Below are 112,344 nucleotides of genomic sequence, written 5' to 3'. Positions count from 1 at the left end.
AAAGCCCTTAACTCCTAAACTTTTGTGAAATGGAACTGAGGCTTAAGACGGGCTCCGCAAGACTTAAGAGTCATCAGCCATCAACCGGTCAAAGGGGGTTAACAACATCTGTAACCTAGCTTTCGTAGAAGATTCCTTGGGCTTGAATTCGAGCATATGCTGCACATGATTCTGCTTCAGAGTATGCGATGTCTAGTGAAGAAGTAATGAAACGTAGTGAAAAACAAAAGTATTGCAATTTATATTTGGACATTGGATTCACTGAGTTTGCTGATGGACGTCCCCAGTGTGTTTTATGAAACAAAGTTTTGCCCAATAGCTCTATGTTTCCTGCCAAGCTTAGACAGCATTTTGAAACTCATCCTGACATCACAAATAAAACTGCAGATTATTTCAAAAGAAAAAGCGCCAAACTCTATGCAGTTCAGACAAAATTTGTATCTCATATAAAGACAAAGAATGAGAAAGCAGTGAAAGCATCGTACTTGGTTAGTTATGACCTGGCTTTTGCTTGTAAACCTCACACCCTTGCTGAAACTCTTATAAAACCACTATTAGTGAAGGTAGTGAAGTGCATGGAGCCCTTATGAAATAATCGAGTTCATAATAGAGTCCAGGATCTATCAAACAATGTTAAAGATACCATAATTGATGAATTCACAGACGTTGCTGGATTAGCTGTGTTAATGATGTTTGTGCGGTACGAATTTTCAGTTTCTTTTCATGAAGATACTCTGTTCTGCAAACCACTTTCATCCTCTAAAAGCAGTAGTTAAATTTTTGCTTGATGCCTTCTTAATTGAAAACTTAATACCATGGAACAATTGTATTGATGAGTGCACAGATGGCGCAAAGAGCATGGTAGGTCATGTTTTGGCGTTGTTACAAGAATCAAGAAAGTTTTGAAAAACTGCACCAGTAGTAATTGTGTACTACACTGATACTCCCTCACCATTGTTATTAAAGCAGATACTAGACAATGCCATCAAAATGATTAACTTTGTTAAGGCACGACCTTTGAAGTGTAGGCTGCTCAAAACACTCTGTGAAGATGTGAGAAGTATACACAAGTCATAGTTATTACACACACAAGTACAATGGTTGTCACGAGATAAAGAGTTGTCCTGTTTACTTGAACTTTGAACGGAAGTTTCTTTACTTTTAAATGACCAAAATAGTTTGCTGGCAGATTACTTGAATGATCAGGAATGGCTGTGCAAATTACGTTACTTGGCTGTCATTTTTTCAAAAATAAATAAATTCAGCACATCTATACAAGGGAAACAGAAGACAATATTCGATGCTAATCTCAAAATTGCCGCACTGAAGAAAAAGATAGCATTCTACATGGAAAGCGTTGAGAGTAAGGATCTGACATGTTTCTCATTGACTTTAAACTTTAAGAAAATAACATGATGAGTGGATCATTGCCAGCAAAAATTAAAGAACACCTTAGCAATTTGCTTCAAAATTTGAATTCATTCTTTCCAAAGGACACTCAGGAATTGATTTTAAAGAATTCTGAGTGGATTGTAGATCCATTTTCAGTGATGTCAAAACCAGCAGCCCTCACTGCGGCAGAATATGAGGTTCTTATAGACATGGTTTTGGACAGCCACTGTCAGGAATCATTTAAAAGCAAACCACTTCCCGAATTTTGGGATCAGTTAGGAGAGGATCTTTCGATATTAATTTCAAAAGCTAAATTGCTCTTACTGCCTTTTGTACTATGTACCAATGTGAAACTGCCTTTTCGAGGTACACGGCTACAAGACTAAATAATATCATGCAAATTTGGATGCAGAAGACGATATGCGTCTTCAACTGACTTCTGTGACACGGGACATTGACAAATTGTGCCGCAAGAAGCAGGCACATTGTTCACATTAACTTTAGGTGTATATGTCAATTTTTTAAATGTCTTAACTAGCTATTGTGTCATTTTGTACATTTAAAGAAGAAATAATATTGTTTCCAGTTTTTTTTTACTATTGTTTCCTTTATTAATACATATACCTTATTATTCATACCTCCGTATACGTATCGTATGTAATATGCCTCGTAGAACATAGACAGATAGAACTAAATACTAAACTTTTTTTTGTGGCTCCATTGGAAACTGTTGCTTCAAAAAGGCCTTCAAGGCTGAAAAAGTTTGGGAACCACTTCTCTAGATCATATTACAGGACATATGCCTGATCTCCGGCCTTTTTACTGTAAAGAAAAGAAAGCAACCATCCATTATACGGTTAGGGCATCACGAACCAGGACTTCTCAACATGTGATGTGGGCGTAACTGCAAGGGGTTGATTCCACTCCCTCAATCGTGCACTCATTGTAAGATAGAGCAAACATAACAGAAGACCTTCACTGATTTGAACGTCTAAATTTGGGAGTGATGAGACATGCTGGGTACCTCTCAAGCAGTTCCTTTGAATGTGTATGTAATCTCCTGTAACCCAATAGGGTCCCTTGGTTTTGGGCACACTTTTAACACGTTCCAGCCATACCCCTGTAATGCTCTTCCTGGATATGTAATAGGGGCAAGCTGAGGACATGCAGGATTACACAATTTTGCAGACATAATTCCGCCAAGTTTGATATTTGAAACATAAGGATCAGCTGAATTTCTTGTGTACTGTTAACACCTCTGTGCAGACCTGCTGAGACTGGAGAAATTGTGACTGTCTCCAGGCTATGTCCAGATGCATCTTAATTACTGATTTTTGTTTCAGGTTCATAGAATGCCTTTATATAACCATTGAGGGCAATGGTACTGAGATGGCCTACCATTTACACAAACTATAAAACTGATTTTAGACAAAGGACACATATTGTCCCCTCCCCTATCCCTGTAAGCCCTCACAGGCAGGATCTTTTCTCCCTCTGTGTCAACTTGTTATTCATTTACAGTTGTAGATGTTTATTGTTTCTGCTGCTTTATATGTGTTATGTATTCAAACCTCTGTTTTCATATGTCCAAGTGTTCTGGAATTAACAGCGCTATAATAATAGTAGGTCAATAGCAGGTCAATCAGCTCACACAGGACTTGCACAACTCTGTTATATAGTTGAAATCTATGGCATGGCAGAATTGGACATACGGCTTTTTACCAAAAGTAACTAGACACTTGAGAATCAAAAGTAGTATTTATTTACATATGTTAATAAATAGTGGGGCCAACTTTGGCCCTAATGACATTTGGATATTCTTTCTTGACATGCTGTTCCAGTTCATCCCAAAGATGTTCAATAGGCTTCAGATTACAACTCTACAAAGTCCAGTCCAGTTATGGAATACAAGTATCTTCCAAGCAACATAGAACAGTGTGGAATTTGTGACAAGTCACATTGTCTTGTTGGAAGCATTGCTGACCATTCCCAGAGTATTACTACATTGTGGGCAGGAAATTATTGTCTAGAACGTAAAGGTACACCTGCATGGTAATGGTTATTGCCACTACAACCAACAGACTGAGACCATGCATTTCACTTCATGATGGACAGCTTGTGTGCAGTGGTACTGGTGTATCTTGTCTCCACCAGAGTTGTGGGTGGAGACATGGGCTGACCTGCCAGAGCTAGAGGAAATGCCCACAGCTCTGGATCGTCTGCCGGATACCACACCTGCCTGCAGCAAGTTGAGGACATTTTCAGAAGCTGCTTTTCTGGCCCCCAGCTCTGCTAACCTCCGGCAAGTATGATCCTCCTTCTCCTCCTCGCCCCGCTCGACTAATTCCTCCCAAGCACTTTCTCCAAGCTCTCCAGCAACTCTGTTCCTCCAGCCCCCGCTGCACTGTTTCTCATTTGTCCCGACCAGTTCTCAGATGCTGATATACCAGGAGTCTGGAAGGCTGGCTGCCACTGTGAGCAAGCTGGCTTCCCGCTGCGTCCGAGTTACCACCACTGCAAGCCGCTCGCTGACTGGAAGATCTGACAGCCAGCTGGGGGACGGGGAGAGAGACAGCGTGCGTCCGCCTTCAGCAGCGGAGGACTACGGCAGCATGCATTTGCAGCGTATATGGCAGTCTGTGGGGGTGACTGTCAGCGCAGGAGCAGGGAAGGGAGAGCGGCTGCAACAGTGACAGTAGCCAGAGAGGGAAAGGATGATGGTACAGCAGCGAACATACTTGCTGTTACATGTGCTGCTGCGATCTGTAGTTCTAAGCTTCCTAGCAGCACAGCTCCACAGGTGGTTGACGGTTAATTGAACTAGCTGGGTGTGGTATTCTCCAGCAGCCAATCCCCTTTAGCCTTCAGCACATATAAACACAGCTCTTGTTAGTCTGAAGCTGATCTTGTACTGTTTGGTTGTATCTGTTTTGTTCCCATTTAGATATCTGTGTTTGCAAGTAGGTCTGTTGTGTCTCTCTGCTTCCCTAAAGATGGTTTGGACACTGTAGTCCTGGTCTGCAGTACACGCAGCTCCCTTTAAAGGGACGGCCTCCAAACGTCTTATGTCTCGCTCTGTGTGTCAGTTGGTGTATCCCTGACACAGCTCCCTATGTCAACTTGTTGGCTGACTGTCTATCCCCCCTGTATGAGGACACATAGACTTGCTAAGAGTTTCATCTGTGTGAAGTGTGCACTGGTTCATGTCCGTTTGTACGTTTATTTTCTGTCAGTTTTGTGTCTGCTTGCTGTGTGAACTATGTCTGGTTCTGCTGGCTCCTGGTTAGTGTAGGGACTAGCAGTATAACCAGGAGCCATGAAGTGGCCTGCTAGCTTCCATGTTTTATACAAAATGTCAACTAATACCTGGGATTTATATTCAGCTTATCATCTGTTATTAGTGATTGCATTTTGGCTGCTCTGTGCTGTGTTCTCTTCTCTGTGTGTCCTGTTGTTCTGTCCCTGTCATGTGGCATGTGTATGTCTCCTGTTCTGTGGCGTTGTTCCTAGGATCAGCTAGGGCCCAGTTCCAGAGACCGCTGGGCCGCCCTTTATTGGGGCGATGTCCCCGCTTAGGTAGGGCCATGTCATCCTCCCTTGTAGCACAGGAACGTTAAAAAAAAAGTCATTGTATCCTACCTTTGCTGGTTTTCTTCCCACTCCCTGTTAGCTTCAGTAGGTGTACTCCGCAAGACTTGATTAGCCAGCAGTTCTCTGGCTTCTTGATATCAGTATAATTCAGGATCGGGAAACTGCTTGCTTTTCCAATTTCTACTTTATTAATAAAACGCGCATTAATAAGAGGTGAACAAGGTTTTTTATTAAACCGAAACGCGTTCTCCATAATCTGTGAAAATGCATGTTTTATTAATAAAGTAGGAATTGGAAAAGCAAGCGGTTTCCTGATCCTGAATTATACTTGTAGCACAGGGCCAGTTGCCGGAAAACCGTGTGTATCCGTCTCTCTTTGGTCACGATTGTGTGAGCCTTGTGCTTAGTTTGCCCACATGATCGTAACACTTGCCACAGGTCAGCACAGCGGACCCAGAAAAGCACCTTCTGAATCTCCGCAGCTCAGCTCGTTGCAGGTGTGTTTCCGGCAGCCAATCAGGAGCTGTGCGAGTGCCCTTTAGCAGGGTTTAGAACATGTGACATGCTAATAAGACACAATCCATTCTGATACGGGTGTGCAAATACTTTTAGTGGGATATTGTATCTTATGACATATATAAATACTGGTATTGCAGATATTCATAACACATGGTTTACAGACTATTCAATCACATAAACAAAATGAAAGCAATATAGAAATTATTGAATTTTCCAAGAGAAAATGTGAAAAAGTTTTGGTTTAAGATCTGAAGTTCAAAAACTTGATGTTTGGCAGATTTCCATGACAGCTGAAAAAGAAAGATTTGGATATTGTGAAATGCATGCGTGAATGGGATTATGTATGTGTGAATGGGATTATGTGGCCATACATGGATAGAGATTTGAGAGGGCACGTAGTAAGATGATGATTTAGCATAGACTCATAATTAGAGATAAGCGAACGTACTCGTCCGAGCTTGATACTCGTTCGAGTATTAGCGTGTTCGAGATGCTCGTTACTCATAACGAGTACTACGCAATGTTCGGGTTACTTTCACTTTCATCTCTGAGACATTAGCGCGCTTTTCTGGCCAATTGAAAGACAGGGAAGGCATTACAACTTCCCCCTGCGACGTTCAAGCCCTATACCACCCCCCTGCAGTGAGTGGCTGGCGAGATCAGGTGTCACCCGAGTATAAAAATCGGCCCCTCCCACGGCTCGCCACAGATGCATTCTGACATAGCTGAGGGAAAGTGCTATCGTGTTGGAGCTGCTATAGGGAGAGTGTTATGAGTTATTGTAGGCTTCAAGAACCCCAAAGGTCCTTCTTAGGGCCACATCTAACCGTGTGCAGTACTGTGGAGGCTGCTTTTTGCAGTGTTGCACTTTTTTTTTTTTTTGGTATATCGGCCGTGCAGAGCATTGCGCCCTGCAGTAATACTCCAGGGACAGAAGTGCCTAGGCAGGGAGAGCGTTAGGAGTATTTTAGGCTTCAAGAACCCCAACGGTCCTTCTTATGGCCACATCTAACCGTGTGCAGTACTGTGGAGGCTGCTTTTTGCAGTGTTGCACTTTTTTTTTTTTTGGTATATCGGCCGTGCAGAGCATTGCGCCCTGCAGTAATACTCCAGGGACAGAAGTGTGGAGGCAGGGACAGAAGACATATTATTGATTGAATATAGGCAGTGGGCCTTTGCTAAAAAAATTTGGGCAAAAAATCTATTTGGCCTGCCTGTCACTGTGCTCAGTGTTCTGGGTCTGTGTGTGCTAGGTGTAGTAGTTCTACAAAATCATACGCAGCCAGCTAAGTGTTACAGCAGGCTTGCGCCAAATTATTTCCTGGCGTTCCGTAAACGAAGTCAGCCTCCAACCACAGGCCAATAAGCGGCACATTTAATTACAGCGTTCTGTTTCTGCACTACTGGTAATACACCATGCTGAGGGGTAGGGGTAGGCCTAGAGGACGTGGACGCGGGCGAGGACGCGGAGGCCCAAGTCAGGGTGTGGGCACAGGCCGAGCCAGTGCGGTGGCCAGGGGTAGAGGCAGGGCCAGACCGAATAATCCACCAACTGTTTCCCAAAGCGCCCCCTCGCGCCATGCCACCCTGCAGAGGTCAAGGTGCTCTACGATGTGGCAGTTTTTCACAGAGACGCCTGACGACCGACGAACAGTGGTGTGCAACCTTTGTCGCGCCAAGATCAGCTGGGGAGGCACCACCACCAGCATGCGCAGGCATATTATGGCCAAGCACCCCACAAGGTGGGACGATGCCCATTCACCGCCTCCGGTTTGCACCACTGCCTCTCCCCCTGTGCCCCAACCTGCCACTGAGATCCAACCCCCCTCTGAGGACACAGGCACTACCATCTCCTAGCCTGCACCCACACCCTCACCTCCGCTGTCCTCGTCCCTATCCAGCAATGTCTCTCAGCGCAGCGTCCAGACGTCGCTAGCGCCACTGTTTGAGCGCAAGCGCAAGTACGCCGCCACGCACCCGCACGCTCAAGCGTTAAACGTGCACATTGCCAAATTGATCAGCCTGGAGATGCTGCCGTATAGGCTTGTGGAAACGGAGGCTTTCAAAAGCATGATGGCGGCGGCGGCCCCGCGCTACTCGGTTCCCAGTCGCCACTACTTTTCCCGATGTGCCGTCCCAGGCCTGCACGACCACGTCTCCCGCAATATTGTACGCGCCCTCACCAACGCGGTTACTGCCAAGGTCCACTTAACAACAGACACGTGGACAAGCACAGGCGGGCAGGGCCACTATATCTCCCTGACGGCACATTGGGTGAATTTAGTGGAGGCTGGGACAGAGTCAGAGCCTGGGACCGCTCACCTCCTACCCACCCCCCGAATTGCATGCCCAGCTCGGTGGTGGTATCTGCGGAGGTGTATGCTTCCTCCACTAAACCACCCTCCTCCTCCTCCTTCTACGCAACCTCTGTCTCGCAATCAAGATGTGTCAGCAGCAGCAACTCGCCAGCAGTCGGTGTCACGCGGCGTGGCAGCACAGCGGTGGGCAAGCCTCAGCATGCCGTGCTGAAACTACTCAGCTTAGGAGAGAAGAGGCACACGGCCCACGAACTGCTGCAGGGTCTGACAGAGCAGACCGACCGCTGGCTTACGCCGCTGAGCCTCCAACCGGGCATGGTCGTGTGTGACAACGGCCGTAAGCTGGTGGCGGCTCTGCAGCTCGGCAGCCTCACGCACGTGCCATGCCTGGCCCATGTCTTTAATTTGGTGGTTCAGCGCTTTCTGAAAAGCTACCCACACTTGTCATACCTGCTCGGAAAGGTGCGCCAACTCTGCGCACATTTCCGCAAGTCCCACACGCACGCTGCCACCCTGCACCCACTGCAACATCGGTTTAATCTGCCAGTGCACCGACTGCTGTGCGACGTGCCCACACAGTGGAACTCTACGCTCCACATGTTGGCCAGGCTCTATGAGCAGCATAGAGCTATTGCGGAATACCAAATCCAACATGGGCGAGGTAGTGGGAGTCAGCCTCTTCAATTATTTACAGAAGAGTGGGCCTGGTTGGCAGCCATCTGCCAGGTCCTTGGAAACTTTGAGGAGTCTACCCAGATGCTGAGCGGGGATGCTGCAATCATTAGCGTCACCATTCCTCTGCTATGCCTCTTGAGAAGTTCCCTGCAAAGCATAAAGGCAGACGCTTTGGAATCGGAAACGGAGGCGGGGGAAGCAGTATGACGCTGGATAGTCAGAGCAACCTCATGTCTATATCTCAGCATGTTGAGGAGGAGGGGGAGGAGCATGAGGAGAAGGGGGAAGAGACAGCTTCGCCCACTGCTGAGGGGACAGATGCTGCTTGCCTGTCATCCTTTCAGTGTGTATGGCCAGAGGAGGAGGAGGAGGAGGGGGAAGAGACAGCTTGGCCCACTGCTGAGGGTACAGATGCAGCTTGCCTGTCATCCTTTCAGCGTGTATGGCCAGAGGAGGAGGAGAAGGAGGAGGAGGGGGAGGAGCATGAGGAGGAGGGGTAAGAGACAGCTTGGCCCACTGCTGAGGGTACAGATGCAGCTTGCCTGTCATCCTTTCAGCGCGTATGGCCAGAGGAGGAGGAGGAGGAGGATCCTGAAAGTGATCTTCCTAGTGAGGACAGCCATGTGTTGCATACAGGTACCCTGGCACACATGGCTGACTTCATGTTAGGATGCCTTTCTCGTGACCCTCGCGTTACACGCATTCTGGCCACTACGGATTACTGGGTGTACACACTGCTCGACCCACGGTATAAGGAGAGCCTTTCCACTCTCATTCCCGAAGAGGAAAGGGGTTCGAGAATGATGCTATACCACAGGGCGCTGGTGGACAAACTGATGGTAAACTTCCCATCCGACAGTGCTAGTGGCCGAAGGCGCATTTCCGTGGCCCAGGTAGCAGGGGAGGCGCAGAGATCAGGCAGCATGTACAGCGCAGGCAGGGGAACATTATCCAAGGCCTTTGCCAGCTTTATGGCTCCCCAGCAAGACTGTGTTACCGGTCCCCAGTCAAGGCTGAGTTGGCGGGAGCACTGTAAAAGGATGGTGAGGGAGTACGTAGCCGATCGCACGACCGTCCTCGGTGACGCCTCTGCCCCTACAACTACTGGGTGTCGAAGCTGGACACGTGGCCTAAACTCGCGCTGTATGCCCTGGAGGTGCTTGCTTGTCCTGCGGCTAGCGTCTTGTCAGAGAGTGTGTTTAGTGTGGCTGGGGGAATCATCACGGATAAGCGTACCCACCTGTCAACCGACAGTGCCGACAGGCTTACACTCATCAAGATGAACAAAGCCTGGATTTCCCCAGACTTCTCTTCTCCACCAGCGGACAGCAGCGATACCTAAACAATACGTAGGCTGCACCCGCGGATGGAAGCATTGTTCTCTATCACCATCCAAAACGGGGACCTTTTTGCTTCATCTATCTGTGTATAATATTCCTCCTCCTCCGCCTGCTCCTCCTCCTGAAACCTCACATAATCACGCCGAACGGGCAATTTTTCTTAGGCCCACAAGGCTCAGTCATATAATTTTTGTAAACAATTTTTATACGTTTCAATGCTCATTAAAGCGTTGAAACTTTCACCTCAACCAATTTTTATTTTTACTGGGCTGCCTCCAGGCCTAGTTACAAATTAAGCCACATTAACCAAAGCGATTAATGGGTTTCACCTGCCCTCTTGGTTGGGCATGGGCAATTTTTCTCAGGTACATTAGTACTGTTGGTACACCAATTTTTGTGGGCCCTCGCCTACAGTGTAATCCAATTAATTTTTTGCCCACCTGCATTACAGCTGACGTAACATCAGCTGTGTTGGGCACTGCAATGGGATATATTTATGTACCGCCGGTGGGTTCCAGGGAGCCACCCATGCTGTGGGTCCACAGGGAGTTGTAACTGCATCTGTCCACTTCTAAAGAACCCCAGTCTGACTGGGGCATGCAGTGTGGGCCGAAGCCCACCTGCATTAAACATGACATTACCTCAGCTGTGATGGGCAATGCAATGGGATATATTTATGTACCGCCGGTGGCTTCCTGGCACCCACCCATGCTGTGGGTCCACAGGGAGTTGTAACTGCATGTGTCCACTTCTAAAGAACCCCAGTCTGACTGGGGCATGCAGTGTGGGCCGAAGCCCACCTGCATTAAACATGACATTACCTCAGCTGTGATGGGCAATGCAATGGGATATATTTATGTACCGCCGGTGGCTTCCTGGCACCCACCCATGCTGTGGGTCCACAGGGAGTTGTAACTGCATCTGTCCACTTCTAAAGAACCCCAGTCTGACTGGGGCATGCAGTGTGGGCCGAAGCCCACCTGCATTAAGCACGACATTACCTCAGCTGTGTTGGGCACTGCAATGGGATATATTTATGTACCGCCGGTGGCTTCCTGGCACCCACCCATGCTGTGGGTCCACAAGGACTTCACAATAGGGAGTTGTACCTGCCTGTGTCTATGAATTAAAAACCCCGGTCAGGTTGGGGCATGCAGTGTGGGCCGAAGCCCACCTGCATTTAATCTGACGTTAGCTCTGCTGTCCAGGGCACTGCAATGGGATACATTTATGTACAGCCGGTGGAGTTGTATGTACACCCATTGCGGAGTTGTACCTGCCTGTGACTATTTATAAAAAAATGCGGTCTGACTGGGGCATGCAGACACCTTGACAGAATGAATAGTGTGTGGCACATAGGTTCCCCATTGCTATGCCCACGTCTGCAGCTCCAGATGGATGTGGCACAGGATTGGATTTCTCATTGCTTATGTACAGCATTGTGGACTATCGCCCCGCCCCTTTTAAAGAGGGTCGCTGCCTAGCCGTGCCAACCCTCTGCAGTGTGTGCCTGCGGTTCCTCTGGCAGACACACTTATAAATAGACATGAGGGTGGCGTGGCATGAGGGCAGCTGAAAGCTGGGCAGGGACAGTTTGGTGTGCGCTGTGGGTCGTGGGGGGGGGGGGGGGTTGGGCAGCATGTAACCCAGGAGAAGTGGCAGCAGAGTGTCATGCAGGCAGTGATTGTGCTTTGTTGGAGGTAGTGTGGTGCTTAGCTAAGGTATGCATTGCTAATGAGGGCTTTTCAGAAGTAAAAGTTGTTGGGAGGGGGGGGCACTCTTGCCGCTATTGTGGCTTAATAGTGGGACCTGGGAACTTGAGATGCAGCCCAACATGTAGCCCCTCACCTGCCCTATCTGTTGCTGTGTCGTTCCCATCACTTTCTTGAATTGCCCGGATTTTCACAAACGAAAACCTTAGCGAGCATCGGCGATATACAAAAATGCTCGGGTCGCCCATTGACTTCAATGGGGTTCGTTATTCGAAACGAACCCTCGAGCATCGCGAAAAGTTCGTCTCGAGTAACGAGCACCCGAGCATTTTGGTGCTCGCTCATCTCTACTCATAATGTAATTATTTTAGTCAGTGACTTGGTGGAAATCCTAATTCTTCCTCATTGTAGTACAAGTATACAATGGACTATTCGCTTCAGATACAACCAAATCTACGCCTAAGTGATGTACATAAAGCTTCTAGAGCAGAGATTACAGCCTATCACTCAATACTGTTTTCTAGTATTACAGAGACCTTTCGACATCAGATTATGAAACGTTCTGCTCCTTTGTTTACAGGGGTAAATAAAGTGCTAACAGTCAATTACATTTCCTGTCAATAATAGGATGGTAAAAATGACTACAGTGCGTTAGGAAAGTTAGGTTCTTTCCATTCATCTCTTACAACTCTACCCCAGTTTATCCTGGCACTATCAGTGGGCGCCAGATCAGCAGTCCGGCCAGGGTTCCGAGCGGTAAACTCCAGTCGATGAACTATCCTGAGGGTAGGTCATCAATAGTATGTTGCATAGAAAACACCTTTAAATCCTCTGGTCAGCGCTGACCAGAGGATTTAAAGGGTTAAAAGCTAATATTGAAGCTATAGACATTTCCATAGGTTGAAAAAAAAATAGGGAGGATGCTTGAAAATTGAGTCATGGCTGGAAGAATTCATTATGGTGGTTTGGGGCAAAAGTGAACAACTCCAATCAGAGAGGATGTCACCTGTGACCATAAGATAACATGGTTCTTTAATAATTTATATGGTTAGAAGAGCGTCTGTTTAGAATAGGTATCTAACACTATATGGTCACTGTATGGTGATAATATCAGTCTTTATACAATGGGTTGTATATGACAGTTGTTTACCCATAATAGTGGTATGAGGGACAATGAGAGCTCAGTGATATGGGGCTCATGGCAGGGCTTTAGGAGGCATTTTCAAGCAGGATAATGTCCAGCTGCATCTAACAAGCATATCACAAGAATGCCTCCACATAAATGCTAAACTTCCTTGGCCTGCCCAGTTGCCAGATTCATTGTCGATAAAACTTGTATGGGACCATCTGGAACACCAACTTTGACAGCCTACGAGTTTGCATGATCTAGAGGCTCAGTTACAGCAAATTTGGACCAATATGCCACAGGATACCATGCAGAACCTTTATGCCTCCATGCCCACCTGTATCATATCTTGCATCCAAAAAGCTACTAGAGCCTCCTTTCAAGTGTTCAGTTTTCCACAATAAATGATCCCTTTGCTCTGATATTGTAATCACTTACTTATAAATGTTACAATCACACATATAAAGTTCAATTCCCTTCCGACAACTCCTTCTAGGTGCTTAATTTTTATTTTACAACAAGCTTACACAAATCACTCTCATTGGGGCACATTTAACCCCTTAGTGAACACTCCTTTTTATAACAGGTACTAATGGAATGTATTCTGATGCAGTGCCTTTTTACAGTGCTGCATGAGAATACCGACAACAGGTCTGCCTGTTGACAGCCCGACACTTGTTCTAGCAGCAGAGAATGGAGAAACTGGTGATCCCTGCTGTTTACTTCCCTTTGTCACCCATTGGACCCTTGTGATGTAATCACAAGATCTGGATGGGTTGCTATTAGAGTTGAGCGAACGTACTCTGCCGAGCTTGATGCTCGTTCGAGTATTAGCGTATTCGATGGTGCTCGTTACTCAAATGAGCAGTGTGTTATGCAAATGATTAAATATAATGACCTTCAAGTCCCATGGTAGGACAAATATAAAAAAGTGTAAAAAATATAAAATACAGTAAATAAAAATGTGAAAGGCCCCACTATGCCCCATTTACTTTGTGCAAAAATTTATATTATATATATATATATATATATATATATATATATATATATATATATATATATATATATATATATATATATATATATATAAAATCTAGTATTGCCATGGCCATGTTTGTAATGACCTATGGAAAAGAATTAGTACATTATTTAACCGACATGTTGCACACCTTATTCAAATCTGTAAGAAGTAGCCTTTTGCCCACTGTCATGTCAGTTTTTACGTTCAATACAGATTTGGGCCAGGCTGAATTTCATACATGGTATCACCCTCTGCATGTTGACAGAGTTAAATCAGTGGCCCAAACTCATTTAACACTTTGAAATCACCAGTTGTGGATTCAAAAAAGTTATAAATGTCCCTCTGTCCAATCTAATGCCAATTTGTATGCCCAGAACCACTCAGGGCCAGGTTAGACTAAATTGTATTTGATGCGGAGCATTAATCTCTGTATACTGGCAGGTAGGAAGATCAGTGGTAAAAAGATATGCAACTCACCACCTGTTTCCAATCAAGCATTCATCCAGGGAGAGTATATTAATGCATAGACATGCACAGAGCCGGATTTCAGGTAAAACATGAAGTAAGTCCAGCATCACAAAAAAATAGTAATAAAAAGGCTAAAAATCCAAATTATTTATATGCATGAAAAATTCATGAATGCAGCCATGATGGATCCTGCTTATGCATATAAAACCCCACAAAAAAATGGGTTCTGCTATAAACAAGAACCCGTTTATTTGAGGGGGTGGGCAGTTGATACGTTCATAACTTTTTAACCCCTTAAGGACCGACCCTTTTAAAAAAGTTTTTGTTTTCCATGCCCTCTTTCGAAAAAAATCATAAAATCTTTTATTTATCCATCGACCTAGCTGTCTGAGGGTTTGTTTTTTATGGGACAAGTTGGTTTTTTCAATGGTACTTTCTAAAGTGGTTGTCCAGTTATAAAGCTATTGATAGCTTATCCTCAGAATAGGTAGGTCAGCAGTAGATTGTCAGTTATCTGTCACCTGGGATTCCTACCAATCAGCAGTTCTCTGGGATGTTGTGCTTGTGCACTTAGCTGATTTTAGCAGAAAGCAGACAGCTCCGTTCTCACTGCAGGGGCCAGATTTTGTATTACTAGCCATTCACTATAATGGTGTTGTAGCTTGCAAATACCTATCCAGGCCACTACAGTAAGAACAGACCTGTCTGTTTCCTGCAATGAGCTCAGTAAACGAGCGTATTGACCCAGAGAACAGCTGAACGGTGGAGGTCCTAGACGATAGACCCTAATCTATCTACTACTGCTAACCTATTCTGCGAATAGGCCATCACTGGTTTGCAGCCAACCCCATTAATGTACTATATACTGTACTGAAAAATCTGTAAAAATGAAAAAAATCCGCAATTCCACCATCTTTGGGCAGGTCTTGTTTTCACAGTATACACACTGCGGTAAAAATGACATGACAACTTTATTTTTTGGGACAGTATATTAATGAAGATACCAAATTTATATCTATAATTTTTTTTTTGTTGTACTATTGAAAAACAAATTATCTCTTGAAAAATATTTTCTGCCGCCATCTTCTGACAGCCATAACTTTTTATTTTTCCATTTAGATAGTTGTGTGAGGCCTTGATTTTTGTTGGACATCCTGTAGACTCTATTGGTAACATATTGGAGTACTGTGGGAACTTGGGGGTTACTAGCTTATAGGATCGCCATCCTTTTCATTCAGGATGGTTAGCACCACGATCATAAAGGCTCCGGAAGCTCGGATCTCTTGAACTTCTGGCGTCTGTCAGGTTTAATTTCATATCACACAAGCATTTGTAAAATATACAAGGATTCAGGGTTCACAAGCCACAGGGTCCCCTGTCACTATCCTCTCATTCCTCCAGAACAGCACCAGTCCTCTGTAACGCGCTACCAAAAACTATCCGGGCAATACCTGACACACAAAACTTCAGGCGTGCTATAAAAATGCACCTATTCAGGGAGGCATACCACATCTCCTAAACCAAATCCTTCTTTACTCCGCTTGATAACATGCAGTTATATCTGACTGCAGCCCCTGCTAGCCCTAATCAACCACCCCCTGCAGTCATATCAGTTCAGCCACCACATGGCTTATGTCTGACCATTGTCTATTTGTATAGCATCCCTCACTCTCCACCTCGCCATATCGTGCACATTTCCAGCCCTTTACCTTCTGTATCACCCCATTATTTGTAGTATATAAGCTCGTTGGAGCAAGACCCTCATCCCTATTGTTTCCATCAATTGATTACTTCATATAACAGTGGTTTTTGTATCTTTGTTTCTTGTATCTGCTCTTTGCTGTTTTGTAAGTGCTGCGGAATATGTTGGCGCTATATAAATATAGTTTATTATCACTCACCTGGGGCATCTAGAGGGCGTCTTCCTCTGTCAGACCTTATAACAAGCTCACAATGGTCTGCGCCGGACCTCAGGCTTTTAGTTCCTGATTGCTACTGTAGCCTCTCACTCTGGCTTTCAACCAAATCCCCCCTGAGTTTGGCAGAAACTGATACTTTTATGTTATTTCCTACCACACCTACAAGTGTTCTCTCTCTTTTCTGATGTAAGAATGTTTGTCTGCAGACCCCTACAGGCCATTCTGCGTACTACCCTTCTACAGTACATACAAGTGTTTGATCACCTTTCTTAAATTTTTTCTTGGAGACAAAGTGACCAGAAAAGCGCAATTCAGGCATTGCATTGTTTTTTCTGATGAGATTCATCATGCAGGACAAATAGTATGTTACTTTGATAGATGCATTGCATGCAGCAGTAGCAAGTATATTTTGTATGTTATTGTTTTGATTTATTTATTTTTTTTATAGATATAGGAAAAGAGGAGGGGAACTTTAACTTCCTTTTTTTGTATGAATATATAATTTTTTTCCTTTTTTTCTCCAGTGGATCCCCACAGGAGACCTGAACTTGTGATCATTTGATTGAACAGCGGCATCTAGAGGATTAACAGCCATCATCAGTGTTCACACTGATTATGGGTGTTGACGGCTAGTATCAGCTATAAGAAACAGCAGCCACACATTCAGTATGTTACAGGGTAGGCTCCAAATCCTGCTCCATACAAATCCTAAACACACAGGGTGTAAATTTAGGGGTTAATGTATATCAATAAATTGTGTTTTTAACCATTATAATTGTAGCGGTGTCAAGCACTAGGTTGAATCCTCAGGTGTAACAGTTGCAGGTCTGGAGAGTAGTTAGGGAAGAGCCAAGAGTCAGTAATGGGAGGTCTCAGTTTGCAGCACAGATGGATGAGGTGGGTAGGGTAGTCAGAAGGGAAGCCAGGGGACGGCAAAGGGGGGTCTTAGTAGGATTAGAGGAGCAGGCAGATGTAGAGCTTGGTCAAGGCTTAGAGCACAATAATCACGCAATGAAGGAGGGGTCGCGGCCAAGTTTATATAGCAATCCTAATCGGGGACAGGGCAGAGCCAGAACATAGACTGGATAGCAGAATCTGGGAACCAGGTTAAAGTATGCAGGGGAACTTGTCCAAAGGCCTGGATCGCTCAGCAGGGAGAGCCATCGATCTGGGAACAGAACGTCCTAGGTACGAGTCCTGATAGTAGCCCCCTTCTTCTAGGATGGCCACTGGGGCTAGATTTCCAGGGTACCTGTGATTGAACTCATTTGTGAGCCTGGGAGTATGGACATTATTGGCTGGTTCCCACGAGTTCATTGAATGGCTGTGATTGGTTCGAGTGCTGGCGCTGATTGGGTGAACACAGAGGCGGGGATTTTCCAATCCCAGGTCAGAAGACATGCTGAAGACAACTGCCGGGGATCGGGAAGAAGATGCACCGGAGGTGATGTATGTGTTTCTTTTTGTTTTTCTTATCCAGCTCGGGCTTATTTTGGGCTCTTACCGTAGGATTTCCTACTGTCAAAGTTGCATCACACCGCACAAAAAACACGTTTTTGTGCGATGCGATACAACAGAGAGGAAAGCTCTATAGGAAAACGTGGGCTACAAAACATTGCAAGTCACAGGCATTTCACGAAACACGTGAGGTTTTTGTCTCGCAATGTCATATGCTACAAAACATTGCAAATGTGAAGGAACCCATAGGAAACCATGGACTTCACATACATGTGATTTGTAGCATTGTCACAAAGCAGAAAAATCGCGTGACTTTGTCACTCATGTGAAAGAGGCCTAACCAATCAAAAAGCTGATAAACTGAACTCCGTATAATAAAGTGACTTCTAATGAGTCTCCATTTTATTGAATTATTACCCAGACTAATCAAGCCCGCTCATGGGGACAGGATAGAAACTAACCATGTGTTAACTGCTTATGCATTTTTTAAGAACTATGTGGCCTCAAAGGCCAAACCTTGAGAGACAACTTCATGGAATTCTAAATTCCTATGGTCAGTAAGAACCATTACAGGATGATGGGCTCCTTCCAAGAGGTGCCCCCATTCGGTGAAAGACACCTGGATGGACAGAAGCTCCTTGTTCCCAACATCATAGTTTTTCTCTGCGGGTGATAAGGTGTAGGACAGATATGCACAAGGATGTAGCTGCATTTCATCACTGACTCATTGTGACAGGATAGCTCCCACTGCAGAGTCAGAGGTGTCCACTTCAACAACAAAAGGCAATTCTGGTTTTGGGTGGATTAGTACTGACGCTGAAGTAAACAGAGTTTTTAGTTTTTCCAAAGTGATTTGTGCCTTTAAGGACCAAGAAAATGTGTGTGTGCTTTCTTTGTGAGGGAGGTGATGGGAGAGATGATCTTTAAGAAGTCCTTAATAAATCTTCCGTAGAAGTTCGCAAAACTGATCAGGCACTGTACTTCCTTCATATTTCTTGGAACGAGCCAATCCAGGATGGCTTTAATCTTGCTGGGGTCCATACTTGGGCCGTCTGGGGAGATAATGTATCCCAGAAATTGCATTTGGGTCTGTTCAAACTCACACTTCTCTACTTTGATGTAGAGATTATTCTTTTGAAGTCGTTCCAAGACCACCCGAACAAGCCTGCGATGTTCCTCTAAATTATCAGAGAAGATGAGGATGTTGCTGAGATATGCCACTACGAATTGATTCAGCAGGTCTCGAAATACATAATTGATAAAGTGCTGGAAGATGGCGAGAGCATTACAAAGGCAGAACGCCATCACTAGGTATTCGAAATGTTCATATTGCATTCTAAAAGAGGTTTTCCACTCATCCCCTGGGCGAATAAATGTAAAGTTATAGGCCCCTCTTAGATCTAGTTTAGTGAAGATCTTTGCGAAGTGGAGTCTCTCTAATAATTCTGGAATCAAGAGAAGGGGTATCGATTCTTATTTAAGCCCCTGTAATCAATACATGGTCGCAGGGTTGAGTCACTCTTTTCCACAAAAAATATGGGCTCTCCAGCTAGGGAAGAAGAAGATTGATCGAACCCCTTTTTCAAATTGTCATCTAGGTATTCCTAGAGTACCTTCAACTCTGGTTCCGAAAGGTTGTAGATCCGCATGAACGGAATAAAAGCAACTCCACTGGGCAATCATAGGGCCGATGAGGTGGTAGTTGGTCAGCTTTCTTCTTGCTATAAAAATCTCTGAACATCCGGTATTGAACCGCTATCTTCTCAAAGTCCTGTTGACAAACCTGGGGGTCCTGCAATGGTTTAGGGGCAGATGGTACTATCTTGCAGTTCTCTTCACAGTATTCTGAAGGGAAAACAATGGTCCTTGATTTCCAGTTGATAGAGGGATTATGGGCAGAGAACGAAGGGATCCCGAGAATCACTGGAAATTTAGGGGACGAGATGAGCTGGAAGCTGATTGTTTCCTGGTAGTCAGGTTTCATGCGGAGCTCCAGTTAGATTGTCTCTTGTGTGACAGGTCCCGAGGACAAGGGTGACCCATTCACGGTTTCCATATCGACAGATGTGGGCTTTGGTCTACTTGTAATGCTCTTGTCAACAGCAAATCTTAAGTCCATGAAGTTTCCTCCTGCTCTTAAAATTAACATTGCAGAGCACTGTATTTTCTGATCTCCCATTGAGATCTCTATGAGGAAAATGTGATTGTTCCCAGCAAGAGAAACCACGTAATCTTGTAGCTATGATACCTTTTAATGGCTGACAAAAATACATGATATAATAATAGCGAGCTTCCGAACCAACGCAGGGTTCTTCTTCAGGCTTATGGATTGGATCTGAAGAGGCATGGATATTTATACACACTTATAACATACATACTTATGACAAGGCACAGATATGGATGTGATTGGTGCGCACTTAAAAGGAATTCTGCAACAGCAAACAAACTTTTTTTGTCTAGGCACTGATAGCGGAGTGAAAGTTTTATAGTCCCTAAATTACTGTTGGGGGGGGGGGGAAGGTCAGCAGGCTAGAAATGCTACAAGAGGTACAGGGACGTTTTTAGCTAAACACTGATAAGGCAGTGAAAGTTTATGGTCCCTGAATTGCTGTTGATGGGGGTCTTATCTGTGCAATAAATGTCTCACACTTCCCATCTTAAAAGGACATTTATAAATCAGGGCTACCATCCCACCTCAATTGATGACCAAATCACCAGAGCCACCAGGATACCCAGGAATCAACTACTCCAATACAATGAGAAGGAAAGAAACAATCGTGTGCCTCTAGTAGTGACCTACAATCCACAACTAGAGGTACTAAGGAAAACCGCAAAGAAACTCCATCATACCCTGCACAAGGATGACCGTCTGAAAACCATATTCCCGGACCCTCCGCTTCTGTGTTACAGGCAACCTCCTAACTTGAGGAACTTTATAATTAGGAGTGCATTACCCTCTGACACACAAAAAGGAACTTATCCCTGTAATGTAAGGAGCTGTAAGACCTGCTCACATATACTGACTGCGGACAGGGTACGGATCCCCAACACACAGCAGGACTATAAGATCCCAGGGACATTTACATGTTCCTCGTCCAATGTTGTGTACCTGATTATGTGCAGTAAATGTCCTGTTGGGGGTCTTTATATTGGAGAAACAGGACAGAAACTGAAAGCAAAGATGAGATCTCATCGCCACACGATTAAACACAGAAAAAGAGAATTGCCTGTGGCTGAGCACTTCTCTAACCGTGGACATGACATAGGAGATATGAGAGTTTTGATATTGAAGGGTGGTTTCAAGTCACAAAACCACAGAAGAATTTGGGAATATAAATTGATAACAACCTTTGACACACTGAATACTGGGTTAAATTATTCCCCTGGATTTATGCGTGAATGGCAAGTGTGAGACATTTATTGCACAGATAAGACCCCCATCAACAGTAATTCAGGGACCATAAACTTTCACTCCCTTATCAGTGTTTAGCTAAAAACGTCCCTGTACTTCTTGTAGCATTTCTAGCCTGCCGACCTTTCCCCCCCCAACAGTAATTTAGGGACCATAAAACTTTCACTCCGCTATCAGTGCCTAGACAAAAAAAGTTTGTTCGCTGTTGCAGAATTCCTTTTAAGTGCGAACCAATCACATCCATATCTGTGCCTTGTCATAAGTATGTATGTTATAAGTGTGTATAAATATCCATGCCTCTTCAGATCCAATCCATAAGCCTGAAGAAGAACCCTGCATTGGTTCGGAAGCTCGCTATTATTACATCATGTATTTTTGTTAGCCATTAAAAGGTATCATATCCACAAGATTATTTGGTTTCTCTTGCTGGGAACAATCACATTTTGCTCTACTGGCTAACCAGGTACCAGATCTTTGTTTTCATTATGAGGAAAATAAAATGGTGGAATGGAGGAAAGGTTATCACACTGTCTTGCACTGTGAAAAGACATGTTTTGCAGTATCTCGTTGTTTTGTAAGGGCAGGATTGGATGTAACCTTGACGTTGGTTAGGGTGACTGTCCTCTGGAAAATATTTGGGCAGTTTAAGGCATACTGACTGGGGACTCAACGAGGACTGGCTGGAGGAGTAGGTAGGGTTATTGCCAAAACACTGCAGTCTCTCTTTTCACCACTCAGAAAGCCTCTGGTCAATTCAGAAATACAGTTGACTGAATTCTTCCAGATTACAAAGGGTCTCCACATTGACAAGCTTATCCTTCCCATCAAAATTAGCTCTGCTGGAAAGCAGGGTTTCATGTGGTATCAGTCACCCAGTGACGAAAAACACCCAGAGCCCCCAGTCTTTAAAGAGCAGCATTGAATCCCAGTGCACCCAGAGCCCCCAGTCTACACAGAAGAGCATTGAATCTCAGTGCACCCAGAGACCCCGGTCTATACAGTACAGAATTGAATCCCAGTGCACCCAGAGCCCCAAGTCTACACAGAAGAGCATTGAATCCCAGTGCACCCAGAGACCCCGGTCTATACAGTACAGAATTGAATCCCAGTGCATCCAGAGACCCCAGTCTATACAGAAGGGCATTGAATCCTAGTGCACCCAAAACTCCCAGTCTATTCAGTAGAGCATTGTATCCCAGTGCAACCAGAGCCCCCGGGTCTATGCAGAAGAGCATTGAATCCCAGAGCACGCAGAGCCCCTAATCCATAAAGAAGATCACTGAATCCCAGCACACCCAATCTATACAGAGGAGCATTGAATCCCAGTGCATCCAGAGCCCCCGGTCTATACAGTACAGAATGGAATCACAGTGCATACAGGGCCCCAAGTCTATACAGAAAAACATTGAGTCCCAGTGCACCCAAAGCCCCCACTCTATACAGAAGAGCATTGAGTTCCAGTGCATCCAGAGCCACCAGTTTATATAGTAGAACACTGAATCCCAGTGCACCCAGCAGCCCCCAGTCTGAACAGAAGAGCACTGATTTCCATAGCACCCAGAGACCCTGGTCTATACAGTACAGCATTGAATCCCAGTGAATCCAGAGCCCCTAGTCCATATAGAAGAGCATTGAATCCCAGTGCACCCAGAACCTCCAGTCTATTCAGAACAGCATTGAATTCCAGTGCACCCAGAGCCCCCGGTCTATAAAGAAGAGCATTGAATACCAGTGCATCCAGAGTCACCCAGTCTATACAGAAGAGAATTGAATTCCAAAGCTCCCGGTCTATAAAAAAAAAGCATTGACTCTCAGTGCACCTAGAATCTCTACTCTGTACAGAAGCGCATTGAATCTCAGTGCACCCAAAGCCCCCACTCTATACAGAAGAACATTGAGTCCCAGTGCACCCAGAACTCCCAATCTATACAGAGAAGATCATTGAGTCCCAGTGCACCAAGTCTATACAGAAAATCATTGAATCCCAGTGCATGCAGCAGCCCCCAATCTGTACAGAACAGTACTGAATCTCAGTGCACCCATAGCACTGGGTCAATAAAGAAATGCACTGAATTGTGGTGCACCCAGAGCCCCCCAGTCTGTACAGAAGAGCATTGAATCCCAGGGCACCCAGAGCCCTCAGTCGACACAGAAGAGCTTTGAATCCCACTGCGCACAGTCTATACAAAAGACCATTAAGTCCCAGTGAACCTAAACAGCCCCCAGTCTATATGGAAGAGAATTGAAACCCAGTGCACCCAGAACCCCCACTCTATACAGAAGAGCATTGAATCCCAGTCTATACAGAAGAGAATTGAATTCTAGTGCACCCAGTCTATATAGAAAAGCATTGACTCCCAGTGCACCCAGAGCCCCAAGTCTATATAGAATAGCAATGAATCCCGGTGCCCTCCATCTATATAGAAGAGCAATGAATCCCAGTGCACCTTGATCCCCCAGTCTATACAGAAGAGCATTGAATCCCAGTGCCCCCCCCCCCCCAGTCTATATAGAAGATCACTGAATCTCGGTCCACCCAGTCTACACAGAAGAGCATTGAATCTTAGTGCACCCAGTCGATACAGAGCACTGAATCCCAGTGCACCCAGAACCTCTAGTATATACAGAAGATCAATGAATCCCAATGCATCCAGGGCCCCCAGTCTATACAGAAGATCATTGAATCCTAGTGCCCCCAGTCTATACAGAAGAGCTTTGAATCCCAGTGCACCCAGATCCCCCAGTCCATACAGGAGGACACTGAATCACAGTAAACCCAGAGTCTCCTGTCTATACAGAAGAGCATTGAATCACAAGCACCCAGAACCCCCAGTCTATACAGAAGAGCATTGAATCCCAGGGCACTCAGTCTATACAGAAGAGCACTGAATCCCAGTGCACCCAGAGCCCCCATTCTATACAGAAGAGCATTGAAACCCAGGGCCCCGAGTCTATATAGAATTGCATCACATTTGTAGGAGGAGAGGGCACCCCAGGTCGCCGGTCTATACTGCACTAAATCCCAATGTACCCGGTCTATACAGTGCATTGCATCCCTAGGAGGAGATGGTACCCAGACCCCCCCGCAGCACATCGCGGCTGTACTCACCTCCAACACACTGTGCAGCTGTCTACAAGCTCTGGCAAGAAGCTATGTACAACGCCAGCTTTTCAGCAGGCTGCATAACAGAGCTCCCTGCTGCATCTCAGAAGAGCCCAGGAAAGTAAGATGCTCTACTGGACTCCGTAGCGGCTCCTCCCACACAGGAGGCTGGTCACATGGGCGTGACATCATCGGGGGTCCTGTAGCTCCGTAGGATTTAGCATCTGCCCTGCTGAGACATCCAGCAGACGTTGCTGCGCTGGCCGCTCCCCTCCCAGCCGCCGTGGTACCGTCTGCTCCTGACACATTGGGATGCGGATCTGCAGCAGGTCGCAGTGACCGCCGACGGTCTGCAGAGACAGCTGGGAGCGCGGGGCAGCTGTGTGCAGTAAGGGCATCTCCATGACGCGCTGTGTCTCCGAGCAGCAGCAGTTTCTCTCTATGCCGCCGCTCCTGCTGCTGTGATTCTTGTCTCCTCAGTCACCAGTGTCCCCTTCTCCGATGTCCAGGATGCCAGACCCAAGCCTAGCGATGCTCTCCCCGCAGGAGGCGGCCAAGATCTACCACGCCAATTACATCCGCAACTCCCGGGCCATCGGGGTGCTGTGGGCGATCTTCACCATCTGCTTCGCCATCGTCAACATCGTGTGCTTCATCCAGCCCTACTGGATAGGGGACGGAGTGGACACCCCTCAGGCCGGCTATTTCGGACTCTTCCACTATTGTATCGGTAGCGGCTTCTCCAAAGAGCTCACATGCACCGGCAGCTTCACTGATTTCTCCACCATTCCCTCCGGAGCCTTCAAAGCCGCCTCCTTCTTCATCGGCCTGTCCATGACGCTCATCATCGCCTGCATCGTGTCCTTCGTGCTGTTCTTCTTCTGTAACACGGCCACCGTGTATAAGATCTGCGCCTGGATGCAGCTCTCCTCAGGTGAGCCTGGGTGTATGGCCGGTGAGAGGGCTGCCGGCCCTGCCTGCTCTCACTGACAGCTCCGAGTTCACCACTTGGCTCATCTGCCCCATAAATCTTAGGACAGTCGAGGTCTGTTTTCTGGTGGCTTTTTTCCCTCCCCCTTTTCTGGTCTAAAATGTGACAATTTTATTAAATGTTGCACAATGTTGATACATTTGTTGCAATGTTAAATATGTCTAGGGATGTGAACTGACGGTGAGAATTTGCGACCAATCATGCAACTTAAAAAAGTCACATTTCATGTCTTTAAGGGCTTGATCACATCTGCACTTCTGTTTTCCGTTTACCTGTTCCGCGTGAGGAGCGACTAAATGGAAAACAAAGGTTCCGTTTAAATTCCCTTCAGTTCAGCTCTGTTTGTCTCCAATTTTAAGAGTTTTCCAGATGAAAACTATTGATGACCTGAGGATAGGTCATCAATAGTTAATCGCCAGGAACACCGTTGTTTGGGATCCCCAGCGATGAGCTGATCTCTTAGCCCGCTGTCAGTGCAATGGGCCGGACGTGCATCATAGTGGGTGGCAGTGGAAGTGCCCTAGTTGGGTTCACTTTCATTGAAATCAATAGGAGCTGAAGCTGGATATTACACTTCCAGCACTTTTTGCCTTTGACACCGGGGATGGGCATGGAATTGTAATAGCCACTTCAGCTCCCATTGATTTCAGTGGGAATGAAGCCAGCTAGCACATTTACGTTGCTGTCCCCTATGACGTATGCCCGGCCTGCAGCAATCAGATCATCACCCAGGATCCCGAGCAGCAGGTTCCCAGCGATTAACTAGTGATGACTTATCCTGGGGAGAAGTTATCAATAGTTTTGCCTGGAAAACTCCTTTAAACAAATAATAAAATAATAGAAATCAAACAGAAAAGACCCTTTTTTGTATTATAGTCAATGGGTGATGGAACTGAATGAAAAGTTTTCCATTTGGTCCCATTTTTGATGTCTGTTTATTAAACTGATCTATTTTTAAATGAAAAATGCAGAGAGTTAGAACGACAAAATAATATAAAATAGATTTAAATGCAAGCAAACACAAACAAACTGATAGAAACTGCTTTTTTTCCAAACTGATCTATGGAAAAGAGAAAAAAAAAAAAACATTTATGATTTCCTTTTGAATTCCGTTTTGGTATTCGTTCCAACCTTATAAAAAAAATAACCATTCAAAACAGAAATCAAGCCACTGATGTGAATGATCCCTCAATCCTGGCCAGGAAAGAAGCATGCCCCCTTTTGAAAAGTGGATTTAGAGGCTAACATCTGTTTTCTTTGTTGTAAATCAACAGTAAGTAAGGGAGCATTCACACCTGCGTTAGGCTTTCAATGACAATTCCATTTCTCTATTCCATTTTTGGAGCAGAAAAACTGAATTGAATTAAAATAAGTGTGTCATTTTCTTTAGGAAACAAAAACCCATAACATAAGGCTTTCCGTTTACTTAGGTTCTGTTAGGTTTCCGTTCTCTTTTTAATGGAAAAATAGTGCTGCAGATTGCGTGGTCTTTTTCCATTGAAAAAAGAAAACCTGATGGAATCAACGTTTTTTTTCGAAACTCATTGAAATCAATGGGGAAAACGGAAAAGTTTTTCAGTTTTCCGTTTTTCTGCTCCAAACATGGAACAGAGAAATGGAATTGTGACTGAAAGCCTAACACAGGTGTGAATGGGCCCTTTATCTTAATTCATTTTCACCAAAAACAAGGTGCAACCTACTCCAGAATTCTGGGACAACACCAGTATTAAATGTGCCCCAATACTTTTAATAAGGTAGAAATATTAGGGCAGCATGGTTACATCTCAAGGGCGCATTCAGACGACCGTATATCAGCCGGGTATTCACGCCGGCCGATATACGGCGTCTCTCTCTGCAGGGGGAGGAGGCTGGAAGAGCCAGGAGCAGTGCTCTGAGCTCCCGCCCCCTCTCTGCCTCCTCTCCGCCCCTCTGCACTATTTTCAATGAGAGGTGGGATGGGGGTGGAGCTAATTAACACCACTTGCCCCCCCCCCGTCCCGCCTCCTCTCATTGCAAATAGTGCAGATGGGCGGAGAGAGGGTGGACAAGAGGCAGAGAGGGGGCGGGAGCTCAAAGCGCTGCTCCCGACTCTTCCAGCCTCCTCCCCCTGTAGAGAGAGACGCCGTATATCGGCCGGCGTGAATACCCGGCCGATATACGGTCGTCTGAATGCGCCCTAAAACCTATTTAGACTACCAGAATGTCAAGTCACTTTGAACCCCAAGTTTTTTTTCTCCCTCCATTATAGGCAACCTGCCATTAAGCCTTGTGCCTAAAAGCTAATGTACTCAGAGTCTGCATTGCCTTTGGCAACCAATTAGATCACTCCTTTTATTTTCTATACAGAAAAATGGAAAAAAATCTGATTGGCTGCTGTTCACGATATGGTCTTTCTGTCAGCATAATTATTCACACATCCTGGGTATTGGGATTTATGTAGTAACACTGGAAAACCTAGCTAAAAGAAATACTAAGCACTTTCTGTGATTTTATATCAATATGGTGCTCAAAGTTTGTATTGTTAACTTGAAGATTTAGCTCCTTATTATTGATATCAGGTGTATAACTGCTCAGGGTAGTGTGTACAGGTCCTTGTAGGCTGCTAAAAAGAGTTGTGTACCAACCTCCTGGCGTCCTCTGCATGCATAAATTACCCCTTTCTTTTGCTAAACTTTTTGCTAAAGGATAATTTTGGGTAAAGTAAGAATTGGACACATTGTAGTCCTTTATTCCCTCGGAGATACGTAGAATCAGGTGTCTGGCAACTACTTATCCTTCCTTTACCCCTTATGATTGCTCATTTACAGGATTTCTTCTAGTTAGTAGTACAGGTAGGTGCTCCATTTAGAGGTCTGAACAAAGATGGAAGTTACAACTTCTACACTATGCTGCTGGCTATGTCTTAAAAGTGATTTAGGCAACAGGGAGTTGGAAGTCCCTTTGTAACTGACCCATTTGCTCTTCCTATAAAATCTCCCTCTCCAGATTGGAAAAAAAACAAGGGTTATATGGCGCAACCTACAGGCGTAATAACATTATTTCCAAAACGTCTCTATTTATCTATTGAACCAGCATGCTTTAAAAGTTTCAAAAATAACCAGCTCACATTATTACTGTGTTATTACGCCTGTAGGTTGCACCATATACTCACATTTTTTTTCCCAATCTGGAGTATGTGGTTTAAACGTTGACCTAGTTAGGCATAACGGGACCTGAGGTTAGCTGCACCTACTACACATAGGGACCCTCTGCCTTCACTTCTATAAGAATGTCTAGTTTACTACCCTCTAAAAAGAGGGGATCATTTCTCGTTTCCATTTTTTTTTAACTAGGGTCGCTCTTTGCACATAAAAGCTCCCTGAACACATTGGGGCATATTTACTTTAAACCAGGGTTTCATACACCTGTTTAAGTAAACATAGTGTTAGAGTAAATTTGTACCATATGTATTAAAGGCTTTTTCCAAGACTTAACTTTTGATGAACTATCCTCAGGATAGGTCATTAATACTTGACCAATGGTGTTCTGTAGCTTAGAATTCCTGCTGTTGAGCTGTTTGCCAGTCCTGCTGTTAGTGCAGACAGAGCCAGAAACTGATAGCTCCGTCCATGTTTCAGTGGCCCTGGTTGGTAATGCAGGCACAGCTCCCTGCATTACCAACTCGGGCCACGGCAGTGCTGACAGAACTGTCTGCTTCCTGTTCTTTTCGCACTGATCACCGTGCTGATCAATTATAGATGACCTATCCTGAGAATAGCAGAATTAGGGCTCCTGTCCATGGACTGATTTGCATTACGGAGTACGGAGCAGAATTCCACCTCTGGACTCTGCAGCAAATCCAGCCCCATAGCATGCAATGTTAAGACGTGATTTCCTGCCCACGAGAAGAAACCGTAGCATGCCGCGGTTTTGTGCGGGCTACGCACTGACAGCTTCCATTGAAGTCAATGGAAGCCGTCCATCACGCAGCCATTCTGCAATCATCATTGCAGAATGGCCGCAGGAGCCGCGTCCTCTGTACTGCGCATACGTGCCGGAGCACAGGCCTGCACATCCACAGCACAGAGAAAAGACGCCGGATAGGTATGCTGGGGTCACCGGCTGGGCATCGGGAATCCTGCATGCGGGGTCCGACCCGCCTGTGGACAGGAGCCCTTAAGCGTTCACCAGCAGCACACATCTATAAACCAACCAAGGCGAAGCAGTTTTGGTGCAGAGCCACAGTGGAATCTGAATCGCAATTCCTTATCCGTATCCAAAAGTATAAATATATCCTGAGAATAGGTCATCAATAGTTAAAGGGGTTCTGACATAAAAAAAAAATTGTACTCACCTTGCCTGGCCAGGACCGATCGCCAGGCATGTCCCCTCCAGCCGGCATCTTTTTCTATGGCTTGTAGAAGCAGAGCAGGAGCGGTCAAAATGACCGCTTCCTGGTCTGCTCCGTCCGTCAGCCACTTCCGAGGTGAACGGACGGGCCGCCCACAGCAAGCATGTCACAAGCAGTGCTTGCTGTGGGCGGCCCGTCCGTCCTGGCTGAACTCCGAGATTCTGCGCGTGCGGAGTGGAGACGTGGCCCGTCCTGACTCCTGTCAGAGGGCACCTCTCCACTGCGCATGCGCGCGATCCCGGAGCAGCGCGGCTCGTGGAGGAAGAAGAGGAAGAGCAACGCCTGCTGGGAGATGACCCCCCCCCCCCGATGTCAACAACAGGAGACAAGGTAAGTATCATGTTTTTATGCTTTAACAGCCATTAAATCGTGGGTTCCCTGTGTCCATTAGGCAGACCAGGGAACAATGGCTGCTAAAGCATAAAAACATTATTCATGTCAGAACCCCTTTAAGACCTGCAAAAACTCTTTAAGAGGCAGACATCTTTTAATACACTTGCCACAACTTTAGGGCATTCGTGCACCAAATATGAAAGCTACGCCAGCTACAAGTAGGTTTTAGTTATAATTTACACCAGTTTCTTAAATTATGGTAGAGGTGATGATTAGAGATGAGCGAGCGTACTCGGCCACGCCCCTTTTTTCACCCGAGTACCGCGATTTTCGAGTACTTCCGTACTCGGGCGAAAAGATTCGGGGGGCGCCGTGGGTGAGTGGGGGGTTGCAGCGGGGAGTGGGGGGGAGAGGGAGAGAGAGAGGGCTTCCCCCTGTTCCCCGCTGCTAACCCCCACGCCGCCACCCCACCCCCCGGCGCCCCCCGAATATTTTCACCCGAGTACTGAAGTACTCGAAAATAGCGGTACTCGATCGAGTAATTACTCGTAACGAGTACGTTCCCTCATCTCTAGTGATGATCCGTGTGTGGTCATGCCCCTAACATTTAGCCCCACTCACTTAAAACATTTTGTGGGCGCTAGAGTCAATGCTGAAAAAGTCATAATTTGGGCGCGTATGCCAATATTGACTTTTTGATGCAAGCCATATAATTATGCTTCAGTATGCTGTAAGTGGAATATGCAATGTGTATCACTGGCAACTTGGAAAGCTTGTTACTATACAAATAATAGCAGTAAACTGTCTCTAGTGGAGACAAAGGGGAAAAGTCCCAGATTCTCTAACTTTGTGACTACACACTGTAAATAGTTGTGGGACAATAAACTTCGTCCACTTACTACCTGTGTACGTGGTATAAAGACAGAAGAAAAGCTTAACCCCTTTGCGCTACTAGAAACCTATAGGTGGAATGTATGCTGGAGTAAGATAGAGATCACTTCCTTCACTGGGGGGAACTGGACTTGACTATTTCTCCATTCCAAGTTTGCTTTAAGAGATGTGAAGACAGCTGTGTTTCTTCCTTTGCTTCTTTATTGGTGAATATCCAAGTCACAGCCAGTAATAAAATAGTAGTACATGTAAACGACAACGCATTTAGATTCCTATTACTGCTTGTCTTGATCAAAGGGTATGTGAACCCCGAAATGCATTGTCGTTTACATGTACTACTATTTAATTACTGGCTGTGACTTGGATATTCACCAATAAAGAAGCAAAGGAAGAAACACCGCTGTCTTCACATCTCTTAAAGCAAACTTGGAATGGGGGGAAATGGTTAAGTCCAGATCCCCCCAGTGAAGTAAGTGATCTCTGTCTTACTCCAGCATACATTCCATCTATAGGTGTCTAGTAGCGCAAAGGGGCTAAGCTTTTTTCCTGTCTTTATAATGTTCACCACCGAGGCTTGTTTACCCCGGATTCCTTTCCCCTGCTGCTCACCTGACTTGATTAGGATTCTACACCTGAAGTGGACCCTATGGTATGGAGTTTTGTCTGCTGACGGACTCCATACCAGACAAGTAAGTCCACCCCTTTCTGGATTTCCCCTTTTTATTTATATCATCACCGTTTCTCCATCTCTGGAGCACAGATACATCACCTTGTTGCATTTTACCTGTGTACATAGGGAGTTGTCAGAAGGTGTAAAGGCGCCTTTTATATTATGTAGCTTTCCTGCATATACAGGCCAACGACACAGTTGCATGCTGATACACTACATGTAGCACAGGGGTGTCAAACTCATTTTCACTGAGGGCCACACCAGCCTTATGGTTGCCTTCAAAGGGCTGATTCTAATTGTATGACTGTATAGTAATAGTAAACCCCATAGTGGCCCGAGTGGTGATAGGGTCCCCCATAGTGGCCCCAGTAGTTATAAGGTCCCCATAGTGACCCCAGTGGTAATAGGGTCACCCATAGTGACCCCAGTAGTAAGTAACCCCCATAGTGGTCCAGTAATAATAGTGAGCCCCATAGTGGTCCCAGTAGTAAGTGACCCCCATAATGGCCTCAGTAGTCATAGTTCTCCTATAGTGGCCCCAGTAGAAATAGTAACTCCCATAATGGCCTCAGAAGTCATAGTTGTCCCATAGTGGCCCCAGTAGTAATAGGTTACCCCATAGTGGCCCCAATAATAATAGGGTACCCCATAGTGGCCCCAATAATAATAGGGTACCCCATAGTGGCCCCAGTAGTAATAGTGATCTCCGTAGTGGCCCAAGTAGTAATAGGGTCCCCCGTACTGGCCTCAGTAGTAATAGTGGCCCCAGTAGTAATAGTGATCCCTATGGTTGGTCCAGTAGCAATTGTGTCCCCTATATTGGCCACAGTAGTAAAAAGTGAACCCCATTGTAGTCCAAGTAATAACAGTGCCCCCCCTATTAGTGTCTGGCTGGCCAGCATCCCAACAGGCATTCCACTCACTCAGGCTATAGCTCCGTTCTGACGGCGACAGTTGCTCCTGAGCCAGGGACCACGGACCTCTCACCTCAGCATCCGTGCTGCATACAGGACGGTGCACGCAAACACCAGAGTTAAGAAGTCAGTGGTCACAGACTCTGCACTGCTGTCGCACGACCTCTGCTGCAGGCTGGATGAGTGGGTTGCCTGTTAGGTAGCTGTACAGCCGACAGCATTTTCCTGTATTTTAAACTGGAAGATAATATGGTGCCTTATATCTTCTGGCAGTTTGGAAGGAAAAATGAATTCTTATTCTATATACTCGCAAATATAAAAACACAAATGCGTTGCATATAAAATCTCCAAATTGGAAGACGTGGCATGTGAGTACATGCCGCCCAGAGTTTCACCTATTCACAGCTTCTTCCCAGACGGATGACTTGTTATCAATGTTCCTGTTACTTGTGCACTAAATTAAGCATAGTGTAAAGTGTTCTGTAAGCATTCTGATGACAACTTGGCATATCTAGAATGCAATGAATTTCTTAGTAATGACATTGTTCCCAGGGATGCCTTTCTCAGTGTAGTTTCCCCAACACAGTTATTACGAATTGAAATGTTGATGCTATATACATTACCCTGGATTTATTTTAATTATATTCTTTTTTGTTTCTATTTTATGTACAGAGCTTGGGATACAAGTAGGGTGGAACACGACCAAGTATATCAGAAAAAGAACTATAGAAATACAGTGTTCCCTCATTTTCCAATATTGAAACAACCCTCCGATCCTGGGATAAAATTTGTCCCAGGAATGGAGGCAGGGAGTAAGATTACCTGGTGCCCTACTGTATGGCAGGTATTGGCATGGATCCTCTCATTCCTGGGGCCCTCTGTCGTATTCCAAGATAGCCATGCAACGTATTAGACTATCTGATGCACAGAGAATCCTGGCAGTCTCAGACCCTACACACTGCTCTGAACATCAATGCCAGCGGGGGAAAATGGTTAAGTCCAGATCCCCCCCCCCCCCCCCCCCCCCCCAGTGAAGTAAGTGATCTCTATTTTACTCCAGCATACATTCCATCTATAGGTGTCTAGTAGCGCATCAGCAGTGCTGGCCAATCAGAAAGTAGCAAGTGTCTGACTACTGATGAACAGTGCATTGGTAGTCGGAGGAGTGCTGTTGCCATCTTGTAAGACTGCAGAGGGGCTCCAGAAAGAGGCAAACCTGTGGCAGAATGGCAATAGACGAGGGAACAAGATACTATCACTCCCCATCCCGCTAGTCCTGGGACAAATTTTTTCTCTGCAACAGAAGAGTTGCTTTAACTTGTTCCATGATGTTAACATAGTGTGTAATGCTGAAAATAAGACATATATCCATCTAGTTCAGCCTATTATTCTGTAATGTTGATCCAGAGGAAGACAAAAAAAAACCCCAATGCGGTAGAAGCCAATTTTCCTCATTTTTAGGGAAACCATTCCTTCCTAACTCCAAATATAGTAATTGGAGTAACTGCCTGGATCACCAACCCTTCTGAAATAATCAGTGACTATCACATGTAATTTTATTACACTCAAGGAAGGCATCTAGGCCCCTCTTAAATTCTTTTAGTGAGTTCACCATCACCAAGTCCTCAGATTATGAGTTCCATGGTATCACTGCTCATACAGTAAAGAACCCCCTTCTATGTTGGTGTTAAAATCTTTTTTCCATATGAAAAGGATTCACTTCACACCCCTATTGAATTCTTTTAGTGAGTTCGCCATCACCACATCCTCATGGCTTATTCACAAGAGCAATATTCATGCGTCAGTTTTGTGCAATGTGCACAAACATCGAATCCATTTGAGGAAAAAATTAGCGGCACGTTCTGTTTTTGGGCATTCTCTCTGAACACCTTGCCCATTACTTTCAATGGCACCTTAAAATACATTGCATGTGATGCTTCCCCACTGAAGTCACGTGCCCGAGGAACGCAATTTTACAGAAGCAATTACATTTTTAATCAATCAAGTGCTTTGCATCGTTGTGAAAATCGCACGTTGGTAAGTGCAATATCGGGTTGGGTTTTTCGGCCTGATATTTTGTTTGTCTGTGTGAATTTGGCCTCAGGCAGAGAGTTCTATAGTCTCACTGCTCTTACAGTAAAGAACCCCCTTCTATGTTGGTGTAGAAATGTTCTTTCCTCTAGATGTAGAGTGATCTACATATTGTCCCCTGATATATTATACATAGTTAACAGGTCACCCCTCAGCCACCTTTTTTCTAAACCAAGTAACCACAATTTTGATAATGTCTCTTGGTATTGTAGTCTGTCCATCCCATTCATTACCTTAGTTACCTGCCTTTGTACCCGCTCAAGCTCTGATATGTCCTTCTTGAGTACCGGTGCCCAAAACTGCACACAATATTCCATGTGTGGTCTGACCAGTGACTTGTAAAGAGGAAGACCAATGTTCTTCTTATGTGCCCCTAGACCTCTTTGATAGCTATTGTAATGGGAAAACATTTTAACGGGAGTCCATAACTATATGAAAAAAATAGTAATTGGTTCTAAACCCCCAAAATAAAAACAAATGCAGATTAAAGACAAATAAGCAAATAAAAAGGTTATTTGGGAACATACTTTTTTTTTCAAAAGCTTGCTCACCCTGTTGTAGTAAAATAATAAAATATATACTTGCTTTCCCCTGTTCACCTCCGCTACTGTTTCACCAATACTATCCCCTGTGAACTTCACTTCTGGGAGGGGAGTGATGATGGCACAACACTAGGTCACATGAGCACACATCTGTTCACTGGCTGAAGGGAGGCTGGGATTGGCTGCAGCAGTCACATGGCTACTGTGTTGGAGGTGTCTATGCACCCTGAAATGAAAACCAGCAGGGTTCATGTGCCAGTGAAATGGCAGTGGTGGGGGAGCAGGAAAGGTGAGTATGTGTTCTTTCAAAATACTAACGGCCAAGTAATGAGTGACTGTGTAAGGTACATGTGATGATGTCACTGTCATGTGATCAGTCATCAAGGCTCTGAGCTCCACCCCTGATCACATAACTGTGACATCATCACATGTCCTAAAACATGCAGAGCCGTGCTATATTATATAAGTAAGTGGCACATTGTGCCACCAGAAATACTGGTGCTAGTTATTTTACTACAGCAGGCTGGGCAAGTTTTTGAAAACAAGTATGTCCCCAGATAACGCGTCCTTACATTAAAATCAGAAAAACCTGCTGGAAGCTATAAATCCTTTTTTGTGTAGAGGATGGGAGCTTCTGCAAGGTTCTGCATAGTGTCCCAGAAAGTTAAAATGAAGTCCTCCTCATCTGGCGTTTAAAAGGAACTGCATGTTCTACCTGAGGTGTAGAGCAGTCCAGTACAAGTAGAAGGTATATAGAGCAGTACAGTACATCTAGTACAGGTCAAAAAACAGTACAGTACATCTAGCTGAAGTCGATAGCAGGACCTGGAATGTAGTAAGGTTATGTTAACATCTGCATTGGGGGTTTTGGCACGGAATGCTGGAGGACATAATGGAACTTGGACAGACCCCATTATGATCAAAGGGGTCTGTAGGGTACTGTTCATTTCATCATAATATGGATCTGGCATTCTGTTTAAAAGCTGAAATCCAAACGCTTGTGTGAACAGGACCTAAAGGAGTGATGTCCTCTTCTGCACTTCTTCTAAACCAGAACGTGAGCAGTGCAGCAACCAAGAGTCCTAGCAGTCACTGGGTCTTCCTCAATTAGTGTTGTGAAGACCCTGATCCTAGTGTTGTTTTCAATGTACCTATAGTTTGCAGGTACCCAAACACATATCCAATGGAATTAAATTAAAGAGACTGTCGCCATCATTTTGCATTTCTCTGAGAGCAGCACAAGGTAGTGACAGACATTGATTACAGGGATATGTCTGCTTGATGGATCTGTGCAATCGTTTTTATCAGTAGCAGCACATGCATAGTGGACTACTTTAAGTAGTCCTGGATATTCTTGAGCTGCAGGCTAGCTCCACCCACCCTGTCCTCCAGCCAGTGATTGACAGCTATCTGCTTTTTACTGTGCAAAGAGATGGAGAGCTGCCAATCATTGGGTGGAGGGCAGGGTGGGTGAGGCAGCTCATGAATATTCAGGACTAGTTCTGTGTCTGGCTGGTAGTAATACAATACAAGTTTCTCCAAAGTTACTGCAGTTGGTGTGTCTGGCACTATCTTATGGTGCTCTCAATAAGGACTGCAAAAAACTTGATAACAGGGTCTCTTTAACCCCTTGAGTGGCGGGTTTCCTACCACCCTGTCGTGCCCACCAGGGCAGGTTTTTTTAAAAAGGTCTAATCATTGAATTTCAACTAGTTTTGCAGTTGCGTCTCAAGAGCCATAACTTTTTCATTTTTCCATTGACATGGCCATATAAGGGCTTGTTTTTTGCGGGACAAGTTGTGATTTTTTAAACAAGGGGGAGGAAAAAAAGAAATGGGGAAAAAAGAAAAAAGGGGCCATGTCATTAAGGGGTTAAATAATGTATTAACTTCCTTCTCTGGGTCATTACGACGCACATGGATACCACATGTGTGATTGTATTTTTGATTTTTTACAAAGTAAAGAGAGACAAGTGTTTTTTTTATTTTTTTAATAATTTTTTTACTTTTTTTTTTTTTAATTTTTTAAAAATTTTTTATTTTTTTTTGTCCCTTTAGGGGACTTCCACAGGGACCCATCAGGACCCCTGATCACATTCCAGGGGTCCGATGGTGACAGCCCTTTACATGCTGCAGTGACAGCCCTTTACATGCTGCAGTCACATAGACTGCAGCATGTAAAGGGTTAACACAGCAGAGATCGGAGGTTTTCTCTGATCTCTGCTGTAAGAGCTAGTACCTAGCTGTCCTCTGACAGCTAACAACCAGCTCTCCCTGCCACAGAGACCATCGGCTTGCTTCTGACAAGCCGATGGTCTCTATGGCAACCTGTAAACAAAGCAGGACATTGCCGACATGTCGGCAATATCTTCTGCTGGTTTTTCAAAGCCCTTGCACTGCTCTGTGTGGGTCTGTGCAGGCAGAGCACACTGTCACAGCTTGTGGCATTGTGCTCTGCAGCTCCCATAGTGATACATAGCCCGGAAATCTTCCGGGGTATATCACTATGGGCAGTGGAGCTCGTCACGGAACTTTTCCGGGCGTGCCACTCAAGGGGTTAAGGGCTCAGTCACATGGGCGTTTGTAAGGGGCGTTTTTCTGCACGTCAAAAAATTCGCACTAGATAGAACCAATGCTTTTCAATAGCACCGGTCACATGTGCGAATTTTACATGCTGTCATTCAATAGCTGAGAGCTGCCTCTGATTGGTTACAGTGCTCAGCGAATCAGAGGCAGCCCATTCAGCAGGCGGGGATTTAAAATCCTCGTCTGCTGAATTCTCCTAAGAGTAGTGCAGGAAAAGAGCCGGCTGGACGCGGCTGAGCCCCGGCAGCTGCAGAGAGGTGAGTATAGTTTTTTTTTTTTTTTAGGATGGTTTTCAGGGAAGGGCTTCTATTTTAATCTCTTCGCCGAAAATCACCGCAGCGCTGTCCGGCAGCCCGTTGCTTTCAATGGCTGTATTGCCAGCTCCATTGAATTCAATAGGAGAACAACGTTCTCCTCTGCCACAGCTGTGACAGCTGTGGCAGAGGATTTCTTCATCTCAGTGGTCCCATTTTCACTAGACACTGTGACAATGCTGTGACTGTGTCTAGTGACAATGGGACTCTCTGCAGAGATGAAGAAATCCTCTGCCACAGCTATCACAGCTGTGGCAGGGAGAGCGATGTTCTCTGTATGTCAATGGGGCCGCCGCAGCTGCAGCCGGCCCCATTGACCATAGGTTAAACAGGGCAGCACTCTCTTTGAGCAGATAAACGCTGCTAGCAGCGTTTTTTCCACCATGACGCCCGCTTTAGTCACGCGAATTTTTGAACACATAACTGATGTGTTCAAAAATTCGTTCGTCAAAACACCCGTGTGACTGAGGCCTAACTGCAGTGTCCTGATGCTTTGGTATCAGCTATTCAGAGCAACACATATTTGGATGTTAATAGTATTTCTATGCAGTGAAGGCTACAGAATGTTGTAGAAAACTATAAAGCCTGCTGAAGGGAGATCAATGGGAGTTTGATTTTGTCATGACAATTTTAGCCAAATTAGCAAATTGTGTATATTGTAATTCCCTACTATATGAGCTTGTCTACCACTAAACTAGAGATGGCCTACAAAATGTAACATGAATCCTAAGGCCACTCCCACACATGCGATAATCATGTACAACACTCCCATTGATTGCAATGGGACCTTGCAGACCTGCGCTCAAATGCTGGAAAATGCCTCAATTTTCGAGTGCTGTCTGCACTATTTTGGTGCGTTTCTACACTTTTAAAGCACCTCATCACCCATCACAATGATGGGGTGCATTAATAAGCGCTGTGACATTCGAAAAAGGCGGTAAAAATCACAATGTGAGAGTGGCCTAAACATTTATGTGGAGTTTGACTATTTTTTATTGTGTCTCCAAGGAGGTTCCACCCCATGAAACAGCATTCAAAGATTCAGAATATTTCAAATTGATAATATTTGCTTTATTTTTAAGGGAATCTTTCGGGTACTTTGAGCCCTGTAAGCTAAGCTAAGTAGTTGATACATTTAGTCTGGGTATGTACATTTTATACCATGTTTCCCCGAAAATAAGACACTGTTTATATTAATTTTTGCCTCAAAAGAGGTAGTGTCTTATTTTCAGGGGGGGGGGGGGGGGGGAATCTAATAATACTTACTTAGCACCCGGCATTCGGATCCCTGGTGCTGGGCTGCAGCGCTGCTGCAGGCTTCTGGGTCCTCCTTCACGCCAACAGAGCAGTTCTTCCTGCAGTTCTCGATTGGTTAATCGAGCACCACATCAGCCAATGAGAGCTGGCGCTCGATTAACTAATCACAGCCATTCATTGAATAGCTGTAATTGGTTAATCCAGCGCCGTCTTTCATTGGTTAATCAAGCGCCGCGTCGGCCAAGCAGAACATTAGCTTGCTTATTGTATTGTATTCAAGCCCCGCTACCAGGAAGAACTGCTCTGTCGGCGTGAAGGAGGACATGGAAGCCTGCAGCAGCATCATTTTTACATGAAGCCTAGCTAGGCCTTATGTTAGGGGAAGGACTTATATTTCAAACTATCTTTTGCTCGATATACGACAGTGGCTTCCATAGATTCCTATGGGAGCTGGGGAAAAAAGGGAGGGGGAGGCATTTTAGCACCTACCAACACTGCGAAAAGCTTACAGGTACCTATATATAGGCACTGGAAGGCATCCTGAGGATTTTTGCAGAGCGAGGGTTTTTCGGTGTGCGACATATTTTTTCACTAGAAACGTTGCTGCTGGTGATGTGAAAGGGCGAGAAACCGCTGGCCGTGATAGCGGAAAAACGTCCGTTCATGCAATTGTACGGCGCGGCCGAGCGAACACAACAGATGCATACCCTTGTGTGAAAGAGCCCTTATCCTGTGGCTCTGGGAATACCGCTTAATTTATCTAACTATTCTCAAAATCATTGATTTTTGCGTTGGGTGGGGTTAACGCTTTAAGTTAATTTATGATTAAACTGATCAGCATGTTAAAGAAGCAAGACATCTGTTACAAGGGAACCATCAGTCTACATGACAAGCTTGAACATTTGAGAGCTATTCGTTTGTAATAGTTTTCTCTTGGCCTTCATCACTGTGAACAGATTGGAGTCATTCAGAATGTGGCTCCCAGTTCCTGTATGCTCTTTATTAGTGGGCTGTATTTTACATTTTACACAGATATTTTTGACAGAGATGATATGGAAAACATTAAAGTTGGTTTTCCCAACAGGTCTTGTACAATTTTTGTGGCAGTCTTTCATGCAGTTTTCGTATTTTGCATTTTTCTTTTCCAAGGAGAAGCCTATGCAAAAAGGCCAGAAAAAAAAACCCAAATCGCTAGCTCACTGCGATTACAAAAAAAAAACACTGACTCAAAAAATGAACACAGTAAAACCACAAAAAGAACGTATGGTTTGCAGTGATGGTCTTCAGATTTCCCTATTAAACTATAACTAACATCTGCCTGCATTGTTATTTGCAGCAAAAAACGCCATGTGTGGAAGTCCCATTCACGAGACAATATTTTGCATCCGTATTTTGAAACCATAACCAGGAGTGGAACCTGCACATGGAAGAGGTGCAGATATATACTTTTTTTCGCTCTACTCATGATAGTATTCACCATGGTTTTTCACTGCGTTATTGATTCAAAACACTAAAAAAAGATAATTTGGTGTCCTTTTTCTAAGAAGCTAATTCAGTGGTGACAACTGATATGGCAGCACTTCCTGTTGTCCCTTTTGCAAACATAGTCCCCACAGAAAACCAGCAGGATCCCTTTTAGGCCGGCTGCAACCCAGCAAGTCAGATGCCGCATGCAGAATCCTGCTGTGACCCCGGCTGGCGACCCCACATACCTGCATTATCTGTAATGCGAATCACTGCAGAAGCTCGCTGACTGTCATGCACACTACAGATTTTTTTTAAATATATGTATTTCCTGTGCCTTCAGTAGGCGTTGACACAGGTACCCATTAATTTCAATGGAGACTGTCTGCACGTGGTCCACAGCAAAATAGAGCATGCTATGGGGTTTTTTTTCTCCCTGCTTGTGGAATACGCAATTTGTATTCGCGAGTGTGAAAGAAAAATGAAAAGTGCATACCTTTTAATGCATGCGATTTCCTGTGGATCCCCCGTGTGGACGGCGATCGTGGATTCCGCAATAGGAATCCGGTCATGTGAAGCTGGCCTTGGTAAAGACATTTCCTGTCTCCAGTAGTCCCATAGAGTTGAATAAAGCAACCGTGGACAGATATGACCATCACATCTTCCAAAGGGGCTTTGGGGGTTACGCCTCCACTATTCTCATTATCATTAGGGGTCCCAGCAGTCAGCCCTTCACCTCTCAGACACTTAACTCCCATCCTGTGGATAGAGGATAAGTTTTAAACTTTGAAAACCTTTTTTTATTTATCTATTGCAAAAATATTTGATTTACCAGCTTTTACATTTTGGATAAAAACATTTTTTTAAATAGTGACTAAAAGTAATTCATAACCTCTAATTTCTGTCAGTTGCACAATGTTCATTTGAAAGCCGTTGTCAGAGAGTTTAAGAAATTAAGTACTCCTCCATTAATTCCCTGGTCCCCGCCAGTCTTTATTTTTCTGGATCAATGATATACCATGCATTCATCTGGCCACAACTAATAATAGTGGCTTACAGATCTCTGGGTGTAGTGGGCACAACGCAATTATTCTTCTGGAATATCATGTTTAAGCGACCCTCTGTGTGCGGAGAAACAAAGATGGCTGAATCGTGGCACTGGTTAATCAAAGCAGGTGTAGTGTCTTTTACACAGTGTGCAGGTATTAAGCCTCATGTCCACGGGGAAAATCAGGCCGCTACGGATTCTCCATGGAGAATCCGTAGCGGGTCCCTCCTGCCCCGCAGACATGAGCGCTGAAATGGAGAATTAATAAGAATTAACTTACCCGCAGCGGACCGGGCACCTCTTCTCTTTTTCACGGCCAGATCTTCTTTCTTCGGCCGGCGGATGTACTCGGCACGTCGGCGACATGCCGCGCACATGCGCCGGGCACATCCGCCGGGCCGAAGCAAGAAGATCCAGCCGTGAGGAAGAGAAGAGGTGCCCGGTCCGCTGCGGGTAAGTTATTCTTATTTTAGGTCGGCTAGGTAGGCTTCAATAGAAGCCTGCAGGAGCCGTCCCCGCGGGAGACCCGCACGAAAATGGAGCACATCACTTTTTTTTCATGCTTCATTTTTTTTTAATTCCCTTTTATTGACCATCCGCGGGTATTTATCTACCCGCGGGTGGTCAATGCATCCCTATGGGGTGCGGATCCGCGGGCGGGAGAAGAGTTAAAATCAGCTGCGGATTTTAATTCTTCTTTTGCCCGTGGACATGAGGCCTAAGTGTTTCTTGACGCCACCGGAAACTAGGGGTTTGACAGGGGGAGCGCCCCTGTCACACCCCTAGCTGACGATTGGGTCAAGATCTCAAGGCCAAACAAAGTGCTGTTATTTGTCCCTGTGCTGCACCGCACTTAGCTGGCTGTCCCCTGAGCCGGGTGTTTTTGGCTCTCTGCTGTACTGCCGTGTACCCCTGCCTCTGTGTCCTCCGTGCTGAGCAGCACCTTGTACAAAACATATGGTGCCGAAGAGAGGGGGGCGCCGGAGGGAAGGGGGTCACCAACGACGACAGCAAGCCGCTTTACCTCGCTCTGCAGTCCCTGAGGTCAACTCTGCTCTGCGCTGTAATACAGAGAGGGGGTTCCGCAGGCAGGAAAGGCCATTCCCGATGTGCCAGTGCGCGGCTGCAGCGTTGGGCCCTGCATGGCAACCAACACATGTCACTGCAATCTCCGGTGAGGCAAGGCATGTGTCTGCGCCCGGCGGCTTTCATTCTCTGTCCGAGGCTGCTGTGGCCTCCGTGCTGCAGCACCGGCAGGGAAGCGGCTTCACTGTGCTGTGCTGTCCCTGCTGATGCTCCCTCCTGTGCGGTGAATGTGCCAGCAGGCCGGGAAGTAGCAGTATGATTGTGCTAGAACGCGTTTGGAGCAGCCGCCGGGTAAATACCTTTAAGCTGCGGAAGGCAGCCTGTAATTTTTGCTTTTCCTTACAATCTTTAGTCAGCTGCCAGGACCTACATTCCATGCAGCTCGGCAGCCAATCACGTACAGGGGGTGTAACTCCCCTATCAAACTTGACTCCACCAGTACTTCCTGGTGGCGTCAAGATACACTAATACCCAGTGTGCATTAGGTAGTCAGAGAAGTGGTTCAGCCATGTTTGTTTCTCCAGGCCTGGAGGGTCACTTTAAGTTCCATTGTTTGCATTTCTCCCTTCCTCATCCCTCTTCAATCATGTTACATTACACAATAGTCATGCAGCATGAATGAAGTGCTTTTTTAAAGAGACTACATTACCTTTTTTATTAATTAAAACCAGATAGGCCCCCTGTCCACGACCGTGAATTTGCGGTAAATCGCCGGCGAATAACGCAGGCTGAAGCGATTGCGAATCTCCGCTCACGAGTGCGATTCTCCGCTCGCAGCGGGCAATTCGCAGCATGCTACAAATTTCCGCGATTCTCCACGGTCAGCCTATCTATCAGATTAGGCTGACCAGCGGAGATTCGTGTGCGGCTCTTGCTCTCGGACGGCGGCTTCCACGGTGATTTGCCGCGGGACTTCGCAACGCCCGTGGACAGGGGGCCATAGAGAAACATTTTTCTTATTTGTTTTTATATTTTCTGATTTGTAGAATGTTTTAATTCTTTTTTTATTAAAATGCGGTCTGCCATCTTGCCTGAGCTGCTTTAAAGCATTTAGTGGCATGCTTTACAGCAGCCTCATGAGCCATTCATACAATGGGCTGGAAGGGACCCATTGATACGCTCTGTGACCTTTGCAGAGGTCATGTTGCAGGGAGAGGGAGTATACATAGTCACAGCTTATACCCCTTGTGAATGATGGATCTTGTGTTATCTACATTTAGGTGTTACTTTTCAGTGTAATCTTGCCTGTGATGGTAAAATCAATGCTGCAATTTTTTCTTTCTAGAACTTAATATATGTGACAGCTTTGGTTTTGTTTGCATTTTTTTTCATAATGTAGACTATAACTAAAAATAACCTTTTTTTTGTTTAAAGAATTTTAGGTATTTTTGTTTAACACAAAAATGGGATTTATGTAATAAGACATTGTCTAATGACATCTTCCCATTTAAGGAACTTTGGTTTCTGTAGCCCACTTTCCCCAGGCAGAGATTTATTTATCTATTAGAGAGAATAGCTTTTCTTCCTTCTCAGATAGTGTCCAAATAGGACCACAGTGAGAATCTGTGAGCAAGGAGCTCGTATTGCTATATTACAGCTTGTATAGGGTTAGACAGGGGCAATTAAGTGAACTGGCCCTTCCACAGGCTGAGAAAAGCAGTTTCAGGCATGCAGACATAATAAGCCTCAGAAAAACACAAAAAGCTAAATAGATTTGGTAGTAAAATAGTATCAGGTATGGTCACTAAAGGGCTCTCTAACGGTCTTTCTTCAGAGAAAGGGTGCGACAACTACGAGGCACTTGACACACTTTTGTAAAAAGCTGTTGAGCCAGGACTGCGGATCAGCCTAAGGGTTCATGTCCACGGGCAAAATAAGAATTAAAATCCGCAGCGGATTTTAACTCTTCTCCCGCGCGCGGATCCGCACCCCATAGGGATGCATTGACCACCCGCGGGGTAGATAAATACCCGCGGATGGTCAATAAAAGGGATTTTAAAAAAAATGGAGCATGAAAAAATCTGGACCATGCTCCATTTTCGTGCGGGTCTCCCGCGGGGACGGCTCCCGCGGGCTTCTATTGAAGCCTATGGAAGCCGTCCGGATCCGCGGGAGACCTAAAATAGGAATTTAAAAGAATTTACCCATCCGGAGCGGACCGGGAAGGTCTTCTCTTCCTCACGGCTGCATCTTTCTTGCTTCGGCTCGGCGGATGTGCCCGGTGCATGCGCGCGGCACGTCGGCGACGTGCCGCAGCCGTGACGAATTCATCCGCCGGCCAAAAAAGAAGATCCGGCCGTGAGGAAGAGAAGACTTTCCCCGCCCGCTACGGATGGGTAAATTCTTTTAAATTCCTATTTTCAGCGCTCATGTCCGCGGGGCAGGAGGGACCCGCTGCAGATTCTCCATGTAGAATCCGTAGCAGGCCTGATTTTCCCCGTGGACATGAGGCCTAAGGGTCATTTTAGACAAACTGATTTGAACGAGTGAATGAGGTCATCGCTAGATCATTCGCTCTCGTGCAGCCTGTTTAGACAGGCAGATACATCGTTGGTTCGTTCAAACGATAATAGATCAGTCTTTCACATTAACTGTATAAGGCCAGGTTCATACGGGCGTATGATTACTGCATATTACTTGTGCACAGTATGCCTGTGTGATGTGCAATAACTCGCAGGCAATCATTAGATTGCCTTACGCAGTTCCACTCACATTACCATGTCGGAATTGTCTAATCTGTGAATGTAAAAAACAATGCAGCATGTTTTATTTTGCCACGTATATACACATGATAGAGCTCATTTTTCTCTGGGTGTGTATATACGCGCGCCCATGGCGAAGCAGCATGGCAAATATAAACAAAAAAACCCCAGGTGGACTGTGCATGACCGTGTGCTTGAGATACGCTGCCATATGCAGCCGTAAGCTGTGCTACTGCCGGCTCCACAGCCTACACGATTGAGAAGGACTGAATGATCAGTATTTAAACCAAACAATATATCAACGAGCCAACTGCGATTCTTATGCCTGCATAAAATGAACGAGGAATGAAAAATGAACAATTATCTTTCGCCATTCAGCCATTGGCTCGCATCTAGACCAAATGATATTGTTCACTTTTGCTCGTTTGACCAATCTATCTGTCTAAAAGCACTTTAAATTGGAGCAGGAAGATCCTGGGGGTTCGGCATCCCCATCTGAGAAAAAAGAATGACACCTTTGTACTGATCCCCCAAGAGTAAGCAATGGACTGAGTTATGGTAATGTGGAGTTATGGCATTAAGCTAAATAGAGAGGGACAAAGTTTATGTTTAAGTGGCCAAACAGCAAGGTGTTGTTTTGTATACCAGCGTAATGTACAGTGTGAAATACTGTGAAACGTTGCTGAGATTAATAAAACAGGCAGGTGGCACACTTAAGGCCGACTGTCCACGGGCGATGCGGTATCCCGCGGCGAAGCTCCGCCACAGGAGTCGCCGCCAATTCTCTGAGGAGAATCGGGGTAATTTGCAGCATGCTGCGAATTGCCCACCGCGAGCGGAGAATCGCAATGATTTTCCGCTCGTGTACAGGTGCCGGCGCTTTCCATACACTGCCATGGACAGGGTGCCTTAAAGAAGCTCCAGGTGCAAAGGTTTTTTCCTGAGAGTGGCACCAACTATCTAGATTGGAGAAGATGGCAATCCTAAGTAGTGACTAATCCCCTAATGTCACAATACATATTAGTTACGTGTATGTATGTACGAACTGATGAATTTAGAATGCTTTAAGGAGGGGGGGGGGGTTCCAAGACTAAATTATTAAAGACCTATCCTCAGGATAGTGAGAAGGGAGAAGTCTCAGCATCCAGATGGTGCCTGATAAGCATCAGACAGGAGGCTGCACTGCATGGTAGCGACTGCAATATATAAAGAAGACCTCCAGAATGTGACAGGCAATCAAGTGAGCAGGACAGGGATGGAAAAATGTGTATCTGCCAGAGTGGCCCTTTAATCAACATACCTTCAATGCCCATTTTAATAATTTAAACATTCAGCCAAGTGATGTATTTCACTTTCCTGTATGCTATACATGGCGGTAATGTCATGAACAACACGTGACTGTTGAAGCTTTGTCTGGTTGAGTTGTCACATGCACAATGAACGGCCTATGACCACTGAAGATTCTTCTGGTCTCCTGGACAAGGGCTCCTGGGGGCTACATAAGAGGAGAGTATGCTTTATTTATCTATTTTTAACAATATTCTGCATATATAAGTTTTTCTTTGTTGTTTTTTTTGTTTTTTTTACTCCCAGAAAAACCCTATTAGACAGATGGGAAAGATACAACCTTACAATCAGTTTCTGTCATCTTATTACACAAGTAACTTAAGGCTCTTTTACACAGAATGAATATCTTTCAGATTCTCTCTGGATCGCGGGAATTTGAAGAATAATCATTTACTGTAAATGCCTGCACAATCTGCACTGCAAATCCATTATTCAGATCATGCAGGCATAAAAATCAAATGATGATTGGGCTGTGCAAACAGGCAGTCATTCATCTATATACTGCAAATGGAGACAAGTGGGCCAGAACAATCCCCTGTCCACTACATTGTCATTCACAGAGTGATGATCGCTTCTGTGTAAAAGCATGGGAGCAATTATCACTGGGATGGCTATCTGGCACTTTTTCTTTTCCGTCTGACAGCCATCCTGTGTAAAAGCGCTCTTAATAAAGTTAACATGCATGAACCATCTTAATAGTTGACACATTTCTTGACAACAATTATATTATGTCCATGGTCCGCTTTAGACTCAAATCCTGAGTCCGTGTTGTATCATAGGGCAATTCCAAAATCACCATTGAAAAGATTTATCAGTGTGCTGAGGCCAGAAAACTAGATTAAGATTCTTCTGAGATCTGTTCCTGGCAATTTACACCCAGGGCTGTAGGGTTGAAGTTGGTAGAAAAGTATTAACTCTAATGCTGATCTAAACATTTTTAATATTTTATATTAACTCTGCTGTGTCACGTCCACACGGCACAAGAGCACCACACCCAGCACGGACACAGGACGGAGTTCATGCAGAAACTCAAGAAGCACACGATACAATGCTAACATTCCAGGCAGAGATAGATGGAGAAATCTGTCCCTTACAACTCAGGCAATGGGGAACCCCCACCTAAAAGCGTGATAGGCGTCCTGGTAAGGACGGACCCACTTGACTATCCCTGATAAGGCACCTGAAGAGATGCACTTAACACCACAATGAAACCACAATAAAGACTAGCAAAAGGGAAGAAAAATAGCACTTAACTCACAGTGGATAGCTTTCACCCAGGATAGAGGCTCCAACCTGCTCCAACTAAACCTCTAACTGAACTGAATAGGAAAGCTGCAAACGGAACTCACGAACAGACTTAAACTATGACTGGCAAACTCCCAAGACACTCGCCAAGCATACAGAGATAGGTGGAATTACTACAGAACGTACACGGTATTGGTTATTGTCTTTGCCAAGACACGTAAGCCTGCGACAAGGGTCTTCGTTATCTCACAGGTCCCTACTCTCACAAGACAACTTACTATAAATCTTGCCTGCCAAGCCCTAGATGGTAATGACCCAAGCAGGACAGGACACAGTTTACACCAACACTCCAGGGATTGCATACCACACAGAACATTATGCACTGTGAACAGGACTGCTCACACCTAATGTCCAGCCACCAGCACAGACACACAGAACAAGTCACTGTTTACACCAATACACACTGAACATGCATGTTCACCATAATGCTGTTCACACCTACACCTCCATAACTGCAAACACCAGGCTATTGGGAAACCCTGGTTACTCTAGCCAGAGAGACTGGTATTTGTGTGCAGCAGACCAGTGGGGATTGGCTGGCTAGAGAACACCACACCCAGCTTAATTATCCCTCACCTGTGGAAGTGTGCTTCTGGAAATCCATATAGAACAGGTCCTAGCAGCACAACCTGACATGCTGTTTCTGTTATACTACAGAAAACGTGTTATTACTTATTATAAACAAGTATTTTTTTTTTAAGGACTGAAGCTGCAGTTGGATTAAAGTGTGCAAAAATAGCAGTTTAAGTTGGAAGTTTGGTTTAGCAACTCCGCGTACCTGCTTACCACATGTGTATCAAGGGATTTCCTTCTGTAATTGCAAGAAAAAGTGTATCCTTTGGAATTACCTAGAGGAATCACAGAAGACAGATAACATTCTAATTGCCTCAAAAATGTATTCACAGAATAGGATTAGGATTAAAAAAAAACCTTTATTGATTTAGATTAAACTGCAACAATTTGGCAATTAGTGCCAGGTAAAGATACAACACATAGGGAGCGCAGGTATGAACTCATCCCTCCGATACCTCTTTGTAACAGGGATTCTTAACATCAAAAATGATGCTACACTTGAGTGAAAGTCAATCACCAGAAATGGTGTTGCCTCATGGGTATCCAAGCGAAAATCAATTAGGGTGAAAAGGTAGAAGAAAATCTACTATGACCATAAAGATATCAGAAATTGCATCTCCTAAAGGCCACTTTACTAGATTTTTCTAGATTCTTGGTAGATACCTATGGTGAATAATCCAGCTACTAGTCAGACTGAGTAATGACCTAGCATGACCCACCTCGCAAAGGACCACCATATACTTATGAACCCTCTCTTGTCTTCCATGGGGACCCAAAGGGAGTGCCAGTCTTTGGGAGTTACAATATCTGATATCTCTATGGTCATAGTAGATTTTCTCCTACTTTTTCACCTTTAATTGATTTTCGCTTGGGATGGTACCCCTGAGGCAGAACCATTTCTGGTTTTAATCTAAATCAATAAAGGTTATTTTTTAATCCCATTCTGTAAAGAAAACTTTGGAATTACCTGGATTAAAGTATTGATTACTAATAAAAGTGTTATCCTTTTTTTAATCTTACATCACAATGTACAGCAAAAATAGCGTGGTACCATGTTAGCTAGAAAAAAATGTTTGATATTAAATACTTTAGTCTTCTTATGCAAAAGTATTATATAGATGATACCTTTATTGGCTAACTAGAAAAATTATATTTTGCAGTCTTTCGGAGCACAAAGGCTCCTACATCAGCCGAGTTAATAAATGAAGTACAGAGGGAAAAGAACAACATTTAGCCGTTTGGTGACATGCAGCGTACAAGTATGTCACAGCCATCAAGGTGTTAGTGCAAGCTGCCGTACATATACAGCGCTCACACTATAAGAGCTCGGCAGCTGATCCTGCAGTGTGCTCTCCAGGACTTGACTCTAACTCACAACCAGACCTTAACTGTAGATTTAATCCCATAGATGCTGCTGTAAAAGTAGACTGTGGGATTTGGAGAGGGAAGGGGGCTCCCTCACTCACCCCTTCAGCACCCACAGAATACGTTTGTGGGATGCATATTGTCATCTCTGGGTCTGCCATGTACAGTGGCCTACTGTGGTCCCTTTTTTATACTGACAGTAATAGGTGTTAGAATGGGCTCATACGAGTGTAAATTTACACGTGTGGTGTACAGGTGTGTGATGGGCGATATTCGCAGGCAATCAAATACGTTGCCTTACGCTGTTATTTTTTTACATTCGCAAGTAAGAGTTGCATAATATGCAAGTGCAAAAAAGAACACACCATTGTTCTCTATGGGTGCGTAATCAATGCGGCGGCGAATATACACTGTCATGCGCAGTACAATATAGTTGCCATACGGTAAAACGCCATGTGACTCATGCCATGTTTAACCATACGGCCATGGCCTAACGGTCCTTTTTTTCTTTTCTCCTATTGGCCTTTATTAAAAAAAATGAGGACAAACCTATGTGTTTTTAGAAAAATTGGGTCAGGAGGGGTGTAACTTCTAAAATGGGAGATGTTACAATGCCTCAGCAGCACCACCTATTAGAAATTAGCTTAGGCATTTTAACATCTCCCATTCGGAAAAATTCTAATTATTCACCTTCACAGCCAAATTTTAAAATGCCTGTGGTGGTCAAACACTCACTGTAAGGCCTCATGTCCACGGGGAAATTCGGGCCTGCACAGATTCCCCATACAGAATCCCGCAGCGGGTCCCTCCTGCCCCACAGACATGAGGCCAATAAATAGATTATACTTACCTGTCCAGACGCGGTAGGACTTCCCTCCTTTGCAGCCGGGTGTTCTTTCTTCAGGCCGGCGAATGTGCTTGGCATGGACGCAGTGACAGCTACGGGTGTGCTGCGGGACTGGACGGCTTCCATAGGCTTCAATAGAAGCCGCGGGAGCCGTCCATGCGGGAAAAGCACACGAAATAGAGCATGCTGCGGGTGCTTTCCCACATGTGCGATCCACGCGCCAGGAAAAAATGACATCGGCAGGTATTTAATTACCTGCGGGTGTCCAATGATTCCCCATGGGCACGGATAATGCGTGCGGGAGACCCGCGCGGTTTTCTTAATTCCATTTTGCCCGTGGACATTGGGCCTATGCCTTTATGAATTGCTTGAGGGGTGTAGTGTCCACAATGGGGTCTTATGAGGGGTATTTCTTTTGTCTTGGGACAGCAAGACCTCTGCAAATCTGAAATAGTGGGATATTTATAAAAAATTGCAGATTTAGGGCTCACTCCTACGGACGCATTTTGTCTGTATATTAAGCAGTGCTAAAAGCCCATTGATCTTCATGGGGCCATTCAGACACACGTGGAAAGCCACAGCATGTCCTATTTTGGTGCATAATACGGCCATTATAGACTGAGTGTTTAAATTACGCAGTAAATACTCGTGTTGCATTCTTATTTGCTGCATACTGTGTATTGCACTTGTAAAACTACGCGGACAATATACTCTCTTGTGAGTAAGCTCTCAAGGTAATATTGAGTTTTATCTGCTAACGTCTGCTGTTATGTAAAAAAAATATGAATATCAAGAATCTGCAGAAAAAAATGGAATTGTCAAATTTCTCCTAAACTTTGCTTTAATTCCTGTGACGCCTTCACACTGGCAAGAAAATCGCGCGATGCGAGAGTGAGTAGAAATGCGGAATTATGAAACCAATGATTTTCAATGGTTTTCTTCACATTTGTGATGTTTTCACTGATGCAATGTTGCGAGAAACAAAAATTGTGGCATGTCCAATCTTTGCGTTTTTGCTTTTTTATCTCCCATGTTACCTATGAAGCCTCCTTTTTATTGCATCGCAAAGCACGAACTTGCGATTTTCGCGCAATGCACATTTAACACCGGAAAGTCTTATTGACTTTAGGGTTAAAAAATCTGCGACAAAATTGTGTGAAAAAAATGTGCGAAAAAATTGCAAGTGGCAGTGATGTTTCTTTTTTTGAAAAAAGCAGTGCTGACGCTCAAAATTTACAGGAAAAAAGTCAAGATTTTCTCGCGGCGATATCGCGATCACCAGTGTGAAGGAGCCCTAAGAGTTACAGACTGAGTAAAAGCAGTTTTGAAAACTTTAAGGGGTTCAGTTTTTAAAGTTGAGTGACGTATGAGAGGTTTATAATTCATAGATACTTCAAACTCACTTCAGAAATAATTTGGTCTCTTTAAAAAATAAGCTTTGGATACTTTCTTCAAATATAGAAAACTTGCTGCTATACTTATAATCGTTCTGACATCCCCAAAAAATAAAAGGGCCCTTACAAAATGATGCCAACCTAAAGTAGACATGTTGCAATTGTTGTTTATTAACAATTTTTTTGTGATATGAATCTACAACATATTGACCAAATTTATCAATAATATAAAATACTATGTGTCATGAAAAAACTGTTGCAGAAGCACTAGAATAAGTAAAAGCATTCCAATGTTACTTTATCAGTGACACATAGTAAAGGCTCGTTCACATCAGCGTTATTATTCTGTCTTATGATTGATTAAACTGTGTAGTCTTGCATTTTGCTGGAGTTTACAGTGAAATAGTGCAGCTTGCTGCGCTATTTACTGCTATTTTCTAGCAGAAATCAGTTAGCAACAGAACCTTTCACACTGATGTGAACGAACCTTGACATAAAAGACTCGTGTCCATCCAGTTCAGCCTATTTTCATGCAGTGTTGATCCAGAGGAAGGCAAAATACTCCCATTGAGGTAGAAGCCAATTTTCCTCATTTTAGGAAAAAAAATTCCCTCACAACTCCAAGTCTGGCAATCGGAATAAATCCCTGGATCAACAACCCCTGACTATAATATGTAATATTGTTAAACTCAAGAAAGGTGCCTATGCCCCTCTTGAACTCTTTTAGTGAGTTCACCATTACCCCATGACCAGTGATTTAGTGATGAGAACAGTGTTCTCATCATGTGCCCCATTGACCCAGAGGCGTAACTTGAAGCTTCTGGGCCCCAATGCAAAACCTGTAACAGGGCCCCCAACTATAATGCTTTATTCGTAGTACTGGGCTCCCTATATGGAGAAAAGAGGCCTTATGGGCCCAATAAGGCTCCTGGGCCCAGGTGCAACTGCATCCCCTATACTTACGCCAGTCCATAGACCTCTTTTGATGCACCTCACTATCCTATTTGCCGTGCAACAGCTTGCTGAGACTGGTTGCTCCAGTTAAGATTACAATGAATTAAAATCCTTAAGTCCATTTCCATGTCAGTTTTGACTAGTGGTTTTCCATTTGTGTAATGGTGACTTGTGTTTCCCTTGCCTGTGTGCATGACCTTACATTTAACAGTGTTAAACCACCTTTGTCACTTTTCTGCTTAAACCCCCAACTTATCCAGATCCATTTACAACTGTATACTGACTGTCCTTTTGTGTTAATTACTTCACATAGTTTTATATCTGCAAATATTGATATTTTACTCTGCAATCCTTCCAGCAGGTCATTAATAAATAAACATATTAAAAAGAATAGGGCCCAAAACGACCTCTTTGGTACCCCACTAGTAACGGTGACCCAATCAGAGTATGTACCATTAATATCCACCCTCTGCTTTCTATCACTAAGCCAGTTACTCACCCACTTACAGTCATTTTTGCCCAGACCAAGCATTCTCATTTTATATAACAACATTTTATGCAGCACAGTATCCATTACTTTGGAAGAATCAAAATATGCAAGACCCAATGATTCTCCCCAATCTAGTGTAGAGCTTACCTCCTCATAGAAGCTGATTAGATTAGTTTCACTAGCGACCCCTCATAAACCCATGCTGATCTGGAATTATACAGCTACTTTCATTCAGGTACTCCAGGATAGCATCTCTTAGAAACCCCTCAAATATTTTACCCACGATAGAAGTTACTTACTGGTCTAGCGTTTTCAGGTTTGCCTTTTGACCCCTCTTTGAATGTTTCCAACACGTTTAATAGATCCTGTCACCAAGGCGTAACTGGAAGCTTCGGGGCCCCAGTGCAAAATCTGTAACAGGGCCCCCAACTGTAATGCTTTATATTCATACTACTAGGCTTACTATATGGAGAGAATAGCCTTACCGGACCCCTAAAGCTCCCGGGCCCTGAGCAACCAAATCCCCTGCATCCCCTATAGTTACACCTCTGCCTATTACTATAGAGTCCTTAAATATAAAACAATGGTCTGTCTATCACATTATCTATGGTCCATTTACACAGGATGAGCTGTCGGGGCAAACTATGCCCGGCAGCTCGTCCAAGTGACGCTCTCTCCTGCACTGTTACACAGGAGCGAGTATTGCTGACTGCGCTGCCAGCATTCACAGTAAACAGTTCAGAAGTGAACAACTGCTGTTTACACTTAACGGCTCGTCATTCAGCTTTCTGCATGCAGAAACTGAACAATTCTTATTCAGTCGCTCTAGGTATTTAAATGGGATGATTAACATTCAAATTCTAGCGGGAGCGCTGGAATTTGAACGATTCTGAAAATAATCGTCCCATGCAAAAGGGCCATTAATTCCCTTAAAACCCAAAGGTGTATGCCATCGGGGCCTGGCGATTTGTCTATTTTAATCTTGTCAAGGCAGCTCTGCATTTCCTTCTGGGTTAGACAGGTGACATTTAATGGAGAGTTTATTTAATAATTCTGCATTTGACCTGATATTTCATTTTTCCGAGTGAATATACTAGCAAAAAAACTATTTAATAAATTTGGTTTCTTCTCATCACCCTCTACTATTTTTCCTATGTTATTTTTTTGAATGGCCAACACTTTCAGTATTAATCTTCTTACTGAGTTTATTTGGCAAACTTTCAGTTATATAGTTGAAAAACAGTTTAGTGTTAGTTTTCCTTTTATTGGCAATGAGTGTCTTTGCTGCTTTTATTTGCTTTATACATCATTTATTTTTTCCCTTTTAGAGGTTTTCAGTGCTGCTTCACTGCCTTCCTGTTTTAGTAGTTCAGATGCTTTCTTTCTGATGTTTATTGCCCCCTTTACATCTTTATAAAGCCACAATGGTTTTCTCCTATTCCTAGCCCTTTTATCCCTGTAAGGTATGAACCGCTCACAGTAAATATTTAAGATGGGTTTACAAATTTCCCGTTTATTGTCTGTATTTTTATTTTTGAGGACATTGCCCCAGTCTATAAGGTTAAGGGTATCTTAAAGCTGTTTGAACTTTGCCTTCCTAAAGTTTAGTATTTTTGTAACTCCTGAGAAAACTCCCTGTTGAAAGACAAGTGAAAATGTATTATATTATGGTCACTATTTTTCAGGTGTTCCCCGACCTGCACATTTGTTATTCTGTCAGGTCTATTAGTTAATATTAAGTCCGAAATAGCCATCGTTCTAGTTGTGCCTATACAAGCTGGGAAAGGTAATTATCTTTAATTATTGACAGAAACTTGTTACCTTTTATAAGATAAATTTTAACTTTCACTTGCATATACTACTTTTATTAAATCTAAGTGACTTTTCCAAAATTCCTGAATCTGAAGTCACTAATCTCAAGTCACACACTTAAGTAACAGCACACTTTAGAACACAACACGCACACTCACTTTTGATTGTTTTATATAGCTCTTACCTGTAATACTCCTGCTCCTCCTCTGTTTGGAAAGGACATAGGCAGCACTAGAGATGCAATTTATCAGAGCTTGATTGGATAACCCCACTCTTTATCACCTGTCCAAAGCAATTGAGATAGATTTATATAGCAAACCATATGTGCTTTTAGATGTAACAATATTTAACAACATTACCCCCCAATATACACGCTTAGTACAACATATTTAATTTCTAGGAAAAAGAAACAACAAGGCTACAATGTGTAAGTTAAAGGAGATGTCCCGCGCCGAAACGGGTTTTTTTTTTTTTTAAACCCCCCCCCTGTTCGGCGCGAGACAACCCCGATGCAGGGGTTAAAAAACCCACCCGCACAGCGCTTACCTGAATCCCGGCGGTCCGGCGTCTTCATACTCACCTGCTGAAGATGGCCGCCGGGATCCTCTGTCTTCATGGACCGCAGGGCTTCTGTGCGGTCCATTGCCGATTCCAGCCTCCTGATTGGCTGGAATCGGCACGTGACGGGGCGGAGCTACACGGAGCCCCATAGAGAAGAGGAGAAGACCCGGACTGCGCAAGCGCGGCTAATTTGGCCATCGGAGGGCGAAAATTAGTCGGCACCATGGAGACGAGGACGCCAGCAACGGAGCAGGTAAGTATAAAACTTTTTATAACTTCTGTATGGCTCATAATTAATGCACAATGTACATTACAAAGTGCATTATTATGGCCATGCAGAAGTGTATAGACCCACTTGCTGCCTCGGGACAACCCCTTTAAGACTTGATATAAAATACTAATAAAGAGGGCCAATTTAGTCAGGACCCTGCTTTTATGAGCGCATAGGAAGTATAGCTTGCCACATCCATAGCACCAGAGGAGTGGAGCAAAACATTTCTACTGTCTCACAAGCTGCCCAGAGCCTGTAAAGCTCAGGGGAAGAAATATCAGACCCCAGATCCCTTACTTCATGAGATGCAATTCTTGGGATGTAGGGTGGAATATTTTTTTCACATGATTTTATTGCCCACGTTGTTACGCAAACTAATTTATATGCCCAGAATTTCATCCAAGAAAACCCTAGCTCCAGTTTTCCCAAAGCCCACAAATGGACTCCTGTGGATGCTTCTGAAATCACAAAATTTGGGGGCATTGCATTATGTATGAGGCTAGTAGAAGAAGCCAAGCATTAGGGCCTACTGGAGTATGGATATTTTATACCACACCCCAATGTTCTGTATGACAATATCAAACACTTGTTTTAAAGCGATCATAAAATTCCTGCATTATAATGACAATTCGCAGTGTCCATCCAGCGATGACCCCAATTATGATCTCTTATATCAAATCAAACCAGTAATAGAGCATTCAATGCAATCATTAAGCTGGCCTGGCGTATTTACGCAGGTAAATAGCTGCGTATATACACTTGTGTGAAGGAGCCCTGAGAGAATGCTATCTTTTCCATCCACTATCCCACCAAAGACAAGGGTATAAGTAGTGGCAGACACATTATCAGCAAGATAATTCAACTTTCAGAACACTGGGCAGATAACGCAGATAAGAAATTATTAGTATATCTTTTGGGGTAAGAAGTAATTACATTCTCTTTTGGGTATGGATTAGATGTAGCTGTTGGGCTACAATCTACAGGAAAAGAAAGGTAAGATTTAGGTTTTTACAAGCCATTTTATTATACACCCGGAGAAATATACGCTGAAGGTTGTGTGTTTTCTTCTGCACATCTCTGGTTTTACATGTTACTTACCCTTTATGTTGTTTCTTCTTTACCTGTGTTTTTAAGCTGATGAAACAATTTTAGACATTTTATATTCACAAATGAATAAAATAACTGGAGGTTTAATTAACACTTTTGAGCTTATCCTTTGAGGCATTTTCACAAACGGTAGATTTGTCTCTTTTGCTTCGTCTTCATTTCTTCTGTTTATCATTCCAATCGAGTTTGCTGTAAAATGCTGATAATACACACATTCCATGAGGCGGTAAATCTCAATCTTTCAGTAGCTTACAGAATGAATCCAATTACCTTTTTAAAGTTAAGCTGTTTGGTTTAAAATGCAATCAAATCCAAACCATGAATGATAATTTGAAAGCAAGGACTTTGTTAGTTGGGAGTTTGAAAAAAATAGTCCAAAAATTTTAACCATATCCTGACAATAGGACAATCAATAGAGACTCTCTCCTAGGACACAAGTGTGCAGGATATGAACACAATCCATATTTTCAATTGTGAGTTTCCGGACAAACCAGTTACTTGATGCAACATAGATCAAGTAAGTGCATTTACTGTATCAGGTTCTTTATTTAAATTATAAACCAATTATCTCGTAATTTGTGTGGACACTCTAAAAAAAAGGGTACCATGGGTCCACGAGGGGAATGGGCTGATTTTGACCTAAAGGGGTTGTGCCAAGATAGAATGTTATTCCCAATCCACATACTGCAGTTCATTCTGAAAAGTCATCTGAAAAGTTAGGTTAAGGCTACTCCACAACCTCTTTTTTCTTAGTGTCTTTCCTGTAGAATTTGTATCAAGAACATGGCTATATCCCAGCCATTACAATCATTGAGACATGTCTCTCGTTGCAACTACATCAAAATTATCCAAAATAATTTCGCCAAAAAATACTAAACTTCATCTTTTAGTGCAATTAAAAGGGTTGTGCAGAGATAGAAAGTTATTCCCTATCTACAGGATAGGGGATAACTTTCAGATCAGTGTGGGTCTGATTGCAGGGACCCCCAGGATCCTGAGAATGGGGGTTCTGAAGGTCTCTACATGAATAGAGCAGCAGTCATGCATGTGTGCTGGTGCTCCATTCATTTTAGTAGAAACACTGGAGATAGCAGAGTTCAAGCACTCTGCACTCTCATTGCAATGAATGAAGCAGCAGCACACAAGTACACTTGCCATTCCATGCATGGACCTTTCTAGGCCCCCTTTCTCAATATCGGTGGGGATTCCAATGATCAGTTTTCCCCTATCTTGGCACAATCCCTTTAACTACACTGAAATCTGAACTTTAATGCTTTTTGGTGGAATTATTTTGTCCAGGTTGTACATAAAGTGTAATTATTGTACAGAGATGACTTGGACATATGTAGTTGTGATAAGAGAGACATTTCAAGGATTATAATGGCTGGGATAAAGCCTTTTCTTTATAACATTGTATAGGAGAGACAATAGAAAGAAGAAGTGGTGGAGTAGTATATACATAATATACTGTACAACCACTCATATTTTTCACTGATGGGTCTATTAGACTATGCCTAATAGGCCTCTGTATATGGCTGACCCAGAGGCCATGATTTGGCCTTTGGCTGCCATGACAACCATCAAAAGATCGCGATCTGATTACAGGGGTGCTGATGGAGTGAAGGATGGCACTCTCTCCCTCTTTAGATGCTGTAGTCTGCATTGAGAGCAGCACCTACAAGGTTAAATTGCCAGGACCGGCCACTGGACATGAATTCAACTGTTAATTACAGCCAGCCTCCAATAAGGACACTTTAAGCTCAACTCCTGGGCTCACGTAGCAGGAGTGCTGTACATATAGGGATTTTTGTTCTGACACTTTGGCAGCTGCAACGCAACACATGTGGGAAGAACAAGTCCAGCTCCACAGGAGGATAAAATTACCATTTATTTTGGCTGCAGAAGCTACATTATAACATAGAAACCAGGTACAGCTGCCAGGCCAACATGTCTCTGGCTCAAAAAGTGCCCTTACTCATGGCCCATGTACGTTGCATGTCACCAAGGGGTTAAACTTTGGATAGTTCAGTGGATTTACAATAGGTACGAGAACAGCGTTAATGGTGTGCATTCTGAACAGAGGTGGGTACAAGCGGCATACCACTAGGGTCTGTCCGGGGCCCTATTCTTTTCATTTTTTTGTAGGTGGCATAAGAGAAGGATTGGTAGACTAGGTAAGTTTTGTTTGTTTGCTTTTTTTGTTTTGTTTGCTTAATACACAAAAGCTTTAATGGATAAATTGTCAACACAATGGAAAATGCAGTTTAGTATTTCCAGACTTAAAATAATGTACTATGAGAGTAGGAATCCTCTGTCTGAGTATTGTATTGGCAGTTCTGTGTTATCTGGGACTTCAGAGGAGCAGGATTTGGGGTTACTGACCACTCTCATAGTCAGCAGTCTTGCCAGACAGCAGTGAAAACCAATATGATGTTTGACTACATAGGGCGCCCCTTGTATCTGTAAAAAATATTTTGAATCAAACATAAAATAATTGTGTTGTTAAAAATACCTCACAGCATTGAGGATCAATTCAGATAATTCATCAGTGTAATCAGCATAGTTCTGTAAATGAAAGGCAGCATAATGTGGTCTACTAGAATACAGCTGTGTTTTAATATATCGCATAATGCTGCTTTGGTGGCCTTAGGGCAGGCTCTAAGTACGTCGATTTTTCATTGACCCACTCACGCTAGTGTTTTTTCTATTGCATATGATATGTGCATAAAAAAAACCGCAGCATGTTCTATAGCTTATTACGCTTGATAGAGCCTTATTGTTCTCTATTGGTGCGTAATAAATGCTGTACATATGCAATTACATTGCATATGTGTGACGTTTGTACACAACATCGCTAAGCGACAGAACAGGTAATTAAAAAAATGAAACAAGTCAAACTGCGCATAACCGTGTGTGTGAGATACATTGTCATGCGCAGTGCAAAATCGCTCCGCTCCATGTAGCAATATGCCTGCACACAGCGGTAAAAATCTGCGTTATACATGCAGCATTTTACGCATACGCCTGTGTGAGCCGACCCTTAGCCTTTCAATACAAAACTATAGTGAAAAATTTTCTCTGTGCCTTGTCAACTTGTGTATATCATGCATAGGCGTAACTATAAGGGATGCAGTTGCACCCGGCCCAGGGAGCCCTAGCGGGCCCCTAAGGCCTCTCTTCTCCATATTGGAAGCCCAGTACTATAAATAAAGCATTATAGTAGGGGGGCCCTGTTACAGGTTTTGCATTGGGGCCCAGAAGCTTCAAGTTACGCCTCTGATATCATGGTAGGAAGTTAGACAGTACCCATGTGAATAGAGATGAGCGAGTATACTCGCTAAGGCACATTACTTGAGCGAGTAGTGCCTTAGCCGAGTATCTCCCCGCTCGTCTCTAAAGATTCGGGGGGCCGGCGCTGGTGACAGGTGAGTTGCGGCGGGGAGCAGGGGGAGAGAGGGAGGGAGAGATCTCCCCTCCGTTCCTCCCCGCTCTCCCCCGCCAGTCCCCGAATCTTTAGAGACGAGCGGGGAGATACTCAGCTAAGGCACTACTCGCTCGAGTGATGTGCCTTAGCGAGTATACTCGCTCATCTCTACACGTGAAGCATTAGTTTCCAATGCAGCTGTTCACATGGGGCGAATAAATGGCATGTAAATACACCGGCAGCATGAAAAATAGAATATATACGTGGCCGGAGCATATATACTCAGCTAAAAGATAGTTCTGGAACTGTCTTTTGGCCAATATATGCCAGCGGGTCCTATAGACTTCATATGGGAGCAGGAAAAGAAAAGGCAGGGGGAGGCATTTTTGCAGCGTCCAACGCTGCGAAAAACCTCTATATAGACATTGGAAGGCATCCCGAGGTTTTTGGCAGAGCGAGGGATTTCTGGGGTGTGGCGTATTTTTTCACTAAAAGCAACTCTCGCGGTCGTGTGAATGGATGAGAAAATGCTGGCCATGATCCCAGAAAAATGCCCATTCATGCGCTTATATGGAGCAGGCAGGAAAACGTAAAAATGCCATCGCCATATATCCGCTCGTGGGAAAGAGCCCTAACTGTCAGTGAGCTGGTTAGTGGAGACTGCTGCTGTGATAAAACATAGGGGCAGACTAGATGGACTATGATGGTCTTTTAATTCTGTCAATCTTTTTGTTTATGTATAATTGAAATTTCTGTAACTGTATAATATAGCTTTGAAAGGGTTGTCTGAACTGTGCATTGCTTTGAAATGAAAATCTGCAAATTTATCTACTTTTGGGTGCCTTTCCACTAGCCTTTTTTTATCGGTGTTTTTTTTAACGCGGTTGTCAATGGGACTTTCTAATGTTAAAAACGCAACGCAGCACAGCTTGCGTTTTTGGTGCACTGCGTTGTGTTGTGTTTTTTCCACTGGCGATAGCGATATCGCTGCGAGAAAATCGCAATGTTAAAATCGCATCGCAACGCTGCAAAATCACAAACTTATGCGTTGCGATGCGAGAATCTGTTTTGCCATTGCACTGTATGGGCGATAGAAAAATGCAAAACGCTGAAACAATCCTCCTGCTGTGATTTTTAATCCTCGCATCGCAGCTTGCCCTTAAACATCGCTAGTGGAAAGGTTGTCATAGATCAACATGTATGGAGTGTGCACTCTCGCATCGCACTGAAAACGTGCAATTACCTCGCCAGTGGAAAGGAGCCCTAAGGGCTCTCACATACTTGTGTTTGTGTTTTTTTGTTAACACGATTGTCAATGGGACTTTCTAATGTTAAAATCGCAGTGCAGCGCAGTGCACCAAAAACGCAATTGAGTTGCGTTTTTAACATTAGAAAGTCCCATTGACAATCGCGTTAACAAAAAACGCAAACGCAAGTGTGTGGGAGCCCCAAGAGGAGAAAAAAAGTTTATTATGCTTTTTGAAAAGATACATGCCACTTATATGGATGCCAGAGATACATTTGATGCCTCATGGCTTGCTTGCACTGCCTATTCATATCCACCTCGATTGGACACTGGTGGACATTGATGGTAGTTGATTGGACGTTGATGGTAGTTTTATTTATTCTGTTGAGATTGTATTTGAGTTCTTCTATGTAATGATTTTATGTATAATTTTAGCTATAGTATTGCTAAAGCATTTTCTGTTTTTAGAGTTATATATAGCATATATTTATACCTGCTCTTCGTTTTCTTTTTTTTTTCCATTTTAACCAGCAACACAACACGCCCTTGAGAGGGTTAATGTTTGATGCTTCGGTGTAAAACTTCAAAAAAAACCTTTGAAACAAAGGCTGCCTGCACACGGCAGAGCCGGATTCCGCAGTGGATTCTGGCTCTGACCGCAGCAGGTGGTCCTGCGTGCCTTTATTTTCTATTCTTTTTCTGTACTGCGGATGCCGCTGTCGGACATGCGAATTACATTTTTTTTTTTCAAATGTTTACTTTTCCCTTGCCATCACAAAGCTATAAGGCGAAATCCGCGACCTAATCGCAATGTTAATTGCGGACAGGCCTCGGGTCGGACGGTTTCCCTTGATTTCAATGGAAGCCGTCCGTGCGGAATCCGCACTAAAATAGAGCATGCTGCAATTTTTCCTCTGTGAGCGGAAATCTCAATTGATTTCCACTCTTGTGCAGGAAGAATCAATTTCCCATAGCATGCTATGGACAGTATTTGCTGCGGATCCACAGTGCATACGCCCACAACGGATTCCACAGCAAAAATCCGTCTGCGTGCAGGCAGCCTAAATGGTTATCTGGTTTAGTAAAAAGACGTACTAGATCTAGCAGCGCTACTCTGATTCTCTCCATTTTTATGATGTCACTTTAACGACTTGTGTCCACAATGGAGGTCATGGTGGACCTAAGTGGTGCAATGTTTAGGCCAATGATTGGTTGTATCCGTCAATTGTCAACATGACTTCATCATTGTAGCTGTGTAGACAAAGCCCGGCATTGCAAATCTGAGCGGCAGTGCTGAATTCAAGGCTAGAGCTGCCATATTTTTCGCTTTATAAGACGCACTTTTTTCGCCTCCAAAGCGGGGGGGGGGGGGAAGTACCTGCGTCTTATAGAGCGAATGTGACGAAAATTCTTTTCGATCACCATTTTTAGCGCGATCGCGAATTTAACGCACGAACGCGATTTATTTAGCGCGATTGCACGTTAAATTCGCAATCGCACGAACAAATGTGCGATCCGTTAGAAGATTTCTCTCCTCCCCCCTGCTGCCCATACATACCTCTGATTGGTCGCGAGCGCCGACGGGTACTTCTGCTGCTCCCCGCCTCCACCAAACGGCTTCCTTCCTTCCTCCTGCTGCACACACGCGCCGTTGTGACATGGAGCGCCAGTTTTTCAGACCTCTGCTGCTCCCCCTGCTCCGTCAGCCAGCACTAACCCTGCGCTGTCCCTGGGTGAGTTTAAATTTTTTTCCCCTATTTTCCCGCTCTAAAACGGGGGTGCGTCCTATAGACTGGTGCGTCTTATAAAGCGAAAAATACGGTACATCATGCAGCTAAAAATCTGTGTGACTTATCTGCAACTTGCTATTGCGCAGGTGTTTCAGTGCTGCAATTTGGCTGTTAAACAACCATATTGCAGGCAGGTCGCAGTTTTTTGGTGGAAAAAGGTGCAAAATCCAACTGCCTTGGATTTTCTGCAGCTATCCCTTTGCAGTCACATTAGGTTATAACATGAAACCATTGACAGTCGCTACGTGTAGCTTCCCAATGTGACACGTGTCACCCTAGACCCATGGGTAGGTTATTCTTTTGGGCCATTTCCCACCATTACTGTGTTTTGGTGTGTTAAGCAACCAGATAACCCCTTTATTTTTTTTTCATACTCTGCTTGTGAATGAATGGGAACATCTTGTTTGTGTGAAAAAGCTGAAAACCTATGCATACCTAATACTTCTCCAAGCTGAGTACGCTGCAGTTGTATTCTTTCTGAGCTAAACATAGCGGTGGTACAATAGTAGTATATATCAGTCTCCATAGAATGTTGTGGTGTTCCAGCGAATTGGTTCATCAGATCTCAGGAACCAGATTGTGCCTAGAAAGCTGCTATTGACACATAACTCCTTAGGTTAGTTTGATATTTATTAAAGTTCTCATAGTCAAATTGCTAAAGGTCAGGCAACTTCCAGGAGTGTCTAATCAGCTTTTAAAATCTGCAGTATATATCCCATGGTTCTGCTGAATCTGCTCAGATCGTCATAAGATTCTCTATATTTTATGTAGTGGTTTGTTGTTCTCGGGGTCTATATATGAGGGGTGCTGATAAGTATTGAGCCTTACCCAGAAAAAAATTGAACCAGGAAGCTGAAACTGACACACTATTCTGCATATTCCCCCAGAATGTCAGTGCACTTGCGATATCTCTCCTACAGCTATTTAAGTCCCTGCAAAGTCTTCCAACTGCTGGTCAAACCATTCATTTGCAGCATTAGTTGCCTTCAAAACACTCCCAAACCATTGTCCCTTTAGGTGTTTTTTGAGATTGGGGAACCAGTGGTAGCAGACGGAGCCAGATCGGGCGAATAGGGTGGATGAGGCATCAGTTGAAAGCCTAAGGAGGACATTTTTGCAAAACTGGCACCTGCAGTGCGTGCCTGGGCATTGTCATGCAACCAGATAACACCTTTGGAGAGCTTTCCTCCAGGTTTTTCCTTAATATTTTGTTAATAACGAACAGTAATATGTTGCATTGATGGTTGAACCCTTTGGGAGGTAGTCTACGAGCAGAACTCCCTTCTTATCCCAAAAATGGTTGCCATTTGCTTTTGCGCTGACCTTTGCAAACGGAGCTTCTTTGGGCTGGGGGAACCACTGTGTCTTTATTTCCTCAACAATTCCTTTGTCTCTGGATCATAACAGTAGATCCATGTCTCATCACCAGTTACCAGTTTGTCCAGAAAAACGGTCTCCTTTTTTGCAAAATGAAACAGCCACTGATGTCTCCTCTTCTGTTCGGTTTTCAAAAGTTTTGGGATCCATGTGGCTGTAAGCTTTCTCATTCTCAAGGCGTTCTGGATTATGGCACCAACTCTCTCAAGTGATATCCCCAGATATGTAGCAATACTTTTGACTGATATTCGGTGGTCCTCCATGATCATGTCATGGATGGCTTTCACATTTGCAGCCAAGGAGACGGAGACAGACCTTCTACTGGGTTTCTCACTTCCAACACCGAAATGACTAGTTTTAAAATTTACAACCCAATGTTTAACTGTTGCATATGAAGGGCCACTGTCACCCTAAAGTTTGTAACATTTCATCATGGATCTGCTTTGCACCTTTCCCTTGGAGAAATAGGAACTTGATTATGTTCCTATGCTTTTCCACACGGTGCCAGGGTAATAAAATATTCTAAGTACAGCACCAATCGGGCCCACCCCACTTGCCCCGTTGCCGGCGGTAAGAAGAGACACCACACAGGGAGGTCTGGTATAATTCCTCACACGGGGCATGGCTGCGCTTTGCCGACGTGCTTTATTACAGATTACATGAGATCTTATACCCTTTGTCCCATCCCCACCAGGGGGTGATGGGCTCATAACCATATATGGGAAGTCCGGATTTCCGCCTTAGACAGTGAGGCGCCTCTGGCTTGTACAGAAAATCACGTATTTAATTAACTCCAGTGCAAAGAATCACCCATTCAATTCTAAGAAGTCCGGATTTCCGGCCTGGGACAGTGAAAATTATGTACATAGTGGAACATCTTGATATGGGCTTCTGGGAAAACGGCCAAGTACACGCGTCCTTCATGTCTGGTTCGGTATCATCTCTGAATTTCTAGAACATCTCTCTCAGCCTTCTAAAGCCTTGGAATATCTGATGTAAGGCGACATATAAGTTTTTTTCATTTGGAATTGAATAAAACTTGCATATAGGTATAAAAGTATAAAGAACATATGGCAATATATATATATATACCCTCACAAACCCCCCTAAAAAACTTAATATGGAGATCAAGCATCAGACTTTGCACTCTTCCTCGGTCGTCTCTCCCTTGCGTCAGGGTTTCTCCACTGCCCGTAAGTCCCTACTCCTAAAGGGGAGGGATCCCTACCTCACCTCAGAAGGAGGCCATGGATTCCCTGGGCTTATTTCCGGGCATCCATACCCTCTATCTGTACGAGTTAACACCCCGCAGGGTGTGCCCTCGCCGGAACCTAAGGTCTTCTGCACTTTCCCTAGGCAAATGGGAAGTCCACTGACAGTCCATCTTAGGAGACTGAGGCGGCGCAGTACTAGTCCATCTCTCCATTCTTCTGGTAATGTACGTGGTTGGCATTATCGGAACTGGCTCTTCATCTTTTTCAAACAAGGGAAACGTTGGTGTCACATTATGCAGTCCCTTACTCATACTCTTTTTGATCAAAGGGATAATACACAAACAGGAAATTACATACCCCACCTCTTTCTGCTAAAACCATATCCAGGGCCACTCTAAAGCCATGGATGCAGTGGGCCCTAACTGGTCAGCTAACCCTTGTAAAGCATCTCTGGTGTAGTTTACAAACCTCTGCTGATTGTAATAGATATAATTCATCCAATCTACATTATTATTAACAGTGACAATAGCAAATAAGGACTCAAAACCTGCTTTAAACTGATCTCTAGAATTGAATTAATCTGGCACCCCCCTTGGCACTCCTATTGCATCTATGTATACATGTGGGTCAAAGTTACCACCTGGAGTGTCAACTTCTCTCTTAGCACGGTGTGGTGTTGGATTCTCAGAGTAATCTGCCCGTAATATGTGTAAGGGCATTAAGGCTTTGGCTAGGACACACTCCCCAGTCCAGTCCATAGGGGAACCAGATGGTGTTCAGTCCACTGCTCCTCATATGTGTTGGAGGTCGGCGGCAAGAACTGGATCCGGGCCTGTTGCGACCGGTCCCATTGATTAGGGGTAGAAGTTACAACTCCCCGTCCTTGCAGTACAGGGGAGGCCTCAGCGAAAGAATTTGGGGAAGGAACATAGGATGGCTGGAGGAGTGCTGAAGGAGACGGAGGAGGGTGGTGGCGGGGGCTTGGAGGCCGGGGGGAGAGGTCCGGCGGGGCCGGATACCTGGCTTCGCAGGCTGAGGCCTCGGCCTGTAGTGGAGTATCTCCCGATGCTTGGGTAACGGGATCCGGGAGAGAATCATGGCCTGTTATGGCTGATCTCCTGTGTGCCATCCTCTCCATAAACTCCGGGGTACGCAGAAGTTGCGCAAGTTCCATAGACGGGAAAATGGGTGCTACAGTATCCGGCAGCAGTGGATGGCCACCAGGGGGAACATAAAAGGAGCCATCCGGTAGTAATACGGGATATAAGAATGTGTGGTTGGCAGTAGGCCGCAGTTGGTTGGCAGGTGTATCAATATGGCCGCCGGAAATGAGATCATGACGTAGTTCCGGGTCTGGAGAGGAAGAGGTGGGGGCTACTGTGCCAACCCTGAGAAAAAGTGGAGGAGGCGGTAGAGGGGAAGTGGAAGGGGCTGGAGGAGGAGGAGGGGGAGGCAACGGAGGGGAAGGGGAAAGGGCTGGTGGTGGAGGAGGTGGTGGAAATTCCGGAGGTGGCAGTGACGTGACAGGAGGTGGTCTGGGGGCGTGACAATTAACACAGTATTCCACGGAGGGTGGGTTCTGTTGGCCACAATGATGACACTCCCAAAATTTTGTGCGGTCGCCATTATAGGGCGGCGGCCGCTCACATACAGGTATTTTTCCAGGCAAATAATACATGAACATAGTTAACTTTCCTTGATTGTCCCTTTGCTCCTCCTCAACCCAACCCTCTTTTGCAATTTCAGCTGCCGTTTTCTGCCACATTTCAGCACTTTCTAGTAACCCTTTGTCTCTCAAGGCACCCCTCTTAGTCCTAAGAACCTCCTCCCAGTCGTCATACTGCAATCTACCATGCGGGTCGATGTCACACATTTTCATAAGAGTTTTCTTACATTTTACAAATTGTGACCCTTGTCTCTCTGGCGCCATTTGCCAGGGTAATAAAATATTCTAAGTACAGCACCAATCGGGCCCACCCCACTTGCCCCGTTGCCGGCGGTAAGAAGAGACACCACACAGGGAGGTCTGGTATAATTCCTCACACGGGGCATGGCTGCGCTTTGCCGACGTGCTTTATTACAGATTACATGAGATCTTATACCCTTTGTCCCATCCCCACCAGGGGGTGATGGGCTCATAACCATATATGGGAAGTCCGGATTTCCGCCTTAGACAGTGAGGCGCCTCTGGCTTGTACAGAAAATCACGTATTTAATTAACTCCAGTGCAAAGAATCACCCACTCAATTCTAAGAAGTCCGGATTTCCGGCCTGGGACAGTGAAAATTATGTACATAGTGGAACATCTTGATATGGGCTTCTGGGAAAACGGCCAAGTACACGCGTCCTTCATGTCTGGTTCGGTATCATCTCTGAATTTCTAGAACATCTCTCTCAGCCTTCTAAAGCCTTGGAATATCTGATGTAAGGCGACATATAAGTTTTTTTCATTTGGAATTGAATAAAACTTGCATATAGGTATAAAAGTATAAAGAACATATGGCAATATATATATATACCCTCACAACGGAACGTCCTTGGAGATGCTGCCATGTTCACTTTGGACCGGAAAAAAAAGATATGCTAAAATCGTAGGTAGTTGATTTTTGTATCATTGAGTATAGACAAATAGTACACCCTGCAATTTACAGCTTCCTAGCTCAATTATTTTTCTGGGTAAGGCTCAATACTTATTAGCACCCCTTCGTAGTTGCATCAGCCGAAAGCGTAGTTGAGCATCTAATAAGTCCTCCATTTCTCTGCCACCTCCAAATTTGCACACGTTTATTACTTTTGACTCTGATATGAATAGCGAAGATATTATTATTATTATATAAATGTCACCAGTACAAAAGAAGAAAAGCAGCAAATTTGAGTCTACTACTTTTTTTTGCAGTAAACTGAAGAGAAGCTTCAGGTTTTTAAGATTTTAATAGTTTGTGTGTTTTCACTTGTTACTTGCTACTTGCCTTAGTAATATGTTTTTCTTGTGCCCCCAGCTGCTTGCCTTGTTCTTGGTTGTATGATATTTCCTGACGGTTGGGATGCAGACGAAGTCAGACGTATGTGTGGTGAAAAGACCGACAAGTATTCCCTTGGTGCATGTTCAGTGCGTTGGGCATACATTTTGGCAATCATTGGAATTTTGGACGCTCTCATCTTATCTTTTCTGGCCTTTGTGCTGGGTAACAGATTGGACACCTTAATGGCTGAGCAGCTCAAACTTGAAACAAAAGGTAAGTAGCATTTCATTATATCCAATGATAAAGTCAACATTTACTGAAAGACTATGCAAAATGTTGCATAGCTTGCTTTTTTCCCCACACCTAATTATTAATGTTTTGAAAAAATTAAATAAAAAAAGCTATGTATCACCCCATACAATTGTTAGACCAAGTTTACACTTAAGCTAGCTAGCTTAGTTGAATTGAAATACATTCATGCTGCATTTTTGGCATCAGCAATTAACTTCCATATTATACTCTTGTATCGATAAATAATAAATATCCAGCACCAGCTGTCCGATAAAATAGTAACCACTTTATTCCAAAAACGTGAGACACCTACATCATAAGCCCACACCACTGAGTTAGCCAACGCATTTCTGACTAAGTGTCCTTAATCATGGCTATTCAAACAATGACGGGTAAGGTATAAAAAGAGAAACATCCTCCATCAATCATAGTTTCTCATAAAAGTTTTAATCTGTATAGAAAATATTAGTGTTCAGTAATGTAAACTAATATCATATCTCTTATTTAGACCACGTGGATTTGTAGAATCTAATTTCAAAATCCATTTGGTTTACGAGTTTAATAAACCCTCCTGTAGTCTCCACCTCTCATACATCAATGGACCTACTCTATGCCATGAAATGTAAAGCCTTCCATTTTATTCTGGTGCACCTCATGAAAATGCTGCGATACCACAGATGTATATGTGCTGTCTGCATTAGGTATATCACACAAATGACATTTAATACGCACCTTCAATGGTCCAGTGGTACAAGCCACATACTGAATCTGACATATAGAACTGTTAATCACCTATACCACAAACGATGTGTTATAGTTAATGTAACTCTGAATTTCATATTCCTTTAATGTGCTATATACACCCCACAACCTATGAAATTATTGAACCTTACCCTTAATTATATGCACAGTCTTTTACGATCAAATATTTTTCATTAACCTATTGAATCAACTGCTTTATAGCAATGTTTCTCAACTCCAGGCCAGTACTCATGCACACCCTAACAGGTCATGATTTCAGGATAACCTGTAGAGAGAATAACTGTAGCAAATTCTAAGGCACTGGCAATAATTATATCACCTGTACAAAACTTAAGAAAATCATGCAAAAAAACCCTGTTGGCTGTACTTGAGGACTGGAGTTGATATACACTGCTCTAGATGGCAGGGTTATACTGTTTAACCATTTTTCCAGTGCTTTGCTATGGCCAGTTTGATCAAGGTAGTAAAACGTATTTATCCTGCACGGTGAATGCCATCAGAAAATAAATTATGTAAAACCAGAATTGCACTTTTTTGGGGGGGTCAAAAAAACCTGAAAAAGTTATCAAAAAGTGATATGTACCCCTTAATAGTATCAATAAAAACTACAGGTCACTCCACAAAAAATGGGCACTCGCATAGCTTCGTCAATGGAAAAAATTAAAAAGTTATGTCAGTCAAAGGAGGGCAACAAAGCAATTTTCTTACCTTCTTTTTTTTTCTTAAATATCAAAAAAAAATTTTGAGTAGTACAGCAAAAGAGAGACCATATATAAACTTGGTATTGCTGTATGAGGTATGAGTTCGGCATCAGGAGGAAACAATCTGTCCCCACTGTCAGTGTTACCTGCTGTCTCCACAACACCTTGACTCTCAGTCTGCTCTCTCCCTGCAGCAGTACTAGCCAATCGGAAGCTAGGGACCTGACAGGGGGCGTTCACTCCATCAAAGGCCGGTCGGCCCCTATCTTCCGGTGTAGACATAATACAACAGTTCCGCAGCAGCATGCGGAGTGCATATAGCCATATATTACACATGATTTAATTCAAGTGTTCCTTTCATCATTTCAAGAGTAATTCAAATTGTTTGTACAGTAGGGGAAATGTTCTCCTATGTATAATTATTGTTTATTAAGTTATTGTTTGACATAAGTGTGTTTGTTTGAAAATATAAATATTTTTTGCAACCCGTTACCATTCTCTGCTATCATTCTAGAGATCTGTGTGTTATTTCAGTATGATGACACCTGAGTTATTGAGGACAAGGGGAGTATATAATGTACATACCACGTCTATGTAGCACTTGTATGGACATAATGTAAATAATTGCCAGTCCTCAGCTGCTGTGCCACAGGTCTGTTCTTAAATTATATTACAAAGTTGAGCATTGCCTGCCTGGCAGCTTTTCGACCAATCAGGGTATCTCTCTTGATTATTAAATAATTAAGACTTAATCATGACCTGAATGTAGACTTTTTCCTAGTTGTTTGACTAAAGACACAGATCACAATAATCTCGCAATAGTGCAGTGGAAGGGCCAGGCTTATATAGGAAGTCTAATCAGTAGCAGGACGGAGCCAAGACAGGAAACTGGATCAGTAGTATTGGAACCAGGCTAAGGTCCAGTAGGGGAGTTGTCCAGAAGGCTGGATAGCTCAGCAGGGAGAGCTATTCACACAAAACTATCAATCTTCTCAGCTCCTCCTAGTCTATAGCCTCCTGGTCCTGCAGAATGGATTGCGTTTTTTATGTGACAGGTTCCCTTTAAATGTGTCAAAGATCTAACATTTACAGTTTGTATATTTATAGACACAGTGAGCTGAAAGAGAATGCAAGGCAAGAAATCAAGTTTTTAAAGTAAAACATCAGTTGAAAACAAAAAGTTTTACTTTTGCCCAGAGCTATATTGTTAGCTCCATAAGTTGCTCCATTACATTGCTCTCTTACCACAATTTATTACCTGTGCAGTTTATAATAACCATCTTTCTGGGGCTATAAGAACATGCAGGCTTCAGGCAAAGCCTGGAAGGTGACTATTGGGGATTTAGAATTTGCAAAATTTTACTAGGGAGTGCCGTAAGGGCTCCCAAACTATTGGCAAAGTTAATTCTTTTATTTCACTTTAAAGGGCCTCTCCGGTGTTGTGTGTGTTTGGTTTTTTTTTTGTCATTCATTTTGCAGCTATCCCCTCCAATATATAGCTAGTCTTAACTTGTCAGTTATTCCTTTCTATCTGAAACTCCTGGCCTTTTTCCTCAGCTGCTTATGTGATCTCAATTCTGACCAGTTCAGATCGGCTTGGGGATTATGCTGTCTAAAACTAGTTAATTTCTCAGTCTGTGTAGTGCTGTTACATGAATCAACCACAGAAACTGTCTAGAGGGGGACACAGGCACTCCTGTCACAGTTACTGATGATGATCACACAGCTCCTATCACACGGTTATAATAGAGGAGATCACAGCTCATCCTCCTGACTGTATATTTATATAAGTAAATATAGAAGGTAATGATAACAGGAGGCAGAATGGTACAGTTTCTAGGTAAGGCCGGCTGCACACGGCTGTGACGGGCTCCACCGCGGAATTCCTGTCACGGCGCCCCCCAGAGAACCCAATACTTACCTCCGGATCCGGAGTCTTCTGTCCCGCATGACGCTTCGGCGCACATGCGCTGCCTGCGTCATATGACACGCCCACAGCATCACATGACGCTCTGGCCGCGTCATATGACGCGGCTGGCAGTGGGCGGGGAAGCGGTATCATGCTATCTTCCGCTGTGCTACAGCGGAAGATAGCGTGACGGGCGGGCTTCCATTGACTGCAATGGAAGCCGTCCGCGCGTACACCCGCGGCAAATAGAGCATGCCGCGGGTGAGGACGGGTGATTTCATGGTGCGGAATTCCGCGATGGAATTCCGCACCGTGAGCATTGAGCTATTAGGTTTAATAGAACCTAATAGCTGCGGACAGCGCGGCGGATTTTCGCCACGGATTACGCGGCAGAAATCCGTCCGTGGGAAGGAGCCCTAAAGCTGTGTCTCTAAATCATGGGATTAATTTGAATGTTAAAGTAAAAAATCTCACTCTGAAGATAGTGTCTGATAAGCATTGGTAGTGCATGGAAGTGGTCGCAATACATAGAGGAGACCTCCATAGTGTGACATATAGTCAGGTTAGGGGGGCAGAGATGGAAAAACATGCTTTCACTGAAGTAGCCATTTAAAATGCATGACACTGTATGAGGCTTTTTTATGCAGGGCATTCAGCAGCTTGCTAAGAATGATTTTCTTGTACATCTAAGGATGAAAGCACAAGGTGTGGTTGGATGCACACAGCCAAATCTTGCATTCATGTAGTAGCAATGGGCCAAGCAAATTACCTGCAAAATCGTGTGACCGTTGGCCACCCTGGGTGAACGCGGTTTGGCTGTGCGCATCCAGCAGCACTTTTGTAGTTTCATTTTTACCTTAACACCTAAAGATGCAAATAATTAGAATCTTGAATGAACATGTCAACTTGAGGATGTGAAAAACTCTTTTCACCGGTGAATGTTACGGTATGTAAGGGCTTGTTCACATCAGCATCAGAGGTTTTGGTAATGGTATAATGTAATGTATAAATTCAAATGTTATATTTTACAAATTGGGGAAGTTAATCTAGAATAGTGCTCAATGATTTTCAACTAAAGCCTGTGATCATGAATAAGGTGAGGACTTATGGAAAATTATATTAATGCTACCATCCAGGTGTATAGACCACATAAATGGACCATTTGATAAATTAAGCCAGAAGCCACGCACGTGATATTCTTAGCTGATTGCCACATATTGATGTAGGACATGCCTGCAATTTGACAGACCTGTACATCAATGTGACTGGGTGTATGTATAGATGTATGACTGTACATTATAATTTTTTAAAATGGGGCTAAAGATGTGATGATTCAGTCTGGGATTAGACCCCTGGTGGAGTTCTTTGCAGGTTCACGGGTACCGCCAGGAGCATGGATGGTATATTTACAATTGAGGGGCTCGCTGGACTCCCCGACACCCAAGTCGAATCTAACCAAAGCTCTTTTGTCCCTTCGAGGAGCTGTGCATGTCACCTGAATCACCCAGACACTTTTGTACAAGATACTGCTAGATCGTGAGATGGGGGACAAACTCCCAGGGTTTGTGGGAGCATGGGAGAGTGAGATGGGAAAAAGCTTTTCCTCAGATCTTTGGCAGAAGGCTTTCACCCTAACCCACACAGGCTGCATGAGCTAAACTACAAGATTTTGTCACAATGGTACACGACCCCGGAACGACTACATAAAATGTTCCCTCAGTCCTCCCGCCTGCGTTGGAGGTGCTCTGGCGGAAGGGGTAATATGGTCCACATATGGTGGGAATGCCCTCCGGTAGCGGCACTTTGGACAGACGTAGTGAGGCTGTACAACAGCCTATGTGGCGCGGATGTGGTACTCATGCCTGAGATAGCTTTGCTGTCCTTTGCCTTGTTCCCGGGGTCCATTGCCCATGTAAGGAAAGGTCTACTGCTTTTTTTTTTTGCTTTTTTTTTGTTCAAGCGGTCAGGCAGGTCATCCCAAGGCTCTGGCGATCCGCTTCGGGCCCTGCCAGGATTCACTGGCTGGAGGCGGTAAACACGCTGGCAAGATTCGAGGAGATGAGGGCAGAGGAGGATGCAGCCCTGGTGGGGTTCTATGCAACTTGGCAGCCTTGGCTTGATTTCAGAATATCCTGCAGAGTTTGGGAGTGGATGGATCAGCTGTCAATCACGACATAGGCATGTCTCCTCCCATCGTCTCTTCGGGAGCGAAGGGGAGAGTGCCACCCTTCCTTTGGTGGGGATGGGCCGCTCCCTCGACACACTTGAATTGTGGGTATTTTTGTTTTCCTTTTTGTGGCTCCTGGTATGGTGCCCCATAACAGGAGACACAGACTCATCCCCTATTCACCCACACTCTGACCCCAGCCCCTACTCACCTTACCTATGCTCTAAGGAGTACTGTCTTTTGTTAATTTTCTTTTATGTTTGTCCTCCTGTTCCCACTTGGTTCTTTACCTCGTGGCTGGTTAGAATTTTTCTTTTCAGTGTAAAAATTTCGGCGGAGACTTGCTAGCAATAGGCTCCACAGTCGAGAGTCGGTGGAGTGTGAAAGCCAGTGCATTTTAAAGTGCGTATGTACTATTAATGTAAAACAGCTTGGAATGCATTATATATCTTTCTGTCTATGCCTCAATAAATACTTTTTGAACCATAAAAAATGGGGCTAAAATTCTGATTTAAAAAATAAAGTTGAAGGGATTGTGCTAATAACGCAACCCCTATTCATACAGGGCTCCCTACAGGAGCCAAAATGGTTTCCAATGCAACCAAGTTTTTTTTTATTAAACATTTTGAAATATACAAAGAAATTACAAGCAAACACCCAAACCACATACATTATGGTGCATCTTGGTACAGCTCAAGAAAAAAAAGAAAATACCCAAAATAGACAGGATGCCTGTAAATAATTTATAAATGGGGTACATATACATAAGTTGACCTAGCAGATAGGCCGTAGATAGTGGATAAAACAGGTACTATTGGATCCATGAGGGCAGCTGAAAATAGTTACCTCCATCCTCCGTGATGAACCATGATGATCTGGTCCGGAAAGGACCTGACACCACCTTCTGCGCATGCGTGCCAGACGTATGACGTCACGTGCAGATGTAGAAGGCTGGGAGGCCCGGGAGATTTGAAATCTCCTGGCTCCCAGCTACTTAAGGTACATGGGAAGCAGGAGTTGCTACCGGGGACCACGGTGAGCGGTTCCCTGGCCCGTGATTGCCATTATCCAAGAGATAGGATCCATGGAGGCAGCTGAAAATAGTCACCTCCATCCTCCCTAATGTCCCGCGATGATCTGGACCTGCCACAGTCTTCTGCACATGTGCCGATGTAGAGCGTATGCGCAGAAGGCTGGAGAGTCCGGCGATTTCAAAATCTCCGTGCTGCGGGTAACTGTGTCATTGCTAAGCGACGGCGCAGGAAATCTAAACAAAAAAAGGTGTACTGCGTATGACCGCCTGTGTGAGTACACAGTTATGCGCCGTACATTACGCAGCCATACGCAGCGCCATGGCCGGGCTCACAGCTAAGATCCGCTGCGGGCCTCTGCAAGCAGATTCCACATATGACCCTGTGAGTCCGGCGTTATTCAGACGGCTACCTGTATTACATAATTTACTGCCTTCCTGCAATTCCAGGAGCAGCTTGTTGAATACCTTCTGTTTGAGGCCGCCGCACCTCAGCAAGCTTACGAAGCCTCACTGAGCGCCACTTTTTACACCCCATCCCTGCCACTGAGGTCAAGCAGTACCCCCCGAAAAAGCATGGGAGCAGGGATACCCAGTGTTATTGCCCCATGTGCCCATCCCAACCAGGCCTCTGTAATTACCCGTTTTCAGACATACCACACAGTTTACATTATTTCTTTTATCTAAGATTTAGGTAATGCCAAAAAGGAGGAGGAGGGATTGTTTTTAGGGAGTCAATTTTTTTTCTGCACAAGTGAGCAAAGAGGCCTGGAATGTATTCTGTTGTGCCCTGAAATCCAATGGGTGTTTCCTCCATTATAGGCCTAGCCATATGTCCTATAAGTATATTGGGGCTACATTAGGTATGTTTCTGAACACAGGATAAAAAAGTGTATCCATTTTGGGGTGCAGGTCTTCATTTATATGTGTGCCATACAAAAAAAAAACTGTTTTTAAAATGACACAATTGCCCAAAAAATTTAAATTGTAAATTTTTCCTTCTGCTTTGTTTAGATTCATTCAAAAACTGTAGGGTCAAAATACACAATACATCCCTAGATGAATTCTTTAAAGGGTCTAGTTTTCAAAATGGGGTCACATGTGGGGGTGCTCCATCGTTTTGACCACTCAGTGGCTCTACAAGTGGGCAATGGGGCCTAAACACCTTCAAGCAAAATGTCTGTTCTGAAAGCCACCGTCTTCTCTTTTTGGTTTGGACCCCGTTGTGCACAGAGACACGGGACAAACAGGAGTATCCATTTTGGGGTGCAGGTCTTCATTCATATGTGTGCTGTACAAAAAAAACTTTTTAACATGACACAATTGCCAAAAAAATGAAAATCATAAATTTTTCCTTCTGTTTTGCTTAGATTCATCCAAAAACTGTGTTGTCAAAATACGCAATACACCCCTAGATCAATTCGTTAAGGGGTCTAGTTTTCAAAATGGGGTCATTTGTGGGGGTTCTCTATCGTTTTGGCCGCACAAGGGCTCTATAAGTGTGCAATGGGACATAAAACGCCTTCAACTATATTTCTGTTCTGAAAGCCACTGACTGCTCCTTTCATTTTGGGCGCCGTTCTGCATACGGACATAAGATTAGGGCCACAATGGGTATGTTTCTGAACACAAAAGAACCATTTTGGAGTGTAAATCCTCACTTTTATGTGCACTGTAGAAAAAAGTTGCCTTTAAAATGACATATTTGCAAAAATATAAAATTTTATTTTCTCTCCTCTAAATTGCATTTATTCCTGAAAAAAACTGTGAGGTAAAAATACTCATGACACCCCTTGGTGAATATATTAGGGGTGTAGTTTTTTAAATGGGGTCATGTGTGGGGGTATCCATCATTCTGACACCTATGAGCCTTTGCAATTTTGGCCTGGTGCAGGAAAACAAAGTGTTCCTCAAAATGTTGATAATCAATGTTAAATTGGTACGTTTCCTAAATGGTTAAAAAAAAAAGAAAGTTTTTGAAATGTGCATCCAGAATAAAGTTAACAGATGGAAATATATATCTTATCAAAAATTTGTAGAGCATGTTTGCACATATTTGAGAGATTGCAATTGAAAATGTGAAAAAATGTCAATTTTTTTCAGAATTTTCCCAATTTTGGTGCTTTTAATAAATGTACACATTCTATCAGTCTGTTTTCACCACCTAAATAAAGTACAATATGTGTCAAAAAAGCAATGTCAGAATCACTTGGATATGCAAAACCTTAACAGAGTTATTCTTTGTTAAAGTGACACGTCAAATTTCTAAAATTAATGAGTAAACAGGCTTGGTCACTAAGGGGTTAAGATAAACAGTTTATCTCCAACACAAACCTATTACTCATTTTGTTTATATACTCTTTGTGTAATGAGGGACGAGGACATTTGACAGCCCATGCATAGCTATTTTTATGGTCAGATAAAAGTCTCCAATTCTATGCGACCAAGATTTTACAAATGGTGACAACACTTTTTTCCACCTTTTTGCCATTTATGATCAGCCATGCTACCATGTACCATCAGAGTCTAATGAAAAAAAGAGATTTGCTCTGCCCCTAGCAGATATGCCACAAACTAACATGTCTACCACAGTCCCCGTCTCCTGGTGAAACACATGCTGCCTACCAGGATCTGGAGAATCAATGCTGCTGTGTTCCTGATGTAGTGCTAGCTACTAGGAAGGACATAATATAAGTTGCTCCTGTGTGTGATTACTTGTGGGCAGCAGTAGACTGAGATGAGTAGGCTTGATGCGTACTGTGGATGTTTTCATTGCAAATGTTTGGGCACTTGGCTTTTGTGACATGGGAGATAGGCAGCCGCTAAGTGTTAATATACATAGGACGTACGAGGGACCTCCTAATGTACGAGGGACTTCTAATGATTACTGTAGTGTCAGAATAAAGGATACTTTACATGGGGCAATTATTGCTCAAATTCTCACTGGAAACGGCACTTGAGAGTGAAAAATCTTTCACTTGTCGGAGTCACTTAGTTTTTAGCAGAACTAAAAACCAAGCTCCTTTCAGCCCTTTCAACTCCTGTTTACTGTGAATTGAGGCTGGTGGCTGAAATGATCCCCGGCCCGCTCTGCCTCCATTCACTTTAACGACCACCACTGCTGTGTAAGCACAGGAGCAATAGTCGGGCGGCAATCCATGGGATGTCTGTCAGGCGCTTATGTGCCCAACAGTCGTACAATGTAAAGGGACCTTTAATCAATCCCTTCATGCTAAGCATTTTAATACATAGTAAAATATTTGTTTGCTCTTATGATCTGCTGCAAAAGTGATGCATAGCCAGACACCAGCTTCTTGAGGAATCTTAGCCCATTTCCTCATGTTTAACGACCTCCAGTACACTGCAACCGTCTTCAAATCCTACCAAACATTTTCTATGGGGTTCAAGTCAAGTGGCTGTGATGACCACTCATGGACCACTTCTGAAACCATGCCTTAGTGCACTTTGAGGTATGCCCGGGATCATTGTCCTGTTGAAAGGTCCAATGACGTCCAAGCTTCAGCTTTATCTTCTCGCTACTTCAGAAGAAGTTAGCAGGGTTATGCACACTGTTGTCCTAATGCATTAGACTGTCAGTAACCGCTTAACAATCGGGTAATTATTGGAGACCCATAACTGACTCCAGCATCTAAGCGGTTTGGAGTAGCTTTTCTCAAATCATTCCTCCCACCCATGATGCAATCTCTGAGTGTATCACGTATAATGGCCGAGGCGGGATCTTAGTGGCATAATTGTCATTAAGAAAATGACAGTTAGAGATAATACACTGCACTGCTTATGTAAAGTATCAATTGATCGCATGTTCAAGTCATCTTGTGGAGCATCTTGTGGGGAATAGATGTAGTAAAACATGTGTTGCTGTTTATTGTGGTGATACCACAACAAAAAAGTGTTCGTAATGACACATACTCTAAAATTACGTTATTTATGCTGCATGGTAAAAGAATGCTAAAATGATTGATTTTCTTTTCTGTGAAAAGTTAAATTATTGTCCAAAAGTAGTAAAATATAATAAACTTTTGCCAAAATTCTACTGAACCGCAGAATAAGGAGAACATATCATTTATACCACACAGCAAATTGCATACAAAAAGAAAACAATGTCAAAGCTGCAGTGTTTTATACAACTCTGCTCCCAAAACATGCAATGAAAAGTGATGAATATGTTGTCTGTACCCCAGAATTGTACAAAGTCATTTAGTAGGCTCATCCTTTATGTTGGAGAAAGAGGACAAAAACTGAAAGCAAGGATGAGGTCTCACTGCCATACAATTAAAGAGAGAAATACAGAACTCCCTGTGGCAGAGCACTTTTCTAGTCACTTACACAACATAGAACATATGAAAGTTACTATATTGAAAGGCAACTTCTGGTCTTGGTGTCAGACACTTTCAACACAGGCCTAAATATTTCAAGAGGGTTCATCCGTGACTATAGATGATAAGAAATCTATAGCACAGATAACACACAGGCCTGATGACCCCCTAACACCAATTTAGGGACCATAAAACTTTCACATCCCTTATCAGGGAACTAATTAGGTATTTACTCCTTTACTCATACTGTTCTGGTACTGTTTTAAGTGCAAATTAATCACACTATGTCTGTGCCTTTTATATATATATGAGTATATATATATATGTATGTGTTTTCGGATCTATTCCATCAGCCTGAGGACGAACCCTGAGTAGCTTCGAAAGCTCGCTATTAGATCATGTCTTTTTGTTAGCCATTAAATGGTATCATATCTACAAGATTAATTGGTTTCTCTTGCTGAGAACAATCACAAACGTAAATTTGGTATTGTTGTAATTATACTGATCCTGTGAAAAGGTTAACGTCATTAATGCCATATGGTGAACAAAAAGAAAGTAAAGAAAAGCAATGTCGTAGCTGCATTTTTTAGTACAACTTGGCTCCCAAAAAGGTGCAATAAAAAGTGATCAAAAAGTCATCTTTGCCCCAAAATGGCAGCAATGAAAAATGCTTATCCTGTAAAAAAAAACACCCACACAGGTCAGTAGGCAAAAAAACTAAAATGTTCTAGCTCTCTGAATGTGGCGATGAAAAATAAATTTATTGTGTAAAGGTAGTAAAACGTTTTTTAAAAAAGTAAACTTAGGATAAAATTGACAAGTCATTTCATACTTTTCAGTGAATGCCATAAAAAATGAAACCAGTACGATGACGGCCCAAAAGCCCTGATGGACTCTGCATAGCTTACATATGCACCACATTATAAGTTGACATACCATTTAAACTCCAAATAAAACTACTGCTTTCACATCTAGATGAATTCCCTGAGGGGTGATGTACTTCCCATAATGAAGTCACTTTGAGGGATTCCAACTTTAGTGGGTACCTCCAGAGGGTTCTGCAAATATGATATTGCATTCAAAATTTATTCTCAAAATCTGCGCTTCTTCCCTTCTAAGCATGGCTATGTACCCAAACAGCAGTTTACGTCCCCATGTATGGTGTTTTAATACTTAAAAAAAATTGAGTAGCAAATTGTGGGGTGCTTTTTCTCTTACAGTCCATCAGGAAAATGAAGAATTTTGCGCTAAACCTACATATTTGAAAAATTGTAATTTTTCATAATCCATTGTTAACAAAATTCATCAAACACCTCTGGGGTCAAAGTACTCCCTATACCCCCTTAATTCCTTGACAGGTGTCATGTTCCAAAATGGAGTCACTTTGGGGCCGTTTTTACTGTACCTCAGGGTGCTCTGCAAATGTAACATGGCACCCAAAAATTGTTTTAACAAAATCTGTGCTCCTTCCTTTCTAAGCTCTGACAGGTGCCCAAACAGCAATTTATGTCCACATATGGGATATTGCAGTACTTGGGAGAAACAAAGCAGCAAGTTGTGAAGTACTTTTTCTCCTTTTGCCCCTCCATGAGAATGAAAAATGGGGCCAAACATACTTAGAATTAGAAAAAAATTCATTCTCCATTTTTAGGGCTTAGTCAGACGGGCGTTTTTTGCCGCGATTTGCGGATCGCATGACGGATGCGCATCCGCAAATCGCGTGACCGGTGCGCGCATGTCGCCCGCAAATCGCCCGAAAATCTGCTCCTAGCCGCGTTTCATTAGAAACGGGCCGGAGCTGTCCAGCGCATTGCATTCAATGGAGACAGCAATACAGCCGTCTCCATTGAAAGCAATGCGCTGCGGGGCCGATGAATTGTCGGTAAGGGCTTAAATATATAAGCTCTTACCTGCAATTCATCCTAAAATGTGTTAAAATAAAAAAAAATTGCATTCTCACCTTCTGCCGGCAGCTCCGAGCGGCCGTCCTGCAGTGGGTGTGAAGGGGGTGTGAGTCAGACCTGCCCCCTGATTGGCTCAGCGCTGAGCCAATCAGAGGCATGCCTCACTCACACCCATTCATGAATTCATGAATGGATGTGAGTCAGACCTGCCCCTGATTGGCTCAGCGCTGAGAGGCAGCAGTCACTCACCCAGTCACTCACTCAGTGAAACCGGCCTCTGATTGGTCAGGCTGTGACCGATCAGAGGCGGATCATTCAGCAGGCGGGGATTTTAAAGCCCCGCCGGCTGAATAGTGCCGAGAAGCAGTTCAGGAGAACTGACAGCGGCCGCGGCTGGACTCTGGCTGCAGCGGAAAGGTGAGTATACAATTTTTTTTTATTTTAACACATTTTAGCATGAATTGCAGGGAAGGGTTTATATATTTAACCCCTTCCCGAAAATTCACCCCACGCACGCCGGCAGCCCATTGCTTTCAATGGAGCGGCTGTATTGCCGCTCCATTGAATTCAATGGGCAAACATCGTTCTTCTCTGCCACAGCTGTTACAGCTGTGGCAGAGAAGAATGATTTGTCTTCTATATGTTCTCAATGGGGTCGGCGCTGCTGCCGCCGGCCCCGTTGAGCGCATATACAGAAGCGAACAGAAATCGCAGATCGCAGATAGGTGCGATCTGCGATTTTTTTGTTCTATAATTTTTCGGACGAGCGCATAAAAAGCGCTCATGTGTCCGATACCATTGCGAAGCAATGGTTTTAAAAAATCGCCGGACGCATGCGCATGCGCAAATCGCGGCAAGAAACGCCCGTCTGACTAAGGCCTTATGGTCAAATGTTGACAACTTCTGCACTTGTGGGGTCAGAACATTCACTATACCTCATTAAGGGGTTTAGTTCCCAAAATGGAGTCTCTTTGAGGTGGTTCACTGTTCTGGGTTATTCAGGGTCTCAGCAAATGTGACATGATGTCCAAAAATTATCCCCACCAAATAGCACTTCTTTCTATCTGAGCTCTGCCACATGCAAAAAAAAGCGGTTTATATCCACATATGGGGCATTTTTGGAGAAATTGCTTAGTAAAATATCAGGAGATTTTTTTACTACACCCCTCATGAAAATGAAAGATTACGAGCTAAACCTATGTATTATTGGAAAAATTTGTCTTTTTAAATTTTCTTAGCCCAATGTTAACAAATTCCATGAAAGACCTGTGGGGTCAAAATGGTCATAACAACTCTATATGAATCCTTGAGGGGTGTATTTTCCAAAATGGGCGTCTTTTGGTCTTTTCAAATGTTTTTTTCTAAATGTTGTATATATGTTTTATATAGATACATAACTCACAGAAAAAGAAGCCAAATATGCATCACCTGATACTGCAGGGCAGGCTCAATCATCATATCTCCTATGTTGTCTGCAGTCAATCCTCTCCTAATTTTGGCTTGGGGTGAGTGGCTGCACATGTGTCTGCACTGAACATTTAGCTCCCTCATATTGCAATCTCGCTGTCTGCATGCTACCAGGGGATGTGGTGATTGAGCCTGCCCTACAGTATCAGGTGATGCATATTTGGCTTCCTTTTTTGTGAGTTATGTCTTTGTACATTTTTTCTTTCACCTCTGTGATTTTATTTAGCTATTAGTAGTATAGCGTAGGTTCTGGCGTACACGTGGTGGCCTTGCCATGTCCTGTCAGCTTGCGTGTTTTGGACAAAATGTGAACTAATGCCCGCATTTATCAGCGTTTTTTTGCATGCAGTGTGCTATGGATGCCGCAGGGGCCCAGGATTCCCTGCCAGAGTGGCACACTGGTGATATAGGGCAGTCCAATGCTTTGCCAGTAGGAGTTGTATTCCTGTATGGTGTGTCACACTTATCTATGGCTGGCATCCTTGGTATCAGTTCACATGTGCAGACTATGTTGTCTGCAGTCACCCCTCCTCCAATCTTGGGTTGAGTTGAGTGGTTGCACATGAGTTTGCACTGAACATTTAGCTCCCTCATATTGCAATCTGGCTGTCTACATGCTGCTAGGGGGTGTGGTGATTAAGCCTGCCCTGCAGTATCAGGTGATGCATATATGGCTTCTTTTACTGTGAGTTATGTCTTTGTACATTTTTTTCTCTCACCTCAGTGATTTTCTTTTATATAAATAAGCTGAAAATATATCTACCAAAATTTACCAGTAACATAAACTACATGTCTCCATAAAAATAAAATTTCAGGATCACTTGGATAATTTATTTAACACATAAAGTGACACGTCAGATTTGAAAAATCGAGCCTTGTCACAAAGGCCATAACTGGCTGCGGTATTTAGAGGTTTAAAAAAATATGTTTCTATTCCCCGATATTGCAGGACTGCTGTTAGAATAGCACTTCCTGCGGTTTCTGTTGAAGATCCTTTCTGTGTCCGGTTTACCTATAGTGTATATTGGAGATATACACTTCTTTACGGTATTTTCTGTTTAGACAATACTGCAAGCTGTGTGCCTTTTGTGGCAGTTGAAAAGAATGGGAGTCGATTGACAAAAATGTAATAGATTTGTGCAGTCTTCATAAAGTGATGGAGTGCAGCTTTCTCCACAAGATGCCAGGAAATGACAGGGAAGATGCATGCCGAGCCTTATCTGTGTGTTATCCTGCCTTGTCTAGGCTTCCATCATTGCAATTGAGCTGTTGAAATATGATTTTGGCTATTAACCCCTTAGTGACGGAGTTTTTTTGCTTTTTCCCATTTTTGTTTTTTCCTACTCACTTTAAAAAAATCGTAGCTCCTTAATTTATTCATCGACGTCGCTGTATGTGGGCTTGTTTTTTGCGGGATGAGTTGTATTTTTCAATGGCACTATTTATTGTGTCATATAATTTACTGAAAAACTTTAAAAAAAATTCTAAGCGGAGAGAAATGGGAAAAAAACGACATTCCACCATCTTTCGGTGCGTCCTGTTTCTACGGCGCACAAACTGCAACAAAAACGACCTCATATTTTTATTCTATGGGTCAGTACGATTGCTACGATACCAAACTTATATAGTATTTTTTTTGCTGTAGTACTTGTATTTTTTTTTTTAAGATATTTAATTTTTTTCAATTATTTTCTGCGGTCATTTTGTGCGTGCAATACCTTTTTTATTTTTTCATCGACGTAGTTGAGCAAGGACTCATTTTTTGTGGGATGTCCTGTAGTTTCCAATAGTATCAATTTGGAATACATACGACTTTTTGATCGCTTTTTATTGCGTTTTTTCTGGGAGACAGGGTAACTAAAAAAGTGTATTTCTGGTGTTCTTTATTTTTTTTTTTGGACGACGTTCACCGTGCAGGAAAAATAATGCGCTACTTTGATAGATCACACTTTTATGGATGCGGCGATATCAAATACATATTTTTATTTTATGACTAGCTTACCCGTCGCGCGTTGCTGCGAAGACAGACATACATTCATTCGTTTTTATATATCTAGATAACAACCAATCACAGCGCAGCTTTCATGTTACCTCAGTGGTATAATATATAACAACCAATCACAGCGCAGCTTTCATGTTACCTCAGTGGTATAATATATAACAACCAATCACAGCGCAGCTTTCATGTTACCTCAGCAGTAAGAGAAATAACAACCAATCACAGCGCAACTTTTATTCTGCCTCAGCAATATAAAAAATAGCAACCAATCACAGCACAGCTTTCATGTTACCTCTGCGGTATTATATATAGCAACCAATCACAGCGCAGCTTTCATGTTACCTCAGTGGTATAATATATAACAACGAATCACAGCACAGCTTTCATGCAACCTCCGTAGTATAAGAAGTAGCCACCAATCACAGCACAGCTTTCATGTTACCTCAGCAGTATAAGAAATAGCAACCAATCACAGCACAGCTTTCATTTTACCTCAGCATTCTCAATATCCAGCAATTATCTTGCGAAACGTTCGGCGGATGCATCATTTTGTGGTTGAACACACATCCCGTTGCTCGTAATGCCTTTTGCTTTCGTGCTTGAGATGGAAATCAAACGATCTTTGTCTGGGGGGCATAACTGTCGGCGATGATCGCACGCGCGCCACCTATCTTAGGATAGATGTACTATGCCAGTAATCTTCCCAGGAGTGTACTCAGCAACTTCCCAAAGTCTCATGGCAATTGGATGAATGGTGTAGTAATGCATAAAGGACAGACAGACAGACATACATTCATTTATATATATCAGGAAGTGAGAAAATTAGATTCTGTACGTAAAATTTGGACGCTAATTGTTTTGCGCTTAGAATTGAATAATCGAGTTGGGACCCATTAGCTTTTCCTATTTATGACATAATCAATGCCCGTGCCAAATTTCAAGTTTCTGTGAGAAAATGACATTCCATACGTAAAATTTGGACGCTAATTCTTTTGCGCATAGAATTGAATAATCGAGTTGGGACCCATTAGCTTTTCCTATTTATGACATATTCAATGCCCGTGCCAAATTTCAAGTTTCTATATGAGAAAATTAGATTCCGTACGTAAATTTTGGACGCTAATTCTTTGGCACATAGAATTGAATAATCGAGTTGGGACCCATTAGCTTTTCCTATTTATGACATAATCAATGCTCGTGCCAAATTTCAAGTTTCTATGACATTGGGAAGTGAGAAAATTACATTCCGTACGTAAAATTTGGACGCTAATTCTTTGGCGCTTAAAATTGAATAATCGAGTTGGGACCCATTAACTTTTCCTTTTTATGACATAATCAATGCTTGTGCCAAATTTCAAGTTTCCATGACATTGGGAAGCGAGAAAATTAGATTCCGTACGTAAAATTTGGACGCTAATTCTTTGGCACTTAGAATTTAATAATCGAGTTGGGACCCATTACCTTTTCCTATTTATGACATAATCAATGCTCGTGCCAAATTTCCTGTTTCTACAACATCGGGAAGTGAGAGAATTAGTGGCAATGATGGAAATCGAATGATCTACGTGGGGGGGGGTCGTAACTGTCGACAACGCTCGCGCACGCGCCATTTATCATAGAATATTTGTACTATGCCTATAATCTTCCCAGGAGTGTACTCAACAACTTCCCAAAGTTTCATGGCGATCGGATGAATGGTGTAGTATCGCATAAAGGACAAACAGACAGACAGACACACACACACGCAGACATACATTCAATTTTATATATATAGATTTAGATTTTTTAATAAGAGATATGGCAAAAAGGGGGTGATTTAAACTTCTATAACTTTTTTTATTTTTTTTTAACAATTAAAAAAACTTTATTGATTTTTTTTTTAAACTTTACTTTGAAGTCCCCCTAGGGGACTTTAACATGCGATGCTTTGATCGCTCCTGCAGTATGACGTAATGCTATAGCATTACGTCATACTGCTTTTTGACAGGCAGTCTATCAAGCCACCCTGTATAGATGGCTTCATAGGCAGTCTGTTAAGGCAGCCCTGGGGCCATTCATTAGGCCCCCGGCTGCCATGACACCTGCACGGCTCCCCCGATCTCACCCTGGGGGGCCGTGCGGGACCCCCGAACAGTGTAGGGGGATTTAAATGCCGCTGTCAGAATTGACAGCGGCATTTAAAGGGTTAATAGCCACGCTCGGCCGAACCGCCGAGCGCGCCTATTGCCCGCGGGTGTCAGCTGTAATAAACAGCTGACGCCTGCGCTGTATGGAGGGAGATAGCGCCGCTACCTCCCTCCATACACGTCCTGCAACAGCAGGACGTAGTTTTACGATAGCCCCGTCACTAAGGGGTTAATTCACTTAGGAAAATATGTTTTTCTCTAGTCTCTTTCTTTAATCATGAGAGTCTAAAACTAATGGTAGGTGGTCTTTATAAAAGATAGGTCCTCCTATTTATATCTAAATAGCATTATTACATGTACTGTAAATGTTCCGTTTATTAAAAGACATAATTTCTCTGTAACTACATGTAATAAATTACTACTTTGTTACAAATGTATATTTTCCAACCATTTGGTTTGCTAACAGAGTCAAGCCTTAACAAGCATGTTTTCCCTTCTTCGCAGATGATGGAAATGCCTAAAATTTCTGAGGTATGTACAGTATACAGCTATTTAATGTCCAAGCATGGCACATCGATGACCACGTTGTGAAATGTTTATATGTGCATCTGCTTTTATATTTGCATGGCTTATTGTTGATACCCTGTGCTTTGGCCGTGTTAGATACTATGTGGATTTTACATTTCACAGCTTTTATAAACTCCAAAACCTATACAAAAGCATTTTTGTACCTTTTTTTTGCTTTAAAGTCATATGAACAACCCCCATCCATATGGCCTATGAGTGGGGGGTGTTCTGCTGCTTGGGAATTTCTTCCTATAAAACTGCATCCAGCTGACCTTTAACTTTACACTGAATGATCACTGCATTAGGAACACCTACTCAATGCAATGATGGTTTGGACTATCTTTTTGGGTGTTCATGGCTTTCAGACTTGGGTGAAAGATTCCACAAGGTCACGAACATCCTCCATGTTCAATCCATGAAGAATTAATTGTTGTGTTCGTCTAACCACTCCCTAGTAATCTGAACTCGATGACACTGAGTGTTGTTCTGTTGAAAGATCGCACTGTGGTCAGGGAAGACTTCCTGAAAACAAGGGTGCAGATAGTCAGCTAACAAGTCTTTCTAGCATTTACCATTCAAGGATTGTGGTATTATGACCAGCGATCCTAGGCCATGCCAGGACAATGCTTCCCAAACCATGACACCGCCACTAGTCCCAATCTGTTGAACCGCAACGGTGCACCCATGGGATACGGCTTCATGCTGTTTACACCAGATGTAGGACCAGCCATCCATATATCTCAGCAGCAAACGAGTCATCGCTTCAGACAACCTTCTACCATATGTTCAAGCTACATTAATGCCTTTCCTGGGTTCATTCAAAGCGTTGTTTGCAATGACATGGGATCATCAGTTACACCTTTGTCTGTCTTTGGCTGTTGAACCACATTCAATGCAAGGAACGCTGCATGGCCATTGTGGAATTTTGTCTAACTTGCTTGCAGTTTTACTCCTGGGTCAGTTGGTCCACTTTGGCACGTCTTTGCTGAGATACCAGACATGCTACGCAATGCTTGCCTCCAGGACCGACCACATATGGTCTGCTACTTTGTGAACTTCTCTTAGATGTCTGTCTATGGTTAAACCAGTTTTGGTACACTCTTGATACCGTGGTGCGGGAACAGCCAACAAGTGTGACTGTTTCAGAAATACTGGCACACTTCTAGGTACCTACAATCTGCGTGTTGTTAAATTCACTGGTCACCATGTGTACCCATGCTAAATATTGCCTTCTGGCCTTCTGCTGCATTGAGGAGAGGTCAGCATGTTGTCTGAGAGCAGATTGTGAAGCAGCCATCACGTGGTACCACATTACTAATCATAAGATGTTCCTAATGCAGTTGTCGTTCAGTGTATAATAATACTTCCTGGGCTTGCTGGATAACTACCAAGTCTTCAATCCTTTGCGTGATCAATACCTTTGAAACCGTTGACTGTAAAATAAAGATCAGAGGAGACTGTTGTGGTGGCGTGATGTTGGGGTCGTCAACCACCTTTTCTAAGGACTACACCTTCTAGTATTTTAAGGGTATGGGCCTAAAAATGACATAAACGTAGGCCTGTCTCCTGTTAACTAAATGCCTTTTTTTTGTCCTGTAAGAATAAGTATGTGATAACTGCCATATATCCTTGCAAGGACTGATCTCCCCACTAGCAGTACTGCATAAACCTATGTGGGACTCCATCCCGCTATACAATAAAAACAGAACGTTCTCGTTGCCACCTTGCAGGCCAGGCTGGAAGATATCTATGCCAATGTCGGTTAGATGTACACCATCTGGTATAAGTAGGGGCTGTTGTCTCCTTCCACCTGATAATGGTAAACCACTATGTGGTCTCAGGCCCTCATAAAATAAGACACGCTGGTGTTAGATAGACGTCTCGCTCTTTTGACCCCAGCTGTATCATGCACTGCTAACCACTGAGACCAAGGAACCACATCAAAATGACATTCTTGAAAAACTGAAAATGGTCTAAATTACCTTTCACCACAGCAGGCAATACTTGTATCCATCACAGGACCTAGATGCAACACTAGCTGCTTTTGTGACACCAAGAACCCTGCTTGGACAAGGCCCGACATTCAGTTCAATATAAATAGGTGTGTCTGATCAACCGCTCCCTTGGTTACACACTTGGAAGAGGAAAACATTCAAATTTCAAATCAATAAGTCTGAACGAATATAACCTACAAAACAGTCTGAGCGCCAGCACCCCAACTACATTCTTGCCCATGTCAGGTATGCTAAGCTTTCTGGCTGTAGTTGCTGCCCCAATACAAAATAAATGCATCTAAAATTCTAGTACTTGACAAAAAACTCCAAAAAAACAGGCTTGCAGTCTTTGTGGATTGAAAATTGGATGCCAGGTGTGTGCACTGCCAAGAAGAATGACTGCCACCATGGGAAGTAATGTGCTAATGTGGGGTGTGGGGGGATCCCGCTTCCATGTCCAAACATAACTGCTTTGGATCAACAAATGCATAAGCAACATCCTGTGGCTGTAAGCTTGACATTGCTGCATGATAGTTTGGGTACACAATTAAAGAGTAAACTCTGATATCCAAAACCTTGTAGTCCGATGAGCCACTCGCTGAGTAACAACAGCAGTAAGATGAAGGATACAGACCCCCAGGGTTCCTTCTTTCTTTCAATTCCTAAGGAAGGAATACCTACTATTATGCAGTAAAGTAAATGGTCACAAACAGCACTACTCCCAAGTACTAATAAGGCGGGACCAGGAAACTTATGCACGCCACAGTAAGGAATCCGGATCATAATTCCAGAGGGTAATCAATAGAAGTAAATAAAGTCTGCGGCAGCATTATTGGATGCAGATAAAAGAAAAACCTTTTATTCCTCCATTGTAAAAAAGCTGCAACGTTTCGATCTTAAGCAAGATCTTTGTCAAGCAACTACTGTCATGCAGATGGTAAACAATTTTGTCATGTCTGACCAACTTTGTAACTGAAAGAAAATGTCGAGGCCTTGTATGTGCATCCAAACAACCTAAAGGAACCTGTCACCACGGAACAACACCATAAACAGAGTTATGACGCTATTTGGTGAGGTGACAGAGGGCCAGGGGGTGGTGTTTTGTTGTTTTTTAAAATTCACCCATTTCCTCATTCTCATGATCTTCACATGTGAAGTCCGCGCACTTTCAAAAAATTTGACTCTTCAGATCGCTGTGCATGTCCTCTCACATGGACTTCTATGTTTGTGTTCATGCACAGCAGTCTGCAAGGAGGCAGACTTTCAGATGATGCACAGACTCCACCAATGGAAAGAGGGGAGCAGGTCAAAATCGCCTCACCGAGCAGCATCATAACTTAGTTTATGATGGTGTTCTGCGGTTACAAGTTCCCTTAAAGCCACCACACAGTGGCTGTGCCAGAGGGATAGGTATTCCATAGTAAGGCCTCCCTCAGACAGACGTTTTTGTACAGCGTTTAGCGCTGCTTTTTCAGTGCAGCGCTAGACGCTGTACAACGCTCCCATTCATTTCAATGGGGCTGTTCACAAAAGTGTTCAATAGCTGTGATTGGTGCATCCAGCGCTGGCTGTGATTGGCTGAGAGGGCTGTCACTCAACCGATTCAGCCAGTCAGAGCAATCTCTTGCTGGGATGCAGGGAATTCAATCCTCACTAGCAATAAATGCTTTGCCGGATTGACAAGAGCCTGGAGCTCCGAAAACACAGACGGCACTTGCAAGATGAGTATCGATTTTTCTTTTCAGCATCCTTGGCTGCGTTTTTTTTAACTGTGCTGAAAACGCAGCCCCTGCCGAAACCGGGGCAGAATCTGCAAACGCCTGAGTGAGGGAGGCCTTACTCACTTGTGGTTGTTGCTGCATTGTCCTGATGACAACCTTCAGAGAAACACGAGTAGGTAAATACAGTCAAACATTTTTACCTCAAAATTACACATGTAGCATTCACCAAACAGTTTGGCACGCTACATCTGTTTATTTCAGATTAGTTCGGTGCATTACACAATTTGCATAGCAATTGACATAATTACTGTCGGGCTACACAAATTGCATAGGTGCACATTAATGACATAGCATGCTGCGAAATTCAATTTCAGAAGTGCTGCATGTATACAAGACAACTGCATGGGTCCTTGAAGCTACAAATCTTGTTAAAAAAAAGTGTGCTTCTTTTTTCCTCCAGCTGCAGTCATTGGCTCAGAGAATTCAGTTTATTCTATAGGCACACAACATATGATTCCTCTAACCCCAGTGATTTGACCCAAAGGGGATCTTGTGACATATATTAATGTTTTGCAGAAACCAGGGTGTCATACCTCCAATGGTTATTCCCTCATTTCAGGAGGTGGAAGGACCATACCTGCACTTGTTTCCTTCCCTCCCAACACGACTATATACACAAAGGGGCCATAACTTGGGATGGTTATCCTTGCCTACCAAATATAAGAAACTTGAAGGATTAAAATTCACAAACGTATATATAAACATTTCTTTTTTTAGCTACGGTCAGCGCTTTCTACACTGACCGCAGTGACAGCAGCCTTAGGAATCAGCCAATCGGTGGAGATCCGAGTGGCAGGTTCCCACCCATAATCTATTGATGACCTGTCAGTCATCAAAGAAAAAAATTTGAAAAGTCCTGGAATACCCCTCTGTAAAAAAAACAAATGAGTAAATAGAACCTTTTAGAGACCGAGTGCCCAAACTGAAACCCAAAATCCACTTATTTATCGCAAAGTGCCAACACGTCAGGGGCGGGGCTTATCACGTTGTATGATTTTACCCCCGTCGTTCTAAAAAGGATAGGGCCACTTCAAAATAGACAGTGTGCAGATTTTGACTGCTTTTTTGAAGCGGAAATACTGCAGAATGTCCTCAGTGGAAATTTCTGTGGAAAATTCTGCAGCATTTCCACATCCAAAAAGCAGTCAAAATCTGCACCTGGTCTTTGTTGAAACAGCCCTGCCCATTTCGCAACATATAAACATACCCCAGCGGTGATAGTGACCGCCCCCAGCGATAATAGTGACCCCCACCAGCCATAATAGTAACCCCCCAGCGGCCTCAGTAGTAATAGCGACACCTCACAGCGGCCCCCAGTGCAGTAGTGACACCTCACAGTGGCACCCAGTGCAGTAGTGACACCTCACAGTGGCTGCCAGTGCAGAAGTGACACCTCACAGCGCCCCCCAGTGCAGGTAGTGACACCACACAGCGCCCCCCAGTACAGTAGTGACACCCCACAGGGGCCAGCAGTGCAGTAGAGACACCCCACAGCGGCCGCGCCCCCCCCTCCCCCCACATACTTACCCCCTTCTCCTCATGGAAGCTCAGCTTCTCTTCTGCTCGATTATGATCCCAGCACACACTGTGATGTCAGTGTGCTGCTGGACACCTCCTCCCCCTGCTCTCACAGAACCTAAGAGGAGGCGTTGGGGGAGGAGGATCCTGGGTGCACACTGACGTCACAGTGTGCGCCGGGATCAGCGCGGCTAGCAGCGCTGTGAGTGAATACCGGCAAAGGGGCCGCGGCCCCTGCCGGTATTCACTAGTGGTGAGCTGCCGATGGTGGCGCATGCCAGTAGGGAGGGCTCTGCGTGCTGCCTCTGGCACGTGTGCCATAGGTTCACCACCACTGGGATAGGTCATCAATAGTGTTTTTTCCTTGAAAACCCTGTATAAGTCACTGGTTTTATAGATCCAAGAATAACATTGATTTGTGCATCAGTTGTCAACTTTCTCTCATGCGCTATGTACAGATATAGCAAATTTAATTTGACACCTAACGCATTAAATAAACTGGCATAGAACTTTTTCTCGCCTTTTCAATAGCTTTTGTGTTAAGATAAGATAGCTTGCACAAAAAAGGTTTCAGCTTTATGGGTAAACTTTCCTACCACTGTTTGTTGACGTGGATGTGTCCACTTAAAGTGTTTTCTGAGTAGGAAGTGAGGACCATTTTTGTAAAGGGAACCTGTTACCAGTTATGAGAATGTAAAATAAAGTATGTTGTGGTGCTAATATGGGAGGTTCCTTGCAGTCCAGTGGGGTATTTCTAATATTTACCCGGCAGACCGTGTAGCCAGATCATTGGCTGCATGCTATGCGTGCACACTCCCTAGGTCCGTCCTCCTCATTTTATGCAGCTGGAGTGCACAAGAAACCTTTAAAGTTTGCATCAAGCAAGATACCACTTGACTGTAAAGAGAGGAAGGCGAGGAGCAAACCCAATAGTGATAGAGGCTTGAGTCCCATATGAATATCCAGGAATAAGAAGCCCTAGAGAGAGCTGCAAAATAATGGAGGTACTGCCAAGCGGGTGGACTCACCAACAGTGGGCAAGCTAGAAGTATTCCCTTTTAGTTTCCTCTTTTTTACCCTTTTCTATGCCTGCAATGCACATACTGTGTTTTGCAATTGTTTCAATTATCTTTACTATCCTTCGCATACTTGTTCTATCCAGCTTGACTGATGAAGGGGTTCACACCAAAACGTGTATCTTCTGATGGTTTTTAATTCATTTAATAAACCTTTATTGGAGAGTAGCTCTGAGATGCCAGTTTTTTGGTCTTTACTTATGACTGGAAGACCTTGTTCAGGACATGTACTACTACCCTTCCACAGTAAGGCCTCGTTCACACGGGCAACACAGCATCGCTGTGAGAAAATCGCAGCAATATCGCATCGCTCGTATGTGCGATATGGCCGCTATTTCTCGCGGTGATACCGCGACTTTGTAGCACCACATGCAAGGATTTTCGGGGAAGGCTTGAAATATAAGCCCTTCCCCGAAAATACACCGTAGCTTAAGAAGAAAACAAAACACACATACATCACCTATCCCGCTCTGTCAGCCCGGCCACATCTTCTCCTCGGGGCCTGGACACAGATCATCTTCTTCTCTTCTGGCCGAGGATTCAAAACTCCCCGCCTCCTGGAAGCGCTGGCTGTGATTGGCTGACGCTTAGCCAATCACAGCCAGCGCGCGATGAATGGCAGTGATTGAACCAATCACAGTCATTCATTGAGTGCTGGCTGTGATTGGCTAAGCGTCAGCCAATCACAGCCAGCACTCAATGAATGGCTGTGATTGGTTCAATCACTGCCATTTATCGAGTGCTGGCTGTGATTAGTTGATGCTTAGCCAATCACAGCCAGCGCTTCCTGAAGGCGGGAATTTTTGAATCCGTGGCCAGAAGAGGAGAAGATCACTGCTGGGGACCTGGGAGAAGATGCGGCTGGGCTGACAGCGCGGGAGAGGTGATGTATGTGTGCTTGTTTTTTTTTTCTGCAGCTAGGGCTTAAATTTTAGCTTTGAAAGTAGGATTTCCTACTGTCAAAGTTGCATCGCACCGCATGAAAATCGCTTTTTCGTGCGATGCGATGCAACAGGGAGGAAGGCTCCATAGAGAAACATGGGCTACAAAACCTCACGTGTCGTGTGCATATAGCGGGACCCGTGAGGTTTTTGTGTCGTTTTGTAGCATGCTACAAAACATCGCATGTGTGAAGTAACCCATAGGAAAGCATGGGCTTCTCATACATGCGATTTGTAGCATTGTAGCAACGCTGCAAAATCGCGCAACTTTGTCACCCATGTGAACGAGGTCTAAATGGTGTGTTTCATAAACTGTGAGCACAATAATTAATGTCCTATGAAATTTAAAATCCACAGCATGTTCATTATTTTCATGGAATCTGCACAAAAAGACACACATTATTTCCATTGAATGTTAGTGGCTAATCCTCATGTGGATCCACTGACATAGAAATCAGAGCTTTAATCTTAGATTTGTACACTAGAGTTTTTGAAAAATCCACATGGGACATAGTCTTTACCATGAAATTATAAGGCCATCATTTTAGTTGTACACGTGATTTGATGCAGCTTTTTAAATTTATTTCTAGCATGTTTTTTGATCTTCGCATGCTGAAACAAGATACGACCTGACCAACTCTATGGGGTTTATTGACACATTTAATTGGCACAATTTTAAGTCTGTGCTAAATAGATGAGTAAAAATAAACATACATTTTAGACTGTTATACCTTATTTACAGGCAATGACTGCAATTTTGTCTGAATACGGGGTTGGTGTAATCAGTATTATTGTACGGTATCGTGATGCAACTAGGAAGCTAGGGGTTTGACAGAGCTTTGACGGGAGATGTCACGTGGCCTGTCAGCGGACATCAGGAGCAGCAGTACCGCGCAGGAGACAACAGAGAGCCTCAGTGGTGATCTGAAGCAGCCACACAGAATGGCTGGTGAGATAAACAGCTGCAGCGGGGAGCACAGGGCCGGGGACTAAAGAGCAGCAGCGGGGAACACAGCGCCGGGGACCAAACAGCAGGAGCGGGGCTTAGAGGGCCAGGGAACAAAGTGCAGGCGCTACGGAAATCCGAGTGTGCCGTGGACATGAGGCCTTAGATGTTGTGATATTAGAGGTGGTAAATCGCACAACCACATAAAGTGAACAGGTCTACTATGCCCTAAGCAAAATTTTAATGGTGTGTATATATATGACGTTTTTCAACTAGCTAACATGGTACCAAACATCTTTCTTTTGACCATGGTTCTTGCTTCATTTGCTTCATATTGAAATAACAGTCATGCTTTCCTGCGCCTAATCTTCATGTTAATGGGAGAGTATCCTGACCTAATATGATTTGTAACACAGCTATTTTATGTGTATGACCGTCCTATCATTATCGCAATAAATGCTTGATAAGTGTATGTCCTACCTATGTTTCCTAGCACCTAGAAAGGTTCATTATCATCCACAAAAGTTTATATGAGCAAAGCTTCTGTAGGTTGTTTTATAGAGAATAGCATTACACAAAATTGGAGCCATCACTAATTTTTTTTTTTTTTAGATATTTGAATGGTAACTTCCTGAAATTGTGCCAAATTGCACAGTAAAATTCCTTTAAATTAACATTAATAGCACAGTGTGTCAGATTATCAGATATTCTGGACTACTGTATGATCAAATTTTTTTACAATATAAGGCAAGTCGTAGATAATATACAAGTCCTCCTCACAGATTGTCACTAGGAGTCTCGCTTCCTTCTAATTTGCCGATTGTTACCTGTTGTCAGGTAAAGTTTGCCTATAGAGAGAGAGGAAGGAGCTGCAGGAGGGAGACAAAAGTAGAGACTCTCACAGACGTGCTGCTGCAGCTAATAGTGTTTGCTGTCTCACAGTTACTGAAATCTCAGCTGCCCTGCTCAGTCCACTGCTCCATGATGCTGTTATTTATGAGGCTGTCCTACAGAAAAGGTAGAGAAAAAGATATCCTGCTCCCCTTTGTGTGCAGTGTATGGGAGACCTTAAGCAGATAGTCTGCACCCAACAGCTATGGTAAGAGTAGAAATTGTAAATAGAGCCTGCAGAGTGGAAAACTGGTGAAAAATGCAGGATAGAAGACATAAATAGTGTTATTCCTTATGTACACTACTGCTCATCAATTTCAATAGACCACCAAAATCGTCAATTTATCTGAATTGATTAAAAAGCTATTGCAGTTTGCGATGAGTATGAATTTATTTAGGCAAATAAGCATGCTTTATACTGTTATGCATTGGTTACCAAAGAAATGACCTTTGACTTCCTTAAATGTTTCTCTCATGAAAGTACCCATCTTCAGCAGCAATCATAGCAGTTCAAACATGTGGTATTCTGTCTGGTCGACTTCTTAAATGTTTGTTACGTCCGCTCGACGCACTACAGCGCCACTCCTCCGAACGGACGCAAGCATGTCCATTGAAAACCGCAAACACTCACTCAGCATTTGCACTAACAAATTGCACCTCTCCAGGCAATGATGGAAGGACCCCTGTCCCTAACTAATCAGGGAAAGTGGGGAACTCCTGCCTAAAAGTGGGTGATTGTTCCGATAAGGGCAGCCTTCATCCGTGACCTGGCTTATCCTGATCAGGAACCTGAAAAAGTGCACAAAACACATACAGGACACGACACTGTTCACACACCCTGAACACAGAACAGGATAGTTGACCACTCATGTCTGGCAACCTGGACAAACAGAACATGTCGCTGTTCACACCAACACACAAGGTTACACATACCACACAGAATAGGACTGCACATGTCTGGCCACTTGCACAGGCATACCACACATATCACTGTTCACACCAACATACCAAGTTGTACATACAATATAATGGGAACCCCACCCAGAGCTCACTTGTATACAGATGGTAAACCATAGCCAATCCAAGTGTCCTCACACCAGGGGAATAGAGAGTCAGCCAATGTGCTGACATAGGGAACAGTGTCAGGCATCACTCATCTGACACACACAAAACATAAGACGTCTGGAGGCCGCACCTATCAAGGAATAAGGAAAAAACTGCGGGCTCATACACCCCAGAAACCACCAGAAGGGGAGGGACAGCAGGTGTCCAGACGGTCTTCAGGGACAGCCAGAGACATACAGGAGACTTGCATGCATAACCCAGCTCTGAGTGGGATTACCAGTGATACATAGAATTTGCTGGTACTTATCTGCCACAGACCAGGGGGGTTGGCTGGTGGAGAATACCACATCCAGCCAGCTCAATTAACCCCTACCTGTGAAGGTGTGCACAAGAAAACCTGTAGAACCACAGGTCCCAGACAGACACAACCTTAACATGTTTCAAATCAGATTGCAGCCTATGTCTCTTCTAGCAACTCCCAAATGTGATTTTTTTAAAATTTTATTTATTTTTTTATTTTTTTCCTTGTAACTTAGGCCGCCTGCTCACGGGCGGATTTTCATTGCAGAATCCGGGCCGGGCGTCCGTCTCTGGATTCTGCTGCAAATAACATCCATAGCATGCTATGGTAAAGTGATTCTTCTTGCACACAAGCGGAAACCAACTGCGGTTTCTGCTTGTGGAGGAAAAATCGCAACATGCTCTATTTTTGAGCGGATTCCACATGGCCAGCTTCATTTGAAGTCAATGGAAGCCGTCTGACTAGCGGTTCTTTCACATTTGACATTGCAGAAGGGCCGCAGATTTTACGTCATCCCTAGGTGATGATGCTGGAAAAGCAGGAGTATAAAAAAAATCTTTACTTCGCGTGTCCGTCGAGAAAGATAGACGCCGCTGCTGCCAGGGTCAGATTATTTTGCGAGCTCCTGCATGCGGAATCTAGCTCTGCCGTGTGCAGGCGGCCTTACACGTCTCGAACACATCTGTCCAGATGGTCCTAAAGAAGTTATAACACTGTAGTCAGGACTCTGAGGTGCCCAAACAATGTTCTTTAGTACCTGTTGACTTTTTTTAACTGAACGTCCTTTTTGCACAGACAGATGGTATGTCTTGGGTCAGTATCTTTCTGTAGTGTGAAACCACGACCAATAACACTGGTGCCAGAAGAGATGGCATGATGCATCTGGGTGTTATGGTAGCAATTGGAGTCGATGAATCTTTAGATTTTTTATTTTTTTTAATTGTTTAAAATGTCTATATAGCATTTAAAGATAGAAAATAAACCTGAAATCAGTTTTTTTTCTGTGGAAAGAAGTGCATGCGTGTGAAGGCTACTATACATGTCAAAGTGTGAGAGTTTTGTATTTATTTGGTCTGAGCTACGCTTCAACTTCACTTGGTTGATTTCAAGTGCAGGCTTAACTGGAATCGATATGCTGTAACTTTTGCACAATTCAAGTTCCATACTTTGTCTTGGCTGAGTCACGCTATAATAGAAGTTAATGGGAAAGGTTTAGTGCAGCTGTAACGCAACTTAAGTCAAAATGCAACTTCTGTGCTTCTCTGTCACTGATGTATTGAGTCAAACTTTAGGCTGGGTTTACACAGGATGCAAACTCCGCAGAAATCTCGCGGCTTGGCCGCACCGAAAAAAACCAAGATTTCATAACATACATGTTGACGCTTATGATTTAACCTAATGGCACAAAAATGAATGGTCTACAGCTGTTAACTGATAGACCATATTAACATCAGTGGTAGCCAGGAGACTACTGTACTGAACAACAGTTATAACCATCAATTGAGCTACCCTAAGGCTGGGTTCACAAGGGACGGATTTGCCGTGGAATTTCCGTGTGGCAATTCTGCCTGCGGCTCCTAATCTTGGGATTAGCCAGCCATGTGGACGAGATTTTGCAAAAATCTCGTTCACACGGGGCGGCCAATCCATTGTGGCAAAGCCGGGTGGAAACAGACCTGCGGCTCGGAATTCAATGCCGCGGCATGTCAATTCTTTTCTTTTTCCGCTGAGGCCTCACTCCTCTCTATGGGGAGGGAAAGCAGCAGTGGAATGCCGACGGCCGAACTGCTCCAAAACCCACAGCGAAATGCCGCGGGGTTTTGAAGCTGCGGCTCTCTTGTGAAATCTTGCAGTTTTTCGGTGCAGCCAAGTCGCAAGATTTCACAAGAGAGCCGCGGCTTCAAAACCCATGGCATTTCCCAAAAAATGGGAATAAAAAGTGATCAAAAAGATATTCCTCAAATAGTACTAATGAAAACTACAGCTCACCACACGATGCAAAAAACGAGCCCTTACACAGCCCAATCAGAAGAAAAAAAATGGCAGGTCTCAGAATGTGGCGACAGAAAGCTATTTTTGTTTAAAAATATAAAAATATTAAATTATATAATTTTGTTATCACTGTAATTGTACTGACACATAGAACAAGGTTTATATGTCATTTTTATTGCACTGTGAATCCTGTGAAAACTAAACTCCCCTTCAAAATGGTGCAATTGCATTTCTTTCTTTTTTTTCTCCCCACTTAAAAATTTGTAAAAGTTTTTACTGTACATTATATGGTACATTAAAAGGTGCCATTAAATAATACAATTTATTTAACAAAAAGTTATGACTCTTAGAAGGCAGGGATAAAAATTAAAAAAAATGAAAACTCTTTGATCCTGAAGGGTTTAATGATGATCTAAATTTGTCCATGTTGTGGCACTATACAGCTCTAGTGGGTCTCTAGCATAGATTGTTTGGTCAAGCCCACCCCAACATGATGCAAGTAAAATGGCATAATTGGTGGGTTAACGTGTGGCCATTGGGCCATAATAGCACGAGGACGCAATAGAGTAAAGTAGGTAACGTTCCTCACAAGGACCAGTTGGCGATGTAATAAATATGGGCTCTTTTCCCACCACAAGTAAACGTTGACAGAACTAATGAGGGGTAGAAGGGCAGCACAAGAAACTGTGTCTGTACCCTGTGGAAAGTGTGGCATTAGAGCTTTGACATAGAGAAGTTCATGTACCCTATAAAGGTTCAATAATGTTTAAGAGATTTAGCCTCTTGCATTCAGAAGTGCTGTGAGTGTTTCCTTCGTGGCTGCCTTCACCTTTACTTTGACAGTTAGGTGAAATCCAGGAATAGTCTTTACTCAACAAAGTCTGTGTCTGTTCTTACCTACGACTCTGTCGTCAACCCTGGAACCCTACCTGCTTCTTTGTACATAGAAGGAAGATAGCTTATGATCAGGCATTCACTATTAATTGCAGCATTAGGCGTTTGTGCAAGCAGCAAGAGCTCTAAAAGCCTGTAACTCAGGCTTTTATGTGGCTACAGACTGCAAAACTTTCTTATAACCAAGGACTAGCAAATAAACTATTTTAAACTTTAGATAAAGATTTAGTATCCTTTATATTAAGTGTTAAGTACATTCTTGCACTCTACTGGGGTGAGTAGAGGCCTAGAAACAAAAGTTTCCTATATATTTATTACACTTTGTAGACCTCCATCTTCTTAAAACAAAAACTGTAACCAAAATGATGTGTCTCTAAAAGGTGGCAGAATAACTCGTTGACTTGTCACAATTGTAATCGGCTATTTTTAACTCTGATTTTAGTGGGGTTTTTTGTTTAGTTTTTTTAAGAAAACTGTATTGTAGCAGAGGGCTTCCCTCACTCACTATGATACACAGGTCTACCTCTATATGCAAATGGACCCAGTGTTTAAACTATGTTTATTTTTCTTCTGCAGCACTTCGAAGTTAAAAATGGTGACAGGCCTGATGATCATGATGGGCTAAGTCATGATGACCGCGGTTATGTCTTTTTACAGTCCATGCTGTGATGATCCCGAAAAATTTACTCGGGCTCGTTTAATTTGAAATAAATATGCATCATTGTCCTGAGTTGGATGATTAACCCTTTCTTGCCACCCAATGCAAATGTATTATCAGACGGGCACATAGCTTATATGAAGGGAATCGAGGGCTGGCTCTAAAACACAACTGATACCCGGCCGCATCAACCGAGATTCAAGATAACTTTGATTCTGGCCATTTAACCATTTAAGTGTCCTGGTGTGTGCAGACTGGCTGGATAGAGAGAGTGGGGTGCCTGACAAGATCATGGTTGCCATGGCAGCCTGGGATCTAGTGAAGGCTTCCAGGTCTGCCTTGGATTCCAGCCTATTAAGCCCTGCCTGTGGTGGGAATTACTAGACTAATTTTAAAGGGAACCTGTCATGCCCCCACAGCAGCATAAACCAAGTTCTGGTGCTCCTAGGGAATACGACAAGGAGCCGGGTGATGTATTTTTATACACACCCGCAATCCAGGGCTGTCATCCACTGAAGTAGGCGCGCGGCACAATAATCCAGCACTTTTCAGAGTCCCAAATGTGCGCTTTCCCATACAAGTCTATGGGAGAGCATGCCCAAAGAGTCGGATTAAACTTAGTTTATTGTGTTGTGGGGATGGGACAGGTTTCCTTTAAGTGATCAAGACAATTGCAAGTTGAAGTCCAAGTTGGTATTGTTGCAGTCATATTGGCTCACAGAATAAAATTAGCACGTAATTTTTCTGTTCCTTGAATGATGTAAAAACACTCCCCCACTCACAGAAAAGGACACAATTAGGTTTTTTTTTTCATTTTCACCTCACTTAGAAATTAATTTTATGGTACAATTGGAAAGTATAACCTGCCCCACAAAAGACAAGCCCTCATGTGGCTATGTTGAAGAAAAAATGTTTCTTTTTTAAAGTTGATTTTTTTTAATGCAAGGAGGAAAAAAACTAAACATTGCCATGTCCTGAAGGAACACCAGTCATATTCAGTCATAGCAAAGTATGCATTCTTTCCTTCCACAGTGCAACATTACTTATTGATTTTAACATATTTTACCTTTCTGTCTAACTTCATCCTATTTCTAATCATTTTTGTGTGCATTTTTTTTCAGGTCTCCTGAGCTAATATGTACACTGACAAGCACAAGTGAAAACCTGTGGAATTGATTCAGTATGCCATCATTATGTAAGAAGGAAGTTCATTGTACAAGGACATTTTGGAAGTCACTTCGCCAAAACTGAAGCTGAAGACTATTCTCTATTTATTGTTTTCATCTCTACATGAAGTATACATTTGTAGTTCCCAGAATGTAGATTTCCTACTAAAAATCTTATTTGGAATAATTGTCCATCTGGTGCCATGGCCCGGCACTCATTATTATGTTGTTTAAATTAATTTGTTAATAACAGATGTTCATTACAGTATGTTTTTATTTACTCCAAGCTCTAATAGTAGTGCAGATTACTATATATAGTAAAGGTGAACATTGTCTAAAAATGTACTGATTGATACATAAGACTTTGTTGGCAGATATTTTGACTTATTAGATACATTACATTAGGTGCCAAATAAATCCTGATGCACACAATTTACCGATTATCCTGAGAAATAGATCAATTCTCTGCCAGCATTTTAGAAAGATTGTATTGGCAGCAACGAATTCGACTCATTACTAGTCTTGCATAAGAATTATGGTTACTTAGGAAATATATGTAACAGTGTCTACTGTCACACAAATAAGATCACAATGAATCTCCTTAAATTTTCTACGCTCTTCGTAGGTGCATTAGCAGACCATGAAACAAGTGCCACGTCCGAGAACAGGCTGTGTCCTTCCACATATATTAATTTCAGTTACACCTGAATGGAAAATTTAAGCACTTGACTCAAATCTGTCATTTTGATTTATCAGCAGAACTGAGAAACATTGCAGACAATGTATCTTACCAAGGTAGCTCTTCAGTTATGGAACCTGCGTCCTTAATTAATACCTAGTCATTGGCTATTGATTTAATGTTTCTGTTCATAAGGAAACTTGCCTTGTTCTCAACCAATGAATAACTTGCAGTACGTGTTAGAGCATTAGTTGTCTGGTTCTTTGAATGTTACTTTAGTCTAAATGTGAAGACTGGATTTAACAAGCTTAGCAAAGAGGAATATGTATTAAACCACAGCCTCTATGATTGTTACACGTAAGTATTAGCCATTGAATTCTAAACAGTTTCTTGGTTGTGATCATCATCATTTCAAATCTATATTTCTTTTGGTAATCTTTTGAACATACATTTCTGAAATAATGTATTGTGTAATAGCAGTTATACTTTTTATACACTTTACAGACACTAGGAAAAATTCCTTATTCAAAAGCTGACATTTGTTGGACTCTTATTTACAGAGACTTGATTGTATATGGTGTTGTCCTGTGTTCTTAGATACTTAAGGTAGTTCTGTAAATAGTTTATAACAAAGAGGTTAAGTTTGTACTGTTTCAATCTCCTGTAAATTATATTGTCATACTCGTTGAATAGTGATGCTATCACTTACGAGCAGAGGTAATGCTACAACTTGTGTTATTTTACCATCCCTTCAAATACAATGAATATTTTAAATCACAATGGATTTATTTGACTGAAACCTATAACTTATATTTTGGGTTTTGACTTATTTTATTATATAAATCAGGGGTTTAATATCAGAAATATTATTCAGGACCAAGAAGTTAGAAGGGAAATTTACACATGCAACATATGCTAAAATCACATTTGCATGACATTACTGTTGTTCCCTGTATGGAGGAAATTTCAATTTGATTCACTATTATTATAGAAAGCCAGTACATGTTGGAAATTTCTGAAATAATTGCATTTGTTTTCTTCCATACTGAATAATGAAAATGAATTCGATACATTTTCACACTTAGTAAGCCCCAATAAAATGCTACACAAAATATTTATATTTTTGTAAGTGAAATATTTAGAATATATCTTGTTATACATACAGTTTGACCATATTATATGTGAGAAATATGAAATTTGAGAAGGGAAATGATTGTTGTCTGTGGTATGGTTTTAATCACATATCTTGGCTAAACCAAACTTGCATGGGATCTGGTGTCTTTAATACATGTTTACCACAAGATTCTTAAAGGGCCACTCCAGTGAAAACAAATTTTTCCAGCACTGCATCCCTGACTTAATTGTGTGTCACACTCTGGATGTCTCCTATGTATATTACACTCCTTTCCATGCAGTGCAGCATCCCGTCTGTTATTTATAAGACACCATCTTGAGATTTATATTTTTTCCCTGCTTTCTCTTCCACTATGCTGTGCTAGCATTTCCCATGATGCATTAGCACAGCAACACCTGACCAACTAGAGCCAGTAGCATTTTAGTGAATATCATTACCTTTCATATTGACCTAAATAAGCTAAGGATCATAGGTTTACAGTCAGGGAGAATTAGGCGTGATTTCTTTCCTTATAACTGTCTGACAAGAGCCTGTAATCATCATCAGTAAGGCCTCTTGTCAACGGCACACGCGGATTCTGCACGTGGATTTTCACAGCGGAAGAGCTGCGAGTCAGTGCGTAAGTGATTTTTAAAAGCTGTACGCTTGTACGCGGATGCACTGCAGATCGTCTGCACGGAAAAATAAAAAGTGATTGCCTTCGCCCTCCTTCCCACCTCCCTGCTTGGTCCCCAAGCAACTAGAGAGGTATCTGCCTACAAATCCGGAATGCATCCGCAATTGAATTGCGGATGCATTGCGGATCGCTCGCTTCCATAGAGATTAATGGAGCTCTTCCGCATGGAATCCGTGCTAAAATGGACCCTGCTGCTATTTCTTTTCTGCTCGGAGCATTTGCAAATCAAATCCGCATGTATTAATTGAGGTGTGAACGCCCCAAGCTTTCCTATGGGTGGCTTAAACTACCCATGCGGATTCCACAATTCAAATACCCCTGTGGACACTGGACCTAACTGTGATAGGAGTATCTGTCCACCCCCTGTGAAGAGACAGTATAGTACAGGCTATGTAATTTCACAATATATGAAACACTGGTGACTGAAAAAGGGACTTATTGAGAGAACAAAAAGCAAAGTAATTCTCAGATGATCACAATGAGATCATATGACCCAACTGAAAAGAAGGATTCCAGGAATTTTCAAATAGAAAGAAATAACTACGCAAGGTAATACTAGTTACTACTGGCTTACCAGGTGCTAATACTACTGGCTTATACTGGATCATTAGTTACATAATGAGTGGAAAAAATTCACTGGAGTGGTCCTTTAACTCCCCCCCCCCCCCCCCAAACATTTTCAAAGAGTTATACATATTTAAATCCTAAAAATAAGAGGAAAAAAGACTTTAATATGTATAGATAGAAAGTGTACCAATCTACATTTGGTAGGGGTACTGAATTACTGTACATAGTTACAAATAAAATCTATTCAAACATTATCACCTTAATAATAAAGTTAAGTTTGCTTTCAATGCTATTTTCTTTTAAATAAAAACAATTTCGTCTCCAGTACCCCTCTTTTCTATTTAGTTAATTGTTTTAGTAAAATGAAATATGTAAATTTACATATGAATATTTTTAAATAAATACTGTGTAGTAGATTTAGTGCAGGCAGAAACATTTTGTATAGTCTGCATATGTTTTGGTCTCTCCTCACCCCCTTCCCATAAAGCATGATTTCTGTAAAATACATATATACATTTTTTTTCCTTTGTGCTTGTTGATTGGGTGAGCTCTTCTTGCTGTAGAGCTGTGCTGTATGCTCTGACCAGTTAACTGCACCCCCCAAGCTGTCTTCCTTTCACACAGCAAGAGTCTCAAATGGACAGTAACTGTGAGGTGATGAAACTGTCTACCCCTCCTCATCTTCCCATCCTGTCTGCTATTTACTGTTTTACTCTAGCAGATTTTTTGCCAACCAAAGAGGCTTAGATCTATATAAACTCATATGTTTGATACAGAAAAGCACAAGACACAAAAATAACAAATGGAAATCAGCAACAATTTCAGGCAAAGTTTTGAGGTCACACTGTATCTAACAAGACAACAATTTGGTGACTAGCAAACAAAAGGAAACGATGGGAACTTTATTGGATACACATCAAGAGGGCAGCCGAAAACGTCACCGGCCACAGTCCAGAATGTGGGTGTATGTTTGCTCTATTCTGTACAAATGTCTTTTTTTCATTTATCACACAAAACTGGTAAATCCTTGTCGACATGTCAGAGAGACGCTAACTAAGCAAAGTTGAAATGCTACCGCACCTTGTTCAGATGTGCTTGGAGGTTGGCAGTGGCCACTTTCAATATATGACAACTCAGCAAGAACTAAGGTAGTAAATAATCACTCTTGTGAGAAATCATTGTCCCGAACACAAATATTGCTAAATTACAGTGTTTGTGCTTTGAGTGAAATACCTTGTAGAAGTAGGTTGAGGGTTGAACAAACAATGGTGAACATTCGTCATTTCACAGATGCAGCCATACACATTTTAGTCCATGTTGGCTGTTTCAGTTGTTAAGACTGGCCATATATGTTCAGTGATGATGGACAAATGATCTATCTGTGAACATTCTCTCAAAGAAAGATCTTTTGTAAATAAAAGATCCTTAGTGAGAACAAAAGAATTTTTGTATGACAGTCGGACGAAAACTGCAAAAGTGGCAGACTTCTTTCAAGAGGATGACAGTCTGTTCTCTATAAGCTAAAACTTTCATTGTTATATTTCACCCAACGAACAATTGATTTGGTTGAACTCATCCATTTTCATGAATTCCAGTGTAATGTTTATGGACAGCTTTACTTGTATTGTAATTAGAAATTAGACTCGCTTGTCCTCACCTTCTAAGTGCTCACATGTAAGAAGTTTACAGATGGCTACAAAAAACTTTCATTTTTTCCAAGTGCAACCAAGTATTAACCCCTTAATGACATGGCCTATTTTGGCGTTGAGGACCAAGCGATTTTTTGGTATTTTTCCATCTCCATTTTTCAAAAGCCATAACTTTTTTATTTTTCCGTGGACGCGGCCGTGTAAGGGCTTGTTTTTTGCGTGGCGATCTGTAGTTTTTATCGGTGCCACTTTTGGGTATATAGACAATATCGTAAATTTTTTTTTTTTTTTTTTTTTAATGATAACAGGGAGAGAAAACGCATCAATTCTGCCATAGATTTTTTTTTTTTTTTTTACAGCGTTAATCATGCAGCATAAATGACACACTAAAATTTTTCTGCGGGTCGGTACGGTAACAATGATACCAAAATTGTTATATTTTTTTTAGGTTTTTACACTTTTTTGCAATAAAACCCCCTTTTTTTGGAAATCTTTTTTTTTTCTCTATAGCTGCATTCAAAGTCCTGTAACTTTTTTATTTTTCTATGTACGGAGCTCTTTAAGGGCTTATTTTTTGCGAGACGAGCTGTAGTTTTTATTGGTACCATTTTGGGAAATGTACGGCTTTTTTGATCACTTTTATTGCATTTTTTTGTCAGGCAAAATGCTAAAAATTAGCATTTTGCCTCTGTTTTTTAGCGTTTTTTTTAACGCTTTTTGTCGTACAAAATAAAAAGCATGTTCAACTTTTTGTACACGTCGTTACGGACGCGTCAATACCCAATATGTGGGGTTTTAGTTTTTTTTCCCTTTTTTTATGCTAATATTAGAAAAAGCATAAAAAAGGGGTTTTTTACATTTTTTTTTTTACATTTTTCTTTTTTTTACACTTTTCTTTTTTTTATACTATTTGAGTCCCTCTGAGGGACTTACATCACTGTGCCTATGATCGCTGTCATAAGGCATGGCAGAGCTACTGCTCTGCCATGCCTTATCGCTTGTACAGCGATTATAGGCACAGGCAATACAGGACGCCAGTGTCTGGCGTCCTGTTGCCATGGTGACAGGCCGGGCTCTCGCGATAACATCGCGAGTTCCGGCCGGAGACACACAGGGATCGCGATCCCTCTGTGAACTCTTTCCCTGCCGCGATCTACTTAGATCGCGGCAGGGAAGGGGTTAACAGCGGCGGGCGCATCTCCGATGTCCCCCCGCTGTTGGAGCGGGACGCCGGCTGTGACTGACAGCCGGCTCCCGCTGCGGGATAGCGCGGGATCTTATGTGATCCCGTGCTATCTCCAGGACGTACCAGGTACGTCATGTTGCGGGAAGTACCAGGCTGCCATGACGTACCACGTACGTCCAGGAGCGGGAAGGAGGTAAGGGAGGGTGCTTTTTATTCCTATTCATGTTATATACTATGTTTATTCTTTATTTCATTTTAGCCGCTTAGTGACTACAATAATTTGCACCTTAATGAACAAGCTGTTTTTTTATTTATTTCATCATCGTATTGGAAGTGCCATAACTTTGTTTAGTTTTTTACCAACGTATCTATATGAAGGCTTGTTTCTTGTGGCCAATGAGTATATTTTAATAGCACCACTTTGGGGGTAACTATAATGTGTTGTAAAACTTTTATAAACATTTTTGGCAGCATGTATAGCGGCTATGATGCTTAAAAAGACCAATTTTTAAATTTCCTGTTTCTTGTTCACAATGGCAAAGAGAAGATAGCTGCCTGAGCAGACCTGAAATGCTACTAGCACCAAATGCAAGCAGTCTAAAGTGTACAAGACTCTTTCTAAAGACCTTGGCATTCCAACTTCAACAGTTCAAAATGTTAACAAGGAGTTTGCTAGTCATGAAATAGTCAAGAACTTTTTAGGACCCAAGGGAAGGAGGAAAATTGATGAGAGAACCATCCAAAACTTAATTCAAAATGCAGCAAAAAAACACCTTTAAAGGCTATAAAACAGTTGTACAGGAAAAATCAATACACACATATCTTACTAAGTCCCTGCAGAAACAAAAATGCACTTATCTGGTTTTTTTTGCATTGAATTTTCATGTATTTAAAAAGCTTTATACTTGATATGCAGGTTCTGCAATATTCAGGTTTTTGCCTGAGGCATGTTCCCAGAACTGATCCTTGGTCTCCTGAATGAGCACAAGCTCAAGTCCCCCTCCCCTTTCTTCTTTCAGAGGCTGTGTTGCCACACCCACTCAATACTATATAATGCTATCTGTCCATTTACTATTTTCTAGTGGGGGAAAGATTGGTGGTGGTGGTGGAGCAGATAAGCATGGTGTAGTTGATTACAACATGGTGCTATCTCTTTTTTAAATGACAAGGTAGTGCGACCTGAGCTGAACTAAAAAACATACCCTTATTGCCCATTTAGATGAGACGAATGTTGGGCAAACAATGCCCGACACTCGTCCCCGCACGTGCTATGTCTGGTGCTGCTGCATAGGAGCTAGTAACGTTGGCTCACAGCGGGGCGGCTGGAGGAGATTTCACTCCTCGCTTTCCCCCGCCCCTCTCCATTGACTTAACATAGCGTCCGGTCAGTACTGAACGGCTGCTATTTACACTGAACGCTCATTGTTCAACTCATTTATGCTGCATAAATGATGGACGATAAGCTGAACGATGATTGTTCAGTGTAAATAGCAGCCTTCAGAATTGAACGGCCACTATGTTAAGTCAATGGAGAGGGGCGGGAGAGCGCGAGGAGAGAAATCTCCTGCAGTCTCCCCGCCCCCCTGCTGACCACTGAGTGAGCCAGCAATACTAGCTTTGTCCTGTCTAAATGGGCTTTAATTGTACTATGGCCAAGTGGGTGTGGGGCAGGTGATCTAGATGGAGAGCAGAACATGGCAAAATAGTACCGTAGTACTACATCATGCAGCATTCTAGAGCATGGGGGCTGGTGAGATGATCAGCATCTTCCCACATGGTCATACAGCCCTCTGTAATATGTTTTCTCCTTCCAGACATATCACAGGATTTTGAATCTTCTTTATGGCTAACTGCACATGGATGAATTTAAAGTCGCACCCGAAATTCTCGAAAACAACTCGCTATGGACAGTACATGGATATCTTTCCGATGTATGGGATCCTGCACATGTACATGTGCTATTTTCATCCGAATAGGACTTGTTGCAATTTTATTTACTCTGACTTTCCGTCTGAGTAAAGAAAAAAAGGTCATGTAACTTACCTGTCCGCCACTGCTGTGTCCCCTGCGGGGATGACGAACATGCGGCAGATGTTTTCTTCATCCCCACTAGTAAAAAGAATTCCCTGCTGCTACATCTGCCACATCTGTGACAGATGCAGCAGAGGAATTCTTCAATTCTCTACTGCAGCTGTGACAGCTGTGGCGGAGGATTCTGCTGCTGGCACCCCATCCATTGATTTCAGGGAAGGGCTTTATATATAAGCCCTTCCCTGAAAATCCAGTAAAAGTACTGTAAAAAAAAAAAAAGATACCTTGCTTCAGCTGCCGGGGCTCAGCCGCGTCTTCTCCTGCTGTCCCCTGCTCTGTAGTGCTGATTAAAATCCCCGCCTGCTGAAAGAGCTGAATGTGATTGGCTGAGGTGCTCAGCCAATCATAGGCAGCTCTCTCCAAATGAATGACGGGCAAAAGCTGCCTGTGATTGGCTGAGCACCGCAGCCAATCACATTTAGCTCTTTCAGCAGCCGGGGATTTTAAATCCCCGCCTGCTGATAGATCAGCACTACAGAGCAGGGAACAGCAGGAGAAGACGCGGC

The 112,344-nt window shown here is 43.3% G+C and overlaps 1 protein-coding gene across 2 annotated transcripts; it reads left to right on the top strand.

Moving 5' to 3' along the window:
• Window positions 1–24,279: 24,279 nt before the first annotated feature.
• LHFPL3 (LHFPL tetraspan subfamily member 3) lies at window positions 24,280–105,557 on the top strand. 2 transcript variants are annotated; one of them, XM_066591972.1, is made up of 4 exons: window positions 24,280–24,988; window positions 69,409–69,645; window positions 88,570–88,596; window positions 103,811–105,557. In XM_066591972.1, the coding sequence occupies exons 1-3, from the start codon at window positions 24,556–24,558 to the stop codon at window positions 88,584–88,586; spliced, it is 687 nt and encodes a 228-aa protein (XP_066448069.1). In that variant the 5' UTR covers window positions 24,280–24,555; the 3' UTR covers window positions 88,587–88,596; window positions 103,811–105,557. The 2 variants fall into 2 exon arrangements, with proteins under 2 accessions (XP_066448069.1, XP_066448070.1); XM_066591973.1 differs by lacking the exon at window positions 88,570–88,596.
• Window positions 105,558–112,344: the final 6,787 nt, after the last annotated feature.

The sequence above is a fragment of the Eleutherodactylus coqui genome, chromosome 2 (assembly GCF_035609145.1).
Source record: "Eleutherodactylus coqui strain aEleCoq1 chromosome 2, aEleCoq1.hap1, whole genome shotgun sequence".
Classification (NCBI taxonomy): Eukaryota; Metazoa; Chordata; class Amphibia; order Anura; family Eleutherodactylidae; genus Eleutherodactylus; species Eleutherodactylus coqui.
The sequence above is the reverse complement of the archived record's forward strand: the minus strand, read 5'-3'. Positions and strand labels throughout refer to the sequence as shown.

Excerpts from the sequence above, each read along its gene's own strand:
- LHFPL3 (XM_066591972.1), top strand. The coding sequence starts at position 24,556 with ATGTCCAGGATGCCAGACCCAAGCCTAGCGATGCTCTCCCCGCAGGAG. Across the intron at positions 24,989-69,408 it reads CTGGATGCAGCTCTCCTCAG|CTGCTTGCCTTGTTCTTGGT; the intron begins GTGAGCCTGGGT and ends TTGTGCCCCCAG.